Below are 144,179 nucleotides of genomic sequence, written 5' to 3'. Positions count from 1 at the left end.
CAACAAATTCCTCCGTGAATTCCACCAGGAAGTGCATTGGAAACTGATCCAGTAATTGCTCCGAAAGTTCCTCCAGGAAATGCTCCGGAAGTTTCTCCAGGAATTCCTCCGGTAGTTCCTCCAACGATTCCTCCGGAAGTTCCTCCAGGAATTCTTCCGAAAGTTCTTCCATGAATTCCTCTGGAAGTTCCTATAAAAATCTCTCTGGAAGTTCCTCCAAAAATCTCTCCGGCAGTTCATTCAGGAATTCATCTAGAACAGCGGTTCTCAACCTGGGGTACATGTACCCCTGGGGGTACCTTTGCTGGCCTTAGGGGGTACCTCGGACGTAAATGCGTAATGGCGGATGAATAAAATTCTCAAATATTTTATTCTAAGACTTTGTATTGTACATAATATGCATGGCGATCAGTAAATCTGAAACTTTTGAATCCTGAATCTTTTTATCCCAAGGACAGTGTATGAAGGGCTGTGGGTCAAAAAGACACAATTTCGTTTAAAAATCTTTACTGCAATCTACCATCGAGACAAAATGTTGAATAATATGTAAGGAATATATTTCTGAATTAAAATCAAAAATCTGAAGGCGAAAGCCTCTATTTGAGAGACATAAAGACCTTTTTCTGGGAAGCTCAACAGCTTCGTTGCAAGAGTTTTGGAAGCCCCCTTTTAAGAGGCTTGGAGGCCGCCTTCCATGAAGCTTGGAAGTCTCTTTTCAAGAGGTTCTGAAGACTGCTTTCAAGAAGCTCGGAAGCCTCCTCTCATAAGGCTCGGAAGCCTTCTTTAAAAATGCTCGAAAGACTCCCTTTGAGAGCCTAGAAAGACTCCCTTCAAAAAGCTCAGAATTCTTCTTACAAGAGCCCATGTTGAACTTAATCTATAGATTAAAAAACACTTTAATAAAGATTTACAAAAAAAAACTTTCAAGAGGCGTGGAAATTTCCTTTCAAGAGGCTCGGGAGCCTCCTTTCAAGAGGCTCGGAAGCTCCCTTTCAAGAGGCTCGGAAGCCCCCTTTCAAAAAGGTCGAAAACCTCTTTTCAAGAGGCTCGGAAGAGTCCTTTCAAGAGGCTCGGAAGAGTCCTTTCAAGAGGCTCGGAAGCCTCCTTTCAAGAGGCTGGGGAGCCTCCTTTCAAGAGGCTCGGAAGCCTCCTTTCAAGAGGCTTGGACGCCTCCTTTCAAGAGGCTCAGAAGCCTCCTTTCGAGAGGTTCGGAAGCCTCCTTTCAAGAGGCTCAGAGCCTCCTTTCAAGAGGCTCAGAAGCCTCCTTTCAAGAGGCTCAGAGCCTCCTTTCAAGAGGCTCAGAAGCCTCCTTTCAAGAGGCTCAGAAGCCTCCTTTCAAGAGGCTCAGAAGCCTCCTTTCAAGAGGCTCAGAAGCCTCCTTTCAAGAGGCTCAGAAGCCTCCTTTCAAGAGGCTCAGAAGCCTCCTTTCAAGAGGCTCAGGAAGCCTCCTTTCAAGAGGCTCAGAGCCTCCTTTCAAGAGGCTCAGAAGCCTCCTTTCAAGAGGCTCAGAAGCCTCCTTTCAAGAGGCCTCAGAAGCCTCCTTTCAAGAGGCTCAGAGCCTCCTTTCAAGAGGCTCAGAGCCTCCTTTCAAGAGGCTCGGAAGCCTCCTTTCAAGAGGCCTGGAAGCCTCCTTTCAAGAGGCTCGGAAGCCTCCTTTCAAGAGGCTCAGAGCCTCCTTTCAAGAGGCCTCAGAAGCCTCCTTTCAAGAGGCTCAGAAGCCTCCTTTCAAGAGGCTCAGAAGCCTCCTTTCAAGAGGCTCAGAAGCCTCCTTTCAAGAGGCTCAGAAGCCTCCTTTCAAGAGGCTCAGAAGCCTCCTTTCAAGAGGCTCAGAAGCCTCCTTTCAAGAGGCTCAGAAGCCTCCTTTCAAGAGGCTCAGAAGCCTCCTTTCAAGAGGTTCAGAAGCCTCCTTCCAAGAGGCTCAGAAGCCTCCTTCCAAGAGGCTCAGAAGCCTCCTTTCAAGAGGCTCAGAAGCCTCCTTTCAAGAGGCTCAGAAGCCTCCTTTCAAGAGGCTCAGAAGCCTCCTTTCAAGAGGCTCAGAAGCCTCCTTTCAAGAGGCTCAGAAGCCTCCTTTCAAGAGGCTCAGAAGCCTCCTTTCAAGAGGCTCAGAGCCTCCTTTCAAGAGGCTCAGAAGCCTCCTTTCAAGAGGCTCAGAAGCCTCCTTTCAAGAGGCTCAGAGCCTCCTTTCAAGAGGCTCAGAAGCCTCCTTTCAAGAGGCTCAGAAGCCTCCTTTCAAGAGGCTCAGAGCCTCCTTTCAAGAGGCTCAGAAGCCTCCTTTCAAGAGGCTCAGAAGCCTCCTTTCAAGAGGCTCAGAGCCTCCTTTCAAGAGGCTCAGAAGCCTCCTTTCAAGAGGCTCAGGAAGCCTCCTTTCAAGAGGCTCAGAAGCCTCCTTTCAAGAGGCTCAGGAAGCCTCCTTTCAAGAGGCTCAGAAGCCTCCTTTCAAGAGGCTCAGAAGCCTCCTTTCAAGAGGCTCAGAGCCTCCTTTCAAGAGGCTCAGAAGCCTCCTTTCAAGAGGCTCAGAAGCCTCCTTTCAAGAGGCTCAGAAGCCTCCTTTCAAGAGGCTCAGAAGCCTCCTTTCAAGAGGCTCAGAAGCCTCCTTTCAAGAGGCTCAGAAGCCTCCTTTCAAGAGGCTCAGAAGCCTCCTTTCAAGAGGCTCAGGAAGCCTCCTTTCAAGAGGCTCAGGAAGCCTCCTTTCAAGAGGCTCAGAGCCTCCTTTCAAGAGGCCCGGAAGCCTCCTTTCAAGAGGCTCAGAAGCCTCCTTTCAAGAGGCTCAGAGCCTCCTTTCAAGAGGCTCAGGAAGCCTCCTTTCAAGAGGCTCAGAAGCCTCCTTTCAAGAGGCTCAGAAGCCTCCTTTCAAGAGGCTCTGGAAGCCTCCTTTCAAGAGGCTCAGAAGCCTCCTTTCAAGAGGCTCGGAAGCCTCCTTTCAAGAGGCTCAGAAGCCTCCTTTCAAGAGGCTCAGAGCCTCCTTTCAAGAGGCTCAGAAGCCTCCTTTTAAGAGGCTCGGAAGCCTCCTTTCAAGAGGCTCGGAAGCCTCCTTTCAAGAGGCTCGGAATCCTCCTTTCAAGAGGCTGGAAAGTCTCCTTTCAAGAGGCTCAGAAGCCTCCTTTCAAGAGGATCGGAAGCCTCCTTTCAAGAGGCTCGGAAGCCTCCTTTCAAGAGGCTCGGAAGCCTCCTTTCAAGAGGCTCGGAAGCCTCCTTTCAAGAGGCTCGGAAGCCTCCTTTCAAGAGGCTCGGAAGCCTCCTTTCAAGAGGCTCGGAAGCCTCCTTTCAAGAAGCTCCGAAGCCTTCTTTCAAGAGGCTCAGAAGGAAACCTCCCTTAAAATTTTTTAGTATTCTTCTTTAGAGAGGCTTAGAAGTCGCCTTTCCAGATGCTCGGAAGCCTCCTTTCAAGAGGCTCGTAATCATACTTTCAAGAGATTTGCAAGCCTCCTTTCAAGAACTTGGAAGCCTCCCTTCAAGAGTATCGGAAGCCTCCTTTCAAAAGACTCGGAAGGTTCCCTTCAAGAGGCACGGGATTTTTTTTTCAACATGCTTAGAAGCCTCCTTTTAAGAGTTTGGAGACCACCTTTCAAGAGGCTTGTAAACATACTTTCAAGAGGTTCAGAAGCCTAGTTTCAAGGAAGTCGAAGGCCTCCTCTAAGTGGTCCGAAAGCCTCTTTTCAGGAAGCTCGAAAGCCTTCTTTCAAAAAGCTCAAAAGCCTTCTTTCAAGAGTTATGGAAAATCTCCTTTCAAGGGGACGAGAAGCATCTTTTCAACATGCTCAGGAACCTCCTTTTAAGAGGCTCGGAAGGCTCCAAGAGTCCCCAAAGTCTTGTAGGAAGCTTGATGTATAAACTTAATTTGAATTGGAAAGTTTCACGGAAAAACGAACATTTCAGACAACTTTTCGGAGAGCCATCCGAAGTAATAATTTGGTTTTACAATGTTCTTGCAGATATCGATTTACTCTTCAAGTGTGCTGTGCAACCATTATAAGTACAACGATGTTACTAGATACATCCTGCTAGTTTTCAGGTCCGTTTTGCATATATCTTGAGAGTTACGTTTATTTTTATTTACAGCGAAAAAAATAGGGGGTACCTCAATAAATGTAAACGTTCGAAGGGGTACCTCTAATGAAAAAGGTTGAGAACCGCTGATCTAGAAATTTCTCCGGAAGTTCCTCCAGGTATTCCTCTGGAAGTTTCTCCAAAAATTCCTCCAGGAATTCCTCCGGAAGTTCCTCCAGGAATTCCTCCGGAAGTTCCTCCAGGAATTCCTCCGGAAGTTCCTCCAGGAATTCCTCCGGAAGTTCCTCCAGGAATTCTTCCGGAAGTTCCTCCAGGAATTCCTCCGGAAGTTCCTCCGGAAGTTCCTCCAGGAATTCCTTCGGAAGTTCCTCCAGGAATTCTTCCGAAAGTTCCTCCAGGAATTCTTCCGGAAGTTTCTCCAGGAATTCCTCCGGAAGTTCCTCCAGGAATTCCTCCGGAAGTTCCTCCAGGAATTCCTCCGGAAGTTCCTCCAGGAATTCCTCCGGAAGTTCCTCCAGGAATTCCTCCGGAAGTTCCTCCAGGAATTCCTCCGGAAGTTCCTCCAGGAATTCTTCCGAAAGTTCCTCCAGGAATTCTTCCGGAAGTTTCTCCAGGAATTCCTCCGGAAGTTCCTCCAGGAATTCCTCCGGAAGTTCCTCCAGGAATTCCTCCGGAAGTTCCTCCAGGAATTCCTACGGAAGTTCCTCCAGGAATTCCTACGGAAGTTCCTCCAGGAATTCCTCCGGAAGTTCCTCCAGGAATTCCTCCGGAAGTTCCTCCCGAAGTTCCTCCAGAAATTCCTCCGGAAGTTCCTCCCGGTATTCCTCCGAAAGTTCCTCCAGGAATTCCTCCGAAGTTCCTCCAGGAATTCCTCCGGAAGTTCCTCCAGGACTTCCCCCGCAAGTTCCTCCCGGAGTTCCTCCGGGAGTTCCTCCAGGAATTCCTCCGGAAGTTCCTCCAGGAATTCCTCCGGAAGTTCCTCCAGGAATTCCTCCGGAAGTTCCTCCAGGAATTCCTCCGGAAGTTCCTCCAGGAATTCCTCCGGAAGTTCCTCCAGGAATTCCTCCGGAAGTTCCTCCAGGAATTCCTCCGGAAGTTCCTCCAGGAATTCCTCCGGAAGTTCCTCCAGGAATTCCTCCGGAAGTTCCTCCAGGAATTCCTCCGGAAGTTCCTCCAGGAATTCCTCCGGAAGTTCCTCCAGGAATTCCTCCGGAAGTTCCTCCAGGAATTCCTCCGGAAGTTCCTCCAGGAATTCCTCCGGAAGTTCCTCCAGGAATTCCTCCGGAAGTTCCTCCAGGAATTCCTCCGGAAGTTCCTCCATGAATTCCTCCGGAAGTTCCTCCAGGAATTCCTCCGGAAGTTCCTCCAGGAATTCTTCCGGCAGTTCCTCCAAGAATTCGTCCACAAGTTGCTCCGGGGATTCATCTGGAAGTTCCTCGAAGAATTCCTACGAAATCTTCTGAAGAAATTCCTCCAGATATTTCTCCGGAAGTGCTTTCAGGATTCCTTCTGGTAATCTTCTTCGGAAGTTCCTATATAAATGCTGCGGGATGTTCGCTCAGGAAATCCCCTAGAAGTCCTGTAACTTCTTAAATAATTACTCATAGCATTTCTCCTGAAATTCTCTTTGGAGTTTCTTCGCAAACTCTACTGAAAATACTACGAGGACTCTTCAGATATTTATTCTGAATTCCATCTGAAATTGACATGAAATTCCACAAAACCCACCTCTCGGGAATTCTTCCGGAAATTTGTCCAGGAATTCGCGAAGAACTTCTTATAGAAATTAAATTGCGATCTAGATACAGAAGAGTCAACTCACTTCTCACTACTTCTTTCCTACTTCTCATTGTGAAAAGTGAGTAGAGCGAAGTGAGAAGTGAGACGTTTCACTTCTAACTTTTTACAGTGAGAAGTGAGAAATGAAAGACGAGTAGTGAGACGTCTAACTACTCACTTCTCACTTTTAGCAGTGAAAAGTGAGAAATGAAAAGTGAGTAGTGCCACGTCTCACTTCTCACTCCTCATTTCTCTTTTCTCACTGTGAAAAGTGAGAAGAAAGTAGTGGGACGTCTCACTACTCACTTCGAACTACTCGCTTTTCACAGTGAGAAGTATGAGATGAGGAGAGAGAAGTGAAACGTTTCACTTCTCACTTCTCACATCAAATGACACATTCGGTAGAATGACTTATTTGGTCAAATAACCTATGCGGCCAAATGACCTATTCGGCTGTATGAACCTTTCAGCCAAATTACTTTCGGCCTAATGATCTGTTCGGTCAAATGGCACTTGGTCGAACGGTATCCGGCCAAACGGCCGTTCTCCATTTTAGACATCTAAATTAAGCTGCTTTCTGCCAGGTAACAAATTTGGCTTGAGCCCAGACTGGAAAAAACTGGAAGAATACCGGCAGCCAGAGATACATTCTGAACACGAGAACGCATGTTCGTGTTCAAAACGTTCTGACCTAACATAGCAACTTGTATCTTAGGAAAACAAATTCAAGCGACGGCATGCTACACATCTAGCGGATAGAAATAAAGCATGCTCGTATGTTTTTACATATTTTCAAATCCACACAGAAAAAAAATCCGTGGTGAAAACTACTATTTTGTAGACTACGCTCTGTTTTTAAAACTACCATGAAATTTCAGTAAATTTTACCACTGTTTCAGTTCAATTGACAACATTCCGTATGGGCCACAGTCGATTTTCACTGCGCGCATGGTAAAAACAAACGGGTTTGTTATCTGCTGAAAATCGTCAGTACATATTCTTAAAATAACCCTCAGAATGGTAATTCCGACTACAATTTTTTTTTGCGCGTATGGAACCTCCCTTACCATGGTCGTTTTTGCTTGCGTATTAACCCAGTGCACACTGAACTGTGTTCAGAGGTCAAAGCTAAGAACACCGAGGCACGCTCTTGGCTCATGTTCTGCTCAGGATGCATCTCTGCCGGCAGCATGAAATCTCCATCCTACAGAAAAGATATCTCGGCAACATTATCAACAACCAAGACATATACACTTAGAACAACATCACCAGAAACACCTTTACCAATAAACCGTCGACTGAAAATACGACTCACAGTAAACAACATCATAAACAAAAAGTACCATCAACAACCTCCATTAGAAGCAGGAACAACGACACAACTATACATAACAGTAAAAACAACAACAATAACAACAAACCCACAGACAAGCAGCTACTTGTAATGGCAAAGCATCAATTTTCCGTACATTTTCATGGGAAAAGAAGTACCCGATCCAGTCGGCCTAATGACCCTTTCGGCCAAATGACCTTTTGACCAAACGACCCTTTCGGCCAAATGACTTTAGGCCTAATGGTCTGTTTGGCCAAATGGTTCGCCCAAACAACTTTCGGCCTAGTGGCAATCGGCCAAATGGTTTTCGGCCATACGACCCTTCTCCCTTAAGGCCACTCCTGACAGAATCCAAGTTTCAAAGTGCTCGCGTTTTCGGGGGAACACCACTCGATACGGAAGCAACGCACAACTGTCATTCTTATTTTTTCACGCATGCTGTGACGCAGCAAAGCTGAATAAACAAAAATGACAGTTGTCCGACGCCTCCGTATCGAGTGGTGTGCCTCCGAAAACGCGAGCACTTTGAAACTTGGATTCTGTCAGGAGTGACCTTAATTGCAAAATATGTCTTCGAAGTAAACAGTTTTGTTAAAATGACAAAATAAATTTTAAACATGTGCATTTTGATTGTACATATTGAAACTTGTCGAGCGAAATATTTCAAGAAACTCCCATACAGAATCGAGTGTCCGAAATTTGAGTGTGCTCGGACACACGTTATCACGCAAAACGCAAACTATCCCGCCCTCATTAGGTAATTTACTTACGGATCGACCAAAGCAGAATAAAGTAACCCGGGTATCGCAAATTTTCCGCATTTTGTGCGAAAAACGATCAATAGCGCATCATAAATTTGTGTAGGGGAAACTGGGGTAATATGCACCCCCGGGGCAAAACGACCATTTGGAGTTTTTGAGGATGTTTTCGGCAGTTTTCACATAGTTTTTATTTAATGAAGCGCATTTAGTTCGAATCGTAAATTACCAATCCAGTAGTAAACATTGCTTGAAATTTGTTTGATACACCGCAAAAATGTCAAAAGGTCGTTTTGCCCCGGGGTTGCATATTACCCCAGTTTACCCTACTGGTAGCAAAAAAATCTTATATTATAAGCAGTTTCAAAAAGCATTCTTCTCTCAATTTACCGTTTGCTAGTATAGCTGTTGGAATCAGTTAAATGGATAAACTTTCATTTATCTCCACCAGTGTTGTAAAATGTCATTTGCATTCGTTTGTATAATTTTCCCAGAACTTGTTTCAGAAGGTAGCTATCAATTCATGTTGTATGACGAACTTATAGCGGTTAAATGGGCCTACAACTTTGTCTAACAAGACTTTGCTGTAAATATGTAATCTGGGGCGTGGGAGGCAAAATGTCATTCAAATGACATTATGTCAAATGACACGTGACATTTTGGAGAGTTTTCACTCTCCAGCCTTTGATGTTATACTTAGAGCAATGTACCCTTGGACAAAAATATAACCCTACTCAAGCGTTATGAGTACATTCAAAATTATGGAAGAAATTTTGCTTCTAAAGAAAGTTATGAGCAAATTAGTCAAATGACATGCAGATGACATTTTACAAGCCTGATCTCCACTACATATCGGCACACGAGTAGAGTAATAATAGGCATACACAAACACATGCAATAATGGTAATCAATCTCCATTTATTCGGGACCAATGACACACAGAGTCGAAAATTCACTTAATCTCAACCTGAAATTGCTACCCTCGTCAAATATCACGCACCGCTGAACATGGAGCTGCCTTCGGTTCAATATCCCATCATCCAACGAACCTGTCTGATATCGAGCCACCACCACCCCGTAACCAAACCACTGTCACCAACGCGCCCGCGAACGGTAATCTATCAATTTGATAGAAATCTGTCCATCATCATTTATTCAATTATCCCCGTCAATCCGGTCATTATACGCATTAAGAGCACCGCAAAGCCATCTTCAGAAATTTAAACAAATCGTCGAATTGAAGCTCATATCGTGAAATACTGACAAAACTAATGTTTTGTTTGTTTCAAGCTTTATGGTGACAAACCTCCGTGCACTGCATGAATACTCATTTGAAAAAGAGCCGTATGAAAATTCTCTACACCTAAAATGCTTAACTTTACTTAAATATTTACAATTTTCGAGATAAAACCATTAATTTATTATTTATTGTTAGCTGTTTGCCAAATCCAACCAAACTTATCCATTTGCATCGACTAATGCTCAAAGATTAATGGAATTTGGAATAACCACAACAATTCTGCAGTTTTATTTGAAACTGAAATTCATAAATGAAATTTCTTGAAATTTACAGCATGTTGTGCCCAAATTGCTTGGAGTTTCGTTTAGCTGTACACTACTTTCAGACAATTATAATATTGGACTCATGTTATCCTATTTTTAATTTAGCATTTACTTAAGTACAACATTGTGAAGTGACTTGCAGCAAAACTATTCTACTAGTAGGAATCGAACCCAGCTATCTGCAGTATGGTATTTCTATGAAGCCACTTATTTAACAATTCAGTTATCGGAGGCCTAATTCTAATAAATATTGTAACCAGTATCGAATAAGAAAGATCATCAAATTCAAAAGGCTAAATGTTGTAAATGTAATTTCCAATTTAGTTCAAATTATGAGCCGTAGCATCACAAAAGTTCCTATGGGCTAATATGTTGGTGTAATTTAGAATTCTGGTCCTGAACCTCACAACCAGCTTGACCGTAATATCCAATCCCAAATAAAACTTCTTACCTTTCGATAACAGATCACCAACATCGCACCCCACTCCAATATGGCGGAAAACTTACTCGACGTGCCTCAACTACTGCCCAAAACAATCTTCTGGTCCCGTTCGGAAAGTGCGCCGTCCGGGTAACATCACCAGTGTCATCGTGGTGAAAAAAACAACATTCAACTTTAGCCCAACATGTCAACAGAGGCGATAAAACTTTCCTTAACACTTTTGTCCTCTCTAATCCCAGTGCATGCATTGTCTCGTTTCAGCAGCCACCCTGCTTTCTGTTTCCAAAGTTATTCCGGACAAAGATTTCCCAGCGCTTCCTGCCAACGACCGTCAGGCAACATCACACCGCGTCCTGCCGGCTCGGCGGGAAAACTGTGGACGGAGCGAACAGGATGCAGGAAGCACACACTTCGGTCACGAGCACGGCCATAAACTTTGTCAACGTGCAGCTGCTGATGGTGTCTTGAGCTCGTGGTACAATACGGTGAAACGGCAGGGGCAGACGAATACGACACAGACACGTCCATTGGATGAAACTTGGCAAAAGTATGACATCACTTTCGATAGTTTAGACGGCCACTAGCCCGTTAGGGTCCGTCTTCCGAAGCACCACCCGATGAGTTTTGCGCGGGACGTGGAAGCCGGGGGATTGTTAGAGATGTTGTCCGAATGTTTGTGATTTCTCTAGTTTTGGAAGGCTGAAATTTCTTGAACATTCCTTCGAAGTCAGCTTCGATCACGGATCACACTGACTTCGTCCACCCAACGAGAAGCGTTCATTTAAGTGGGGATAGAAAATTTATTTTAATTCGTGTTTTAATCCTTTCGGTGTGGTTTCAGCACCATATTTGTGGAGGGCTTCTCGCAAGATTTAAACGTCGGTTGGTAGTTTTCGGTCTCAGGTGGTGGCAAGTTAGTTCATATGAGACCAACGTAATCATTTGGCAGAAGGAAGTGGGGTAACTTCTGAACAGTTTGCTTTTATGAACAACAACGAATTAACTAACAAACGAATAAAACCTTCCTATGGCATATGAAGTTGAAGGGAATAAAAGTAACAAACAATGTCGTTTTAGAATTAAAGCAAAATACACTGCGGTCGCTTTTCACGTGTTTTTTTTACAGAGTTTTTCCTTGACCATTTTGAGATCTACGCGAATTTTCTAATGTAGGCTTTCTCGCAAGTAAAAACTTTTTTCGAAACAATATTTGGCACACTTACCAAATACTTGTTCGATTAACGTGTTTAATAAACTGGTCATTCTGGAAGTCAGACTCAGATTGTAAAGATACAGACTGTGTTTCCGTAAAACATAAATAGTTATCTCTATGGTGTCTCGACTGTTAAATATAAGTGATGGGATTCGGCTTTACAGTCTCAAAATTGTTCAAACAATAATGTTTTAACTGCTCGACGTTTCGGCTGTGTTTGGCAGCCTTTTTCTGGGGGAAACTGAAAGCTCACCATTTTGAACAGACAGTTAAACAGGGTCCGTGATTGATAGTGCGAACAAATTAAACAATATTTTTTGATAAAATCCACGATAATCGTAAGAACAAAATAAGTTTATTAAAACACAAATTGTAAAACATACCACCTCTCCCACAGAAAATATAAAACATGAATGACAACACGACACAAGATTACAGTGTAACAAAACAACGAAAACAGTAAAACTAAGTAGGTGTTAAAACGATAGAATGTTCAGAGTAATGTAAATAGCTAATAATAAAAAAAACCCTTTCAGTTTCCCCCAGAAGAAGGCTGCCAAACACAGCCGAAACATCGGGCAGTTAAAACATTATGGTTTGAACAATTTTGAGACTGTAAAGCCGAATCCCATCACATAAATAGTTATCTAAAATCATGTACAATATCATTTTGATCCAGCACTTGATCAATATTTGCTAAAATAAATTGTTGAACCATATTTTTAGCTGAGATGTCTGTTGAAGTGGCGTTTTATTGCTGAAATTCAGCCAATAATACTTGTTCAGGGAACAAAGGGGGCTTTCCGATTCTTTTAACAGCTAACTGACTCCAACGCAAATGATGGGTGTGAATTACAACTTTAAGCAGAAATTTTAAATTTTGTTTATATGTCGTTTCTAAGTACAATTTTCGGTGAGTCCATTTAGTGCGAATTTTCTGACTGCCGGACTACTCGACGCTGCAAGCTGTGATAATAATTTTAAGGTTTAATTAAGTATTTGATTAGATTTAGGGTAACATACTTCTGTGATACACTATTGTTATCTACTTTTCTAGTTTTAAGCAAATATCACTTAGCTTCAAGTTCAACTGAATATTGAAATAAAAAATAGGAAAAATGTACTGATATTTGATAATTTCTTCACTACGAACTTGCACTCGTTTACTTGCACGATTTACAATCGAAGTGACTTGAATTACGTGACTTCTAGCTCATCTGTCATTCTGACAATTAATCAGATCAGGAGCAGTCACATCGCGGGGCAGTGTTGGCAGTAACATTATCCCCCCCCTCCCCCGTAATACTGGTCACCGATCCAGTTTTACCATCTAACTCTACCTCCAACATGGCCAATTTTGAAACTGGCCTCCTCAATAACCCCCTCTCAGTCTGTACTAGTGCTTGTCGAACTCTCCAATCCTCTACTGTCTTGACTTCTTTGATCTTTCCTCGCAGCTATCCATTTCGCCGAGATTAGTCCACCACTAGTACCAGATCTCCAACTGTTACGGCCTTCACTTCGCCGAACAACTTCATCCGCCTTATGAGCATCGGTAGGTATTCTCGAATCCAGTGCTTCCAGAAAACGTCTAACTGATGTTGTATTAGGCTCCAGGAGTTCCAGGAGCCGGCGAATACCCGAGGAGCTTCCTAGCAGGAGGTGGTTTGGCGTAAGGGCTTCTCCTTTTTCCGAGTCTGAGGGTAGATAGGTCAGTGGACGGCTGTTGATGATTCCATCGGCTTCTACGACCAACGTCTCCAGTCCTTCATCGTCTAGCTTATCTTATCGTTATTTGGCTGACATTACCGAACGCATCATCCTTCCCACGCTCCTCTCATATGGGGTGGTCCTGGTGGGATAAAGATCCATTGGATGTCGGTATTTGTGAATGTCGCTGACAGCTCGCCGTGAATCTTTTCCAACTGTTCACGTAACTGATACTGTGCACCTTGGAAGTTGGTGCCGTTGTCTGTGTAAATCTCTGCCGGCGCTCCTCGACGACAGACAAAATGTCTGATACATTTCACACACGAAGACGTAGACAAGCTATAAGCAACCTCTACATGAACTGCGTGGGTGGTGAGACAGGTGAACAAGCAGGTCGAGCGTTTAAAAAAAGACAGAATCACCGTCTTCGACCAGAGGTCGCACAGACTGAACACTTAACATCTAGCATGATACAACGTACAGGACATTTACACAACACCCAATGGACCAGTGGAGAACTTTTCGCTTAACGAAAAGTTTTCTTCTTACCGGGACGGGAATCGAACCCACACTCCATAGCACATGCGTCCAGACGATTGACGTCGCTAACCGTACGACCTCGAAGCCCACAGCAGCATTCCTTCCCATGTTTATCAGAAGCAGCCCAAAATATTCAATTCCGGTATATGTAAAGGGTCCCTTGAATGATGACAACCGAGCTGCAGGTAAAGGAGCCATGCGGGGAATCTGCGGAATCGCTTTATTTACTTTACACCACTGGCACATCACTACCGTTCTCAATCGGAAGATGTGTTAGAACTGTCGAACCTCGTTCATAACTGTTTCGGAATTTCCGTGACGGAATGCCCGATGGAAGTCGTTCAACACCAGATTTGTCACCAGGTGTTTTCCGGGAAGGATCACCGGATACTAGGCATCTTATGGTACATGAGGTGCAGCACCAATTCTACCGTCGACGCGTAGCACTCCATACTCATCGATCTTTGGTGTCAACTTGAACAAACTGCTCGCTTTTGGTAGATCGTTTTGATCTTTTGTGAGCTGAACCATTGCATCCGGGTACTTTTCCCACTGTATACTCAGCATTACTGAATTCTTCGCTTTCTTGATTTTTTAAATTCTTTATTAAAGTGTTTTTTTTTAATGATTATGGGTCGACTGTACGTTTTAATTTCATTTATTGAACGGCTACTCAGTTTTGCAATTATTACAACGAGTTTTTTATTTACCCCGTGTCGAAACGTCGTGATTAAAAGGGATTTTTAAGGTGTGTACAAAGTCGCTGCTTTCTTGAATTCCTTTTGGTTCAAATTCAGCAGCTCAAGCTTTTCCCCTTGACGTCTACGCTTGCAGTTGTCAACGAAACGATGAACATAAGCCTTTGTTCCTAGAAGACGCCGCCACTTGGAAAACCGAGAGAAACCTATTACGCTTTCTGGAATCTGCAGGCTTTGAATCATGAAACATGCACGTAGCTCTTCATCAGGTGCACTAAGGCAATTAGATGGCCGTGGCCAATTCGCCTCAGGGTAACGGAGGAGCTGTAAGCCTTTGAATCACTCATCGGTAATTATAGACGTTCTTCCCCCAATTGGTTGCAGTTTGCTGGGAGCCCATCGCCATTCTGTTACGTCCGTCGTTGTGATCAGTTCTTCTATTCGAACGTTCACGCTGTGGCTGTCCTGTACCATTGTCATCAAGCCGCTGCCAAGAACTGCCTCTTGTGGTTCCATGCGAGGAATGGACAATGGACTCAACGACGCGACTTTTGCCTTCGACAATTAAACATTCTGCTTTCCCATCGGCGTTCACCACTCTGAAGTAAGCTACAGGAGAGAAGACAAAGATGTGCAGTTGCATTCGATCGTACGTCTGAGCTGTTGCTTCCTGGAAATAGCATCTCGGTATCCTTAGGTCTCCAATTTTAGGAAACAGATCAGTCCACTTGACCCATTGTCTGAATGTTTCTTCTGTCACCTTTTAGTCCCACTGCACTTCAGCACTCCAAACGTCCTGGAGGAGAATTTTGTTGTGAACCAGGAATACGCTCAGAAGCCCTTGTATCGAATATACCCATCAGGCACTTAAGCATCTGACGTTTCGTTGGCTTAACTGTTTCAAGGTTAGAATGGAGACTCTACTGTGGCTGCAGATCCTAGGTCATGGACTTCCGGAAGCCTTTGGATAGCCCAGCATATGTCGGATAACTATTTAAATTTTAAAATGAATTCAGCGTTACAAAATTACTGTTAGGTTAAATTTCAAGCGCAATCGTAGGTTTAGTCTGGCATTTGTATGGGGCAGTGTATATATACCAATCGACTCAGCTCGACGAATTGAGATGATGTTTGTCTGTGCACCCAACCGGCGGTTGTTAGATTTTCTAACAATTCTGTATAAGAATCTACCAAAACATGTATAATAGATCTGTTCACCATTTTCAAAAGTATTCCAGATTCAAAGTGCCACCCCTCTATTTCAATGAGTATCTTAAATGGAGTCTCCTGACCAATCTTCAACCAAATCCATGGAGATTTAGAGGTGCATCAAACGGGATTTGTGATTTTTCAGACTTTTTCGTAAAATTAGCGTCTGAGTGCATCAATTTAAATCCACATAATAAAAGGATTAATCGTTGATAGCTTCTTTAGACTATTATCTACCACTTTGTCATTGATACTAGGATGTTTAGAGGGCTTATTCTATGACTTTTTATTAGATTTAGCTGAAAAAAATGCCTGAAAACCAGAAAAATAATTTTAGGTGCTTCGGGGGGTAGTATAAATTTTCAATATGTGCCCAATTTAATTTTTCCTTTCATTTCCTTCGAGTGTTGCGGAAGTTTCGTCCATACATCACTTTATTCTAAAAAATAAGCTTCGGCATGTAAAAATGCAGTTTTTATGAAATACTCAACATTTGAATAGGGTAGTCAAGCAAGACCATTCCCCCCATACTAAAACAAAGCTGACCATGATTTATGAGCAATGTCATCCAGTATGCTCAACCCACTGATATGGATCTAGAGTGGGCTATGTGGTAGTGTCAGGGCCTGCAGATCAAGAGGTCCACGGTTCGAGGCGCCGAGTCGATAAAGAATTTTATTCAAGTCTTTTGCAAATGCCATGTTTTCAATGACCTTTTGGGATCGTTAACTACATTTGAATGTGATTCCATACCCTCCTCCTAGTTATTGCATCACTCATGCCACTGACTAATTTCAAACAACCTTCAATGATGAAGATAATAATAAGTTCATGCCCATCATTGCAGCCACCAATTGTGAAGTACTGGTTTGTTAATAGGAGGGATCGATCCGGTTTTGTTTGTGCCATGAGTGTCGTAAAATAACTAAGGAGAGGATAACCAATAAATCAAGTAGTTTTTTAAACTTCATAAGATTTTTTTTATCACGTTCAATTTAAAGGAAGTTTACGACCGCGACAAATTATCGACAACATGGAATTAGCCACCTGACTAGATAAATAAAATATATTTAACTGCTAAGCGCCTCGAACCGTGGACCTCTTGATCTGCAGGCCCTGACACCACCACTTAGCCCACTCTAGACCCATACCAGTGGGTCGAGCATACTGGATGACATTGCTCATAAATCATGGTCAACTTTGTTTTAGTATGGGGGGAATGGTCTTGCTTGACTACCCTATTTAAATGTTGAGTATTTCATAAAAACTGCATTTCTACATGTCGAAGCTTATTTTTCAGAATAAAGTGATGTATGGACGAAACTTCCGCAACACTCGAAGGAAATGAAAGGAAAAATTAAATTGGGCACATATTGAAAATTTATACTACCCTCCGAAGCACCTAAAATTATTTTTCTGGTTTTCAGGCATTTTTTCAGCTAAATCTAATAAAAAGTCATAGAATAAGCCCTCTAAACATTCTAGTATCAATGACAAAGTGGTAGATAATAGTCTAAAGAAGCTATCAACGATTAATCCTTTTATTATGTGGATTTAAATTGATGCACTCAGACACTATTTTTACGAAAATGTCTGAAAAATCACAAATCCCGTTTGATGCACCTCTAAATCTCCATGGATTTGGCTGAAAATTGGTCAGGAGACTCCATTTAAGATACTTATTGAAATAGAGGGGTGGCATTTTGAATCTGGAATATTTTTGAAAATGTAAAAATGTAAGAAAAGCTTACAAAATTGTTAGATTCTTATACAATATTTGTATAAGAATCTAGCAATTTCGCATATGCCCAGTTCTTATACAGGTTTTGGTAGATTCTCATACATAATTGTTGGAAAATCTAACAACCGCCGGTTGGGTGTGTGTATGTATGTGCGCAAAATAAAACTCACTCATATTTTAGGCACTTATCTTGATCCGATTTGCTCGCAACAAATTGCATTCGACGCAGAATCCTGTCCCATTGTTTCTTGTTGTAAATTGGCCAGATCGGACTATGGGATTGAAAGTTATGGCCAAATAACGATTGCTTTACAAAAAACACGCTAAAAAATCTCACTCAATTCTTTTTAATATATATATACAGGAGTTAGACAAAAAGGTTGCGATAGGAAAAATTTGGTCGAAGTTTAAATCAGCATAACTTTGCGTAAAATTATCCGATTTTGATTAAACCGAGACTATCGGACGCGTAAACTCTCATTTGAAACCTCATTTGAAACCTCAGATTAGCCCTTGGCCACCGGAGATGTTCCGGGTTTTCTGAGGGTATGTTAAAAATGCATTTTTTTCTTCTGCTTGTCATTTTATATGACGTTTACTGCCACCATGTTTTATGCTTTCCCCAGAAACTAGAACTAATATGCTGGCGAATGCTGGCTGAAAATCGAAAATCCGTTAGGTATATGCAGAGATATGGCCATTTTCGTGAAAATGGTACGGGATTGGCCATACACCCTGAACAAATGTCACTTTCGCTGAACACCCGGAACCTGTTACAAATTGGCCAGAGAGTCTTACAGTCCTTAAAATGTATCTTTAATAAAGATCCTATACTCATCGTCTTGGGAAAACATGAATTTTGACACCCATATATCCATGGTTCCAGATGGTGTCAAAACCGGCCCCTCCTGTAAGGCCCTTGGAACCTGCTATAAGGGTGGCAGTGGACACTATAATTCTGGAAATGTTTCTGTAATCATCGTCTCGCAAAGCCATGAAGATAGAAACTCATATTTGCATTATTCCGATCAGTTATCATTTTATCATGTTTCCGGAACCGTTTTTACGGAAATGGCCATATCTCTGCGTAGTTTTGATGGATTCTTGATCTATGGCCACCATTGGTCGGCATATTAGTTCTAGTCTTTGGAGAAAGCATAAAACATGATGAAAGTAAACGTCACATAAAATGACAAGCAGTGGAAAAAAGGCATCTTGAACATACCCTCGGAAAACCCGGAACATCTCCGGTGGCCAAGGACCAATCTCAGGCTATGCAGAATGACAGTATACAAGAAGAGTGTCCGCTTCTGATGGTCCTGGTTTTATCAAAATCGGATTATTCTGCGCAAAGTTATGCTGATTTGAATTTCGACATAATTTTACCTATCTCAACCTTTTTGTCTAACCTCTGTATAATGCACGAGAAAGGCACAAACACCGCTAGGTGGATGAATCAGGGCTTTTTACTAAAATATCAAATTCTTTTCATAGCATGTAGAAATATGATTCAAGGTCATTTGACCGAATGCCATTTGGCAGAGAAGGTGATTTTGTACCGAAAGGGTCATTTGGGAGACACCATTTGGACGAATGCCTTTTGGCCAAATAGTTCAAATAATTTCCTTATTAAGTGAAAGGAGCAGTGAGATGTTCGAAATGAACAGTGAATAGAACTGCGAAGTGAGATGTTCGTAGTAGTGAGTAGTGAGAAGTGAGAACTGATAACTGAGAAATGGAAGTTAGCACTTAGTAGTGAGATGTGTGCAGTAACAAATGAGAAGTGAGTATTAGAATGTGAGAAATGAGAAAAGAGTTGTGAGAAGTTGAATGCGATGAATGCTAAATAAGATGTAGGAAGTGAGTAGCGAAGAAAACAGAAGCAACAGGTGAGAGGTGAAGAATGATAAGTGAGCCCTGAAGCCCTACATCGTTTATGGTTGCAAGCGATAGTGCATCGGTCAAGAATACATGAACCAATGTTATATAAATTCTTATACAGTCCGAAAAAATGTATTTTTGTGTGTTGGCAACTTTTTAGACATGTTTTGGGCTGAGCAACCTCAATTGCTGAAAAGGAAATATATCAAAACGAATGAACCATCAGCCCTAATCGTCAGGCCGATATATTAACTGTCAAAGGTTGACTCAAGTGCCCTGCGGTGTTTTCTAGAGCGTTTGAATCATATTATTCGGTCCGTCAAACAACACCGAAAATTTCGAGAAAGCAATTTCCATCTATTTTGAAATTTCAAATTAAACAATGTTCCTTTCAACTTTTGAGTCGGAAGAAAAACTGGCCCGTTCAGGAGTCTCGTTTCGACCGTCTTCCAGTGCGGTTGGTTTTTGTGCTCTACTTTTGTGTGGTGATTCGTCCAAAAGTAGAACAATAGAACCAGTGCAGTGACCGCGGTCGAAACAAATGTGTAGTGTATGAAAAAGTACTGCAGATTCTGAAAACCTGCGCATGTTTGTGCTTGCAAGGGCTGATCGATTGTTATCAAGGGCAATGGAATTCAGAAACCGTCATTTTCCAGGATGCTTTCAAGTATTGGCTACGCATGTATGAGATTAGATTAGATTAGGAAGAAAAACTGGCCCGTTCAGAACGATTAACTTCATCGTTCCCTGAAAGAAAACCGAATATCGATTCTTCATTTTAGGACCCAAACTTCTCATCAGTCACATTCCACTTTTCATTTCTCACTCCTCGGATCTCAGTTTTCACTTCTTACTCCTCATTTCTCACTTTTTAGTTCTCACTTCTCACCTCTCACCCCACACTCCTCACTTTTCATCCATCACTTGTTACTGCTCACTTGTCACTTAGCATTTCTCACTTCTCGTTTCTAAATTCTCACTTCTTACCCTTCATTTCATACTTCTCACATCTTACATTTTATTTCTTACTTCTTGCTTTCTTCTCCTCACTTTACATTTCCCACTTCAAATTCTTTTTCACTTCTCCTTTCTGAATTCTCACTTCTCGCTTAGCACTTCTTAATTCTTAATTCTCAATTTCTACTTTTCATTTCTTAATTTTCCGTTCTTACTTTTCACTTAAGAAGGAAATAGGTGAAGGAAGAATAAAGAAAAAGAAAGAATGGAACAAAAATAAGAAAGAAGGAATTTGGAAAGAATGAGGATTAATTTCATAATTGTCAATTCTCACATCTCACTTCTTACCAGTCACATCCCACTTCTCACTTCTCATTCCTTGGTCCTCAGCTCTCAGCTCTCATTCATCGCTTCTCATTTCGCACCCCCAATTCTCACTCCTCACTTCACACATCTCACTTTTCTATTCTCATTTTTTTACTTCTCACTTCTCAATGCTCACTTCTCACTCCCTTCTCACTTTTTACTTTACACCTTCCACTTCTTACATCTCACATTTCATTTTTCAATTCTAGCTTCTTGCTTTTCACTTCTAATTTCTCACTTTTCGCTTTCCTTTTCTTACTGCTCATTTCTCGCCTCTCACTTGGCACTTTTCACTTCTCACTTTTTACTTCATACGTTTCACTTTCCATTTCTCAATTTCTTTTCGCACTTATTTCTTCGAGTTTCTCACTCCAGCTTCTCACTTTTTATTACTCACTTTTTATTACTCACAATCTATGTTAACTTTCAACTATTCGGCTAAATGGCATTCGATCAAACGGAATTCGACCTAATGGCCCGACACCGTGTATATCGTACATGTGAACCATTTCTGGCAACATCGAGTTAGCGAGGTGAAAATGCATAGGAAAATTACTTCGACTACCGAATAAGGGAGGTATCGACTTACGGAGAGAACGCAGTATGCTTAATTCAAGGGACTTTGAATTTCATCGAGTAAGGTAAAATATCGAGTTACAGAACATCGAGTTAGGGAGAGTTCAATGTAGTTAGAGGCTTAAAAAAATATGGGTTCTTGGGGAAAGTTGACCTTAAATAAGCCAAATAATCGATTGAGTGAATAAAAATTGTTCAACATTTTGATGTTTCGCCTTATTCAGAAAGTTTTAATAAACAATATTAAAATCAATCGAATGTACTATGATTATGTGGAGATGGTCAATATTAGCCATATATAAAATAATAATCATCCCGACTAGAAGAGCATAACAAGAATTGAACACAATTTTAACATATTGTGATATTTATAACTTATTTTGATACAATTTTGTTCTCAGTAGCCATTATCTTTCAAATGTTGTAACAGGATTATATCATAATATGATTTGAAAAATGCTTAACACCGAATTGCCCAACAGTAGGCAATTAAAATAGATGTAGCAAAGTCTCCCAGCCATAGATATATGATATATCACAACGTTGATATAATAATTTGAGAAGGTTGCCTTATTTGTAATGTTGTTAATTTCATGTTCTCGAAAAATATTCTTGTCCAGCCAAAAAAAAAATGTGATTGTTGATGACAATCTAGAGACCTCTCACGACCTGTAAAAATTCCAACTGCACAGAAACAATATATTTTGTATCTGATTCTGTTATAAATTTTTAACAAAATATGTTATTTTTATGATAAAATTGTAACAAAATTTGATAGTTTTTTGCTTCCAGTAGTGCAGTTTTTGATAGAAATTTAGATATTTTAACAACATCCTGCACCATGTTTCTAACAAATTTTGTTATAAAAATTTAGTATAACATAATAACATAGGATGATATAATTTTGATATGACCTTCTAGTCGGGATGATTTGCTAGATATACAATGGAAATTCAGTGGCGCCGGGAGTGGGTGGGACAAGTAGGACATGTCCTACGCATGAAAATACCTGGGTAGGACAGTCGAAGCATTGTCCTACCCATGATTATGGTCAGAACATACCATATGGATAACTGAAAGATTTAATATTATCAATACTATTTTAATTTCTAGATCTATAAAATTTTTTAAACGTTTCAAAGTTAATCAGAGGTTTGAAAGTTTCTCAGAGGTTGAACTGACAATCGTGGAGGTTTCCAGGGATTGCAAAGGAGAAATCTATCCCGAAAGGCTTCTCAGAGTCTATGGGAATCTTTTCATTCCAAAAAGTACTCAATGATGCATCGAGATTTTCCAAGAAGTCTTGAAGTTGATACTAAGTTGATACTTGATACTATATCTGCTCCTCCCTAAAATTGTTGAAAACTTTCTGGAAGTGCGTAATAATTTCTGGTAGTTCAGGGAGGCTCATATAATCTCTGAAATTTTATAAGAATCGACAGGTTGACTGTGAATTAATCAAAAGTTGAATATCTAAACAAGGATATAGTTTAGCTTCAAGGATGTTACCGATCATTTAGTAATTTGCGTTCGATCATTTAGTAGTTTGTAAATAACTAATTTCACAAACTGAATTTTATAATGTCTTGTATGGTGGACTTCTAGTGCGAAGGTTTTTCTACAACTCTGCCTCATGGTTCGTTGTTGAAGTTCAACTAATAACGGAGCTATAGCGCTAGTTGCAGTAACTTAAGCTAAATGATTGGAATTTTGTTATCATTTAGTCTAAGTTACTGCAACTATAACTGTAACTCTGTTACTAGTGGAATTCAAACAATGAACCATTGGGAAAAGTTATAGAAAAACATTGGCTTTAGAAGTCCGCCATACAACACTTTTTGAAATTCAGCTTCTGGAATGAGTTATGGACAAACTACTAAAAGATCGAATGCATATTACTAAATGATCGATACCATCCTTGTTTAGCTTAACTTAGCTAAGACTGACTATACTTGTCAATGGTTGCTTCTCCGTAACTGATTAGAACTGGTGTAAATTTTGTTACGATCCAAATGAATAAAGGTTGGTATTTACTACCTACACGTAAAAAAAGCGTTCATAAATTCGAGAACTAACAAGTTCACGGTGTATTTTTTCGTGAACAACAGCCACGGACTCGGGAACACAGTCATGTTTTCTGGAAAACGTGACTGGTGTTCCCGAAGCCATGAATTAAATCACGGTGTATTTTTGCTGGTTCACGAATTCGGGAACGCTTTATTTTTTGTGTGTACGGATTCAGTCAGTTGGGGAAGGAGAGGAATGTTAGTGTGTTGTTATTGTTGCTACTAGAGACCGAGAAAACCTCTGCATCCCCACAATACCACGGAAAGGAGATTTCGTTAACTCGGTAAGGTAAATGAACAGAAATATAGATCAAGGGTTCACTTAGAAAAGGGATGTAGTCTATGCCAGACCTCCTGTCTATAAGACAGAAGCGGTAGTCAGTAGACTGCTGAGCTCAACTCCAAAATTTGAGAAACTAGACAAGCATGTGAGAAAACAATTGCTGAAATATAAATGAGCAGTTTATTATGTTTGTAGCACATCTCGATGTCTAGTAACAGGACTATGAGAAGAAGAATTCTAAAACCTTCTAAGAGTTTATTAGAATCTGTAGGAATCACAAATATACCTACGTTTGTAAGAAATCTTAGAAGCTAGAAAGAAAAAAGTCCGAATTTCGGAGTAACTTTGTTCTTGTGATTTATGAAAATCCGTAAATAGTACTGATAAGCTAGATAGACGATGATAAGCTTTACTGGTATATCGTAGTGAAACTGCTGAAGATTTCTTGAGGTTCGAATTCCTGGAAGTTAATGATAATTGCTTGAACTCATCCAATATTTTATTAAAAATTACAGGGATCAAAAGTTTTATAGCTTATCTGAGCATGTCCGAAAAAATCTCTTGGTATCCGAGAGGATCTCCGGAAAGTCGTTGAAATTCCATAAAAGTATTCTATAGATTTGATGATCCAGTTTTTGTCCTACCCACGTCTCGAAACGTGGCCGCGCCTCTGAATGGAAATGTGGTGTAAAATCTATTTCTGTATCCGGTAGCTGCAGCTGCCCCGGCTTCAAAGATGACGTTGAAAAAGGTGGGAATTTGGAGTAGGATGGAAGAAATTTATCAGGAGAGTCACATAAGCTCGACTAGCACAATTAACTTACCACAAACTTAAATCACTGAACTGAGAAATTTTTCACCAAAATACATCATAAAAAAGCATCGTCGAAAAACGTGTTGACGTGATCAAGTATAGTTTGTGTTGTTTTGTTGAAAGTCCACTGAAATTATTAAGGGAAGTTGATAAGAGGAGCTTCAGATTGAATTCAGGATTTCTGAAAGATTTCTCACATGTACTTTAAAAGATAACTTGAAATAATGCATTTTGAAGTTATCCATTCATTGCATCGGGTTGTTAGACAATCAATCATCATGTAGGCAATATCTCACATTCATTGGACATTCCATTAAACAAGATTCCTCGCATTCTATCATATGATTTACAATTTTTATTATTTTATGGGAAACATCCTGAAATTTGGTGCCTTATTGCATATCAGTTAAAGAAAATGCAAACATTTTTTTTGCATCTCACCACAATGAACTAAAACCATTCAACCTCGTCTTCACTATCAACTATCAAGCTGGAAAATATTGCTTTACCTTTGCGTACAAACAATGCGAAACGTAAGCTCAATCCGACATTATCCAGTGTCCTATACTGAAACGGATCATAATCCTTCCCATTGCATTGCTACGCCATAAAATGTCATGACATTCGTAAGTCAACTCAAGCCTTGACTCAAGCCCATTCGAATGTTCACAACCGGGTTATTTAGTATGCAAATTGAGTCGGCTTCCCGGGGATTTAAGAGTCAAATCCTAGTGATACCGAAATCTTTCTTCGTCTGTGTTTTCAAAGATTGTTTCCAACTCGAATGCCCTGAGTTTCATCATTAGAGAGGTTCCGTCAACGAACCTAATAGCAATAGATTTACGCAGCATCACCTCTGTCATGGAAAAGGCAAAAGGCAATCTGGCGGGCATCACAACTAGGAAAGTCTATCTTCATAAATTTCAATTACTTGGGAATCTATCGCATCCCATTTCACGGAAGAAGCCTTTTCCATCTGTAAGAGAAAGCCCATGCGCTCCGCCGAATTGCTTAAAAGTCGACCAAAATAATTCATAATCATTATCGACCCCAAAAGCGATTTGTTATTATACTGCTTGTCGCCTTCTGGGGGCCGCCTTTCTTCCGATAGACCCTGATCAAAACGCGATACGATTCGTACAAAGGGTGGATTACATGGTTCCGTTCTCTGGAGATACAACCCAGCCAACAAACCAACAATCTTCCTACTGCCGCGCCGTAAATTTGAAGACAGCATACATTACAATCAGCGCCCATCCTCGTTCTTCAGTTTCGGCGAATGAGCGAGCGACCAAAGAGGGAGGGCAGGCAACCCACAGTCGAAATTATAGAGCACGGAACAGAAAATGGGCTGGCAAGAACAGAAACAAACACCACAAAAATTAAGACATTTTCGAAACGAACGAGAACCAGAGCAGGTGCTGTTTTCCGAAAACATGGTCGCTCAATAGCTAAAGGTAATTTTTTTTCGGAGGGTGTGTAACCGAATCCGTAATCGCAAATGTCGATTATTTGACATTGAAACATTCTGAAATGGTTCAGAAACGTGGTGATGACCATTTGGCATTTGAAACACGGATGATTTGATTTAGAACTTATATTTCATACGTAGGACCAATTTTGATGATTATCATTCCATGAAAACTGCTTCGATGTCGGTATCCGTGGTTCCGTAGTGTTGAGTTCTTTTAGTACGCCCCTCTCCTCAAGCAAGGATTTTTATTTGCCAGCACAAACGAAAAAAGAAACGCATATGAGCTACCAACGAACAACAGTTGCTCTTTGATATATTATTTGGCTTGTTTCGAGGATACCCGCAATCAGTCAACGTTGCCGGCGGGGCCTATGATTATCGTCGTCACATCAGCTGCAGATAGCCGGGCTGACTTCGGAACATGGAACACGTTAGCGTAGGAAGGGACATGCACGCGATTCAAGGAAGGATGACGACAATGGTATAAGTGTTTGATTACAGGTTCCAGATCGCGTTGAACAAACGCCCGAAAATTGGTGAAAGGCAAGAGCCGATGAAGAGATTAGGACCAGGACGATTTCGGCGATAGCTGACGGGTGCGATGGGATATAATTGTTTTCGGTTGAACCAGACTGAAAAAACGGAAGACCGGCAAGGTGGAAAAGTGTCGGCCAATCCATGGATAGGTACTAGAACCTCATAATCATAATAAAGACCAATGTCGTTATTGCATTTATCGGTATGGTGTTGGAAAAAACACAAATTCTCAAATCCCATGTACGATTCAACTCAAGCATGAGTCTAATCCAGATCCTGACCCAGATAACCGTTTAGGATTCGAATCGCGATTTGCGTCATTTTTACGAGTTCCTCTTTGTTGAATGTATAGAATTAACCTTTTTTAAATTTTCTTTTTAGAATGTAAACAAAAAAGTGCGCCTCGATTTTGATTTTAAGCCTATTGGAGTGAAATCAAATCATTTTCGGCGAATGAGCGAAACGATGCGATTCTGTCCTAAAACCTGAAGCGCGATGCTCTTCCTGCAGAATTGCAAGCGAGTTGGCTCATGCATGAGGGCTCGGTGATTGAGACTTGAGTATGATTCTACTAACACCGGGTAGGTGTGCATTTGCTTCTTGTAGCTGGAAATGACACAAACACAAAAGAACGTTTTTATTTTGATCTTGTATAGGTACCGACATAGCGTCAGATCTATAGGACCAAAACTCACCAAAATAGTGCTATTCCAAAAATTATATTCCTATTTAAAAAATTATAGCAATACCAGTTAAAAAGCACTCTCTTGGTAGTCGAAGGATACACGTAGGGCAGCGATTCTCAACCTTTTCTCTGAGAGGTACCCCTTCGAACTTTAGCATTCTCTGAGGTACCCCCTCATAATAAGTTTAACTTACAAGATATATGAAAAAACGACCTGAAACTTTCTAATTAAAATTAAATTTCTACATCAAGCTTCCTCCAACACGTTGAGAAATTTTGGAGGCTTCCAAACCTCTTGAAAGGAGACTTACTAGTCTCCTGGAAGGAGGCTACCAAGTATCTTGAAAGAAGGCTTCCAAGCCTCTTGAAAAGAGGCTTCCGAGCCGCTTGAAAGGAGGCTTCCGAGCCTCTTGAAAGGAGGCTTCCGAGCCTCTTGAAAGGAGGCTACCGAGCCTCTTGAAAGGAGGCTTCCGAGCCTCTTGAAAGGAGGCTTCCAGGCCACTTGAAAGGAGGCTTCCAGGACTCTTGAAAGGAGGCTTGAGCCTCTTGAAAGGAGGCTTCAGGCCTCTTGAAAGGAGGCTTTCAGGCCTCTTGAAAGGAGGCTTCAGGCCTCTTGAAAGGAGGCTTCCGAGCCTCTTGAAAGGAGGCTTCGAGGCCTCTTGAAAGGAGGCTTCCAGGCCTCTTGAAAGGAGGCTTGAGCCTCTTGAAAGGAGGCTTCCGGGCCTCTTGAAAGGAGGCTTCTGAGCCTCTTGAAAGGAGGCTTCCAGGCCTCTTGAAAGGAGGCTTCTGAGCCTCTTGAAAGGAGGCTTCCGGGCCTCTTGAAGGAGGCTGGAGCCTCTTGAAGGAGGCTTCCAGGCCTCTTGAAGGAGGCTTCCGGGCCTCTTGAAAGGAGGCTTCCAGGCCTCTTGAAGGAGGCTGGGCCTCTTGAAAGGAGGCTGGAGCCCTCTTGAAGGAGGCTTCCGGGCCTCTTGAAAGGAGGCTTCCGGGCCTCTTGAAAGGAGGCTGAGGCCTCTTGAAAGGAGGCTTCCAGGCCTCTTGAAAGGAGGCTTCTGAGGCCTCTTGAAAGGAGGCTGGGCCTCTTGAAGGAGGCTTCCGGGCCTCTTGAAAGGAGGCTTCCAGGCCCAGTGAAGGAGGCTTCCGGGGACTCTTGAAAGGAGGCTCCAGAGCCTCTTGAAAGGAGGCCTGAGCCTCTTGAAGGAGGCTTCAGGCCTCTTGAAAGGAGGCTTCCAGGCCTCTTGAAGGAGGCTTCCGGGCCTCTTGAAGGAGGCTTCCAGGCCTCTTGAAGGAGGGCTTCCAGGCCCAGTGAAAGGAGGCTTCCGGGACTCTTGAAGGAGGCTTCAGGCCTCTTGAAAGGAGGCTTGGAGCCTCTTGAAAGGAGGCTTCCAGGCCTCTTGAAAGGAGGCTTCCAGGCCTCTTGAAGGAGGCTTCCAGGCCTCTTAAAGGAGGCTTCCAGACCTCTTGAAGGAGGCTTCCGGGCCTCTTGAAAGAAGGCTTCCGAGCCTCTTGAAGGAGGCTTCCAGAGTCTCTTGAAAGGAGGCTTCAGGTCTCTTGAAGGAGGCTTCCAGGCCTCTTGAAAGGAGGGCTTCGAGGCCTCTTGAAGGAGGCTTCCAGGCCTCTTGAAAGGAGGCTTCCAGACCTCTTGAAGGAGGCTTCCAAGCCTCTTGAAAGAAGGCTTGAGCCTCTTGAAGGGAGGCTTCGAGTCTCTTGAAAGGAGGCTTCCTAGTCTCTTGAAGGAGGCTTCCAGGCCCATTGAAAGGAGGCTTCGAGGCCTCTTGAAAGGAGGCTTCAGAGCCTCTTGAAAGGAGGCTTCCAGGCCTCTTGAAAGGAGGCTTCCAGGCCTCTTGAAAGGAGGCCTCCAGGCCTCTTGAAGGAGGCTTCCGAGCCTCTTGAAGGAGGCTTCCGAGCCTCTTGAAGGAGGCTTCCAGGCCTCTTGAAAGGAGGCTTCCAGGCCTCTTGAAAGGAGGCTTCTGAGGCCTCTTGAAGGAGGCTTCCAGGCTTTATGAAGGAGACTTCCAGGCCTCATGAAGGGGACTTCCAGGCCCATTGAAGGAGGCTTGGGCCTCTTGAAAGGAGGCTTCCGAGCCTCTTGAATGAGGCTTCCGAGCCTCTGGAAAGGAGGCTTCCAGGCCTCTGGAAGGGGGCCTCCCGGGCCTCTGAAAGGGGGCCTCCCGACCCTCTTGAAGGAGGCTTCCGGGCCCCTTGAAGGAGGCTTCCGAGCCTCTTGAAAGGAGGCTTCCGAGCCTCTTGAAAGGAGGCTTCCAGGCCTCTTGAAGGAGGCTGAGGCCTCTTGAAAGGAGGCTTCCAGGCCTCTTGAAGGGAGGCTTCCAGGCCTCTTGAAAGAAGGCTTCCAGGCCCATTGAAGGAGGCTTCCAGGCCTCTTGAAGGAGGCTGAGGCCTCTTGAAAGGAGGCTTCCAGGCCTCTTGAAGGAGGCTTCCGAGCCTCTTGAAGGAGGCTTCCAGACCTCTTGAAAGGAGGCTTCCGGGCCTCTTGAAAGGAGGCTTCCGGGCCTCTTGAAAGAGGCTTCCGGGCCTCTTGAAAGGAGGCTTCCGAGCCTCTTGAAAGGAGGCTTCCGAGCCTCTTGAAAGGAGGCTTCCGAGCCTCTTGAAAGGAGGCTTCCGAGCCTCTTGAAAGGAGGCTTCCGAGCCTCTTGAAAGGAGGCTTCCGAGCCTCTTGAAAGGAGGCAAATGTCATTTAGCCGAAGTGGACATACGACCGAAAATGTCATTCGGCCGAACTGGTTATTTGGTCAAAAAAGTGGTTTGGTAGAAAATGTCATATGGCAGAAAGGCGTGGTCTTTGGCCCCTTTTGTCAAACGACCATTTCGGCCAAATGACCTATTCGGCCATATGACCTATTCGGCCAAACGACAATTTCGGCCAAACGATCAGTTAGGGAAAACGGCTTTTTCGACCAAATTATCGTTACGAAAAATTTGAATTTCATTAGAAATTTTAGGCCAAACCGAAGGAGAAAACCAAATTTTCTGGAAGTAAAAAGAAATACTTAAAGTTAGTTTTGACATCATTCATTTAATTTATTTCGCCTCTATATCCGAATGTGCGAGCCCAGCCATAAGGTTTTGCACGGTTTCAGAATCGACAGCTATTTTTTGCATATTTACCTATGCTTTCTTTTTTCTTCTAACGGGTGACCACGAAAAACGGGAATTTCAATATTTCAATACTTTTCTAAGGGAACAATCCTCAGAATATTTAGAAAATTGTCGCCCACACACTTTCACTCCAACGTGTTAAGTTGTTTAAACGAAGTACTACGGCGCGCATTGTACATTTTTTTCAAACGAACAAAGATCGTGGGAAAAATACACGCTGGACAATTTTAAACGTAAAAATATTTCGAAAACTGTTAATAGAATTTTGGTCTACTGAGCTCCATTGTATACGAAGGTGATTAGAAGGCCACAGACTCGAAGCAACTCATCAATATGATCCGAAGCATCATCCGGAAATGGCAGTCGTCCAGCGGTTATGTGATACCTGCAAGACTAAACTACGCCGCATGGCGGACCACAGCGCATATGCTATTGTTCATTAAGGCTCTATAAACCGTAATCAATCCGATAATGACGATGATTTTATTCGAATCCACACTAATACTAATAAAGTTTTGAACTAAATTCAACATTTTGGGGCTATTTACGGACTTACCCTCCATCATAATATATTCATGGCATTTCCATATTATTTTTTCACTTATCAAAACTGGAAAAACTCTGAAAACTACGTTTTTCCTTGGCCGATATTCTTATGTTTATCGAACGCATACTAACGTTCGAACGTTCGGATCAAACACATACACACTCACTTAATTTTTCACTTGATCTTTTTCCACTGTTTCCTTGATTTTATCACTCCTAAAACATATTCACTAACTGAGTTTCACATTTTTCTTCTATCTTGACTACCAATTAATTCACTTCACGTCCAAAAACTGTCGAAAACTGCTTTCCAAAAATCGAAGTGGGAGACAAATTTGACGATCGTATTGTGAATGCAATAAAATGCGGAAGACTCAAATTCACTAGCGCAATAAGTGAAATGGTGAGTACAAAATCTACGCGATGCACCTTCGTTCAATCCGCACAATACAACGTATACGCTAGCCAACACGCAAACAAAGATGTGCATACACAAGAAAATAATCATCTCTTCACCGTTGCCAGATTTATTTATTGGAAAAAAAACATTGCTGTTTGTCAAATTTAACAAAATAACCAAAAATTTATATTTAAACATGTTATGCAGTCTTTAAATAATCCCACTCCAAGAGCTGCTGAGATCAAACCCAATAGATTAAGGATCGATTCAAATCCCGCAAACGATCTGGATCCAGGCATGCATTATATTTTTCCATTTTCTATGGGAGGATTGAATCCTGGGATCCAATCCTAAATAAATTTAAAAAACGGTATTCAATCTAGTTATCTATGCTTGAATAACACTTTTAGTCTAAATGTACTTCTGTCAATAAAAGTTTTTCCACCTCAGGATAGTATTTTCTTTACGAAGTGTGTTGTTTTGCAGCTACAAGTAATTGGTTTAGTATTGCATTTTAATGAATACTTACGTATTGGTACTCAGATGAAATATGCAATGCCACAGATCTATATCATAAGGGATTACAATCATTGTTTATTGCAGGTATAAGCAGCGAGAAGCACACACATTTTAAAAATTCTTCACATGGGATCCTGAAGCGCGTTAATTCAAATACATCGTCGATGGCTGGTGATAACGAGTTTAAACTTAAATTGAACGTCGAGTGTAAAGTCAGTTAAATACACTAGCGACAGGTGAAAATGATTAAAGTAAACAGGAAATAAATTTACAAAAAATGTGAAATTATGTTTTGATTGCACTTATTTTATTACATAAACACGGTGTTATTACAGCCAATCCTTTTAAGCGTAATTTAAAAATAACTAGTCCTTCCATAGCTCAGCGACAAAACTTCTATTGTTCAATACATGGATATTTTATGAGAGAAAAAAAATTCAAAATTTGGTTTGACCGAATCCAAAGCTAGCAAAAATCTTGTTTCATTACACAGGAATACAAAAGAATATTTTTGTTCAAAATATGACATCAATAAGAAATACAACAATGGTTGTTAGTTTCTTGTGGATTTTGTTCAATCCATATGCGCGATTATTCCAGTAATACTGAATCAGATTTTTTTTACATATTGCTTTGCCGTTTTTTCATACTTCTAGTAGTTTATTTTTCGCGATTAGAATCATTAGAGCACTATGGTTCTATCCTTATGAATGTAGGTTATTGCGGCATTTTCCCGAATAGTTTATACTTAAGTGTAATATAGAAAGCAATAATCACAACTGTAACTTATGATCCAATAGAGTTGTTAAAGAACCATAAAATTGATGAAGAAAAATCGGTCAATGCTGTTTCATCCTTACCCACAATTTCTACTTGCAAACGGATTAATATTGCTCAAGATCGTAAAAATCTTAACGATGTCTAAGAATTCAGTCCTTCTATCCTTATAGAGCTTATTTCACTTTGTCCACTGTTTTTGAGATTATTTCAGGATCAATCAGAAATGTTGAAATTTGTACATAATATGTGAATTTTGCCCCCGCATGTCCTAATTGTCACTTCGTTTCGTGCATTTACCATCTAAAAATTTGTCTTATGTTCTTCCTAAACCTTCTTGAAAAAGTGCGATGTGAAATATTTAAAAAAATATATTGTTCAAGCGATTACATGAAGTTTTAATATTCATTAGAAGAAGAATAGTTCAGCTCTATACAAAGGTACCTGTTCGGAATAATTTTGAGAAATTGTGTTCGGAATCACTTTCCAAACAGTATCCATTGACGAACGACTTTCAAAATCATGATCTTTCTCTCCTACAACTGGGATTTGGTAAAAGCTTCTTTATGCTTTTAATTCTTGCTACATAAATTAATCATCTTTCAATGTTTTATTCATTCTTAATGGGTACATATTAGTGAACAATTGATTATGAGTGCTGATTACGAATTTCAATCAAGGATTGAATCCTGGCATCAATCGTGCATGCTGAGATTGGAAAATTTCAAGATTTGAAACGGTCTGGAAAATGGAGATGGTTTCAGAGCATACTTTTTTAAATCTGAGAATTTAAGGATGCTCTTGAAACACTGATGTTATGTAATTTTCTATTACATTCTCAATGGTGTATATTAAAATTTAAACCGATAAATACCCATATATTTGATACTTTGAACATGTGTTTTGAAATAAAATAAACAATTTGTCAAGTCTGGCAACATTATGCATCAGCTGGCATATTTTTAACACCCCATTTCCACCCACCCCAGTTGTAAACAAAATTTATTTATCGCTGCCGCACTTTTCCGTACCAATTGCATCACTATTACAAACAAGTGATACAGTCATTAATTTTCAAAACATTGTGATGGAGTCTTGAGCCTTAATCTAAGTTTAAAGACTAAGGCCAACTCTTTATATGACGTATATCAAATTGAACTGTTCTGCTTTGTAGATTTCTTCCCGAGCCATTCCATTCACGCTATTTAGTGGTCACCCGTTACATTCTTCACCAGGTGCTCTTTTGTAATGGCCCAGTATTTTTGTATTGGGCGCAGTGCCGGTGCGTTTAGGGGTTCAGATTTTTGGCTCCAAATCGACATTATTCGCCGTATACCACTCCACAGATAACAGATATTTAGGCTTAGAACAAATTTTACTGAAAATCATTTGTAAACTTTCGAAGTGATATACGTTGACTCACTATTGCCATCTACTCAACTGATTGCGGAAGTCCATACGGACGCAACTGATAAGTAACCGTCGAACACTGCCAATACGTTTGACAGTTGTATTTGGGCTGCGTTTTACACAGTAACGATCATCGCGCAATCTCCAAACGATTTCCAATAGCGTTCCAAATGTTCCATACACACGGGAAATGGTCGTTTGTCCGTAACCCATTCGGCCGAAAGCCATTTGGCCGAAAGGGTCTTTTGGTCGAAAGGGTCGTTTGGTCGAAAAGGTCGTTTGCCGAAATGGTCATTTAGCCGAAAGGGTCGTTTGGCCGAAAGAGTCATTAGGCCGAAAGGGTCATTTGGCCGAAACGGACGTTTAACCGGAAGGATCGTTGGGCCGAATAGGTCGTTTGACTGAAAAGGTCATTTGACCGGAAGGGTCGATGGCCTAAAGGGTCATTTGGCCGAAAGGGTCATTCGGACGAAAGGGTAATTTGCCCGAAAGAGTCATTTGGCCGAAAGGATCGTTCGGCCGAATAGGACATTTGGCAGAACGGGTCATTTGAAAAGTTTAGGAATGAGAAGAGAGACGTTTCACTTCTCACTCTTCATTTTTCTCACTCGTTACAGTGAGAAGCGCGAAATGAGTAGTGAGTCGTCTCACTACCCATTTCGCGCTTCTCATTTTTTACAGTGAGGAGAGAAAAATGGAAAGCGAGAAGTGGAACGTCTCTTTTCTCATTCCTTATTTCTCACTTCTCGCTGTAAAAAGTCAGTAGTGCGAAGTGAGTAGTGAGACGTCTCACTACCCACTTCGCACTACTACTCACTGTCAAGAGAGAATAGAAACGTCTCTCTTCTTGCTCATAATTTCTCACTCTTCAAATGTCCTATTCGACCAAATGACCTTTTCGGCCAAATAACCGGGGAAGGGTCATTTGGCCGAAAGGGTCATTTTGCCGAAATGGTTATTTGGCCGGAAGGGTCATTAAGCCGAAAGAGTTATTTGGCCGAATAGGACATTTGGCCGAATAGGTCATTTGAAAAGTGAGAAATTAGGAGTAAGAAGAGATACGTCTCACTTCTCACTCCTCATTTATCAATTCTCGCTGTAAGAAAATGAAGAGCGCGAAGAGAGTTGTGAGACGTCGCACTACTCTCTTTGCGTTCAGTGAGAATCGGCTAATCCTTTCGGCCAAACGACCTTTTCGGCCAAATGACCCTTTCGGCCTAATGACCCTTTCGGCCAAACGACTAGGTTATCTGTGCACTCTTACATGTCCTTCGATCGTCAGATCGTCGTGAGCCTTTATAAGAGGAAGAAGCCGCATTCAAGGGGCTTGCGGAATCGAAAGGTGTACTCCGCTTGCTATAAATCGCTTGCCAAATTAAGAACATGATGAACTTGATGAGCTTCGACATATTCTATATCTGGACGTTCTTGAGAACATCACACTAATCCTTGGCCATCACATACAATTTTCCTGGAACCTGGTTTAAGTCCGCCTCCAAATATGTCTCGTCATCTATTGTGTAGTAGTGTGTTTTCATAAACTTCCGTCGTACAATTTTCGGGCATAGCTTTTTGCGATTGTATTCTGTTTCTCCTCTCGGTATGGAACCTTTTGAATCTTAAACGTACCAGCTCGAGTTTCGATATTTGGCAAGAAAATCTTTCTTACATGCAACTTTTAAGCCACATCTCGAGGCGTTCGGTTTTCGTTTATAGGCCCCAAGTACGATTTTGTGATCGTTCTCGTTGACCTGACAGCTTTATTCCGGATCTTCACTTCCGATCACCAGTTATACGTTCTTCGAACCGTGTTATGATACCAGACACCGTGGCATCCGCGATTCCCAATTTTATTTTCCCATTTTGCACGATGTGACAGATCCTTGGCCTTGCTCTCAAAGTATTCGTGCAAAACTTTTAAGCGTACATACTGCTCTTTCGTCGCAGTTTTGTGAACTTTTGCGCACCTGATGAAATCAACTGACAGCAAATTAATATTACCCAATGGATCGCAATTTAGAGCGATTCAAGTGTGTGTGGATTTCAAACGATACCACCTTTAACTAGGGAAATGTTATTTTAGCAATTTGAAGTGAGATTGTTATTGATAATAATATATTGAATAATATTGTGTAATCAATGACAATGTTTGTAATTCAATTATGTGTCTTTTTGGCTCTTCATGCTCAAAATAAAACAAAATTTCTCATGATGAAATTTATTAGGTAGAAATCACTTGTTAGATGTTACATATTATCAGGATAACTGCTCATGTCATTTGGCCGAATAGGTCATACGGCCGAAAGGTCATATGGCCGAATAGGTCATTTGGCCGAACAGATCATTTGGCCGAATAGGTCATTTGGCCAAACAGGAAATTTAGCCGAATAGGTCATTTGGCCTTATATGTAGGTCATTATTATGTTATTTGGCCAAATAGGTAATTGGACGTTTCACTTCTCACTATTCAATCATCATTTTTCACTTCTCACTGCAAAAGTGAGAAATAGGGAGTTAGAAATGATGAGTGAAAAGAGAGGCGCCTCTCTTCTTACTTCGTTCTCCCTACTTTTCACCGAGAGAAGTTCGAAATGAGACGAAGTGAGACGTTTTTTTACACTTTGCACTACTCTTTTGTACAGATATGATTAGTGAAAAGCGAAAAGTGAGACGTCTTACTTCTCACAAATAATTTTGCACTTCTCGCATTGAAAAGCGGGAAGGGCAAAGCAAGAAGAGAGAACCCTCTCTTTTCACTCATCATTTATAACCCCCTATTTCTCACTTTTACAGTGAGAAGTGAGAAATGATTATTGAATACTAAGAAGTGAGACGTTAAATTACCTATTTTGCACAACAACATATTTGGTCAAATGATCTACATATAAGGCCAACTGACCTGTTCGGCAAAATGACCTAATCGGCCAAATGACCCAATCGACCACATTGAAAAGAGACAAGTGAGAAATGATTAGTGAGAAGTGAGACAACATATTTGGTCAAATGATCTACATATAAGGCCAACTGACCTGTTCGGCAAAATGACCTAATCGGCCAAATGACCCAATCGACCACATTGAAAAGAGACAAGTGAGAAATGATTAGTGAGAAGTGAGACGTCTCTTTTCACACTTCGCACTACTCACTTGTAACAGTGAGAGATTATTAGAGAGAAGTGAGAAGTGAGACGTCTCACAGTTTTCGGCCAAACGATCCTTCCCCAAATATAAAAAATAAATCAAATTTGTGCTAGAAAACGGGTAATTTTTCTTTGTCGCTTTGAGTGATTTGGCAGAAGTTCCACCAGCTATGAAATAAATATTTTACCAATATTGACGATTGTTGAAACAAAACAAATATTGCAATGGGAAAATGCTGTCAATTCAACAATCACACCTTTTTAATTCAACATTAGACGGATTATTGAAACTAATGTTCAGTGTGAATATAATATATTATCTTATATAATATTATAATATTGCATCAGCATTTTAGCATTTTTGTATACTAGTGTACAAGAAAGAAAAAATCATTAATATTAAAAGGTCCATTAGCCTGTTGTTTCATGTAGTTTAAATAAATAATTTCGGAATAAATTTCAGGTTTGAACAATTCAAGACTCGACCTCAACTCAATAATAGAATAATGGACTATCGTCCGGTGTCGATCTAAATTAGTTCAATTCCATTTCGTTCAGGAGTAAATCTGGAAATAGTTTCCCAGTAAGAGCAGAGATCCACTACCCAGCAGAGAAGAAAAACTTCGAGTATAAAAATCAATTTCCATAGTAACATGAAATTTGCATTAGAAAGCGCAAAACTTGCCCCGACAACCGAGCAGGTTCAAATGGTTCACACATGCTTGCGACACATGCACCGATCGCTTTCTGGCTATGTTAACCAACCGCCACATCCTATCTATGGGAAAGGCGAAACTTTGGGGTACGACACCGAGCAGCAACACAGAACTTTCAAGCATCATCCTCGTCGTCGTCGTCGACCATCACTCGCTATCACTTATTTATCTAAATGGACAATCGGAGACAACGATGAACTTTCTCTCACTAGTGGTACTTTTTCTTCAACTTGACTCCATACCAGTTACGGTGGAAGGGTAGGAGCTCCCAATGTTAGAACATGTTAGATTGTACGCACGCCTTGGTAATCCAGAAATAAATTGTATGATCAGATTGACAAAAACAAGGAAACGTTTTTAATTAATGCATTTTATCGGTTTCGAATAACTATGACCAATATTGATACTCCTACCCACGTTTTACAGAGAGCAAACCAGAACGAAACTGATTCACAATCGGTTGAGAACTTTTCGGAACTTGTCTGCAATTCAAATGGAAGCCGACATCATTGAAAGTTTGGTTCACCTGTATGTTCAGTTCATAGAGGTTCATTTCGGTTTCTGAAAAAGAGAGAGTATTTTCCAAACGGGGATTTGATTGACAAGCTTTTCCATATCGTAGCCAAGTAGAAAGTGTGGCAGTTTGTGAAGGCACACATCGTGTAGAGTTCGTGTGAATCAAACACCGCACCGCACCGTACTGGCTGTCAAGATTAACCCCCAAGGGTTTCCATTGACCTATGAAAGACGAAACATCCATTACCGTTGATCAAAACGCAATTTCTCTCCAATCGATACAAAAGACCAATCTGCGAGCGTCACCCTCTTTTCTGTGCGGATTACAACGCGTCCAAGCGAAAGGGGACTCCATGGGCCAATTTTCACTCCCCTTCGTGCGCCCGACATGGTGCGGCCAGCCAACCAATCACTTCCCCCATATTTTGCCATCGGCGGAGGATAATAAATGAAGAAGCCCATTAAACCGATTTGTAACAAGAAACTCCCCCGCAATATCTTAATCTCTGGGAGTGTGTGCACATTCGGACCAGGGTTTGGGTTTGCGCTCGAGGACGTCACCCCATGCCTATAGTCATCTCCTGTCTATGATGGTTTTCTTCATTTCGTTGATTGAAACTCTGGGAGCCGAATGTGCTCTTATAGGGGAAGCAAAGGTTGTCCGATAGTGTCTTCGTCTACTTGACAAAATTGGCTCTTTTTCGTCGTAAGTAGTTTCTTTTGTTCCAAATCGACCGGGTAATCGAATTATTATATACTGTGGAAACCCAACATAATTTGTTTCTTTGCTATTTCTCTAGAACGGTTTTAGTCGTGTGGGCTGGGGAGGAACGTTTACTCCTACAATTTTATTCATTTTGTCGAAGGTTCTCGGCATGAGGCAAGTATAATTGGTGACTGAAAATACTTGAACACTTTTGTCGCCTATTTTTATTAATCAATTTAGGTAACATAGAGAGATAACTCCACCCTCTTATTTTTTTTTCTTCTTATTGGCATTACATCCCCCACTGGGACATTGCCGCCTCTCAGCTCAGCGAGGTTTCTAAGCTAAGGTACCATTTTTGCATTCGTATATCATGAGGCTAACACGATGATACTTTTTATGCCCACGGAAATCGAGACAATTTCCAATCCGAAAATTACCTAGACCGTCACCGGGAGTCGAACCCTCAGTATGGTTTTGCTTTGTAGCCGCGCGTCTTACCGCTAGGCTAAGGCGGGCCCCTCATTCCATTGTCATTTGGTGTCAGGCCATTTGGCCGAATGCCGTTTGGCCGAACGCCATTTGGCCCAATGCCGTTTGGCCGAATAGTTGAAAAAATTTGACCTCAGTTCACGAGTGGTCTTTCTTCCTGACACGACGGCCCTCCGACGAGACAGAAAGTTTGCGTAGGCCCAATAAGCCGCCTTTGAAAACAACCATTACGAACGACATAGAAGATAATACGACTTGATACAATCGGCAACGATCTAGGTGACGAATAAAGGATCACGATTGGAAGCTTCGGAAATGGAACTGAAAGTCGCTAGGCTTCGCAGGTTGCGACAGGATAATCTACGATGAATTACATCCCCGCAACTTCGACGTCGTAGCGCTGCAGGAAATCTGCTGGACAGAACAGAAAGTGTGGAAAAACTGGTATCGAGCGGCTACCTTCTACCAAAGCTGTGGCACCACCAACAAGCTGGGAACCGGCTTCGTGATTGGATGGCAGCCAATCAACGAAAGGATGTGCAAGCTGAGGATAAAAGGCCGATTCTTCAACTATAGTATCATCAACGTGCACAGCCCACACAAAAGGAGACCCGACGACGAGAAAGAAGCGTTCTACGCACAGCTGGAGCAGACATACGATGGATGCCCACTGCGGGACGTCAAAATCGTCATCGGCGACATGAACGCACAGGTAGGAAGGGAGGAAATGTATAAACCGGTCATCGGACCGGATAGTCTGCATACCGTATCGAACGACAACGGCCAACGATGCATAAACTTTGCAGCCTCTGGCGGAATGGTAGTCCGAAGCACTTTCTTCCCGCAAGAATATCCACAAGGCCACAAGGAAATCACCTAATTAAGTAACGGAAAACCAAATCAACCACGTTCTAATCGACGGTAAATTCTTCTCCGACATCACGAACGTCCGCACTTACCGCAGTGCGAATATTGAATCCGACCACTACCTCGCTGCAGTATGTCTGCGCTCAAAACCCTCGACAGTGTACAACACGCGTCGAAATCGTCCGCCGCGGCTTAACATTGGGCGGCTACAAGACGGTAGACTAGCCCAAGACTATGCGCAGCAGCTGGAAGTAGCACTCCCAACGGAAGAGCAGCTAGGCGCAGCATCTCTTGAAGATGGCTGGAGAGATATTCGATCCGCTATTGGAAGCATCACAACCGCTGCACTAGGCACGGTGGCTCTGGATCAGAGAAACGACTGGTATGACGGCGAATGTGAGCAGTCAGTTGTGGAGAAGAATGCAGCATGGGCGAGAATGTTGCAACACCGCACGAGGGGGAACGAGGCACGAAAAAGGAAAAAGCTCCAGCAGGAAGATTGAGACCGTGAAGAGACGGAGGAACTGTACCGCGCTAATAACGCACGAAAGTTCTATGAGAAGTTAAACCGTTCACGTAAGAGCCACGTGCCACAGCCCGATATGTGTAAGGACATAAACGGGAACCTTCTTTACAAACGAACGTGAGGTGATTCAAAGGTGGCGGCAGCACTACGAAGAGCACCTGAATGGCGATATGGCAGGAAACGGTGGCGGTATGGTTATGAACTTAAGAGCACGCGCGCAGGACATGCGACTTCCGGCTCCGAATCTCCAAGAAATCCAGGAGAAGATCGGCCGGATGAAAAACAACAAAGCCCCTGGAGTTGACCAACTACCAGGAGAGCTGTTTAAACACGGTGGTGAGGCACTAGCTAGAGCGCTGCACTGGGTGATTACCAAGGCTTGGGAGGATGAGGTTCTGTCGCAGGAGTGGATGGAAGGTGTCGTGTGTCCCATCTACAAAAAGGGCGATAAGCTAGATTGTAGCAACTACCGCGCAATCACATTGCTGAACGCCGCCTACAAGCTACTCTCCCAAATTTTATGCCGCCGACTAACACCAATTGCAAGAGAGTTCGTGGGGCAGTACCAGGTGGGATTTATGGGTGAACGCTCTACCACAGACCAGGTGTTTGCCGTATCTCAGGTATTGCAGAAATGTCGCGAATACAACGTGCCCACGCATCATCTATTTATCGACTTCAAAGCCGCATATGATACAATCGATCGGGACCAGCTATGGCAGCTAATGTACGAACACGGATTTCCGGATAAACTGATACGGTTGATCAAGGATCGGATGATGTGCGTAGTTCAAGTTTCAGGGGCATTATCGAGTCCCTTCGAAATGCACAGAGGGTTACGGCAAGGTGACGGTCTTTCGTGTCTGCCATTCAGCATCGCTGTGGAGGGAGTAATACGAAGGGCAGGGATTGACACGGGTGGTACAATTTTCACGAAGTTCGTCCAGTTATTTGGTTTCGCCGACGACATGGCACGTAACTTTGATGGAGGAAGCCTACATCAGACTGAAAAGCGAAGTTAAACGGAATGGACTAGTCCTCAAGACGTCGAAGACGAAGTACATGATAGGAAGAGGCTCAATAGAGGTCAATGTAAGCCACCCACCACGAGTTTCTATCGGTGGTGACGATGTGGTGGACTCGACCATCGGTCTACCACTACTGCAACCAACACTTCGTGTACTCACACTTTATAATGAACAGCATTACACTATACCTATCCACATTATCACAGCACCTATGCACACCCGAAAAATTGTAAATATATGACCATCAACCAGAGCGTATCTCTATACCGTGTCCGAAAGTGACGAGTTATTTCCCTTTGGGTTGGAAATTGATATCTCCTCCCAAATTTGGTGACCCAGACCGAACAGTTTCGAATAATTCTATCCGCGAAACGCGAAACAGAACTTATCGTACAAAAAGTCGCCGCGAGTGATTTCGAAAAATGGCAGGCGATGAGGATGTTAAGCCTCCCTAGCAGCACACATATTCCACTTAGGTTACTGCAACTCGTCTGTGACCAGATTTAGTCACAAATGAGTTGCTGCAACTTATTGTGTCTGACTTGTGCTGCTCGGGTTGGCACAAGCCAACAAGTGATTGCAAAAATCGACTATCCGCCATTCGACGCCGAGGACATCGAAACGTGGTTTCTTTGTGGCGAAGCTGCATTCACAGTGAATCAAGTGAGGCACGATAGAACAAAGTACCATGCCGTCATCGTTGCACACGGTTCGCGCGCGAAATTCTTCCACTCCACTCTAATTAAGTGTAACGAATCCACCGAGAATGACCGTTACGAAGAGCTCAAAGCAGCCGTGCTAGAACATTTCCAGCCGTCGGAAATGCAACGCCTAACCAGCTTGTTATCCGGCATGGTACTTGGCGATCAGAAACCCAGTGTGCTTCTTAGTGATATGCGTCGTCTGGGGGGTCAAGGCTGTACCGACAGTGTCCTTTCGAATTTGTGGCTTCGTGCTCTACCGAATACAGTGCGTTCGATAATTGCCGCCATGCCAAAGGCAAGTCTCGATGAACAAGCTACAGTTGCTGACAAAATAATGGAAGCCCCGTGCAGCGAAGTGTCCGTAGTGAAGTGTCCTGAACCGCCGGTCCCGGCCACTCTCGAACAAAGAATCGACGCTCTAACCCGTCGTCTGGATGAAGCGTTGGCGGGAAATTTCAGAAGTCGTGATTATAAACGAAATCGTTCGCGCAATCGTCCTTTTCATTCACGACAAAGAACGCCATCGCAATCGAGAGCTAACAATCGGTGGATATGTTGGTTCCACTACCGGCATGGCATTAGAGCTCAAAAGTGTGAGAAGCAAAAAGGTGACAATGAAAACGTTCCGTGCATTTTTTCCGACGGAAAACTACCCGTATACTTCCGTCCACGGAACAATTAGCTAAGTGTTCTCCCATCATCGCGCTTTCGCCAAACCCAACATCCAGTGTAAGTGTGTATCAGTCTTCGAAAATTCAACGAATTCACGTCCGCGATGAGAAAACCTCCAAGCAGTTCCTGATAGACACCGGCGCTGACATTTCAGTGTTACCTCCCTCGTCCCGAGAACAGCTTCGGCCCACCAGCGCAAATCAACTGTTCGCCGTCAACGGTAGTCCAATCAAAACCTACGGTACGAAGCGTTTAACAATTGATATTGGCCTCCGCCGATCATTCGTTTGGGTGTTCACAATCGCCGAAGTAAGATCTTTGATAATCGGTGCCGACTTTCTTAAGCATTACGATTTACTTGTGGACCTTCGACGGAACAAACTCATCGACAACACCACACGCTTGGAAGTCAACAATGTCTACGCTGCAACCGAGCCCCTAATTTCAACGTACGACGTGAACATGCCTTTCGCCGACCTGATGAAAGAGTTCAACGATATCACCGTGTTCAGCATGAATCATCTGCCAAGCCAAACTAAAACAGTGCATCAAATTATCACCACTGGACCCCCAGTATTCTGTAAGCCCCGTCGGCTTCCGATCGACAAGCTCAACGAAGCAAAAGCCGAGTTCAGATTCCTCGTAGAACAGGGGATCTGCCAGCCCTCGGAAAGCTGTTGTGCAAGTCCGCTTCATATGGTGCGAAAAGCAAACGGCAAGTGGAGACCATGCGGCGACTATCACAATTTGAATGCTATTACCGTCCCCGATCGCTACCCGGTCCCACACATACAAGATTTTTCTAATATCTTGCATGGCAAACACATTTTTTCTTGTATAGACCTTCAGCGTGCGTACCACCAAATCCCCGTCGCACCAGAAGATATTCCCAAAACTGCGATAACCACACCATTCGGCTTGTTCGAATTCAAATACATGACATTCGGACTTCGTAACGCCGGTCAGACCCTACAATGACATCTACACGAGATTCTTGGTGATTTGGATTTCGTCTTCCCCTACGTAAACGATCTTTGCATCGCTTCGGAAACCATGGCTGAGCACGAACAACACTTGAGAATCGTGTTCGAGCGACTACGCAAAAATGGTCTCATTATCAATCCAGGAAAATGTCAAATCGGGCTTCCCGAAGTCGATTTTCTGGGACATCAGGTCACCGCCGATGGAATTAAACCAAAACCGGCAAAAGTGGCAGCAATCATGAAATTTCCAAAGCCCACTACTGCACGACAGCTGAAAAGGCGTACTCGAGAAAGTCACCACCGATTTGGGTAGACAATTCAAGTCGGATCTGTTTCGCACACTTGCGAAAACATTCGGCATCAAACATCTACGAACGACGCCCTACCACCCACAGGCCAACGGGCAGATAGAGCGTACTCATCGTCAGCTCAAAGCGGCAATCAAATGTTATGACACCATCAAGTGGACGGAAACTATTCTTCTCGTCCTGCTTGGTATGCGTACGGCAGTTAAAGAAGACCTCCAATCGTCTGTAGCTGAATTGGTTTACGGAACAACTCTCCGGCTGCCGGGAGAATTCTTCGTCGAGTCCAAAAGCTCGAAACCATCACACGAATTCATCAGTGATCTGCGGAAAGTAATGGCTCAAATTCGTCCCACACCAACAAGCAACCACGCTAGGCCTTCTACATTCGTGCAAAAAGACCTAGCTTCGTGTACCCACGTCTTCGTGCGAATCGACGCAGTTAAACCACCACTTCCACACCCGTTCGATGGACCATACCGTGTATTGCGCCGTCGAAAAAAGGTTTCAACGGCAAGCTTCAACTTCAACGGCAAGCCATCACCTATATCCATCGATCGTTTCAAAGCCGCATTCGTACACTGCAACGAAGATGATAACACCACACATTCAACCGATATCAGCAGAACTACTCCGACTGTTCCCGATTCCCCAGTGTATGCAACTAGATCGGGCCGTCGTGTTCATATTCCCCGCCAATATTGGAAAGTCTAAGTGGGAAGTACTGTGGTGGACTCGACCATCGGTCTACCACTACTGCAACCAACACATCGTGTACTCACACTTTATAATGAACAGAATTACACTATACCTATCCACATTATCACAGCACCTATGCACACTCGAAATATTGTAAATATATTTAGTAATTAACTGACCATCAACCAGAGCGTATCTCTACCGTGTCCGAAAGTTACGAGTTATTTCCCTTTGAGTTGGAAATTGATATCTCCTCCCAAAACGAAATCGAGGTGGTTGAAGAATTCGTGTACATGGGCTCACTGGTGACCGCCGATAACGATACCAGCAGAGAAATTCGGAGACGCATCATGACAGGAAATCGTACGTACTTTGGACTCTGCAAAACGCTCCGATCGAATAGAGTTCGCCGCCGTAAAAAACTCTACAAAACGCTGATTAGACCGGTAGTTCTCTACGGACACGAGACCTGGACGATGCTCGTGGAGGACCAACGCGCACTGGGAGTTTTCGAAAGGAAAGTGCTGCGTACCATATATGGTGGGGTGCAGTTGGCGAACGGTACGTGGAGGAGGCGAATGAACCACGAGTTGCATCAGCTGTTAGGTGAACCATCCATCGTTCACACCGCGAAAATCGGAAGACTGCGGTGTGCCGGGCACCTAGCCAGAATGTCGGACAGTTATCTGGTGAAAATGGTTCTCGACAACGATCCGACGGGAACAAATAAATAATACAGCACATTTCGGAATGCCGTCTCTGGAATGAGTTATTGGCTGAATGCTTAATGATAATTAAATAATAAGTTCAAAATGCCAGGCATTTTTCGAAATCCGTTGCTTCACTCCCTCAACTCTAGCGAAAAATTGAATAGCCCTAGATAAAATATTTTTGTTATGTCCAGAAGCTTAAAGAAATTAATAAGATATTGGTGAAAAACCTGAGCAAATCGATTGAAAAACCACTGAAATATAGTCATTTGAAAATTTAGTTACAATGATTTTCTGAACGAATGAATCCTAGTGTTAAAATACTTTCCTTGTTATTTAATGAGGGAAATCTACAGTTCAAAGGAATATGTTTTTATTATTTTATAAGTTTTATAAGCATCAGTGAATATTTGTGCATACGCATATATGGTAATGATTTTGTTATACAAAATCACCCAAACGCCTACCGATACGAAGCAATATCCGGTGCGTAGGAGGTGTAGAAGATTTCTCAGTTTCTAACAGCAACATGTGGCAAACCTATTGATTTTCCTATTTATTGACTATAACGAAGTAGCTGGCCCTCTAATTGGCTCTTTAAATAGTATTGTTTGTAGAATTTAATCTTCTTATAAGTGTCATATACATTGTATTAACGATTGACAAAACTCATAACTTAGCAATTTCACCCCAAGCGTTCGGATCAAATTACTTATTTCAATGCTTGTGCAGAGCAAGCACATCGACTCTCCCATGCTCAATAAATTATATTTGTCACACGGATCAATACCCTCACGTTTAACCAGTGTAAGCAAAATTAAACCACTTTGTATATGCGCAATGACGCGAAAATGTAGCAACACATAGCTTGTAATATAAAACACATTTGGACTCTGTAATAAACGTTCTGTTCGTAGTTAGCGTTCTTCGGAACCACATCGTTTTGTGATTAGTGATCCTATCTGCCCAGATTTTGGGTTAGGACACTGTTTTAAAAGAAACTCCCTTTAGGGTCAAGCGCAACGGATTGCGCAGTGTAAAAATCGTGCCACGAACCTGCCAAATTAAGAAGAGGCATGATATGGCGACCGGCCAGAGTTAGTGCAGTGCAACAGTTTACCGAGAATGAAAAAAAAACAGCCATTAAGAAATTGAAGAGATGGTTTGCGTGGAATTGAGTCGCAATCGTTGCAGCCAGTATTTAAGTGCTAGCACAGAGGTTTAAAACCATCGGCACGGTGCACAACAAAAGAGAGGAAGACAATCCGTACAATGCTAGTGAAATGTGCAAAACAATACAAAATAATTGTATAGTGCTAGTAAAATGCGTGAACGATCATTACGATGCACGAGAAAAATAGTGAAGTGAAAATCAAACTGTTCGATACACGAGAAAGGATATGAAGAGAATGCAGATGCGAAGATCTGCAAGACAATCTGTACAGCAGGCGAGAGGGGTGATGAAGAGAATGCAGATACCAAGATTCGGAAGATAATCTGTACAGCAGACGAGCAAGGCGATGAAGAGAATGCAGATGCCAAAAAACACCAGCCCGAGACCAGTGGAGTGAAAATACAGCAGCTGGAGTTCTGGAAAATTCAGTAAGGTGAAGTACTCAAACTATTACATCGTGTTATTATTGTTATTATTATAATTATTGTGTATTAAATATTGTACATTTATATTACGATGGGGAAACCAAATTCAAAAGTAGATCAAAAAGGCGAAAATAATATTAACATAGTTGAACACCTAGAACAAAATGAAAATTACCATGATAGTCACGAAATTAAACTTTGGCTAATCCTTGCAATTGTACTTATTCAACTCATTTTAGTCTTGAGAAAACGTTGAAGAAACGCTGGCAGCGTAAAGGGTATGCCATGGGAAAAGCAGCATCTATCGCAAATATAGCTGATGTATAATATTTAATCTAGCTGAAATATTTATCAATGTCGACTTTACAAGACGACATTGGCTTACTGAACACACTTCTAAATAATTTAAAAAATCCATTAATAAAAATTTCACAGTTACCACTCTTCAGGCTAAATTAAACTACGCAAACGAGTTATATAACCAAATTGAAAGGGGTTACTAGAAGAAGAAGATACTATACCGGATACGGAATTAACTTTTTAATTAAAGCATCTCGAAATTCAATATCTGAAATTCGAAATATTCTTAAACTCAAATTTGAACAATTAAACACTAAACCACAAGTCACAATGCCGTTTGATTATAAAGTAGCTACATCTATCGTACAGCCATACGATGGAACGGCTGACAGTATCGATGCTTTTGGATTCCGCAAATCTTTTGAAGGATCTAACGGAGGCGAACCAACAAGCAACAGCAGCAAGATTTTTGAAGACACGTCTTACGGGGAAAGCCAGATTGGGTCTACCCGAAAGATTGGCAACGATTGACGATATTATTGCTGACGTTAAAACAAGATGTGAGGATAAAACCACACCGGAGAATATTTTGGCCAAGCTGAAGGCAGTGAAGCAAAAAGACACTGCAGAAAAAATTCTGCGACGAGGTGGAAAGACTTACCATAAAATTGAAGGCTGTCTACCTTAATAGTGGAATTCCTGATACAGTATCAACAGCAATGTCAACAAAAGCTGGAGTAGATACCTTAATTAATGGTATTGGTTCGGCTGAGACAAAGCTCATTCTTAAAGCAGGTACATTTAAGGACATGAAGGAAGCCACGCAAAAGGTTTTGGAAAATACTGCAAACACTTCATGTCAATCTGCTCAATTGTTAACATTCAAAAGCAGACAAACGCAACATAACTACAAAGGCCGCTTCAATAGCAACCGAAACGACACAACTCGTTTCTTTAAAAGAGGTCAGTATAACGCTCAACCAAACTACCATGGAAATAATTTGCAATTCAGGAATAGTTTTCCTCATAATACGAATAACTATTATCAAAATAGAGGACGTGGCGGAAGGTACCATACAAATTCTCGAAGGCAAATCTTTACAACTGATGCAATACGTGTTCATAACACCTCAATTCCAAATTCCATATCCCAAGATGCAGGACCACAATCTCATACACCTCCTGTACCAACCAATTTTCATCAACTGGATCTTTCACGTAATATACAAAGTATTAATAACGATAATTTTTAGATCAACATATGATGCAGGTAAACCCGCATCGTCTAACGTAATTTACTTAACAAATGTAAACGCTGTAAATTTTATTACTTTAGATGTACATATGACCAATTCAAAATGTACATTAATAATTGATAGTGGAGCCGACGTTTCACTTTTTAAAAGTGGGAAAATATCTGTTAACCAACCTATTGATAGAAATATTAAATATAAACTCTCAGGTATAACCAATGGAATATCTGAAACCATTGCCGAAACTACTACTAACTTACGATTCAATGACTGTCTTCAAATAAGTCATAATTTTCAGATAGTTGGTAATGATTTCCCAATACCAACAGACGGTATTTTGGGACAGGATTTTCTTATCAAACACAGATGTACTATAGACTATGAATATTGGCTATTAAATTTCAATTACCAAAATCATGTTGTTTCAATACCAATCGAGGATAGTTTCCAAAACACCATTATTCTCCCACCGAGGTGTGAAGTAGTACGCAGAATACCAAACTTCAAAGTTACTTCTGATTCTATAGTATTTTCACAGGAAATTTTACCTGGAATATTTTGTGGAAATACAATAGTATCTCCAACGAATGCTATGATAAAATTTATCAACACAACTGACAAACAAGCACAAATACAGAACTTTCAACCCGTTGTCGACGAACTTTGTAATTATGAACAAATCGCGACGAAACCCAATTTAAATAATGAACGAAACCAAAATTGCTTTCTAAAATAGATTTTCAAACGTTCCCCACTTTGTACAGAAACCTTTGAAAAAATTAATCGAACAAAATTCAGACATCTTCTGTATGTCAGATGAGAAATTGAGCACAAACAATTTTTATACTCAAAATATTCACTTAACGGACCCCGTTCCAGTTTATATCCCGAATTATAAGAATATTTATTCACAAAATGATGAAATAAAGATGCTGAAGGACGATATTATAGAACCATCAGTATCGCCGTATAATAGTCCAATTTTACTTGTTCCAAAAAATCGGACAACAATAGCAAAAATGGAGACTGGTCGTTGATTTTCGCCAGTTGAATAAAAAAATCTTGGCAGATAAATTTCCATTGCCAAGAATTGATACAATTCTTGATCAATTAGGAAATGCTGAATATTTTTCAACACTGGATCTAATGTCTGGATTTCACCAGATTCCATTGGATCCGGAAGCAAAAAAATACACAGCTTTTTCCACTTCATCTGGACACTTCAATTTTAAGCGATTACCTTTCGGGTTAAACATTAGCCCTAATAGCTTCCAGCGAATGATGAACATCGCTATGGCAGGATTATATCCTGATTGTGCCTTTATATATATTGACGATATAATTATTATAGGTTGTTCAGTAAATCATCATCTGAACAATTTACAAAAGGTTTTCGAGCGCTTGAGGTACTATAATCTCAAGCTCAACCCTGAAAAATGCAACTTTTTTCGAAGAGAAGTTCTTTATCTAGGACATCGTATTACAGATAAAGGGATTTTACCAGACAATAGCAAATTCAAGTCATCAAAAGATTTCCAGTACCTACAAATGCGGATGAAATACGACGATTCGTCGCTTTCTGTAATTATTACAGAAAGTTTGTGCCAAATTTTGCGAATATAGCAAAGCCCTTGAACAATTTATTGAAAAAGGGTGTAAAATTTGCTTGGACACATTTACATCAAAACAGTTTTGAGAAATTAAAACGATTACTGATATCTCCAACAATTTTGCGTTACCCAGACTTTACGAAAGAATTTATCCTTACTACGGATGCTTCTAACGTAGCGTGTGGAGCCATTCTTTCACAAAAACATGACAACCATGATTTACCAATCGCCTACGCAAGCAAAGCTTCACAAAAGGTGAAAGTAACAAACCAACAATTGAAAAGAGCTAACGGCCATACATTGGGCCATCAATCATTTTAAAAGTTATTTACACGGGAAAAAGTTTATAGTTCGTACGGATCATAAGCCACTAGTATATCTATTCGGCATGAAGAATCCTACTAGCAAATTAACACGAATGCGCTTAGATTTAGCAGAGTTCGATTTTGAAATTGAATATGTTTCAGGCAAAAGTAATGTAGGAGCAGACGCACTTTCGCGCATTCCTTCAAATTCAGATGAACTGAAAAATTATCAGTTTTAACAGTCAACACTAGGGCAATGGCAAGAAAACAACACAGTTCACAATCAAATAGTAAACTAAGATCAGAAGAACCAAGTAATAAGATTGATCACCTTAATGCTTGGCAAACTGAAAATCCCTCTGAGACCAGAAAAATCCTTAAGCTTGGTTGCGAAGTGCACCGAAACCAAGTAAGATTTAATGTATACAGCCATAATTATACAAAAATATTGGGAAGTATTGAAATTACTCTGAATAACGGAAGTCATGCGCTAGAGTATGCTCTTCTGAAAATTGAAGAGATTTTAATAAAATATAGAAGAGATAAATTGGCCATTTCACTCGAAGATAAACTTTTCAAAGAAATCAGCGCTAGTACATTCAAGGAAATCGCTAACAGAGCCATTTCCAAATGCGAAATAATATTATTCAATCCTCCAAAACTACTGACAACACAGAAAAAATCAAAGAAGTTCTTCAGAATTTCCATATGACCCCGACGTCAGGTCATATTGGACAGCACAGAATGTATTTGAAAATAAGAGAAGTATACAAATGGAGAAACATGAAAGCAGATGTTGCAAATTTTGTCAAGTCTTGCAATATGTGCAAAATCAATAAAGTTCACCGACATACTAAAGAAAATCAAGTTATTACTACCACACCATCAAAACCTTTCGAAGTTCTTTCAGCGGATACAGTTGGACCGTTCATAAGAACGAGAAACGGTAACCGGTATATTCTAACACTACAATGCAATCTAACCAAATACGTAGTTTGTATTCCAATACCTACAAAAGAAGCAGCAATAATAGCAAAGGCGCTTGTCGAACATTTTATTCTGATTTACGGAAATATTTTGGAATTTAGAACAGATCAAGGCACAGAGTATAACAACGAAGTCCTTGATCAAATTTATAACTTTATCTATAAAACAAAAATTTTCAACAGCGTATCACCCACAGACAATTGGAGCATTGGAAAGAAATCATAGATGCTTGAACGAGTATCTGCGATGTTTTACCAATGATCACAAAGATGACTGGGATGATTGGATTCAATTTTATACATTCAGCTACAACACAACACCCCATATCGAGCACAGTTTTACACCGTTTGAATTAGTATTTGGACATAAAAGCAAATTTACCAATTGATTTTCGAAAAACGTCAAACCATGAGCCGATTTATAACCTTGAGGAATATTACAACGAATTAAAATTTAAACTGAATATAACAAACAAATTAGCTAGAGACAATTTGCTAGAGCGAAAAGAAAGTAGACAAAAAGTAGTAAACGAGAAAATTAATCCAATAGATCTGAGAATCGGTGACCACATTTATATTACAAACGAAAATCGTAAAAAATTAGACCCATTCTATCTAGGCCCATATATTGTAAAAGAAATCAACAGCCCAAATTGTACTATTGTTAATGAAAACACAAACAAACAAACAGTAATTCATAAAAATAGAATTGTAAAGCATAAAGAATAAACTCGCAAAAACAAAAAAAAGAGAAGAAAAAAAATCGAAGATGTGCCATAAGTTTGTCAAAAATAAAATAATTTCATTTCACTTCAATTATTTTTTTTGTAAAAAGGAGGTGTCATATACATTGTATTAACGATTGACAAAACTCATAACTTAGCAATTTCACCCCAAGCGTTCGGATCAAATTACTTATTTCAATGCTTGTGCAGAGCAAGCACATCGACTCTCCCATGCTCAATAAATTATATTTGTCACACGGATCAATACCCTCACGTTTAACCAGTGTAAGCAAAATTAAACCACTTTGTATATGCGCAATGACGCGAAAATGTAGCAACACATAGCTTGTAATATAAAACACATTTGGACTCTGTAATAAACGTTCTGTTCGTAGTTAGCGTTCTTCGGAACCACATCGTTTTGTGATTAGTGATCCTATCTGCCCAGATTTTGGGTTAGGACACTGTTTTAAAAGAAACTCCCTTTAGGGTCAAGCGCAACGGATTGCGCAGTGTAAAAATCGTGCCACGAACCTGCCAAATTAAGAAGAGGCATGATATAAGTGAAGCGAATTGCGACAGTTTGTCGATGATTTTCTGAATTGGTGTGAAAAAGAATAACTGCATCTTGCATAAGTAAAAAACCAATAACGGTTGTAGCTACTGATCCAGTTAAAAGTTCGAAAGATAAAAACCGATGAAAAGAAATCGATGAACTTACGCCTTTAATATACTTAGCGCTAGGTTTGTATATTCAAAATTACGCATTACATCACAAAATGTGGAGGAATTCTTCTTCAAGCTGAAGTTTTAGAATTCGTTTTTCAAAATTTGCGAAATTTGGGTTGTACCAATATTGCATAAAACCGTCGATATATGTATTCTGGTACCGATTTCCTATTCATCGATTTCTTTCCAATCTCATCATCAAGTACCTAACACGCTTTGATTGCGGTTTGCACAAAATCGCTCAAGGCTCTCCGTTATTATTGGTTTCATCAAGCATGGCATTCATTACACCTCTCACTTAGAGCAAACAGCATTCGCTGCCATGATTTTCACATGAATGTAAAGAAGCTCGTTGCTCTTGAATATATTTCCCCTATTTTTCCTTCCACTTGGGGCCTCAGGCATATTAATCGATACCCTCTTCGCATCGGAACGAACCCAATACCGACGTCGCATGTCACCAGACTTCTCTGATTGCCGGTGGCATTGAGTAATGTTCCTGACTTGCATCTCGTAGCCCCATAGATGGCATTTCCTGCGGCAAACGGTAGTTCCCATTGTTTTCCCTTCGGACGGGTTTTGATTGACGATTGCTGCAAACATCATCCATGCGATGCGGCCAAACAGAGAGTCGTGTGTAGACATTCGGGATAGGCAGTCAGCAAGATTGATTCCCCATTTGCCCCATTGTCGTCGTCGGGTGAATGTGTTTAATATTCATTTCGAGACGAAGATGCAGCAGAAGACAACCCTCGGCACCGAGGATGGCAGAGCGTAGGCCTCAGAAATACTACTCGAGGGACATTATTCATAAAACAAATTCAATGAGCGCCAAAGTAGCTCCCGGTAGCCTGAGACAAAAGATGCTTCCCGCACTGATTATTCCCCGAGATCTCCGGTTCGGATCCGTCACTCCGGTTCCGTCCCACTCTGCACGAGATCTGGAGGATGCATTTCCAAAGACGGAGACAAGTATTTATGATGAAAGCACTGATAAATGCAAATTTTGCCTCGCTTTGACTGTATTCAAGATGCGGCGCATTTAATCCGGTGTTCCTGCAGCTTATGGTGGGAACGTTCCGGAGAGATAGTTTGCGTAATTGGGAATCACAGGTATCAAAGGTTTATGCTAATGGCTGAACATTTTCGCGATTGTCGCGGAGTGTTGACCTGGATCTGGTACAATGCCAAACATATTTATAATTTGCCACATATACTCAAGGTTCAAGGGACGATCATGATTCATGACAGAGAAGATCTTACTCCAAAATCACACACCCAACCGGCGGTTGTTAGATTTTATAACAATTCTGTATAAGAATCTTACAAAAGCTGTATAAGAACTGGGCATATGCAAAATTGTTAGATTCTTATGCGAAAAATGTAAGCTATCAAACAAATATTGTTGGAAAAGCTTACAAAATTGTTAGATTCTTATACAATACTTGTATAAGAATCTAACATTTTCGCATATGCCGAGTTCTTATACAGGTTTTGTTAGATTATTATACAGAATTGTTAGAAAATCTAACATCCGCCGGTTGGGTGCAGGTGCTTGTAAAATGAACGAGTTCTCAGTTCGTGTGTTTAATTAGTTAAAAGTTATATTTTCTTTCTACTTCCGCTAAAAATATAAATACAGTCGAGTGAGGCTTTTTATATACATCAGAGGCATAAGACCGAAATCTATCAATTTAATTTGTTTGTATTTGAAATATTAATATAATCCATTTTCAAATGATGAAAACAAGCCCATCCCGTCGAGCTACAAAGCTTTTGCCTTGATGTACCTACATTTTGTCTCATTAGTCGCAACAAAGGGAGTTGAAACAAATCGCATTAGCTCCGCCCGAACGCACTTTCGTACCAACAAATGTTGGTCGGATCGCTGTGTTCTTAGCCTGACTCGTTGCTTTCATGTTTACCGTCAGTGTCGGTACGAGCGGGGTAAAAATGTAAAACAATTGTCAAGTCAGACATTTGGAGCACGATGGAACCGACACTTTGCGAGCCGAACCAACCTTTTTCCGCACCACGACTTTTGTCATTGCGCAGCTCCTCGTCGGAAACGACCCGGAGGGAACGGTGACAACCGCGAAATATTCATTTGAATCGCTCGTTGTCGTAGTTACTGTCAGGAATGTAACGTTGGATTGAGTTGTGAGTTCTGTACAAACTTCCTCCCGCTCGATTCACGCTTGCCCCAGAATGGAGTTCTCGCATACACCCATTTTTTTTTTACACGGTTGGTATTCTTTAATTTCTCGGTTAACGGTTTTACTCAGCTTTTCCAATACCACTTGAATTTTCTTCGATTTTTTGTGAATTTTTTCATGGCATTAACTCACAGTTTCATCAACTAAAACCCACCCGTGTAAAAAAAGAACCGGGTGTACCTCGCTGACAAACGAAATTGCCGGCCACGGAGGACTATTTCTTCGCTCAAAATTGGTCAAAACTGTGCGACAGTTTTTGAACATCTAGACTTTTTCGCTCCCTTGTGCTTAAACGATGATATTTGCTATTTTAATAATCCTCCCAAAATTTTAGCTAAATTGGTAGCAGTTTGCAGTGTAGAATCATTCATAAATTTCAATCATCGAACACTCCCGCGCGAGCAAACTCACAGTTTTTCATGCTAAAACGCATCATTTCACTCATTTTCCAAAAACAAAATTATCGTCATTCGTTTTAGAGAAAACACTGCTGCCATCTATTATCAGAATCGCGAGAAACACATCTGACTATAATTGATTCCCATTCGACCTTTGATCCTAACGCATACTTCTACATGAATCATCATCATCATCGTCATCAAAGCAGAAAACATTCAGCAGCATATACACTAATCAAAGGTCTAAGTGATTGAACGTTAGCGCCTCTCTTGGCACAATCGCGTAGCACAAATGTATTTTAAATCATCCGTTGAACACGTGAACGAAGTTGATATTAGAAGTGTTACGTCTGTTTGTCTGTGGTTCCACAGCGTTGGAACTAGTATGGAGCCAAGCGGAACAGTCGCCGTAGCCCTAATCTGCCCCGAATTATTTTTGCACAGACAAACAGACGTAACACTTCTCATTTCAACATCGGTCACGTGTTCAACGGTTGATTTGTAATACATCTGTGCTACGCGATTGTGCCAAGAGAGGCGCTAGTGTTCAATTGCTTTGACATTTGATTAGTGTATATGCTGCTGAATGTTTTCTGTGTTGATGACGATGATGATGATGATTGATATAGATGTATGCGTTAGGAGCAAACGTCAAATGAGAAATAATCATGGCCGACTGTGTTTCTCGGGATTGTGATAACAGATGGCAGTAGTGTTTTCTAGAAAGCGAATGACGATAATTTTTCGAACAGTTTGTATAAAGAGTTACGTCTGTTTGTCTGTGATTTCTGTAAACCAGAATCTGGTTCTGGAAGGACCTCTTAGGATTCTACACAAGTAGTCAGAGACTCGCATACCTTGCAAGGCTGCGGCGATGGCCTCCTGGCACTAGTAAAAGCATTTTTGACATCAATCGTTATTACAGCGCAGAATCGATTGCCACACCTTTTCTTCTTGGCCGCTCTCTCTGAAACTTCAATTGTATCCACCGTCGATCTGCCTTTTTGGAATCCGAACTGCTTGTCCGATAAGCCGATCTCGTTCCAGAATCTTCCCCAGAGTATCTGGCATATGGGCACGGCCCATACGATGCTGGATTTCCCGGCGGTTTTCCTGTTTTAGTAACGAGTAACAGTAACCCTCATTTTCAGATCTTCCTCTTATCTGGAAGTAGCCATCTGCTAGGCATTCCTGCAGCACCGTCCTGAACTAATCTGGAAACGCCAGTATCGCAGTTTTTAGAGCCACGTTTGGAATTCCATCCGGACACGGAACATTCTTCATCTTCAAACCTTCCGTCACTGATGTTGCCTCGTCATTGAAGACTTGCTTACCTGTAGCGGTTACACGGTCTTCGTACGGTGTAGGCGGACATGTCGTAGAGTTATGCTGCGACAAAAGACCGCCCACGATGATCTTCAGCTTGTCCGTTTACATCTCCACTGGCGTCGCTTGACCCCTGACTCCTGTTTCGTCGGCATCGACACATCGTAAGACCACGATAGCGTTTCCGTCAGTTATCTGCTTCAAGTTTTGTTGCACCGTTGTCAGCTACAAGTGCTTCTATAAAAAGCTTCTTGTCGAAGTCCTTTGTCTTCCATTTTCGCCGCTATTCCTTATCTCTCGTCATGTTCATACACTATGCCGGATCGCTTGGTGATCACTATGAGTGTAGTCCACATGTCTCGCCAGCGACGGGCTGCAAAACGTGACGTTCATGATGGACTCCCTGTCGTCTGTGCGAAATGTTCTGACGGTATCTTCGTTCCCCAGTCTGACTTCCAGCTTTGCAAGCGCATCCAGCAAACTGTGTGGGTCCAGCATCCAGTTATACTGTGTCCAGTCCTGTAGTAGTGGCGGGTCGCGATTAGTCGACGACTAACAAGATATTCCGAGATGACTTTCTTGTTCAATACACTACATTCTTACAAAAATACTTTTCTAGTTATTTCCCTTGAAGAGAAGAAAAGCAAAGAAAAGAAAAGAAGCTTAGAACATGCTGCGTCTGCTCTCATGGGATCAGACGAGAGTTCAATCTGCTATGAACGCTTCAGATTAGCCATATGGTACTCAATTTGATCCTCCGTCCGCCCTCATGGCATCATACGAGAGATCAATCTGCTATGAACGCTTCAGATTAACCATATTGTACTCAATTTGATCCTGCGTCCGCCCTCGTGGCATCATACGAGAGATCAATCTGCTATGAACGCCTCAGATTAGCCATATGGTTCTTAATTTGACCCTGCGTCCGCCCTCGTGGCATCAGACGAGAGGTCAATCTGCTACGAACGCCTCAGATTAGCCATATGGTACTTAATTTGATCCTGCGTCCGCTATCATGGGATCAGACGAGAGGTCAATCTGCTATGAACGCCTCAGATTAGCCATATGGTTCTTAATTTGATCCTGCGTCTGCCCTCATTTTCACACCTCAGATCAACATAGGGACTGTGGAGGTAGTATCGAATGTTCTATTTTTTAAACCATTTAAAACCAAAAAAAAAAATTTTCTTGGAGTCTTGAGTGTGTGTCTCAACGGACACTTCGACTTCTACCTTGTCCACTCTCACTATTTTGTTGGCAGCAACTGCTGGTAATCGCGTCGCTGGCACTTATGTACCACCGTACGATTTCCTCAGTCGGATCGTCATCTGCTCCTTACCCAACATATATTGCAAGACCAGAGCATCCCTCACTGCGTCTTCTGATTTCCAGGTCTAGGGCCTCTGCACTCGATTACTGCCGCCTGTGTTATGCTTCACTGCCCAAGGAATTGGCAACGAGCTCCCGGCAGACCGAGCTCTTGATCGTGGGGTCCTTCTTCAGCTCGAACAACAACCCCTGGGTACGCCTAGTCCTCACAACTTTCTCACCCAAGTCCTTGAGCTCTGGGTCGCTGCATACGTCATCCTATTGTTCGCTTCCGGGGCTTCCCTCGACTCTCCCGAGAAGACTGACGTTTTTCTTTCTTCTTCGGTTCCGGTTGTCCACAGTCCTCTTCTGCTTCTTCCTCTTCTATCGCTACCGTCCCTCAGTGTACCAAACACCGTTCTTCATGCTTTCCTTCAACATACTGGCCCAATCCTGTACGTTCCGCTGCTTATTCAAAATTTCCTGCTTTCCGGGCGAGTCCCTGACCCGTTTCCCCGTGCGAGTATTTCTGGAGCTCTTTGGTGTCTGCTGTGTCTCTACTGCTGTAGAGACTATTTTACGCTTATTTTACGCTTTTTCAACTACTTAAGCTCTCCTTTTAAGCGCGTTCTGTTCGCGTTCAGCAGATTTGATGCTCCTCACTAGTAGTGTGAAAATAGTAGGGCAGGAGGTTTGGTTGTGGGCACCCTTTTCTTTGGTCTATAACTTTTTCTCTAGTTGATCTTATGCCGACATTTGTATACCTATGGAAAGCTAGACATATAACCCTACTATTAGCGAAGAGATTATATTGATTTCGACGATTTGGGAAAATTGACATTTTTGGACATTTAAATTTTGTGGTTCGGTTGTGGGCACCCTTGAAAACTCGTCAGAAAGTAAAGAAGAAAGATTTCCATCTAGGAATAATTTGTTTATTCTAAAAGCCAGGAGGCACTAAAAAATTTAGATCAATCGACCTAGCAGTTATCATGCCTTTCTCGTGCATTAGGGAGGATATTGATAACAACCACGTAAAAAAAGATTAAAATTGCACTTTAGGTAAATGAGTTTAATTTTTACACTTATTTACGTATATTGCATTAAAAAACCCTGATTAATCACCCTAGCGGTAATGCTGCCTTTCTCGTTCATTATTAAAAAAATATTTTGACCGAAAATTTTGATCCCATAGTCCGATTCGACCAATATTCAACAGAAAGCAATATGACAGGATTCCCCGTCGAATGCAACTTGTTGCAAGTAAATCGGTCAACGTTTAGTTCCAAAAAGTATGTGTACAATAACTAGACATCCCCAGTAAATAAAAATATTAATTAAACTCATTATTTCTATCAATTATGTTTAAACAATTATAAAAACTGCTTGAAAACGCCATTAAAATAAGTTAGGGGACAACTACAGCAGCATTGATTGAGTTGTCATTGAAATGAGGGTGCCCACAGTCGAATTTCGCAGCCTTTGCTGCTTTTTGGAATGTGAAGAAAAACATTTCGCTCTCAAATTTTAATGCCAATCGCTATTGATCCTCAAAATGGATTAAAATTTACTGTATTAATACGTATTGGAACTCATTTTTTTCAATTAAATCAATCTAATTTATGACACGTTGAAAATGGTAAAAAAAAACTTTCGTATTATTATTATTTTTTTATTCCTCTATTTATTTATTCAAGCACTCTGTGTTACTGGGGGCCCTCCTTAGCCGTGTGGTAAGACGCGCGACTACAAAGCAAGACCATGCTGAGGGTGGCTGGGTTCGATTCCCGGTACCGGTCTAGGCAATTTTCGGATTGGAAATTGTCTCGACTTCCCTGGGCATGAAAGTATCATCGTGTTAGCCTCATGATATACGAATGCAAAAATGGTAACCTGGCTTAGAAACCTCGCAGTTAATAACTGTGGAAGTGCTTAATGAACACTAAGCTGCGAGGCGGCTCTGTCCCAGTGTGGGGATGAAATGCCAATAAGAAGAAGCAGAAGACTCTGTGTGACTTAACCGCTACTGTGCCGAGATCTACTGTGGCATTCTGCTGTGCAGAATCCACACAGAATCTATTTTTAGATTTCCATTACCATTATTGTTGTCGTTGCCAGTTCATCTCATCATCAGTCCATTGTGTCCGTTTGTCCATGTCGTGCTTCCAATGATCGTTGCATTGTTCGGTTGCCATTTGTTATCCGGGTACGTTGGAGGAATGCCTCCGAGAAGAACAAGTTGTCAGTCGTCATCAGGCAGCCATGACGATAAGACGCGTCTCCCAATACGCTACCGCATGGGCTGCGCATCTGGTGACTGACGAGGGTTTGATGGAGGGGCTGGGAATCGAACCCATGACCATTCGCTTATGAGGCGAACGTGTAGCCAACTACGCTACGGGACCCCCCTCGTATTATTTTTCTTGAAAAAAAAAATGAATTTGTTCGTAGTTCAAAGTTGAGATGTCTATTTGGTTTGGTATTGAGCACAAAACATCTTGTAACTATGGCAAACGCATGACGGTTGTCAGAATGACAGCATTTGTTATCTGTTTAAAGATACGTAGGGGTGCCCACAACCGAACCTCTTCCCCTACTTGTCCTCCACAAACGAACCCCCTTTCATCAGGTTGGACTTCCCAAGTTGTAGCGAATCCTGGGAAGCATTGCTTCCCGATTTTGTTGTGGACACCTTGTTCTCGGATCTTAATTCCTGTTGACTTTCCTGCTTTGAGCGGCATACGGTCGCTTTGAAAGGGGCTGCTTGCGGACACATGCAGCCCAACAAAGCCCACTGTCAAACCCCACCACACACTAGACAGGCTCTCTAATTCGCAATGGAATTAAATGGAATTGAACTTGTCATATGACAAGTGAATACATTCTACTAAAAGCTTAAGATAATGTTCTTATCGATGGTGTTTACTATTGTACAATATTGCGAGTACCGATGCGACGGATTTTTCACAAATGTAAAAATATAACAATTTTGACCAGCAGGTTCAAACAAGTGCTTGTCTGCGCGACCGTCGAAAGGGACAAAACTGCTAGCAGCGGGCTATCATGTTATGCCACACTCCATGCCGGGGAAGGAACGCGTGCGGGCAGGTATTTACAGGTGGACCCGGTGCTGCCGAGATAGAGTTTACCAAGTTTTCGAACCGGGGAGACAGTCACTCGGGGAACAAATGACGAAAGTCGGCAAAAATTTCCAGTCAAGTCAGCAACTCAATTTGGAGAACACAAGAATACAAGCAATCTAACAGAAGGGCATAAATATTGTTTCACTTGAAAGAGCCGGGAACCGGTTGAGCGGATTTCCCTCGGATTGTTGTCTCAACGTTGTTGGGAGGCGCCCCAGCTGGTTTGCATTTGAGCGGGTTTACGTTCACGGTTTCGTTTGCATTCACGTTAAAATTGACCAACTGAGACTATGCAATTTTGATTCCAAGAACTTTGAGGTGGCTCTCGCGCTGGAAGCGGTCGACTGCTCTATTCGGGTACACAAGGACAATAATAAAAGCTGAAATGGATTCCGAATAGGTAATTGCTATTTGTTTATTTTGACTTTTTCAGTCGAGTTAAAAGTGTTTCATCGAATAAGCAACGGATTTTGCCATTTAAGCCTTGCTCATACTAGGCATACTATTGACGAAGATCGAAATATTTTTTCAACTGATCTACAGTTTCAGAATGTTTTATTAGCGAAATAAAGCCAAAGTAGCATGGTCGTTTTTTCATTTATTTAGTTAACATCTAAACAGATAACACTGAATCAACAATTTGACGCCACAATGCACGGTTCGAGGCCGGTTCACAGCATGGTCGGTTCACAGCAAAAAGGCAAAGGGTAAGCAATAATTCGTGAAATTTCGTTTCAGATGATTGGAAACGAAACGCCGCAAAGTTATAAAATGGAAAGATATGGTTTTGCCATTTCGTTTCGTTTAAATATTCATCTTGCTTCATTATTGTTTTTTTCTTTATTCTTTCATGCTTTTTGGTCGCTTCTCATTTTCTGTTTCTTTCTTTTTCCAGCTTTCTTCTTTTTTCCCTCTTATTCCTGCTTCCCTCTCCCTTCTTCCTTCCTCTTTCTTCTTCCTTCCTTCTTTTTATGCTTCTCCTTTCTCCTTGCTTTTTTTCTCTTCTTTCTTTTTCTATTTTCTTCTTCCTTCTCACTTCCCCTTTTCTCGCTTATAACATCTCGTTTCTCACTTCATACTTTTTCACTTATCACTTCTCAATTCTCACCTTAGATCTCTCACTATTCGGGCTAATGACCATTCGGCCTAATGACCCAGCACTGTTCAGCAGATTCTTAGCTGGTCTAGAGTCTAGTTTTGACAAATATTCAACTTTGATCTTTTTATTTCTGATGAAAGCTACGGCAAGTTTTTTAAGCTGTTCATACAACTTGGTGCTGCTTAGTGAAGCCATCTAACTATGGTAGTCTGAGGTTTAATCGCCGTGGAAACTTATTTGTTGTTTTAATTGGCTTTTTTCGATGACAATTAAATCAAAACAGCAATTTAGCGTTACGCGTTTCGACGCTTCAGCCATCATCAGACGCCTAAAATCACATTTATTACAATTTTCGCAATCAAACAATAATTCACACAAAATACACTTACTACTAGCTGGCAACCTCCTAGCTGTTCAGTCAGACAAACATAACTATTTTTCTTTCTTTCCTTTCTCGCTAATCTTCACCACCCAAATCACAATCCATCGATTACGTAATTTTTCTCACTCTCAGTCATTCGTCGGTACTCTCCTCTCAGGTACTCTTCTCAATTCCGCCAATAGACCATTGTAGGTTGTATCAAATATACCACACTCCCGCTGTAGGTTGACCGTATGCGCCTTGCCTTGTTTTCTTTATTTGAAATACTTCCGCAATTGTTCTGCTCCCCTGGTCTTGTATTCGATTCAAAATTTTAGTTTTATTGAAGTCGAATACATGTCCCGAGCAGCACAAGTCAGACAAAAATGGTTGCAGCAACTTGATTGTGACTAAATCTGGTCACATATAGGTTGCAGTAACCTATGTGGTACATGTGTGCTGCGCCCTCTTCCATGAAGTGGACTGCCAACCCCGATCGTGGATTTCTGTTTTTGCAGTCATTCCTGTGTTCTGCGATCCTCACTTCAAGCATTCTTTTCGTTTGGCCGATGTAAACCTTGTTGTCGTCCGTTCCACAAGGTAAGGAATACACCATGTTTTTCTGTTTTCCTGGTGGGGACGGATCCTTCATTTTGCTAAACAGTTTGTGTTTTATTTTGTTCTGTGGTCTTGAAGCAAGGATGACGTCATCTTTCCTTAGGGTTTTTTTCGGCTGATGACATACTGGGAGCGAAGAGAAGCGAAGCGAAGAAGTTGGTGATAAGCAAAGCGAAGTGAAGCGGCGATCAAAGCGAGCTATGACATACTAAAAGTGTTTCTCGGAGTGTTGATCTCGCAACAAATACAAGTGTAAAAACATGGATTTCCTCAGATGTAGAATATTTTGCTTCTCCAAGCATATTTAGCACAAAGAGGAGAGTGTTGGGGAGATGTATAGAATGTCGCAATTGAAAACCGATTTTAAGATGTGAGCGATAGATTATCACCACTACAATCAGACGTAGGGGTAAAACTTTTTGGGCCATGTTTTATTCCTATTTTACGTTTGCTCCTATGGAAGATCCATTAATTACGTAACGGGAAATTTTCAACACGACCCCCCCCCTCCTTTTGTATGTAGACCTGTGCGCCGCCGCCGCCGGTGGTTTTACTCACGCCGCCGCCGCCGGCGATTTTGGGTCGGCGTGCCGCCGATCATAATTTTGCCACGCCGATGACTAATCGCAATAAAAAAAATAATTAACTTGAGTCGAGTCGAGTAAAATAAGAGACACTGAAGGTGGCCTTACAGAGACGAAATACGTATTTGTAAGACAATACAACGTGGTGGAATTGATAAGAATAGTACTAAACTCGTGTTATAATTGTTGTTTTTAGTTAGTTGTTAAAATGTTGTTGAGGTGGAACTCGTCAGGATTCAATTTAAAATCTACCTCAAGCGATGGTGCCTCTGAGACAGTGTGGTGACAAAAATTGGATAATGAATTGGTTGGTTGATTAGTTGTGAATTTGAATTAGGCTGTATCTAGTAGATTTAATCTACTAAGTAGAATAATACAAAAAATGTTGAAATGGTCTTTGGAATTCGTCTAATCCAAAGCCTTATTCAGTCGGGCACCTAAATCTGTAGGCAGTGTTGTCCTACACTCTGTGCAAAAAATTCTTCTCTATGACTTTACTCCATCCAAACGTTTTTACAATCTTAACTAAGTAAGTGCAAATTATAGAAGGCTATTTGAATTTTCTAAATGTCCATCGTTTAGATGGAGTAAAATCAAAAAGCAAAATTTCTTGCACAGAGCGTAAGACAACACTGCCTGTAGGTGACTCGCAAATTATGTTTGTTGTGGCACATAAGCTTTTGTGAAGGCTTGAATACATCCCCAAAGCCCCAAAACTACTTGGTATATTTCCTAGTAAATTCCTCCAGATATTCCTCCGAAAAGTTTCAATAAAAAACCTTGGAAAATTACTTCATGTATTCTTCCGGAAATGTCTAACAAAATTTCTCCGAAAATTCTTTCAGAAATTCCATTACGAATTTCTTCAAAAAATCCTTCACGAATTTCTTCAGGAAATTCCTTATGGAATGCATACAAAAAAATTGTTTCAGTAATTTCTACGAAAATGTCGTTAAGGAAATTCTTCGGAAGTTTCTTTAGCGATTCCTCCGGCTATTTCTTAAGATATTTCTCAAGAAAATCTATTTGGAGTTCTTTAAAAACTGTTTAGCTACTCTTCATTTTTTTAAAGGAATACTTCCTCATGAATTTCTTCGGCAATTATTCTATGAATTCTTCAAATAAATTCTTCCAGAGATTGCATAAGGGATTTCCTCCAAATTTTCCTAAGGAATTTCTTCAGAGCTTCTTCCAGCAATTCCTTTAAAACATTCTCTGCGAGTTCTTCCAGAACTTCCTGTAGAAATTCCATCGAAAATACCTCCATGGGTTCTTTACATTTTTTTTCAGTAATACCTTCGGATTTTTTCAGTGTTAGTTTTTTTAATTTATTTGTATTATTTTTAAAAATTCAATTAGCAACTCCACCGAAAACTATTTCATTATCTAATTAATTTTCAATGGATTTTCTAGAAGAAATCTAAGAAGGAATCCGGGAGGCTTTTCGAAGAAATTAAAAAAAAAAACCTGGTGAAATATCCAAAAGAATTCTTGGTGGAGTTTTTTTAGATTATTCAAGGAAAATTTTTTGAGGAGCTTTTAAATTTTTGAAGAAGTTTTTGAAGAAATTCCTGGAGGGTTTTGTGCAGAAATTTCTAAATATATTTCCGAAGGCATTTTTAAAAGAGATTCTGAATGGATTTTCGAAAATAATTCCCGTTTGAACTACTTTAAGAGATTTTTAAAGTATTTCTAAACAACTTCCCACAAATCACGTAGGCCAAATTTTCACATTTTCAAACCCACCCCCCTTTTCCCCTAGTAGACCCCTTCCCCACCCCCTCGAAGTCTACGTAGACTTTTTCAAATTTAACAAAATGTCATATATTTTCAAATACATTGTGAACACTACAGTAAAATTCAAATTTCTAACCTAACAAAATCAAACTGAATAAAATCCAACTCAATATCAATTAAAAATTCAAAACGAAATCAAATTCAATCCTCTGTCCATAGCGCCTGAAACCAAATCTCGAAGCCAATTAATTTAATTTCTGTTGGATTTGATTCCTCCTAGAGGTGTGCTGCCATGCATCTGAATTTAAAAAGTTGAAATTCCGAGAACGTTAAGTCATTCAAAAAAGTTTGTCGTAGAAATTCCGTAGAATTTCCTGATTGATAACCTTCAAAGTTTTCAGGTAATACTCCAAAGAACTCTCCGTGATAATTCCGATATTTTTCTTGAAAATTCCATTCCGTTGAAATCTCAAGATTTTTTTTTCTAAATTCCAAAAGTTTTCCCGTTAAAATGTCGAGTAATTTTCCGTGAAAATTTTGAATTATTTCCCGTTGAAACCATGCTAAAGGTTTCCTACGATATTTTGACATTTCTCTTGCAAAGTAGAAGCGATTTCCTGAAGAAATTTTTAAAAAAATCCTATGGACATTCCAAAGAGTTTTCCAGATAATTTTCGGTGGAAATTATGGAGGATTTCAGTTGAATTTGTGGTGAATTTATCGTAAAAAATAGAATAAATTTTCATGAAAATTACTAATGCTTTCTTACAAGAATTGCAATAATTTTTTTGTGAAAACTCAAAGAACTCAACAACTCAAAAATTTCTTTTTCCATCGATAATTCCAAAAAATTTTCATTAGAATTGCCGAAGAAATTGCCGTAAAATTTCGAAGAATTTCGTTTATATGTATGTCCAAACAATTCCTCGCGAATATTCCAAGAATTTCAGAAATTAAGAAAAATTTCCCGAGGACTTCCCCCATTCTGAAGAATTTCTCACGGAAATTTCGGAGAATTTCCCTTAAAAGTTCCAAAGAATGTCTTTTGGAAATTCCAAAGACTTCTTCTTGGATATTCCAAAATGCTTCCTTTGTAAATTCTAAATACTTTTTCGTCGAAGTGCGATATAATTCCCCGTGGAAATTCTAAAGAATCACTTGTAGTTTCTAAAGAAGTTCCTGCCGAAAATCAAAAGATGTTTTAGTAGAATCTACATTGTAATCAATGTAATCCAAGTGGAAATTTTTTGAATTTTTTTCGAGAATTTTTTGAAGAATTTTTTTGCTCAACACAGAAGAATTTGCTATTATTGTTAAAATCATGATATTTTTAAGCCGTAGTTCAGACTATTACATCAGTGAAATCCATAATAGATTCGAGAGATTATTTCGGTAAAGTCTTGCAAAAAAAAAAACGGAAGGATCGAAAAAAAATCAAACAAGTGAACTTCGCACAAAGCTGCTGTATTAAATGTTTTCCGAAAAAAAAATAAAAAAAGTCTACGTAGACTTTTCGTATACCCCCACCCCCCTTCATAGACTGACGTAGACTTTTTCGAACTCCCTCTTCCTCAAGAGTCTACGTGGTTTATGGACAACCCCTAAAGGAATTTCTGAAGGAATATTTGAAGGAACTTCCGGAGGAATTCTCAATGAAGAAATTTCTAATAGAATTTCAGAGGAAATGCCTACTGGTATTTCTGAAGTCATTGCTAAAATTATCCAGATTTTTTTTTTGTATTTCTCCAAAAAATCCTATGGAGATTCGTCCAGGAATTCCCTATATATTACGGATAGATATTAAGTTCTACAAAAACTCCTCCGGAAACGAATTCCAGGAAGTCTTTCGAAAATTATTTCAGCTATATTCGAAAAATTTTCCCAGGAATTAGTTCGGAAAAAGTTCCTTCAGAATTTGTTTAAGAACACCTTGGAAAATCGTCAAGATGTTTTCCCGAAAATTCCTCAAGAAATTCTTCTAAGAACTCTTTTGGAATTCCTTGAAAAGTTCTAGGACGAAATTTCCTTAAGAATTCCTGAACAAGTTCCTGAAGGAATATCCGTAGAAGTCCCTGCAGATTTTTTTTTTCAAACTGACTCCTGAAGAAACTTCTGACAGTCTTAGATATCTCCGAAAATTCCTTTGGACATTCTGTCAAGACTTCGTTCAGAAATTCGGATATACCTTCTGAAAATCCTTCTTTTTGAAATATCTACAGAGAATGTTTTAGGAGTTCCTCAGGAAATTGTTTCAAAATTCCAAATCTCTAAAAACTTCTTCAGAAATTTATTAACGGATTACTTCGGAAATTTCTGTCAGCTTCGGAATTTTGCTTTGGAATTTCTTTGAAAATCAATTTGATATTCCTTCGGAAATTTGTTTTTAGTAATTCCTCTAGAGTCTAGGAGTTCCTTAGCAAGTTCCTTGACAATAATTGTTCCTGAAATTCCCATAGGAATTCTTCCAAAACTACTTTAAGCAATTTAATATAGAATTTCTCAGGGTAATCCTTTGAAAATTCCTCCAGAAAATTCTTTTGTAACGCTACCTACAGACACTGACAAAACTAGCTCTGTACACATCGTTGATTCGTCCAGTCGTCCTGTACGGCCATGAATCATGGACGTTAAAAGATGCAGATTATCAAATTCTCAAAGTGTTTGAGTTGAAAATACTGTGCTCAATACTTGGCAGCGTGGTGGAAAATGGTAAATGGACCAGACGAATGAATGAACCACGAGTTAAACCAAGTATACAAAAATGCAGACATAGGCAGGTTGATAAATAAGGCAGATTACAGTGGGTTGGACATGTAGTGCGTATGCAGGAAGAGATACCAGCAAAAGAACTTGCAGAGAACTTGGAACAGGACGTTGGCTCTGGGGTGTGCAATCGAGGAAGATGCGGAAGCAGCCGCTGATGCGTTTTGGAAACACTGTTAGGAATTCCTTCGAAATGTCTATGGGATTTGCTCAAAATTTTCTTAAAAGGTTCCTACTACACTTTCCAACACTACTTCAGGAATTTTCTCGGAAAGTCCTTTAGAAAATTCTGTTAGGAATTCCATCAGAAAATAGTTCATTCTTTAATAAATTTCCGAATGAATACTTGCAGGAATATTTTATGTTTTACTAAAGGAATTTCCCAAAGAGAACCTGAATGGACTATTCTTTCTGAAATAGAAAAAATCTGCAGACATTGTCATAAGATTTTCCTAATGAAATTTACTGAGAAATGCCTGTAGGAATTAAAAAAAATCATAGATCCCTCCAGAAATTCTTTCAGAAACGTCACCAAGAGCGTTGTTGGCATATATAGACAAATTTCACGAAAAATTTTAGATTTTTTCTGAAACTTAGTTATTTTGAGATCAAAACGACTGAAATGTATCTAAATCCTAAATTGGAAATAACTTTTGAAAAAAGTTATATTACCAATTTGTTCTATGACACCGAAATCTAATTCTTAACACTTTAGGCACAGACAAACAGACGTAACAGCTTGAACATTTTTTTGAAAAATTCATCGCCCAACTTCTCTACCACCATCTTGCGAGCATGTTACACGAAACAATGTTTCGTATGACATTGTCATTAGAAGGCGCTAGAGTGATATGTCATACTCGAAGGATTACAACGCTGAAGCCTCTAGTTGTGAAACGCGCAATCAATCAAATTCAAATTGATCGTTGAAGTCATGGTCGATGGTAATTTCTCTAGTGTTACGTCTGTTTGTCTGTGCTTTGGGGTCACGAAAAAATGAAGCAGGATTTATTGTTAAAATTTGATTAATCAAAATCAAAGAGTAACAAAATAGTGGTAATTCAAATAACATTTTGAAATCAGGTATTGATTAGTATCGCCGGCAATTGGCTATTTTGAATGTGCTCTTTGATGATCGGCAAACGCAGAATATTGCAATTTTAATCCACTGAAGTCGGTTTTTATACGGGCGATTCCTACCGTGTGAATCAAACCGCGTTAATCCAAAAATCCACGGTAAAATTGGTTTTTTCATCCACGCCGGTGCACGCCGCCGCCGCCGCCGCCGATAAAAGTCAACGGCGCGCCGCCGTGACGCCGCCGTGACGCCGCCGCCGCCGGGGCAAAAGTGACCACCACGCCGCCGCCGCCGATGATATGACCGGCGCACAGGTCTATTTGTATGAACCATCTGAAAAATTTGCATGGATCGCACACTTCGCCGACAACCCCCCCCCCCCCCCTTCTAAGCGTTACGTAATTTATAGATGTTCTTCTTACAATACTTCTCTACACTGGAGTTGATTTCTCGGGAGATACGCACATCATGAAAACAACTTCCACAAAAATCGTTTTGTCTCGGCAACCTTTTTGAAAAACGGCGTAAGCAAACGCAAATCCCAAAAATCCGCAGAAAAAAGGGAAACCATTTTCCACCAATGGCCGGCTAAAAATTGGGACAACAATTTCCTTATCTATCGGATTGTTCCCGAAGTTTACATATCCGGACATAAGCAAAAATTACGCAAACCCGATTTTCGTTGAAGTTGAAGGGCTTTTCAAGATACACGGTACGTATCTCCCGCGTAAAAAATCAAATATCAAAGCGATTGAACACAACAATTTCATTCGGTTCAAACGCGCATTACAGATGCGTGAAAAATCTATCATTTGAAACTAATCCTAAATACGAGAACGATATTAAAATAACAAGTTCAACATCCATTTGTCTGTGGTAACAGCAAAATACGTGTTTTTTGTTTCAAAGTGTTTCTAAATGTATGGACTGCACCAGAATATTCCCAATTTTAATGAGTACCGCTACTATGAAATACATCATATTATACATGTAGCTAAAACCATACATATTTTAATGTTTTAATTAACCAAATTAACAAAATAAACAATGTTGCTTTCCTCTCCCGCAATACTTTTCACCCACAGTCATTTTACACAACTGCGAACGAGGGTAAACTCAAATCAACAAACATACAGAAGTGATCCTTAGCGATCTCGCGCGGCAAAGCACTCTACGAACTGCTGCGCCTCTTTGGCTACCGCTTCTCGCCTCTTCTCATCGCTTCCACTATGACAGGTATAAGCGATTTCCATATATCGCTCATTGAGGTAGCTTTCACGCGGACGCTTCGCTCCCCTCTCAACTCTTCTAATCGCTTCTCTTCTCTCCCAGTATGGCATCAGCCTTACGCAACTTCTCTTTTCGCTGAGACAGGGTATGCAGGGCGCTGAAACATATTTCAGAACCGGATGTTCACAGTCGGACAAAGGCAACAAGATTGTGATCATGGAAACACAGGAGTATCAGTGTAAAAGATGGAAGAACTTCTGAGCAACGAGGACATCTACAAAAAGTTGACAACCAATCCGACGAATAGAATTCTGAGAAGTATCAACAATATACTCACCGAGTGGCATAACAAAGGATACATCAACGTTAGCACTCAGAGAAAACTGAAGGAATCCAGCTGCCATCCACCAAGGATCTACGGTCTTCCGAAAATTCACAAGGACAATAGACCCCTTCGACTGGTTGTATCGACTGGTTGGCTCAGCGACATACAACATTGCAAAGTACCTATCGGACATACTCGGAAACATAACTGGAAAACCGAGTCCCATGTTCGCAACAGTTTCGATTTTGCTGAGGAAATAACGGGGTTTCAGACAAACGAGGAGGAGGTACTTTTCTCGTAGGATGTGGTCTCACTGTACACAAAAGTACCAGTAGACTTTGCATTGGAATGTCTTGAGGAGCGATAAGAGGAAGTGGAGCAACATACCAACATAGACAAAACGAGTTTCATTGACGTCAAGCTGGTTCTGGAGTCGACTTTTTTGTATACCAAGGAAAGGTATATGGACAAACGTTTGGCGAACCCATGGGATCTCCACTTTCCCCAGTAATTGCTAACGTGGTTATGGAATAGCTGGAACAGGAGTGCAGGAACAAACTGGAGCAAATAAGTTTGAGGCTGTATCGAAGGTATGTAGATGACTACATGTGTGTTGCTAAGAATGAACACATCCAAAAGATTGTGGACGCATTCAACAGCTTCCATGATCGACTTCAATTCACTGTTGAAGTAGAAATGGAAGGGAAAATAAAATTTCTTGACATGATGTTGGAAACAGCATTTCAACTACCTGGCTACCAACGCAATCAAATGAAAGATACCTTGACTATACATCCCATATTTCCTTCCAACACAGAAAAACACGGCGATCGCTCTCATTGACCGTGCAATTGAACTGACAGGTGTTGAAAAACGTGAAGATGCGCTGAAACAAGCAACACATATCTTGAGGATAAATAATCCACGATCGGGGTTGGCAGTCCACTTCATGGAAGAGGGACATGTATTCGACTTCAATAAAACTAAAATTTTGAATCGAATACAAGACCAGGGGAGCAGAACAATTGCGGAAGTATTTCAAATAAAGAAAACAAGGCAAGGCGGTACGGTCAACCTACAGCGGGAGTGTGGTATATTTGATACAACCTACAATGGTCTATTGGCGAAATTGAGAAGAGTACCTGAGAGGAGAGTACCGACGAATGACTGAGAGTGAGAAAAATTACGTAATCGATGGGTTGTGATTTGGGTGGTAGAGATTAGAGAGAAACGAAAGAAAGAAAAATAGTTATGTTTGTCTGACTGAACAGCTAGGAGGTTGCCAGCTAGTAGTAAGTGTATTTTGTGTGAATTATTGTTTGATTGTGAAAATTGTAATAAATGTGATTTTAGGCGTCTGATGATGGCTGAAGCGTAGTAAGCCGAAACGCGTAACGCTAAATTGCTGTTTTGATTTAATTGTCACCGAAAAAAAGCCAATTAAAACAACAACAAAATAGTTTTTATTCCGTTCGTATCACGAGAACTGAAGCACATTTTTGATTGCGAATACCTTTATAACACACCAATGGAAATATATTAACAAATAAATTGTTTCAATTGCTTAGCGAACAAGAGGAATTCCTGGAGGAACTTCCGAAGGAATTCCTGGAGGAACTTTCGGAGGAATTCCTGGAGGAACTCCCGGAGGAATTCCTGGAGGAACTTCCGGAGGAATTCCTGGAGGAACTTCCGGAGGAATTCCTGGATGAATTCCTGGAGGAACTTCTGGAAGAATTCCTGGAGGAACTTTTGCAAGAATTCCTAGAGGAACTTCCGGAGGAATTCCTGGAGGATCTTTCTGAGGAATTCCTGGATGAACATCTGGAGGAATTCCTGAAGGAACTTCTGGAGGAACTTTCGTAGGAACCTCTGGAGGAATTTCTGGAGGTGACCTTTAAGTGGTCTTGTTGTGTAGGGGTTATCAGGCCTATCTAGAGAGTAGGAGGTTGAGGGTTCGGTCCCTTCAAGACTTGTGGATTCTTTTTCGCAAATTTCATATCAATTTGTCCATTACGAAACATGTGCTGTGCATATGTACAGCCAAGATATTTAACAAAAAAATCTGGAGAAATTCTTGGAGGAACTTCTGGAGGAACTTCTGGAGGAACTTCTGGAGGAACTTCTGAAGGAACTTCTGGAGGAATTCCTGGAGGAACTTCTGGAGGAATTCCTGGATGAACTTCTGGAGGAATTCCTGAAGGAACTTCTGGAGGAATTCCTGGAGGAACTTCCGAAGGAATTTCTGGAGCAGTTTTTGGAGGAATTCCTGGAGGAACTTCTGGAGTAATTTCTTTTATTGTTTATTGTTCATTGTGTGATTTCATCAACATACTACAATTGGCCCTAATGATGTATGTAAATATTAATTTATAATAATTACATAAACGCACATAGTCAAGAAAATATAACATAGTAGTATTGTCAAGATAAAAAATTAAAACAAATAAAATGCAGCCTTATCACATACAATCAACCAAAAAATTCAGAAAATCTACGAAGAAAGAACATTCCGCGTCAAGCTGAAGTCGAACATGGAAGAAACTCTATTAAACTTTCTCTGGAGGCCGTAGATTGCAGTTTCTGCACCGTAATTAGTGCGACGAAGGGGGAGCCTCAGCATTGAATTGTTCCGTAGCGGTCTTGGTTGAACGTTCATGTTGACTTGTTGTAAAATTCTTTCGCAATCTATTCTTCCTTGAAGTACATCAGCTACACATAGGGCTCTTCCCACATCCGGGCGGATACGCAGTGGCTCTAAGGCAATCAAACGACAGCGATCCTCATAACTAGGAAGATGCCGCGGGTCTCTTCAGTTTAGTCTTCGAAGCGCGAACCGCAGGAAACGCCGTTGAATAGATTCAATACGTTCTACGCCGTTGTTGTAATTCGGGCTCCATACTGACGAACTATACTCTAATGTAGAGCGCGCCAAAGAACAGTACAGCGATTTCGTGAAATTTTTCGCTGTTTCCATGACAAAGCCCAGGGTGCTAGACGCTTTGTCGACAACGCACGAAAGGTGGTGTGAAAATGTCAGTTTTGAGTCTAAAACCACACCCAAATCCTTCACGTGATTCACCCGTTCGACTGTAGTTCCCAGCAAATGGTAATTGAAGATAATCGGCTCTTTTTTGCGTGAAAATGTGATAACGAAACATTTTGTCGGATTAACAACCATTCGGTTCGTAGCGCACCAATCAGCGAAAGCATTGATTTGACCTTGGAGAGTATGGCAATCAGTAATGGAGCAGATAGGTAGGAATATCTTGAGATCATCAGCAAATGATAATTGTGGACCCTTAACAGCATGATGGACATCATTGAAGTACATGCTAAAAATCAGCGGTCCTAAATGGCTGCCTTGTGGTATACCCGAAGTTGCACGAAAGTACGTTGATCGGTTGTCGCCTAATGCGACCGTTAGTTGGCGGTCAGTGAGAAACGAGCGAAACCATTTCAAAAGATCTCCACCGATACCTAATCGGTCCAGTTTTGCGATCGCGATGTCATGATTCAGCTTATCGAACGCAGCAGAAAGGTCTGTGTAGATCACATCCGTTTGTGCCCGAGTGTTCATACTTTCCGTGATGTACGAGGTTAGACACAGTAGATTCGTAGTTGTGGAGCGCTCAGTTACAAAGCCATGCTGGTCTGTGTTGATGTGTTGCTTGCAGTGTGCACTGACGTAATCAATGATAACAAGTTCAAATGGCTTCGATACGCCGCATAACGATGTAATTTCCCTGTAGTTATTAATATCGCGCTTGTTACCCTTTTTATACACAGGAAACATTTCGGCTATTTTCCAACATGAAGGGAATACTTCGCTGGAGAATGAAAGCTGGAAAATCTTTTGAACTGAAGCCAGTATCCATTCAATACTGCGCTAGTCAGCCCTTCGAAAATCGTAGATCACTGCGGCCACAGTGCTGGACAATTCACGGCCAGCGGTTTCCTCGACGGTAATTACGAGAGCTGGGTGATGAGCGACAAATTTAACCAAAGGGACCGGTGCCTTGGAGATAATCGGAGCAGTTTCACGAGCGCTAGTAAAACAGAGATCAAGCGAACGACCGTTCTCGTTTACAACTGCATTGATTTGAGATAAGGTAGCCATACTATAATTATCCAAAAGCTTCGTGGCACCAACGTGAAAAGATGATCGTTCAAGGTCGGAGCCGTAAAAACCGTTGTGAATTAGTGTCCACGCGATTCCCGCGAAATCCCCAAGTATCATCAATTCGTCGCACGGAGCGGCTTTGTTCGACACAAATGAAAGAGACTGACAGTGTGTGTCGATAAACTCCAAATCAAGCGTCCGGTCTGGAGGAATGTAAAGTGCGCAGATAAACAATCGACGATAGACAAGTTGGATAGCGACCCAGACTTGCTCCACGGCCTTCCAGGTATTGTCCTCAATAGCAGTCACTTTTAGTCTGGAGCTTACAGCGATAAGAACACCTCTTCCTGTGGATTTCCTACTGTTGTTCAAATTGCGGTCGCAGCGACCATAACTTGAGATGGTTCTAGAATCCAGCCAGGTCTCAGTCAGAACGATTATATCGTAACATAGATCGATAATGGCTGAGTGATAGTCGTCCAGAAGCCCGTTCATTCCGCCAATGTTCTGATAGTAGATTGTGATGGCGGATGATGCTGGCAGGACGAAAGATGCACTGGAAAGCGAATTTCTGCAGGAACTTCCGGAGGAATCCCTGGAGGAACTTCCGGAGGAATTCCTGATGGAACTTGCGGAGGAATTCCTGGAGGAGCTCCCGAAAGAATTTACGGAGGAACTTCCGGAGGAATTGTTGGCGGTATTAGTAATACCTGGAGGAAGTTTCGGAGGAATTCGTTAAGGAACATACGGGGAGCTCCTGGGAACTTCCGAAGAAATTCTTAGAATGTTTCATTCATTAAACTAACCCACGCCGATCCAAGCTGCCGCGACGCCGATCACCAACGGCGTTATGCCGCCACGCCGCCGCCGATAAAATTTCAATCAGCGCACAGGTCTAAATGAAAGTCGTAGTTGATTCGGTAGACCATTTGATTCATTCTCCAGGCCAATTTAGAGACCTTACAACATCTCAAATGCCAGGATATGAGATGCAAACGAAAGACAAATATTCGGAGGATATGACGGGGTTGATACCGCGGAATACATCATGGAAGTTGTGATTGATTCGGTAGACTATTTAAATCAAATTTCAGGACAATTCGGTGATTGTAGAACATCTTAGTTTATTATCATACATAACCCTAAAAACTAGAAGAGATGGCTAAGAGATTGGTGGAAAATCTGAATAAATCGGATAAAAAACGACTGAGATATAACCATTTGAAAACATAGTTATTTAGCTAATTAGTTTAGTACAACCTGTGTAGGAAACAAATTTCTACACTAGTTGCAAAAACTACTATTAACAAATCCGATACATTTTTAATGTTATTGAGCATAATTTTTATGTTTTTATGAATTCAATAACCACAAGTATGGTAAACACCGCATTTGGTTTTGATGATTCAAGTAAAGCGATAGTTTTATCTTTCCTCATTCATTGACCTCTACCCTGTGCCAGACATATGGTTGCATTATATCAGCCCACATTGCATATGTTCAGCGATAACTATTCCCTATAACACAACTTTTCAATCTTTTGCACTTCTACAAAGTTATCTATCGTAGTCAGGAACGTAATATGAAGCATACGGAATATGAGTGCTAGAAAAAATAGAAGGAAAAGTTTTATTACGAGGCAGTCATAAAATGATTTTATTCGAGTTATGTATTCCTAATTACCTGGCAACAGATGCGCATATTAGGGTAATTGCTTGAGAGCAAATTCTTGCCGTACATATGCTACTCACGTTGCATGTCTGTTTGTTTTACGCTTTACGATTTCTATTCCACTAATTAGAATTCACAGCATTCGTGTAGAGTGATACGGCTGAATTGCTGAATTTCCAGTTGCAAAGCTATTAGCTTATCGGTTTGATTCCCAGATTAGCATGTGGTGTACGATTTAAACAAATTTTGGCATATGCGTGACTTGGAAAGCCCACAAGGAAATCCGATGCCGACCGAAAAAGCGTGATAAATGGAAAATAATTAATTATTTTTTATCGTCCCTCGCCCTCAACCGCCACGGTCACGATTGCCAATAGGCTCAATCTGAGGCTTTGGTGTCAGCCACCGGAACGCAAAAAAAAATCCTTATCTAAATAGTGACAGACGTCAACTCAATTTCGTTGCCAATCAGCAGTGGTGCAAACTAACAACACTACATTTACTTTCTGGTTTGTTGATATTTTTACTCGTTTTCAATATGATGTCTGAACCCTCCGGAATAGAAATGGCGAAGGGCAAATAAAAAAAAACACGTCAAATTCGATTTTTCATCCTTTGATTTGCGACCCTTTTTTTCGCTCGATACTTGCGAATCTGTCGCGAGCAAACTGAAATTAAAGTGTCAAACATAATTCCCCATCATCAAACAGGCCGACTGGCACACCATCAGAGCCGCTGCAATTGCAGTAGTGCGTGCTTTTCCCGGTGGTGGAAGAGATAATAACATGAACGCCGTTTGGGAAAGCACAATACGTGAAAGAGCTGGATGAATCCACTTATGTTCCCTTAGAATCGGACGATTTAAGATGATTTTTGAAAAACAAACATCTTTTATAACAAGTGAAACGCTTCGTTATTTAATTATAGTTTTCATATCTTAGAAGAAAGTAAATTCCACTCCTGAACTTGCAGGCTGCGTTTTATGTTACAATATTCCTTACGACCCATTTGTACAAATTTATGATACGTATGTAAAATCAAAATTGCTACGTGCCATGATTCTTGGTTATAAAAACAATAGCTTACTCGCGGTTTCGAAATTACACCGTACCTACAATACCGACCATTCCACGCAACAGAGGGAAAATCTTTTCCTGTTTTCTTTTGGGTGATCGCACCAGATAACAAAAAACACGATTCGTTCCTTCCCTCTCAGCGCTGGCACAGTGGAGGGTGCGTCTAATCAAGGAATCAAAAAATGAGTTTCTTTCACCCCTTCTCGCAACCCGAAAGCCGAAAGCCAAATCAAGCACCAGATGAAGAGGGTTGAAAAACCCAAGTTATTATTTCAGTCCATTATTGGAATCACCACACACACCATGCGCCCTAATGCTGTACTGTGGAGTAGAACGCACCGTGAGGCTTTTGCTTTCTGGTGAAATATGTATGAGGATGTCCTCCTGGCGTCGTCGGCCCCCGGGCCTGGGTACTGCCGCGCCTTCACGGAAGGATGCATGCCAGACGGCGATGATGATGAAAATAACAATATTACTAACAAGGCGCTTTCGCGAAGAATGGAATTGAGAAATTTACTGCCGGATTGGAAATAATAGGGGTGTTTTTTCGGCACATTTGTTTAGTGTTATTGTGTTTGCTGCTGGGTGGTTACTGCTGTAAAGTAACATTGTTTTTTGAATAAGAAAAGGTTCCATCAGCATTGTAACGGAAGCGACTAGAACATTGCTGCAGATGTACTATGGATAATGTCTGTTATTCATGTAAAACATGATTGCCAATTTGTATATAATTGATGATAGAATAGAATCTAACGATTTTTTACCATAATTTCTTTAATGCGCGTGCAAAACCAATTGTTTTGTTTTCTATTAAATATAGTAGAGCTGCTTTTTTCAAATTCGGAAGCTTATTATATTTGGGGTTACTTTTTAATATCTTCTGAGTTGTAGTTTAAATTATACCTATGCTTTTTATTTGGAACTAGAACTGACCACGGCCTCTCAATCAATTACCTTTGCTCAAAGAAATTAGAAGGCCATTCGTACACCACGTTACAACTTGGGCAAACCGCCCATAAAATCAATTTTAAAAAGAATGTTGCATTAATGGAAACGATAGCTAAAAATCTATAATTAAATCATTTGGAGAAATACGCTTTGATTTGAATTTCAAAAACAACTGTGATGTTTGGTAAAGGGTAATATGGACTTCTCAAGTACTGTGCATTTTAATAGGACAAGGAATGGTCAAGGAATGATGGTCAAGGAAAGTTTGGAGCTGGCAAGGAAAATGAATAATTAGGTAATAGCAGGCGAATTTCAGCGAAGCAAACAGTAACTGACGTCTTCACTTGCGGAATAATGCACTGAAGCATTATTCCGCAAGTAAAGTGACGTTTTGTGAAGTTTTCTACACATCGCTTTCATTAGTTTTTTTTTTATTTAATTTTATTTGCTAATTATCTAATACATGCATTCATCTCATAGACTAGGTGTTCGGTGGTTTCTTAACACTATCATCCTTATTTGCTATGTTATATTTTTAGTTATTATTAATACATTTCAATTGCCTCTGGCAGTTAGAATTTTTCCTCTGGTTGAATTGAACCATTTAGGAATTTCAATGTTTTCAACTTAAACTAATCTTAACCTATTTTATACTAAGGATACAAGGAGTTAATCGTTGCAATAGAAGATTGCAAAGATTTTTGTCTAAAATTGGAAATTATTTTGTTGGACATTTGTTGCAATGTCTCAATATTAGAAATTCTATGAAGTTCATTGGTACTATACCACGGAGGCAACTTCAGAATCATTTTCAAAACTCTATTTTGAATCCTCTGAAGTGCCTTCTTTCTGGTATTGCAGCAACTAGTCCATATTGGCACAGCATACAACATGGCAGGTCTAAAAATTTGTTTGTAAATCAAAAGTTTGTTCTTAAGACAAAGTTTTGATTTTTTGTTTATAAGTGGATATAGACACTTAATATATTTGTTACATTTGGCTTGAAGGCCTTCAATGTGATTTTTTAAAGTTAATTTTTGATCTAGCTGAAGTCCTAAATATTTAGCTTCGCTAGACCAATTAATTGGAACCCCATGCATAGTGATAATATGTCTGCTAGAAGGTTTCAAATAAGAAGCTCTCGGCTTATGTGGGGAAATCATAAGCTGAGTTTTGGAAGCATTCGGTGAAATTTTCCATTTTTGCAAGTAAGTGGAGAAAATATCCAAACTTTTTTGCAATCTACTACAAATGACACGAAGGCTACGCCCTTTGGCTGAGAGACCTGTGTCATCTGCAAACAAAGATTTTTGACACCCTGGTGGTAAATCATCAGGTAAGTCAGAAGTAAAAATGTTATACAAAATGGGCCCCAGTATGCTGCCTTGGGGGACACCAGCCCTTACAGGTAATCTATCAGATTTAGAATTCTGATAGTATACCTGCAGTGAGCGATCTGATAAATAATTTTGGATCAGTTTAAAAATGTACAGAGGAAAATTAAAATTCATCAATTTTACAATCAAACCTTCATGCCAAACACTGTCAAATGCTTTCTCTCTATCAAGAAGAGCAACTCCAGTCGAATATCCTTCAGATTTGTTGAGCCGAATTATGTTCGTAACTCTTAATAACTGATGAGTGATTGAATGCCCATGGCGAAAACCAAATTGCTCATCAGCAAAAATAGAATTGTCATTAATATGAACCATCATTCTATTTAAAATAATCTTTTCAAACAGTTTGCTTATTGAAGAAAGCAAACTGATTGGGCGATAACTAGAAGCCTCAGCTGGATTTTTGTCCGGCTTCAAAATTGGAACAACTTTGGCGTTTTTCCATTTATCTGGGAAGTATGCCAATTGAAAACATTTGTTAAATAAATTAACCAAAAAGGATAAAGAGCTCTCAGGAAGTTTTTTGATAAGTATGTAGAAAATACCATCATCACCCGGGGCTTTCATATTTTTAAATTTTCTAGTAATAGATCTCACTTCATCCAAATTAGTTCTCAACGAAGGGTCAAAAACATTATCTTGGTTGAGAATGTCTTCGAAGCTTCGTGTAACCTGATCCTCAATTGGACTAGTGAGACCTAGACTAAAATTATGGGCACTCTCGAACTGCTGAGCAAGTTTTTGAGCCTTTTCGCCATTTGTTAATAAAATTTTATTTCCCTCTTTAAGCGCTGGAATTGGCTTTTGAGGTTTTTTAAGAATTTTCGTTAATTTCCAAAAGGGTTTCGAACTGGGATCCAACTTCGAGACATTATTCTCAAAGTTGGTATTTCTCAGAATAGCGAAACGTCTTTTAATTTCATTTTGCAAATCTCGCCAAATAACTTTCAACGCGGGATCGCGAGTTCTTTGGTATTGTCTTCGCCACACATTTTTAAGACGGATCAGTAGCTGAAGATCGTCGTCAATAATAATGGAGTTGAATTTAATTTCACATTTAGGAATTGCAATGCCTCTGGCTTCGACAATTAAATTTGTCAAAGATACGAGAGCATTATTAATATCCCTTTTGGTATCGAGAGGAATATCAACATCAAAATTCCTATCGATATACGTTTTATATAAATCCCAATCAGCCCTGTGATAATTGAAAGTAGAGCTGATTGGATTATAAATGGCTTCTTGTGAGATTTCAAATGTCACAGGAAGGTGATCAGAGTCAAAGTCAGCATGAGTTACCAATTGGCCACACAGCTGACTTGAATCCGTTAAAACCAAATCAATTGTCGAAGGATTTCGAGTGGATGAAAAACAAGTTGGGCCATTGGGATATTGAATAGTATAATATCCCGCAGAACAATCTTCAAATAAAATTTTGCCGTTGGAATTGCTTTGAGCATTATTCCATGAGCGGTGTTTGGCATTGAAGTCACCAATTACGAAGAATTTTGATTTGTTGCGAGTCAGAATTTGAAGATCAGCTTTCAACAAATTCTTTTGCTGCCCATTGCATTGAAAAGGCAAATAGGCTGCAATGAACAAAAATTGACCAAAATTTGTTTCAACAGAAACTCCCAAGGTTTCAAAAACGTTGGTTTCAAACGAAGAAAATAATTTATGTTTGATACGTCTATTAATGACAATGGCGACCCCACCACAGGCGCTGTCAAGACGATCATTTCTGTAGATAAAATAATTTGGATCTCTTTTAATGGAGAGTCCAGGCTTTAAATAAGTTTCAGTTATAATGGCAATATGCACATTATGAACTGTTAGGAAGTTGAATAATTCATCTTCCTTACCCTGTAAAGAGCGGGCATTCCAATTTAGAACTTTCACACAATTATTTAGATCCATTAAAACGGAGTCCGATAACAATTTTGTGTGTGTACTTTATACCAACCTGAACAGCTTCTGGTATGGTATTTGCTTTGAACATTGCATCAGTCATGTGGTGCAATTTTTCAGTTAAAAAATCAAAATCGGAAGCAGTCATGCTACCTGAATCGGCAACATGACCGTTATTTTCCGTTGGGACATGGGTATAAACCTCATTTTGAGAAGAGAAATTTTGTCTACTAGCAGCGATGTTTGCATACGTAGGTACATTCGAAAAATTGGAATTTACTGAAGTGCTTGCTACCCGTTGACGAGCGGCAAAATTTGTTTGTGAATTGTGGTGGGTATGAATTGCTCGACCGGTAACTGGTTTCGAAATTTTAGCGTTTGAAAAATTTCTACCCGTCGAATCTGGGATCCGATTGGAATTTCCCGTCATCAATTTTGCACGGGAATTCAAAACTTTTTGCGTGAAGGACATTCCCAGAAATTGGATTTATGATTGCCCCACAATTTGCGCACTTAAATTTATTGGAATCTTCTCTCACGGGACATGCGTCCTTGGCGTGAGAGGTTCCACCACAAATCATGCATTTGGCATCCATGTTCCAATGTTTGGTTCCATGACCCCTCTTTTGGCACTTACGGCACTGGGTGGGGTTTTGAATTTCTCCCAGGCCTGTGGAAGTATTCCCATGTAACACGGACATGGGGCATGATACAGGCCTTTTCCAAACTTTTCATATTATATAGTTCATTTTTGTTAAAATGAACTAAATAAAATTCTTGAGAAATGCCCCTCTGGGAAGTACCAGAGTGGGATTTCTTTTTCATCTTAATTACTTGGACTGGTGAAAATCCAAGTAATTGAGAAATTTCAATTTTAATCTCATCCAGTGATTTATCATCACTGGGGAGACCTTTCAAGACGACTTTGAACAATCGCTCAGTTTTGTCGTCGTATGTGAAGAATTTATGGCGCTCTCAGTTAAATACTGAAGAAGACGTTTGCGATCGCCAAAGAATCCCGGCAAAACGCGGCAATCACCCTTCCTAGCAATCTGAAATGAAACCTTGATCCCTTGAAGGTTACTCAAGATTACCACAATTGGCGGAATCCTTTGCTTTTTCGCATGAATCGAATCACCTGGGCTAGAGGTATATCCGATTTGCTCAATTTCATCATTAATCAAATCGAACTGATTGCTCAGTTCGATTGGAGAAGAATTATTTCCGATATTAGAGTTAGAAGGACTATCTGAATTCTCCAGCTTCCTTCTATTTTTTCCGCGCTTTGGCAGGACGGTCTTGAAACCTTGTTTCTTTGAAGGAAGTGGATAATTCAGAGACTCCCCCTTCCTCTTGTTTTTATTAATGCTCATTGCTGAGCGTAGAGACGTGACCTTCTAAGAGGTTTTTTTCCCAGAACGGTGTCCTTGCAGGATTACCACCGCTTGTCGGAATTTTACTTCCGCAAACGGGTCCAACGTAAAACGAAGGCATGGGTCCTTGCAAAGATCGCAACGGGATCATTGGGTACAAATAGCGCTAAGAAGCACCGTTAAAATTAAAATAGCTTCGGGTAGTATTAAAAACTTCCTTCCGCAAAGAGAGAAAGAACCGCACAGCACGAAAGCACGATGTGGTCTGCTTTCATTAGTTCTATTTCTATTCTATATTCATTACAGGTGCGCTGTTTTGTTCGACTGTGATGATCCTCAAATGTATCGATACGGCCATGTTGGGATCTGGAATAGGTGCTGCGAATGGCCATGTGGTGATCTACCACTACATTGTCCTTTACCAACTACCCGTCGAGGTAGTTTAGGATGATAAAAACAGGCAGCTCATCGACGGGTAAATAATTATGAATATTTACCTCTCGATAGTTACCTGACAATGTATATATAGCACGTAATTAGAATTAATAAATTAGAGTTAAGGTAGAGCTTGTTCTTCTCTCCACCGACAATATCACATTCCCTAGGAGCTGGAGATGGCTGAGGCCACTCCAGAGAGGACTCGGCTCGCTTCAGCCATATCTTTGGAATCGGCGAAATCAATTCTCCTGACCAACCTGATCTCTCCTATAAATCCTATTAAGATTTTGATGGCGAAGTTTAAGCAGCTCTCGTATTCCGGCTTGAGCTGCGTGTATTTCGAAAACATTATACGAAGTGTTCCTGTATATCTGCATATCGTCCACCACAAATAAAATCTCTTCCAACACATCCCCTGCAGCCCTACGAAGTGGAAGTCGAACCCGCGGTCCTTCGGGAACTATTAAGTGTGCTCTCGACGAAGAGATTTGCAGTTTCCCGGACCAAGCGTTCAATCATGAGTCCCTTATCGTCGCTGTGGTCTGCTCCGAATGTTCCAGTCCGTATTCTATCGTTGATTATTCGTTGCTTGTTTTTACCTGACAAACAAGGCCTGACACCAACGCACTGGATTTCCGACGAAGGGAAACAAGACGCTCGATGGCATTTTTTTGTGAACAGACGTCCGATTAGAGTTGCTTTCCAACCTGCATGTGCATAGTCCGAGAGCTCTAGACTTTTCAATGGTCAATTACGGCGCCGACCACGTCCTTACGGTCATCGGGGATGGGAAGGAAATGATGATGCAGTTACTCGCCACTGCAAGCCGAGAGCACCTCTGCACACGAGTTTATGCGGAATTTTTATTGGAATTTGGGGGTTAGGTTCTATGGCAGGTTGCCAACATCATGACAGGCTAAATTAATGATTTCGTGTGTGTTACTTCTACGTGAAGTTAAACGATTTACAATGATATGGAAATGCTAATATCATCTTCCAAGCTTGGACGTACATGTTCATGATAGAATTAGAGGCGAAAGTATAGAATTGATAGTTCCGTTAGGATACGGCAGGCATGAAGAATGTTTTTATAGAAGTCGATTTAAAAGCGAGCGGAGGGCAATATTTGTGATGGCACATATCACACGACCTTCCTTCTGCCAAGCTCCCGTATGAAGGGGGAGGGAAGAATATCAGTGTGGAAGCTGATATATCTCCACTGGCAAAAGGAAGGTTGGTTTGACGCGATGGCATATGAGAAATTCTCAGAAATTCTTCCCGAAGTTCATCCAAGAATTCCCCCGTAGGAATTCCTCCGTTATTACTTTTAGGAATTGCTCAGGAAGTTCCTCCAGGAATTCCTTCGAAAGCACCTTCAGGAATTCCTTCGAAAGTTCCACCAGGAGTTTCTCCGGGAGTTTTTTGCATGAATTCCTCTGGAATTTCCTCCAAAAATTCCGCTGCAAGTTTCTCCGGGAATACCTTCACAATTTATTTCAGGAAATCCCTTCAAGAAAGTGCCTTCGAAAGTTTCTCCAGGAATTACTTCTAAAATTCAATCCAGAATGCCGCCACAAGTTTCTCCAAGAGCTCCTCCGTAATTTCTTTCTGGAATTCCTCCCTAACTTATTTCAGGAAATCCTCTGGAAGTTACTCTAGGAATACTTCAGGAAGCTCCCCTAGGTTTTTCTACCGGATTTCTTTTAGAAGTCCCCCGAGGAATTCTTTGGAAGTTCCTCCAAAAACTCTTCCGTAAGTTCTTCCAAGAAATCTTCCTAAAGTTTCTTCCGGAATTCTCCCGAAAGTTTCTGCAGAAATTCTCCCGAAAGTTCATCCAGGAATTCCTCAGGAAGCTCCTCCAAGAATTCCTCCGAAAGTTCCTCCAGGAATTCGTCTAGAAGTTCCTCCAGAAGTTCCACCAGGAAGTTATATTAGGAATTCATCTGAAAGTTCTTTCAGGGACTCCACCGGAATTCTCGCTTAACTTTTCAAAAGGACCTAAGTAACATTTTTTTCATGAATTAATTTGAGTGCTGCAATCAAAAGCTTTCATGTTATTCTGTTGATTGCGCTATTCAAATTAATTCATGAAAAAAATGTTACTTAGGTCCTTTTGAAAAGTTAGGCGAGAATTGCTCCGTAATTTCCCCTAGTGAAAGTTGCCTCAGGAATTCTTCCGTAAGTTCCTTGAGGAAGTCCTCCAAAAGTCCCTTCGAAAATTCTTCCGGAAGTTCCTTTAAAGATTTCCCCAAAAATTCATTCAGAGATCTATCGGAAGTTCCTCCATGAATTCCACCGGAAGCTCCTTCAGGAATTCCACTGGAAGTTCCTTCAGGAATTCTACCGCAAGGCTCTTCAGGAATTCCACCAGAAATTCCTTCAGGAATTCCACCGGGAGTTTCTTCAGAAATTACTCTGGAATTTCCTTCAGGAATACCTCTAGAGGTTCCTTCTAAAATCCCTACGTAAGTTTCAATCAAGAATATCTCGTATAGATTTTTCAAAAATTCCTTCAGAAGATCTTCCGGAAGTTCCTTCAGGACCTTTTTGAGAAATGGCTTCGGAAGTTCCTTCAGGAATTCCTTCGGAAGTTCTACCAGGAATATGTCCGCAATATGTTCTATCAAGAACTCCACCGGAAGATTCTTCAGGAATTCCACCGGAAATTCTTTCAGGAATTCCTCCGGAGGTTCCTTCTGCAATTCAACAGAAACTTCCTTCTGGGATACCTCGTGATGTTCCTTCAGAAGTTCCTCCGGAAGTTTCTTCAGAAATTCCTTCGGAAGCTCCTCCACGAATTCGTTTACCAGGAAAATGTCGAGATGTTCTTCACATCTTCAAAATTCCTGAAGAAATTTCCGGAAGAATTCCTGAAAGAAATTTCGTGGAAATTTGTGAAGAAAATTCTAGAGTAGTTCCTTAAGGAATTTTTGGAGGAATTTTTAAGAGACTTCTGAAGATATTCTATAAGGAATTTCCGGAGGAATTCTTGGAAGAACTTTCCAAAGCATTCGTGAAAGAATGTGAGGAAGAACATCAGGACATTTTCCTGGTTGAACTTCCGAAGGAAGTCTTGAGGAACTTCTGAAGAAATTCCCGAAGGAACTTCCAGTGGATTCCTCCCGGATCTTCCGGTGGAATTCTGAGGGAATATATTCCGGAAATATTCCTAGAGGAAATTCCGAAGAATTTTCTGGCGGAACTGCCGAAGGTATTATTGAAGGAACTTCTGGAAGAACTCTTGAAAGATCTTCGGGAGGAGCTCCTGAAAGAACTTCCGGAGAAACTCCTGAAGGAACTTCACGACCTATTCCAGAAGGAACTTCCGGAGAAATTAAAAAATGATCCTCCGGTGGAATTCCTGAAGGAGCTTCTGGTAGAATTCCTGATGGAACTTCCGGTGGAATTCCAGGAAGAATTCCGGATCGAAGTTTCGGTAGAATTTATGAATGAACTGCCGGAGAAATTTCTGAATGAATTTCCGGGGAAATTTCTGAAGGCACTTCCGAAAGAATACCTGAAGCATCTCCCGGAGGAGTTCTTGAAGGAACTTCCGGGAATTCCTGATGGAACTTCCCAAGGAATTCACGAAGTAGCTTCCGAAGGAAATTTTGAAGGAACTTCCAGATGATTTGTTTAAGGAACTTCCACATGTAACTTTCGAAAGACATGAAGAAATTTCCGAAGGAAATACTTGAGGAACTTACGGAGGAATTCTTGAAGAAACTTTCAGAGGAACATCTAGAAGATCTTCCAGAGGAACTCCTGTAGCAACTTCCAGAGGAATTCCTAATGGGACACCCGGAGGAACTCCTTAAGGCAGTTTCGGAGGAATTCGGATGAATTATTGTAAGAACCGCCGGAGGAATTCCTGAAGGAAATTCGAGTGGAGTTCCTCAAGGAACTTTCGGAAGAATATTTGAAGAAACTTCCGGAGAAGTCCCTGAAGGAACTTCTGAATGAACTTTTAGAGGAATTCCTGGAAGAACTTTCGGAAGCATTATTGAAAGAATGTATTGCACAAATTTCTGAAGGAACTTTTGAAGGAATTTCTGAAGGAGGTCCTGAAGGAACTTCCGGAGGACTTCTTGAAAAAACTTTCAGAGGAGTTCCTGAAGAAAATTCAAGGAAATCTTTGCGGAACTTTCGAATTATTTTTTGAAGCAACTTCTAGAGATATTCTTGAAGGAACTTCTGGAGTAATTTCTGAAATAACTTCCTGAGGAATTCCTGGAAGAACTTAAGATAGCATTCCTGAAGAAATGTGAGGAAGAACATCTCATCATATTGCTGGTAGAACTTCCGGAGGAATTCCTGTATTTTGGAAGAAACTTCTCGAGGAACTTCCGCAGGAACTCCTGAAGAAACTTTACAAGATATTCCGGAAGGATCTTCAGGAGGAATTCCAGAAGAATCCTCTGGAGGAATTCCTGAAAAAAAAAATCCGGTTGAATTCCTGAAGCAATTTTTGGTGAAATTCTTGAATTCCGAAATAGCTTCCGGTGGAATTCCTGAAGGAATTTCCAATGAAATTTCTTAAGGAACTTCCGGTGAAAATCCTAAAGAAACTTCCGGAAGAATGCCTGAATGAATTTCCATGAGAATCTTTGAAGGAACTTCCGGTGGAAGTAGTGAAGAAACTACCGGTAGAATTCCTGAAAGAACTTTCGGAGAAACTTGCGGAGGAATTCGTGGAGGAACTTCCGAATGCATTTCTGAAGGAATACCAGGAAGAATTTCCGGATGAATAATTATTCCTTATTCCTTGTTATTCCTTGTATAAATTCCAGAAAAATCCTGGAGGAACCCGGAACAATTTTTGGAAAAACTGCTGAAGTAACTTCGATAAATCCTAATAGCACTCTTCGAAATATTCCTGGAGTATCTTCTGGTGAAACTTGCGGAGGGATTCCACATAGAACTACTATCAGAGGAATTTTGTGAAGAACTTTAGGAGGAATTCCTTGAGAAACTTATTTTTCGAAGATTTTTCGTAGAGATTCGTGAAGAAACATCCGAAGGTATTACAAGAGGATTTTTCGAAAAAAAAACTACCGGTTAAATTCTTTAAACAATTTCCGGAGCGACTTCAGAAGGAATTCCTGATAGAATTTTGTTCTATTATTGGCAGGGTTTTTTTTTATGACTGATTATGCTCAAATTTGGCCCAAACATTCTTTGCATATCAAAGAATATTGTGGCCAAATTTCATCAAATTCGGTCGACAAAAACCCCCTGCCAATAATAGAACAAAACCTGCCAAAGCCGTCTGTTCCCCTATTTACTTACCTGCTTGATGACAGTTTAAAAAATTGACTGACGAAGCACAAAACATGTTTCCGCCTACTATTACAATTACATTCACTGATTGTCAAATATACTTGGGTAATTATATCAAGTTTTCCTTGAGCCTTTTCCTTGAGAGCTCCATACTAAGCTTAAATGAGTACAGTGAGAAGTGAAGAATGCCAGCAACTAGATTTTATTTTTAATAATGAATGAGTATTAGATCTCTTAAAATTTAAAAATGTTCAAATATCGACCGCTCAACTACAATTCTTATGCTAAGATCGAACACTGGTGAATATTTCAGCTCATGCAGATTAGGTGTGTTTCATATTACTACAGTCGCTTCTCCACATCTTGATATTGAAGGGACTATCGAGATAAGGAGAGATCAAGGAATGGAAGTAAAACAATTGTAATGGGTACTAGATTGAAAAAAGCTCGTTGCTATGAAAAACGACAACAAATGTCGTCTCTTGTTGTTGATGTACTTGTTATTGTCAAAAAATGGTCTAGTAGCCTAGAAACATCGATAAATCGACACAGGTCGAGAGAATCCTGATCAAAATAGACAAGAACACATCGAGATAGAGTGATATCGAGATAGGGAGCTTATAGAGATGTAGAATGCCCAAATGTATTGAAGGAACCGAGAAAACCATTTACATAGGGAGAGATATCGATATATAGAACATCAAGATGTAGAGAGTTGGTTGTAATAAGACTTGCACCAAATATATTATATTAACAATATGGTTCACTTCGAGTTTTCCCATACAACGAAATGGAGAACAATTTGCCGGTGATAACAACATCATCTAGCGAGCAAAGAGGAATCTAAACATGTTTTTTTCTAGCTTGTGCTGGAAAACCCTCCTGCCATCTTCCGGTGAGTAGTCATACAGTTGTTCGATGACATTTCACAGTGTGGGATGTCCATATATTTTTCAATAAATCGATTACCGGAATATCGACTTTGTTCAATGCAAACACTACTGTAAATATTTCGATGAAGTAGTGCAAAGCAGACAAACTACACCTTTGCTTCAATCGTTCAAACTGTGAAAGCCGTTCCGCAAACATTAAAATGATTGTTGCACTGTAAACATTTCTATCATTTTCTTCAGCAAGAAATTTGATTCATTCCTTCTGAATATTATCGATATTATTCCAATGCATCATTCTTCTTCCTCTTCGGTGTCCTAAATTCCTACTGGAACTTAACACCTGCGTTTCAACTTATTATGAATTGAAAACTTTTTGCTGCCCACCATTGAATGAATATGTATCTTGAGTGGAAAGCCATGAAGATGACACTCATCCGATTGCGTTTTGTTATGTTGCGCTTATCATAATGGGTATGATTATTTTGTTACATTTAGACATGGAAAGTGAATGAATCGACTGCTTTGAGCGTGCTTACAGCGGCACACAAGGAGTTAACTTTCTGAAATCAGTATGGCGAAAGGCATCTAAGGTTCGATTTCTCAAAATTAAGCACTTTCATCAAAAAAATATTTGGTAGGCATGGTAGCGGATACCTTCCTGCATAATCGGTACCAAATAGTTTTTCATGAAAAGTTTCTTATTTTGAGTAAACCCGCGTTAGATGTCTTTCGCCATACAAATTTCGGGCGGTTAACTCATGCTGGCTATTTGCGCATATACGATAGCGCCTGGGTGTGGAAGCGGCGAGTAGAAAATCAGCCACTGCCAATAATTCATTGAACAAGTCGCTTGGATTAAACGCGTCCAAACACCTTCGCTCAACTCACTTGAACGGACAGTAAGTTGAACATGTTCAACTCTTGGCAAGTAAATTGCATTCAACTAAGTTGTTCAATTCACTTGCCCTTTCAAAACGTAGCATTACGGTGAGATATTTCGGCTAACTTAATTACGCCCATTTTTTTGTGCTTTCTCGATTTCGTATCCAATATCAGATATTTTTTGGGATTTAATAGATTATTTATCGATACTTTCGCAAGAAAAACTAGTTAAACGTACCCGACCTTGCTCGGGATTATACTACAGTTGCTCTCCACATCTCGATATTGAAGGGACCATCGAGATAGGGAGAGATCGAGGAATGGAAGGAAAATTTTAATGGGTACTAGATCCAAAACAGCTTGTTTCTATGAAAAACGACAACAAAACAAATATCATTGCTTATTGTTGATCTGTATTGTTATCGTCCAAATATGGTCTAGTAGCCTAAAAATTTGAACATATCGATATAAGGAGTGTGAATCCAGAACAAAATACGATTACAACACATCGGGATAAAAAGATTTCAAGATAGGGAAGTTATCGAGATGTAGAAAGCAAAAATGTATGTAGATTGAAGGGACCGAAGAAACCATCGACATAGGGAGAGATATCGAGATATAGAACATCGAGATTCACAGAGTCGACTATATTTTGCATTCTTACTGTCAATTGTTGAGTTCATTCAGCGCCGCACTCTAGATCATTTTAAGCGCGATCGTATCGTATTACAACTCGCATCAAAATTGTATTTTCACAATTTCTCAACTTTCTCCTCAAAATTTAGTGATATTTTATAACACAGCAGTCCTCAAGACGAATCGATTAATGAGAAACCCGTACAAATCGGTCAACCGTTATATTGCCTCAAAGGAAATGCAAACTCATTTTTATATAGAGAGATTGTACCACAAACGTAATTATGTTTGAATTGTATTTATATCAGACTCTCATATCGGGCAGTTTGTTCACAAAAGTTCGTTTCTCTCTGTCAAATCATATTCACAAATTGATAACAATTTGGGAATTCTCATGCGATGGATTATGCATGCGAGTTAATTTGAAAAGAAATCATCATTGATTTCATAAAATCAAGATAATTCAACGCGGTGTGTGTCAAAAAAAATGAGCATCGCTAATACTTTCACTACGTGATAATATAGCTCTTAAGCTTTTATTTCGTGACTATTTGAAAAAAATCTACCGAGGGGTCCCAAACAACTTTTTTTTTCTCCCTTAAACGGAACCTTTTAGTTGTAAAACAGTCAATTATTTACCACGTCAGTACTAAATGAGTTTCCTCCATTTTTTTCTTCCAATCATCATATAAAAAATTAAGGAGGAATCGATTATTACCAAGTTATAGTCTAAAAAACTTGTTTATTGAAGCTCAAGCGTCAAAGAGCATAACGAAGCCAAACTCGATAAATGTATGTAATCCTCTGAAAATAGCTGAGAAACGCTTGGATGGAGATTATGCACTGGTTCGATATCTTTTTACATATATACCCAATTCTTTCTCAACACCTGCCAAAATTGAAACTTGTTATGCGAATGAATAAGTTTAACTGGTGTCATAAAATTATTCAAAACGATTGATCATGCTAAACAATAATCTACCATAGTAATATAAAAGCCTTCCTTAGCCATGCGGTGATATCCCAAGCAACATTACAAGTTTTATTCCGTTCTAGGGATGGTTTTCAAGATCAATTTATAAGATCTAATAATAAAACCCAATATTACACGACAACATCCCGATGACCACTATAAGTGTAAAATATGGCCAAGTGGCCCTCTCTAGATAACCACCATAAACCTATTATAAGAGTATTTAGGGGAAAAAAAGGGAATTTGGCTGCCGTTAAAAAAAAAGCTTTGAAAAAATATTTAACACCACGCACTCTCAAAATAATGTAGTTTTGAGCATTCAATTTAAAATAATTGTAACAGCAATATCCCTGATCTCCCTTGAATATATTGATATTTCTCTCTAATATATTTATAATGCAAATCAACTACCAAAAAAGTGTTTTACTTGGTGAAAACATTGTCTAATCATGAATTATTGGAACGATTAATTGAGATGCGGTTTACACTGAGTGAAAGCTGTTGAGTATTCCTTTTAGCTATGTAGGTTTTCTTTTAACCTGCGCTTGATGACGAAGCGTCATTACCAGTAGAACGAAAAAATAATTTTCCCCATACAAATTTGCATGCAAACTTGAAACGGCTTGTGCTAAATCAGTTTTAATACAAATGAGCTCAAATTTTCACAGGACCCTCAAAACATGGTAAAGAATCAGATGAGCACTATGGAGCAAAATCAATTTTTTGAACCACCCTAATGCTCATCTCACAAGTAGGTAAAATATGTTGATCATATCATCCTTGAAAATGTGATAAAAATCGTCACGTTTTCAAAAATCCATTTCAAAGTCTTGAATGTCGGAATTCCATTGTTTTTCGAGCTCAAACAATCATTTTGCAAACTCTTATGCATCTAGGGGGAAAGACGGCTTTGGCAGGTTTTGTTCTATTATTGGCAGGGGGGTTTTTGTCGACCAAATTTTATGAAATTTGGCCACAATATTCTTTGATATGCAAAGAATGTTTAGGCCAAATTTGAGCCTAGTCCGTCATAAAAAAACCCCTGCCAATAATAGAACAAAACCTGCCAAAGCCGTCATTTCCCCTATATATCTATAAATCATAAATCTATAAATCTCTACGAATTCAGTTAATTTACATTTAAATTCAAAAAGTGTAACAAAACATAAGTAAATTGATCAGGGTCACTTCCTTGCTGTTAAAAAATACCAGTGAGTTTAACCATTGCCTAGCGGTAATGTTTGCTAGCCAAATGTTGAATTCAATAAATTCGGCTCCGTAAGTGTGTGTGTGTATAACGCACGATCGTCATATATGTTGGGTAGTTTAATCACCGACGAACCGACGTGTCACTGGCGCTCTCTGATTGTCTCACACTTTTTAACGGTAATTCGCTTTTGCGGGCGATCGCTCCTGTCAAATGAGCTAAGACACAACTCCGCTGCAATGTTGATACACGTAGGTTGGTGGCTGAGCTATGAACACTTCGCGAGCCATTATGGGGGTGGCGGTAGTGTTCGATGATTTTCAGTCATGGCGTTATGGGCAGCAAATTTGAATTATTTTCTATGGAGTCACACGTCGGTTCGTCGGTGGTTCAATTATAACGTGTATCGAACTTTTGGACGCGAGTTGGCGCCACATGTGGGGTGCCAGAATTTCGTGAGAGTGAATCATATTGTTAAGATAAATAGTATATTTGATAAAAGTGTTGCAGTCAAATGAGCAAACAGCAACCTCGTATAGCTCTTCAACTGCTTCAGCGTGCGTCAATTTCGATATGGTGCACCGGCATGGTCCCGCCAGATACAGTTCAACGAGCTATAACAAATTTATTATACATTTCCACAAATATATGCCTACCACACTTCTATTACAACATTTGATTTTTCGTTTGCATTCGATTAAACATAATCGATTAAGTTTGCAAAAATAAAAACCCAGATTAATCCACCTACAGTGAGATTTTGACCCTTCCTTAGTTATAAGGATTTTTTTTTCCAGACTCCAGCATTTAAAACGAGATAAAACTACTCAGCTTCCCACGGCGATTTACCATGAAAGTAACAAAATAATTGCCTACCCAAAGGCGGATGTCATGGGTTGAGTGACAACTCAACGAATGATAACGTACTGTACTTCATGCTGCCTATCTATAAGGCGCTCGTCGGATCGAATAACTATTGTGACATGGTTAGTAATTATCGTAACGCTGGTTGCATATAATGTACTCGTAATTTCCAGAGACCTTGATATTAATTAATCCAGAACTAACTAAATCAGTCATTGATCTGAACGAAACTCAATAGCGTTCAATAATAACATATATTTCGCCTTATGAATGTCTAATTTGATAAAACTAAACTTGTTCAATACCTTAAAAATGAGCTAGATTTTTATGGTAGTAAATTTCAGAATTTGCACACATACGCACACATACATGCATACAAGTGATCTATTAGTGTCTCAAAACATGCTTACATTTGCTATCTAGCTTCCACTGAAGACATTTTTGAAATCCCTTTCAATTTTTACGTTTTTGCTTTTCTGAGAAGATTTTTTTGTACATGCTTCTATATGTTCCTCAATTAAAATCATTTGTTTCTTTGAAACAAATCAGAAAAATAGGCATATTTCCATATCATATCATTCGTTATAATTATATTTTCAATATCAAAGTGAATTTGTTTCAAATACCATACATTTTATTTAATAATTCACGAGATTTCTTGATAGATTAATACGTAACACACCTGCGTAACGCATACAAAGTGAAATTATAGACACTTCCGAAGGAAGGGTCAAAAACATCAAGCATCCCTATTTTTTTTCATGATGACATTTTGAAGTGTGTGTAAAACGATCGTCATATTTTGGGTAGTTCGATTTACGTGTGTATCGATCCTTTTGGACGCGAGTTGGCGCCACATGTGGTGTCGCCAAAATTTCGTGAGAGTGAATCATATTGTTAATATAGTATATTTGCTTGCACGCAGGCAAGCATTTCAATTGTTACCATTGGTTTTTAATGATCGTCATCCAATATTTTTGTTTGGAACCAGAGATGTTGAGACAAAGTAATCATTGTTGCCTTGTTATTCAATCGTAGCATCATGTAGTAACGGATAGGGTATCTGGTGCAGTTGGTAGGGCGTTCGGCTAATTATCAAAAGGTCCTAATATCGAATCGTTCAGAAATTCAACCAAAAATTTGTTTGCATTTTTTGATGTAGGACTTACGTTTTTCTTTACTTTACTGGATGTCATTTAGATTTTTGGAAATCAAGAGGAAGGGAAGATTTCGAACGTTACTAGCGCCTTTATCTTTCGATGAATTTTTAAGATTTATATATCAATCGACTCGGACACTCTCCAGAATTTTGCCTATTTCATTGAAACTTGAAATTATTGATGATAAGCTAGGGGGAATGACGGCTTTGGCAGGTTTTGTTCTATTATTGGCAGGGGTTTTTTTATGACTGACTAGGTTCAAATTTGGCCTAAACATTCTTTGCATATCAAAGAACATTGTGGCAAAATTTCATAAACTTTGGTCGACAAAAACCCCCCTGTCAATAATAGAACAAAACCTACCAAAGCCGTCTTTCCCCTATTAGTTATTAAAAATTAAAAATTAAATTAAAAATTATTAACGATAAGCTCACCCCACAAAAAAATACTGTCCAGTTATAAAATTTGTAGTTAGTTTAGCCAGTTAAGCGACAATAAAAAAAAGTTCACAAAATATGTTTTCCCCTTTAAAATTGAAGAACACCTAAATTCAATGAAGAATAATAAAAATTTGAGAAAATCGGAATCTCTATAGAAAAAAGCAATGAAATTGAGTAAATTTTCCATGAATAAGAAACGCTTTCAAAAAAGGGTCAACTGCTGGGTTTGATTTATTTATGAAAATTTAATATTTCTTCGTCTTTCGTCTTGGAAAATTTTTCTTTAAAAAAGCATAATTTTACACACGTATTTGTCTTTGGAGGAAGAACCTCGAAGAAAATGCAATCACGAAGATAATTAATTCAACAACTTTTGTCATGTGCTGCAATCAATTATGTAAAAAATAAACACCACATGCGACAAAAATTTACATACCACGCTCTAATTGAGTTTTTAATAAAACCAACAATAGAAGGAAACTCCTACATAATTTATGGTTTTGATTAAATGACCGACACATTCCGACCGTCTGGGCGGGCTCATCCAACCGAGTTGAAAAATGCTTCCACGCGGAACCCCTTCTACATGGCAACGACGACGGCACCCGACTGAACGTTATCCTGCGGTACCGTAGACAGAAAAAAGAAGGACTATACAGCAAATATTCGTGATAATAAATTCTTCATTTGTCTCGCACGTCACACCTAACTTTCCTTACTAGCGTTGGCGTTCCACCCTTCTGTTCTAGCACTTGATCCTGACGAAAACGAAACGTGAATCAAGTCCATTACCTTCGATGTTAACTTCCTAATTCAACGTTGTCAATGTCGAAGCGAGCAAATGGAAACAAATCGAGTTCCATAGAGAACCTGAGATATGAAATAAAGCTACACTCGACCCACTTTTGGGGTGTAAAACATGGCTCGAACGATGATGGATAAAGGACATGCCAGGTTTTCCAGTTCGTTACTCCTGCTTATCTGTCGTTTGCTATCACTTTTCGGGGCACCCTCGCATTGCTGCCGAATATTACACCATTTTTAGATTATATTTCAATGTCAAAATTCCTTTCGGTGACTATGACAAATGTTACCTTTATTGCATGCCAAAAAGACATCCCCATTTGGACAGAGTTAGTTCACTCACGGACATTTCGAGTGTGATCGTCATTTTTGGTATCATAAATTGAAACAATAAGGTTCAAATGAAATATGACATCCGGAGGGGTGAAAGGTGGAGAAGTGGAATGAGCTGTGCGTGTGTTTCCGCATCCGATAGTACGGGTGGATCTCAACGAAACATTTAGACATTATTACTAAACACCGGCTGGTTGGTCCAATATCAAACACGTGTTCACCTTTTTTTCCTGTCGGACGAGCACTTCCTCGAATCTAATTTTATGTGGAAACCAAGCAAAACCAAACACTACCGAAACTATATGATGCGACGCGCTGACGTTTGTGTACCATGGTGGTCCTCTTGTCTACGATCTATCGTGGTGGCAACTCTCTCCCCGCAGCAGCTGAATATGAGGGCCGAAAGGTCGAGCTGTGGAGGAAACGCGACAGGATGGATAGGAGATAGCAATGAGTTAGTGGTAGCAACAGCAGCGGCTCGGCGACTGTAAACAGCAGTTGTTTGTATCGAATTAGGGCGAAAACAAAACAAAAAGGGAAGGTGGCCCAGCAGCTGTCGATAATAATCATAGTTTGGATAGGATGAGTGTGTGCCGCTGAGAGGAAGTTCGAATGTAAGGGGATTTCAGGTGCAACAATGAATTATTTCGTGTGATGATACTTGTTTGGTAAATTATTGATATTTGATTTATCGACTGGCCCTGTATAGTTAATTTAAGCACACAGCTGTAAAAATTCTTCGTAAAATGAAGTGTCAGCGATAGAGAGTCCATCTCGGATTTGCAAAATCTCGGGATATCCCGAATGCCGGGAAGTACTTGTTGATCCCGTAAATCTCGAGATTCCCGTAACAAAACATAAAACAATCAAGTTAGGAATTATTTTTTTTATTCTACAGCTCTTCATATTCTGCGAAAAATGTCTCTTTTAAACAGATGGGCTTAGTGCGCCATACAAATAAATATATGCCGAAATCTGGGAACGAATTAGAACGCGCTAAAAAATTATATCGACTTTTACCAACGGCCCTATCTCTTTGAATTCAGCCATTGAATTGAATATTCATTTCTGATCTAAGAAGCGAATGTTTCTTACAGATCGAAGCATCAATAATATGTATTGTCATACTTACACGAAACATACTCCGATCAAAATTGAATCCGCTTTTAATCCATGAGACCTCATGCTAAAGCTGCACCAGATAAACGTGAACTATTAGGAAAACATAGAACATTTTAATGCATTCAGCTTTAATATGCATCCAATTATATTACACCTCCTTACACCAAAATTTGATATTACATATCCTGGAAGTATAACACACATCGCCAGATAGTTTAGAGTTCTGGGTCATATAAACTATACTTTTATTCGGGACTATAAATCTACAGTTGCTAAGAATTTTTTTGTCAAAGTTTTGACTCAAATCCCAAACGGACTCACATTCCGAACACCCATTACATGAAGATTTATCTCAAGCATTCCGTCATTATTACATAAATAAACGAATTTTCATACTGATCAAGGAAATAATAATTGTCCACCGTCGGTATAACGTTGAAATTTTGCATTTCAGTGCTGGAATGGAAATGGCATGGAAGTCCATTTCTAGTTCTAGCGATTGCTAGAACATGAGGAATAAAGAGAAAGATACAAAGTAGGAGAATGGAACGGACCTGGGATTGAACCCACGACCTCCTGCGTATGAGGCAGAATCAGTAGCGATATGACTACCAAGTCCGCTTATATAGCCAATCTGTGCATTATATACGATTAAGTTGGTTCTTATATAATAACCTATATCAAGAGATATAAGTACCAAAATGTTGACTGGGTAAGGTGGCCAAAACCGGTACACTTCCCCTATGTTATTATAACAGTTGAATATATTGGAGATTTGCGTACCTAATGGAAAACCCAAATAAACCAATTATAGAGCCAGTATAAAGCATGTTTTCACTATGACAACGTTATATTCGCACGTGCGGCTTTTTTAAATGCTCATGGTTTCCTAGGACATGTCAAATACCGCGGTTCTTAGCCTCTTACCCAGCAACTCCTATCCCTACCTCCTCTACCTATGGGAAGATTGGGTAACCAACCCCGGTGGGAACTATGGTCGTATATTGAAAGGTGAGGGGGGATTTGCTCCTCGCCGGAGGTGCAAATCTGATCCAGCGTCTGTTCCCCGTTCCCCATGCAAAGGGTGGCTGATCACACGATTTCTCGCATATTATGGATGCAAGGTCCTTCAGAGGCCTGAACAATGACTCGGATCACTCTCTTGTAGTTGCAAAAATTCGGACGCGACTTTCCAGCGTCACGATTTCACGAAACAACGGAACGATGCGTTTCAATATCCAATGCTTGTCAGTTGAAGGAGTTGCTGAACAGTACCACCAGAAGCTGGACGAGCGGCGATCTGGCGACGTCAACAGATTGTGGAAAAATATCCCCGAAGCTGTGACTACAACAGCGCAGGAAGTGTTGGGCACTGCACAGCGACGCCAACGAAATGGTTGGTTTGATGAGGAGTGCCAGCGAGTGACGGACGAGAAAAATGCTCTTAGGAGTTGAATGCTAGATGCTCGTACACGTTCCAACAGAGAGCGGTACTGTGTAGCAAGGTCAGAAGATAAACGAATCCACCGCTGAAAAAAAGGCAACACGAAGAGATATCTGAAGCGCAGGAGAGCATGGATAAAAACGATATGCGGAGGTTTTACGCAACTGTTAATGGCGCGCGGCATAAGACTGCGCCAGTGCCCGCCATGTGCAATGATCGAGAGGGGAATTTGCTGACAGACAAGACTATGGTGGCAGCCAGGTGGAAGAAGCACTTCGATGATTTGTTGAACGGTGAAAATGAAGGTGTTTAAGGGAGCAGGATTGACATAGTCGGCGACGGTCTTGCTGTGGAACCACCAACGATGACCTCGAAGGGTCTAAACGAGCTGAAAAACAGTAAAGCTGCTGGGAAGGACGAGATCCCGGTCGAGCTTCTCAAACACGGTAGTGAGCAGCTGAAATAATCGATCCACCACATTATCTAGAAAATATGGGAGGATGAATAACTGCCTTTCGGCTGGTTGGATGGCTTCATATGCTCAATCTATAAGAAAGAGCACATACTAGAGTGTGTCAATTATAGAGGGATCACCCTTCTGTACTCGGCGTATACAATTAAGTCGCATATCCTGTTTAACAGACTAAAACCGCTTGAGGAGTCCTTCTTCGGCGAATATCAGGTAGGTTTTCGTGAGGGCCAATCAACGACGGATCAGATGTTTAGCCTGCGGATGATCCTTGATAAGTTCCCGAAGTACAACTTGCAGACTCACCATCTGTTCATTCATTTCAAAGCAGCGTACGATTCAGTGAAAAGAAATGAGCTGTGGCAGATAATGTCCGAACATGGTTTTACGGCGAAATTTCCAAATCTTGGTAATTACCCAGTGCAACGCACTAGCCCGTGCCTCACCACCGTGCGTAAATAGTTCTCCTGGTAGTCGATCAATCCCAGGGGCTTTGTAGTTTTTCCAATCTTCTTTTGGATTTGATGATGATTCGGAGCAGAAACACGTATGTCTTACGCACGTACTTCCAGGCTCAGCACCTTATCGCCATCGTTGTCTGCCACATCGCCGTTCAGGTGCGGTATGAAGGTTCCCGTCCATGTCCCTACGCGTAGCTGCTCTTCCGTTGAGAGTGCCTTTTTAGCGTAGGCTTGAGCTAGTCTTCCATCTTGTAGCCGCCCAATGCTAAGCCGCGGCCTACGAATTCGACGCATGTTGTACATCGTCTTTGTTGCAAATCGATATGTTTGCCAATACCATATTTAGCAGTAAAATTAAAGTATTTACTATTCACAGTAGAGTTTCCATTTCCCGGCCATTTTCGTTGTCCCGGGATTTGGGATGAACTTGTTCGAATATCCCGGGAAATCCCGGGATCCCGAGATTTTTCGAAGTTTCCTTAGAAAACTTATTTTTTTATTTAAAAACGATTTTATCCAATATTTAGGGGTGAAGTTTATATTTTATAAAACTCTAAAACAATATTTGATGCAGCGACCTGCATTACTGCATTCTAGCACCGAGTAAAAATACTCTCAATGAATTGGTGAACTAACCTCGTCCCCTATTCAGTATGATTCGGTTAGGCTGAGGAATTTTGTCCTCACTGTTGGTCATACAATAATCGTTTAACTGGGTGTTTTGCATCTTCAAAATAGAAGTTTTGTTAATAAAACCAAACTAAACAGTTAAGACATTTAAAATATTCTCAGATTATTTACTATTGAAAACTAAGACTTTGTAAGAAATTTAATGATTGGTAAATTCGGTGACCTTCTCGAATTCCAATTAAATCCACGATTTAAACGCGATTCTGAATATTTGAAGGTGATGCCATGCTTGAAATAGGTTTTGTAAAACCAACTTGAGAATATTTGTGCTTTTAACTGTAGTACACGTTACAGTTAACTCGATAATTATCGATAAATAAACGACTACTCGATAACGATAACGTTAAATCAACGCCCACTTTATCATTAACGAAACATCATCGTACAAGCATTATCGTTATCGAAGTTGGCGTTAAATTAACGACGATAATTCATCGATTAACAACCCTGGTTGTTATGGTCCAGGAAGATTTCGGATCTTAAACATAGTGTGGATGGATTATCTACAGAAACGTAATCGCAGTCCGGGATCCATGGATCGGGCGCATAAGTTTCGTGGTATCGTGGGATCATGCATTGGCTGCGAAAGTCACGGGTAGCGCCGTACAGAATTTAGTGGGAGGTTGGGGAGTTGGTCAGTAGGAGTCCAAGCGAAGCTTTGGTCAGGAGCTGGTCAGCAGCAAAAAAAAATTAGGCAGAGCATCGGAGTCGGACCACTTATACTTGCGCATGTGCTGGAAAGTTTGTTGTACGAACGTCGATTGGAAGGACATGAATTGGATCAAGAATTCTACGAGGTGAACCGGCCCAGGGCCGAAAACCTCATTAATGAAGATAATAATAATAATAATAATAATAATAATAATAATAATAATAATAATTGAAGCTGTTTGCGGAATCTGTGGAGAAGCTGCACCAATTTCTGCGGCTTGTAACGGTATTCAGCAACGACATCCGGATGGAGTTTGGTATCGATAAATGTCGATCCATACATCTACACCGGGGTCACCTGGTGGATGCCGACAGTTTCCGCGTCAACGAACAGGAGGAGATTCGAAACATGGTTGAAGGCGAAACGTACAAGTTCCTAGGTTTCCTGCAACTGAAAGGAATTCGCCATACAACGATCAAGAAAGAGCTGCAGGAAAAGTTCTTGCATCGTGTCAACGGTATTTTGAAGAGCCTCTTGTCGGCCGGCAACAAGGTGAAGGCGATAAACACGTTTGCTGTGCCCTTGTTGACATACAGTTTCGGGGTGGTGAAGTGGACCAAGACTGACTTGGAGGCGTTAGAACGAGCAGTACGAGTGGCGTTCACTAAGCATCGCATGCGCCATCCAAAATCGTCCATTGAGAGAGTCACCCTGCCACGTACAGTAGGAGGAAGAGGCGTCACCGATATACAAACACTATGTGTTTCCCAGATCCAGCAGTTGCGAAGATACTTCGTGGAAAGCCAGAACCGCCACGAAATCTATCGCGCTGTGTGTGAAGCTGACCACGGATTCAGTGCCCTGCATCTGGCGCAGGAGGACTATCAGCTGAATTGCGACATCAAATCTGTCGACGAGATGATCGCATCGTGGAAGCAGAAGGAGTTACATGGGACGCACCCCATCAACTGGAGCTGGAATATATCGACAAAGCGGCGTCGAATACGTGGCTGGTGCGGGGTGAACTCTTCTCGGAAACAGAAGGATTCATGGTAGCCATCCAGGACCGGGTAATTGCGACGAAGAACTATCGGCACTATATATTGCACGAAAACGTGGAGGACCGCTGCAGGAAGTGCAATTCAGTAGGAGAGACGATCGAACATATCGTGTCCGGGTGTTCAGCCTTAGCTGATTCAGCCTATCTCGGTCGTCATAACGAAGTAGCCAAGATTGTGCACCAACAGCTTGCTTTAAAGCACAACTTGGTTAATCAGTTTGTCGCCTACTACAAATATGTGCCTGTCCCGGTTCTGGAAAATAGTTTCGTGAAGCTGTACTGGGATCGCGAGATCATAACGGATGTCCTCATTCGTGCCAATCGGCCCGATATTGTGGTCTACGACAAGAGGATGAAGCGGGTAACCCTCATCGATATTGCTGTACCGCTAGACCATAATGTCCAAACAACATTCTCCAACAAGATAACGAAGTACCACGACTTGGCGGAGGAGTTGAAGCAGATGTGGCACCTGGAGGACGTGCGTATAATTCCGGTTGTTATCTCAGCAACCGGAATCGTCCTGAAATCTCTTCTGAGATCCTTAGGAGAGCTGGAACTATCTCATAACCTCCATAGCATCCAAAAGACAGTGGTTCTTGGAACTTGCAGCATCGTAAGAAGATTCCTGAACCACCATAACTAATACATCCGGTGCAAACGTTTATTATAGGATTTTAAGTCAACCGGCGAATGAGATCCACAGAGCCTAATCCCCTTTGGCATTCAGATTGCCCGGGGTAGGTGAAAATTCCCAGCACGCTTGCTGAGGAAGTGCCAAAACTCTATAATAATAATAATGGAGTTACGCTCAAGAAGAATACCACCCATGCGATTGCCCGAGGAGGGAGCCCCTACTGGAGCTGGTCCTGGAACGGGGAACAGAGCGAGCGGCCAGCGGCTAGAGGAAGGAGAGGTGCAACAGCGACCCTCTAGTCATCGGGCTCAGCCCGTGCCGACAAGGCAAAACAGAAACGGCAGCAGAAGAAATCACCAAGGCAATGCTGCACCTGCTGATGTTGCTGTGGTTGATCGACGTCAATCACTCACGTTAGCGGGCCGCCGACGGCAACGGATCATGTGGACAAGGGAGATGAATCAGTACGTGATCCGTTGCTACTACGTTTGCACCAGGATGGAGACGGATATGTCCGGCAGACCGGCGATGCTGGAGATGTTCAATGAGAGGTTCCTCGGTTTGCACCCCAGCTTGACCAGAACAAATTGTACACACGCCAGAGAGCTATTATGTCACATAATATGCTGACTCCAGAAGACGTAGAGTACATCAAGCGGGAAGTGCAGAGGGAATTAGGAGAGGAGGAGGAGGCAAGATCGAGCGATACGTCGAGAAGGAGTTCTGTTGGGTTGGATGCATCAATCGCAAGTAACCGTCGCGATTCGATTGCACCCGCCGCTCCAGGACCAACAGTGGAATTGCAACGACAGCAATTGAAGGATGAACTAGCTAATCATATGGGCACAGCAGTTACACAGTTCCGTGGGACAGACCCCATGTCCCGACACCGGATACCCAAGTTGCAGTACTCCTATCGGTTGACGAGTACAGTAAGCATCCTTAACCAGGATATTTTGCCACAGTACTTGGAAACCGTGGAGAACCTTGAGGAGCTGCAATTTATCGTGTATTCGGCTGCAGTGGCTGTTGTAAGAACGTTGGGATTGCGAACGCGTCCACAAGGTGAGAGTGATGGACGCGCACGCCGTTCACGCACAAAAACCCGCGTGGATGCGACGTCTGGAGACCCGCATCGCCACACTGCGGTCAAAGGTTGGTCGATTAACACAGTACAAGCAGGGGAAACGATCAACCAGGCTAGTTCGGAATGTTGCTGAAATTGTGAAACCCACAGAACTCCGTGATCTCACCGAGGCGAACATAACTGAGATCCTCGACACCCATGTACAGCGGTTGAGTGCTCTTGCTAAACGACTGCGACGTTATGGAGAATGTTCGAAGAGGAAGGAGCAAAATCGAATGTTCAACATCAACGAAAGGGAGTTCTACAACCACATCCGAAACGACAAAGCCGACTTTGGCGAGGGCCTTCCGGAGATTGGAGAAGTCACGCAGTTTTGGTCCAATCTATGGGAGAACCCCGTCATACACAACGGCGATGGGGTGTGGATGGCAGAAGAAGAGCAATATTGTGGTGGAATTGGAGACATGACCGCTATCAACGTGACCGCCCAAGACATACGTGAGGCTACTCGGTATACCAGGAATTGGGCTGCACCAGGACCCGATTTTGTGCATAATTTCTGGTATAAAAAACTCACAACGGTCCACGGGCGGATGGCGGAATGCTTCAACACGGTACTAAATAACCCCGGGCAGCTACCGGAATTCATCACTAGGGGTGTCACTTATCTTCTGCCGAAGGATGAACCCAGCCAAGTACAGACCAATAACGTGCCTTTCGAGTCTGTACAAAGTGCTGTCATCGGTAATAGCGAGGAGGGTGCAGAACCATTGCGACGTCAACAACCTGATGACCGAGGAACAAAAGGTTGTCGACGTAACACACGAGGCTGCAAGGATCAGGTCATCATTGATGCAGTCGTTGTTGGGCAGGCCACCCACAAGCAAAGAAACCTGAGCATGGCGTATATCGACTATAAAAAGGCATACGACTCAGTACCTCACTCGTACCTTCTTAAGGTACTGCAGTTGTATAAGATAGACGGTAACGTCATCAGGCTAATGCAGCACGCTATGGGGATGTGGAGCACATCCCTACACATTACCGACGGAGAAAAGGTGTTACGGTCCAGGACTCTCAGCATCAGGAGGGGCATATTCCAAGGCGATACCTTTAGTCCTCTATGGTTTTGCCTTGCCATGAACCCTCTTAGCAGAGCACTCAACCAACACAACTATGGCTATCATTTGAAGAGTGGGGAAAGGAGTACAAACATTACCCACACTTTCTTTATGGACGACTTGAAGCTGTTTGCGGAATCTGTGGAGAAGCTGCACAAATTTCTGCGGCTTGTAACGGTATTCAGCAACGACATCCGGATGGAGTTTGGTATCGATAAATGTCGATCCATACATCTACACCGGGGTCACCTGGTGGATGCCGACAGTTTCCGCGTCAACGAACAGGAGGAGATTCGAAACATGGTTGAAGGCGAAACGTACAAGTTCCTAGGTTTCCTGCAACTGAAAGGAATTCGCCATACGACGATCAAGAAAGAGCTGCAGGAAAAGTTCTTGCATCGTGTCAACGGTATTTTGAAGAGCCTCTTGTCGGCCGGCAACAAGGTGAAGGCGATAAACACGTTTGCTGTGCCCTTGTTGACATACAGTTTCGGGGTGGTGAAGTGGACCAAGACTGACTTGGAGGCGTTAGAACGAGCAGTACGAGTGGCGTTCACTAAGCATCGCATCCGCCATCCAAAATCGTCCATTGAGAGAGTCACCCTGCCACGTACAGTAGGAGGAAGAGGCGTCACCGATATACAAACACTATGTGTTTCCCAGATCCAGCAGTTGCGAAGATACTTCGTGGAAAGCCAGAACCGCCACGAAATCTATCGCGCTGTGTGTGAAGCTGACCACGGATTCAGTGCCCTGCATCTGGCGCAGGAGGACTATCAGCTGAATTGCGACATCAAATCTGTCGACGAGATGATCACATCGTGGAAGCAGAAGGAGTTACATGGGACGCACCCCCATCAACTGGAGCTGGAATATATCGACAAAGTGGCGTCGAATACGTGGCTGGTGCGGGGTGAACTCTTCTCGGAAACAGAAGGATTCATGGTAGCCATCCAGGACCGGGTAATTGCGACGAAGAACTATCGGCACTATATATTGCACGAAAACGTGGAGGACCGCTGCAGGAAGTGCAATTCAGTAGGAGAGACGATCGAACATATCGTGTCCGGGTGTTCAGCCTTAGCTGATTCAGCCTATCTCGGTCGTCATAACGAAGTAGCCAAGATTGTGCACCAACAGCTTGCTTTAAAGCACAACTTGGTTAACCAGTTTGTCGCCTACTACAAATATGTGCCTGTCCCGGTTCTGGAAAATAGTTTCGTGAAGCTGTACTGGGATCGCGAGATCATAACGGATGTCCTCATTCGTGCCAATCGGCCCGATATTGTGGTCTACGACAAAAGGATGAAGCGGGTAACCCTCATCGACATTGCTGTACCGCTAGACCATAATGTCCAAACAACATTCTCCAACAAGATAACGAAGTACCACGACTTGGCGGAGGAGTTGAAGCAGATGTGGCACCTGGAGGACGTGCGTATAATTCCGGTTGTTATCTCAGCAACCGGAATCGTCCTGAAATCTCTTCTGAGATCCTTAGGAGAGCTGGAACTATCTCATAACCTCCATAGCATCCAAAAGACAGTGGTTCTTGGAACTTGCAGCATCGTAAGAAGATTCCTGAACCACCATAACTAATACATCCGGTGCAAACGTTTATTATAGGATTTTAAGTCAACCGGCGAATGAGATCCACAGAGCCTAATCCCCTTTGGCATTCAGATTGCCCGGGGTAGGTGAAAATTCCCAGCACGCTTGCTGAGGAAGTGCCAAAACTCTATAATAATAATAATAATAATAATAAATAGGTGGGAGCTCAGGTGAAATACCCTGGGCGTCCATGAAAAACCACCATTTCGAGTAGGTGGGAGCTGAAGGCCCAATTCCTAAGCACCAATGAAAAACCACCCTCGGGCGAGCACTGGCGCTTGAACCTAGCTATTTAGCACTGTAAAGAATTAAATAACTTTACAGAACCCGTAGCTTCCGGGAATGAAAGCACACCCAAATATGGAGTTACGCTCAAGAACAATACCACCCATGCGATTGCCCGAGGAGGAAGCCCCTACTGGAGCTGGTCCTGGAACGGGGGACAGAGCGAGCGGCCAGCGGCTAGAGGAAGGAGAGGTGCAACAGCGACCCTCTAGTCATCGGGCTCAGCCCGTGCCGACAAGGCAAAACAGAAACGGCAGCAGAAGAAATCACCAAGGCAATGCTGCACCTGCTGATGTTGCTGTGGTTGATCGACGTCAATCACTCACGTTAGCGGGCCGCCGACGGCAACGGATCATGTGGACAAGGGAGATGAATCAGTACGTGATCCGTTGCTACTACGTTTGCACCAGGATGGAGACGGATATGTCCGGCAGACCGGCGATGCTGGAGATGTTCAATGAGAGGTTCCTCGGTTTGCACCCCAACTTGACCAGAACAAGTTGTACACACGCCAGAGAGCTATTATGTCACATAATATGCTGACTCCAGAAGACGTAGAGTACATCAAGCGGGAAGTGCAGAGGGAATTAGGAGAGGAGGTGGAGGCAAGATCGAGCGATACGTCGAGAAGGAGTTCTGTTGGGTTGGATGCATCAATCGCAAGTAACCGTCGCGATTCGATTGCACCCGCTGCTCCAGGACCAACAGTGGAATTGCAACGACAGCAATTGAAGGACGAACTAGCTAATCATATGGGCACAGCAGTTACACAGTTCCGTGGGACAGACCCCATGTCCCGACACCGGATACCCAAGTTGCAGTACTCCTATCGGTTGACGAGTACAGTAAGCATCCTTAACCAGGATATTTTGCCACAGTACTTGGAAACCGTGGAGAACCTTGAGGAGCTGCAATTTATCGTGTATTCGGCTGCAGTGGCTGTTGTAAGAACGTTGGGATTGCGAACGCGCCCACAAGGTGAGAGTGATGGACGCGCACGCCCCAAAGCACGAAAACCCGCGTGGATGCGACCCGCATCGCCACACTGCGGTCAAAGGTTGGTCGATTAACACAGTACAAGCAGGGGAATCGATCAACCAGGCTAGTTCGGAATGTTGCTGAAATTGTGAAACCCACAGAACTCCGTGATCTCACCGAGGCGAACATAACTGAGATCCTCGACACCCATGTACAGCGGTTGAGTGCTCTTGCTAAACGACTGCGACGTTATGGAGAATGTTCGAAGAGGAAGGAGCAAAATCGAATGTTCAACATCAACGAAAGGGAGTTCTACAACCACATCCGAAACGACAAAGCCGGCTTTGGCGAGGGCCTTCCGGAGATTGGAGAAGTCACGCAGTTTTGGTCCAATCTATGGGAGAACCCCGTCATACACAACGGCGATGGGGTGTGGATGGCAGAAGAAGAGCAATATTGTGGTGGAATTGGAGACATGACCGCTATCAACGTGACCGCCCAAGACATACGTGAAGCTACTCGGTATACCAGGAATTGGGCTGCACCAGGACCCGATTTTGTGCATAATTTCTGGTATAAAAACTCACAACAGTCCACGGGCGGATGGCGGAATGCTTCAACACGGTACTAGATAACCCCGGGCAGCTACCGGAATTCATCACTAGGGGTGTCACTTATCTTCTGCCGAAGGATCGGAACACTTTGAACCCAGCCAAGTACAGACCAATAACGTGCCTTTCGAGTCTGTACAAAGTGCTGTCATCGGTAATAGCGAGGAGGGTGCAGAACCATTGCGACGTCAACAACCTGATGACCGAGGAACAAAAGGTTGTCGACGTAACACACGAGGCTGCAAGGATCAGGTCATCATTGATGCAGTCGTTGTTGGGCAGGCCACCCACAAGCAAAGAAACCTGAGCATGGCGTATATCGACTATAAAAGGCATACGACTCAGTACCTCACTCGTACCTTCTTAAGGTACTGCAGTTGTATAAGATAGACGGTAACGTCATCAGGCTAATGCAGCACGCTATGGGGATGTGGAGCACATCCCTACACATTACCGACGGAGAAAAGGTGTTACGGTCCAGGACTCTCAGCATCAGGAGGGCATATTCCAAGGCGATACCTTTAGTCCTCTATGGTTTTGCCTTGCCATGAACCCTCTTAGCAGAGCACTCAACCAACACAACTATGGCTATCATTTGAAGAGTGGGGAAAGGAGTACAAACATTACCCACACCTTCTTTATGGACGACTTGAAGCTGTTTGCGGAATCTGTGGAGAAGCTGCATCAATTTCTGCGGCTTGTAACGGTATTCAGCAACGACATCCGGATGGAGTTTGGTATCGATAAATGTCGATCCATACATCTACACCAGGGTCACCTGGTGGATGCCGACAGTTTCCGCGTCAACGAACAGGAGGAGATTCGAAACATGGTTGAAGGCGAAACGTACAAGTTCCTAGGTTTCCTGCAACTGAAAGGAATTCGCCATACGACGATCAAGAAAGAGCTGCAGGAAAAGTTCTTGCATCGTGTCAACGGTATTTTGAAGAGCCTCTTGTCGGCCGGCAACAAGGTGAAGGCGATAAACACGTTTGCTGTGCCCTTGTTGACATACAGTTTCGGGGTGGTGAAGTGGACCAAGACTGACTTGGAGGCGTTAGAACGAGCAGTACGAGTGGCGTTCACTAAGCATCGCATGCGTCATCCAAAATCGTCCATTGAGAGAGTCACCCTGCCACGTACAGTAGGAGGAAGAGGCGTCACCGATATACAAACACTATGTGTTTCTCAGATCCAGCAGTTGCGAAGATACTTCGTGGAAAGCCAGAACCGCCACGAAATCTATCGCGCTGTGTGTGAAGCTGACCACGGATTCAGTGCCCTGCATCTGGCGCAGGAGGACTATCAGCTGAATTGCGACATCAAATCTGTCGACGAGATGATCGCATCGTGGAAGCAGAAGGAGTTACATGGGACGCACCCCCATCAACTGGAGCTGGAATATATCGACAAAGCGGCGTCGAATACGTGGCTGGTGCGGGGTGAACTCTTCTCGGAAACAGAAGGATTCATGGTAGCCATCCAGGACCGGGTAATTGCGACGAAGAACTATCGGCACTATATATTGCACGAAAACGTGGAGGACCGCTGCAGGAAGTGCAATTCAGTAGGAGAGACGATCGAACATATCGTGTCCGGGTGTTCAGCCTTAGCTGATTCAGCCTATCTCGGTCGTCATAACGAAGTAGCCAAGATTGTGCACCAACAGCTTGCTTTAAAGCACAACTTGGTTAACCAGTTTGTCGCCTACTACAAATATGTGCCTGTCCCGGTTCTGGAAAATAGTTTCGTGAAGCTGTACTGGGATCGCGAGATCATAACGGATGTCCTCATTCGTGCCAATCGGCCCGATATTGTGGTCTACGACAAAAGGATGAAGCGGGTAACCCTCATCGACATTGCTGTACCGCTAGACCATAATGTCCAAACAACATTCTCCAACAAGATAACGAAGTACCACGACTTGGCGGAGGAGTTGAAGCAGATGTGGCACCTGGAGGACGTGCGTATAATTCCGGTTGTTATCTCAGCTACCGGAATGAAATCTCTTCTGAGATCCTTAGGAGAGCTGGAACTATCTCATAACCTCCATAGCATCCAAAAGACAGTGGTTCTTGGAACTTGCAGCATCGTAAGAAGATTCCTGAACCACCATAACTAATACATCCGGTGCAAACGTTTATTATAGGATTTTAAGTCAACCGGCGAATGAGATCCACAGAGCCTAATCCCCTTTGGCATTCAGATTGCCCGGGGTAGGTGAAAATTCCCAGCACGCTTGCTGAGGAAGTGCCAAAACTCTATAATAATAATAATGGATCAAGAAATGTTTTGGAGTTCTGAAGCACAGGAAAACTGACTCAATGTTTAGCGACGCAAGGAGATTAGCAAGGCGAATATCAGGTAGTGTACACAACCTCGCTGTAGACGGGAGATGGGTAGGAAGCAGGCCCCAAATAGATGTAGCTGATCTTGTACTGTAGATACTTGTCGTTTAATTAATAGAGAGCTGTAGCTGATGGAAAAAGTATCAGTCAGTGTTCTATTAACTATCTCCGATATTTTCATGACTGTTCCTCTCTCACTAATTTAATAATAAGATGATATCTATTGTCACAAAGAACCTTGGCTCCGTATACATGCCTGAGCCTACCAAATAAACGAACTTGAAAAAAATCATATCTGATGGGAGGTATAAAAATATGATCTAAGCTGGGTTTCGCTTTAAAAACAAATAACTTTTGTAAGAAGAAAATTTACACTGTTTGCGAACCGGAAATGAAACAGTATTTTTTGTCCCGGGTATCCCGGGATTTTCGGGATTTCAAAAATAATATCCCGGGAATCGAGAAATCCCTAATTTTCCTAAATCCCGGGACTTGTTGTCCCGGGATGGAAACTCTAATTCACAGAGATGCCGAAGAACGGTTTTATATTGCTAAAATACGATACGTTCAATTTTGTAAGTGACCAAAAGTACCAAAATGCCATAACACAAACATAAAAACTTTGTTTAGGGCCATTTTGAGGTTTTGGCCAACCTTTTTACTGGAGCGAACCACTGTGCGTTGAGAGTTTTGAGCGCAGGCAGGTAGTAATCGGTTTGAATATTCGCACTGCGGTAAGTGCGGACGTTCGTGAAGTCGGAAAAGACTTTACCGTCAATTACAACGTGGTCGATTTGGTTTTCCGTTTCTTGGATGAGTGATCTCCTTGTGGACTTGTGGATATGTTTTCGGGTGAAAAAAGTGCTTCTGACTACCATTTCGCGGGAGAATGAAAAGTTTATCTGTCCGGTCCGATCAACAGTCTCTACATTTCCTCCTGAGCGTTTATGTTGCCGATGACGGTGAGATCTATGATATAATGCCTTTCATTCTTCGCATTTCTATAGGTAATGGAAATACACTCCCAATAATAAGAAGCTGTACATTTCAAGTCGGTGCTGGCCGGGATACTAGCAACCTAATGGAAGATCGGGTAACCAACCCCGGTGGGAACTATGGTCGTATGCTGACAGGGAAGGGGGGGTTTGCTCCTCTCCGGAGGTGCAAATCTTATTGAGCGTCTGTTTTCCATGTCAGGATCGGCTCACAACAGCGTCTGTTCTCCATGTTAGGGGCGGCTGATCATCGTCCGAGTGCTAGCGAGGGACTCTAAGTGAAACTGTGCACCATGGTCCACCGGAAATAAGGAGGAATGGTCCTCCGGAAATTTAGGGGGTTTGGTGTCAGGCCCTGCAAGCCAGCCTTTAAAAATCATAAGCAACGAACAATCAACAAGAGAGTACGAACCGGAGCCATCGGCAAATACCACTGCGACGAAAAGAGACTAGCGATTGGAAACTAGGTTCGTGGAACTGCAAATCTCTCAACTTCATCGGGAGCACGCATACTCGCCGATGTACTCAAGGGCCGAGGATTCGGCATCGTAGCGCTGCAGGAGGTTTGTTGGAAGGGATCAATGGTGCGAACGTTTAGAGGTAATCATACCATCTACCAGAGCTGCGGCAACACACACGAGCTGGGAACAGCATTCATAGTGATGGGCGATATGCAAAGGCGCGTGATCGGGTGGTGGCCGATCAATGAAAGAATGTGCAGGTTGAGGATCAACTCAGGCCGGTTCTTCATCTTCAGCATAATCAACGTCCATAGCCCACACTCCGGAAGCACTGATGATGATAAGGACGCATTCTACGCGCAGCTGGAACGTGAGTACGACAGCTGCCCAAGCCACGACGTCAAAATCATCATAGGAGATTTGAACGCTCAGGTTGGCCAAGAGGAGGAGTTTAGACCGACTATTGGAAAGTTCAGCGCTCACCGGCTGACGAACGAAAACGGCCTACGACTAATTGATTTCGCCGCCTCCAAGAATATAGCCATTCGCAGCACCTACTTCCAACACAGCCTCCCGTATCGGTACACCTGGAGATCACCACTGCAGACAGAATCATAAATCGACCACGTTCTGATTGATGGACGGCACTTCTCCGACATTATCGACGTCAAGACATATCGTGGCGCTAACATCGACTCTGACCACTATCTGGTGATGGTTAAACTGCGCCCAAAACTATCCGTCATCAACAATGTTCGGTACCGACGACCGCCGCGGTACGACCTAGAGCGACTGAAGCAACCTGATGTCGCCACTTCATACGCGCAGCATCTCGAGGCAGCGTTGCCGGAAGAGGGTGAGCTCGATGGGGCCCCTCTTGAGGACTGCTGGAATACAGTCAAAGCAGCCATTAACGACGCAGCGGAGAACAACGTCGGGTATATGGGTCGAAGTCGACGGAACGATTGGTTCGACGAAGAGTGCAGACAGATTCTGGAGGAGAAGGACGCAGCTCGGGCGGTCGCGCTGCAGCAAGGTATCCGGCAGAACGTGGAACGTTATAGACGGAAGCGGAGACAGCAGACCCGCCTTTTTCAGGAGAAGAAACGCCGCCTGGAAGAAGCGGAGTGCGAGGAGATGGAACAGCTGTGCCGTTCTCAAGAAACACGTAAGTTCTACCAGAAGCTCAACGCATCCCGCAAAGGCTTCGTGCCGCGAGCCGAAATGTGCCGGGATAAGGATGGGAGCATCTTGACGGACGAACGTGTGGTGATCGAAAGGTGGAAGCAGCACTACGAGGAACATCTGAATGGCGCTGAGAGTACAGGCAGTGAAAGTCAAGGCAGCGGAGGAGATGACTACGTCAGTTCAGCGGACGATGGAAGCCAACCAGCCCCACCTTGAGGGAAGTTAAGGATGCCATTCAACAGCTAAAGACCAACAAAGCCGCTGGTAAGGATGGTATCGGAGCTGAGCTCATCAAGATGGGCCCGGAAAAGCTGGCCACTTGCCTGCACAAACTGATAGTCAGAATCTGGGAAACCGAACAGCTACCGGAGGAGTGGAAGGAAGGGGTTATATGCCCCATCTACAAGAAAGGCGACAAACTGGAGTGTGAGAACTTTCGAGCGATCACCATCCTTAATGCCGCCTACAAAGTGATATCCCAGATCATCTTCCGTCGTCTGTCACCATTAGTGAACGAGTTTGTGGGAAGTTATCAAGCCGGCTTCGATGACGGCCGCTCGACAACGGACCAGATCTTTACTGTACGGCAAATCCTTCAAAAATGCCGTGAATACCAGGTCCCAACGCACCATCTGTTCGTTGATTTCAAGGCGGCATACGACAGTATAGACCGCGTAGAGCTATGAAAAATTATGGACGAGAACAGCTTCCCTGGGAAGCTTACCAGACTGATCAAAGCAACGGTGGATGGTGTGCAAAACTGTGTGAAGATTTCGGGCGAATACTCCAGTTCGTTCGAATCGCGCCGGGGACTAAGACAAGGTGATGGACTTTCGTGCCTGTTGTTCAACATTGCGCTAGAAGGTGTTATGCGGAGAGCCGGGTGTAACAGCCGGGGTACGATTTTCAACAGATCCAGTCAATTTATTTGCTTCGCGGATGACATGGACATTGTCGGCCGAACATTTGCAAAGGTGGCAGAACTGTACACCCGCCTGAAACGTGAAGCAACAAAAGTTGGACTGGTGGTGAATGCGTCAAAGACAAAGTACATGCTTGTGGGCGGAACCGAGCGCGACAGGGCCCGCCTGGGAAGCAGTGTTACGACAGACGGGGATACCTTCGAGGTGGTCGAGGAATTCGTCTACCTCGGATCCTTGCTAACGGCTGACAACAACGTTAGTCGTGAAATACGAAGGCGCATCATCTGTGGAAGTCGGGCCTACTACGGGCTCCAGAAGAAACTGCGGTCGAAAAAGATTCGCCACCGCACCAAATGTGTCATGTACAAGACGTTAATAAGACCGGTCGTCCTCTACGGACATGAAACATGGACAATGCTTGAGGAGGACTTGCAAGCACTCGGAGTATTCGAGAGACGGGTGCTTAGGACCATCTTTGGCGGTATGCAAGAAGACGGTGTGTGGCGGCGAAGAATGAACCATGAGCTCGCCCAACTCTACGGCGAACCCAGTATCCAGAAGGTAGCTAAAGCCGGAAGGGTACGATGGGCAGGACATGTTGCAAGAATGCCGGACAGCAACCCTGCAAAGATGGTGTTCGCTTCCGATCCGGCAGGTACGAGACGGCGTGGAGCGCAGCGAGCGAGATGGGCAGACCAGGTGCAGAACGACTTGGCGAGCGTGGGGCGTATCCGAGGATGGAGAGATGCGGCCTCGAACCGTGCATTGTGGCGTCAAATTGTTGATTCAGTGTTATCTGTTTAGATGTTAACTAAATAAATGAAAATGAACATTTCAAGTCATTCTAGGCTGAACGACAAAAAATGGAACCAATCTAAACGCTAGGAATCGAGATCTTGATTCTCAAACAGTGAAAATGTTATACTTATTTCCTCCACTATGTGTATGAAATGGTGGATTGACATCAAGGAAGGCTGCAAAATGGTGGGTTGACATCAAGGAAGGAGCGCCCAACAGAGCTCTGGTCCCCACAAGTTCCTATCTCACGCTTCCACGGGTTGTCCTTCTGACATCAGCTAGAGTGAGAAGGTACGCCTCGAGCGTCTGTTCATCAGGAGATGCGGCTCAAACAGCGTCTGCTGACTGCTGACCAGCGGCTGATTAACGAAATGCTGTATCGCGTCAGCTATACCTGAGGTGACAGCCCCATCATCACGATGTAGGTAACGCGACCCCGGTAAGGTAGCTTAATGAAGCCTCTCAAATACCACGAAAAATGGAGATAGAAGAAAAAGAGAACGTTATTTTTGGACTATGATTGGAAACTCGGTACCTGGAATGTTAGGACCCTAAATTAACCTGGACGAGTGACAGAAGGCTCGTGAACTGCAGAAGGTTGGAGTGAACGTGGCTGCTATTCAAGAAGTCCGATGGCCTAGATCCGGAGAACGTGAATTCCGAGCCGTGGACCCCACGACCAACACTGCATTCAAATATAACATCTATCACAGCGGCGGTGAAAAAGCAGAGCATGGAGTTGGTTTCGTAGTGATGGGCAAGCAGATGAAGCGAGTGATGCGGTGGAAACCCATTAGCGAACGAATCTGTGTGTTGAGGATACGGGGCAAATTCTTCAATTACAGCCTAATCAACGTTTACGCACCGACAAACGATAAATCCGACGACGTGAAGGACACGTTTTATGAATGTCTTGATAAAGTCTATGGAGAGTGCCCAAAGCATGACGTGAAAATTGTTATCGGAGACGCTAACGCTCAGGTCGGTAGAAAGGACTTTTTCCGTCCCATAATTGGTATGGAGAGCCTTCACTCCGCTACCAATGACAACGGCCTACGGCTAGTAAATTTCGCTGCTACCAGAGGGATGGCCGTCAGTAGCACCTACTTTGCACGAAAGAATATCCGAAAGCACACCTGGAGACACCCAAATGGTGAAACTTGCAACCAGATAGACCATGTTCTGGTGGATAGGCGCCATTTCTCGGATGTTATTGATGTGCGGACATTCAGAGGTCCGAACATTGACTCTGATCACTACCTCGTTGTTAGTAAAATTTGATCACGGTTGTCAACTGTATCGAACGAAAGATCACAGTGAACGATGCGTTGCAATATCCAGCGAATGTCAACGGAAGGGGATGGAGTATCGGCTGAGTACCGCCAGAAGCTCGACGAACGGATAAGTGCAATCAACTTTAGCGACAACATTAACGATCTATGGGAGTCGATCCATGGAGCGATGAGCACAACAGCACGAGAAGTGGTAGACACTGCACAGAAGCGACCCAGGACGGGTTGGTTCGATGTGGAGTGTCAGAGAGTGACAGACGAGAAGAACGTTGCCATGTTGGTGTCGGGTTCCCGATCGAATAGAAATCGGTACAAGGAAGCAAGAGCAGCCGAAAAACGAACCCACCGCAGGAAGAAGAAAGGATATGAAGAACAAGTGATTAGCGAGGCGCAGGAAAAAATGGAGCAGAATGATATGCGGAGGTTCTGCCAATGGCGTGCGGAGAAAGACAGCGCCATCTCCCGTCATGTGTGAAAAACAATAAGGTTGCGGGGAAGGACCAGCTCCCGACTGAACTTCTCAAACATGGCAGTGAGCAGCTTTATGAACTTCTGCACCATATTATGTCGAAAATATGGTAAGACGAGGAAATGCCTGTTAGCTGGTTGGACGGCCTCATTTTCCCTCTCTTTAAGAAAGGGTACAGGCTGGAGTGCGCCAATTACCGAGGAATAACCCTCCTTGATTCGGCGTACAAAATAATGTACCGTATTTTGTTCAACAGATTGAGACCGCTTGAAGATTCCTTCGTCGGCGAATACTGGGCAGGTTTTTGTGAGCGGATCAACTGTTTCCCCTGAGATAAATCCTTGATTAATTCCGGGAGTACAACTTGCAGACACATAATCTGTTTTTTGATTCCAAGGCAGAGTACGATTCAGTGAAACGGAATGAATTATGGCAAATTATGCTTGAACATGGTTTTCCAGCGAAAATGATACGGCTGATTCGTATAACGTTGGACGGATCGAAATCAAGTGTAAGGGTTGCGGATGAAATATCGACATCATTTGTTACCTTAGATGGATTAAAGCAGGGTGATTCACTCTCGAATCTACTGTTCAATATAGCGCTCGAGGGAGCGATTAGGAGAGCTGGTGTGCAAAGAAGCGGTACCATTATCACAAAATCGCATATGCTCCTGGGATTTGCGGACGATATCGATATTATCGGGATTGATCGCCGTGCCGTGAAAGAGGCTTTTGTGCCTTTTAAGAGGGAGACAGCGAGGATTGGACTCACGATCAATTCCAGCAAAACGAAGTATATGGTCGCTGGCAACCAACGTGGGTTCATTAGTGGTGATGGTAGCGAAATGGTGCTGGATGGTGAAAAGTTTGAGGTGGTAGAAGAATTTGTGTATCTTGGAACATTAGTGACGTGCGATAATAATGTTACCCGCGAGGTGAAAAGGCAGTAAAGTAACCAGCTTAAGTCCCGTATTCTGCAAACGAAAACAAAACTCGCGCTGTATACTACTCTGATTCTTCCAGTGGCTTTATACGGCCATGAAACATGGACGTTAAAGGAGGCTGATCGGAGAGCTTTCGGAGTGTTTGAGCGTAAGGTGCTACGGACAATACTCGGCGGTAAACAGGAGAACGGTATCTGGCGGCCCCGCATGAATCACGAGTTGTACCTGGTGTATAAGGGGCTGGATATTATTAAGCTTATCCAACACGGCAGACTACGGTGGGCTGGTCACGTTGTTCATATGCCGGAAGAACGTCAAGCGAAGATAATATTTAGTAGAGAACCCGGAAGAGGCCGCAGGCTTCGTGGAAGGCCGCGTACACGATGGCTTTTTACAGTTGAAGAGGACCTGAGGGCGCTCAATGTTCAGGGCGACTGGAAGCGATTGGCCCAAGATCGAGTCCAGTGAAGAAGGTTATTCCATTCGGCGTAGGTTCATCGAAGAGCTGTAGTTCATCAAGTATCAAGTAAGTATGTGTATAAAATGCGCTACCACCTTTGCTTGGTTTATAACCCAAATTTTGTCTCAAAATCATATGCGACTGAAAATAATAAATATGTGTAAACCGTCACTAGAGAAAACTTTGCTAAAAACTATTTATTATTTTGTTTTTAAATAACGTGTTTTTTGGCGTTTGCGTCCTCAATGCTTTTTGCTTCAGATATAAAACAATTCTCCTTGTTATCATCAGTCTGGAACATTGACTGCCTTAAAGGATAGGTCTGACACTAACCTTGTAAAAGGTATGGAGAGGGGGTGGGCTTAGAATGGCCCTGGCCACTCACAAAACCTTATGCACCCTACACGCTTAGATGTGATTACCTAAAATTAGGTTTTTATTTTACCTATAATTAGGTAATGGATGTTTACTTGAGGGACTATGGGGCAGCAGGGACTATGTCCAAGGGCTTGACGATCCCTCCCCAGGCCATCTGCGAGTTGTGGCGCCTGCCTAGGATGTGGTGGGGTTTGACAGTGGGCCCTGTTAAACCTCTATGAAAAGCTGCATGTATCCGCAAGTAGGCTCCGCCAAAGCGACCGTGTGCCGCTCAAAGCGCACAAGCCCAAGTCCTGGTGTTAGGTCGGCCCTCCGACGAGACAGGAGGTTTGCGCAGGCCCAATAAGCCGCCTTTAAAAACAACTATTACGAACGACATAGAAGATAATACGACTCGATACAATCGGCAACGACCTAGGCGACGAATAAAGGATCACGATTGGAAACTTGGAACATGGAACTGCAAGTCGCTAGGCTTCGCAGGTTGCGACAGGATAATCTACGATGAATTACATCCCCGCAACTTCGATTTCGTAGCGCTGCAGGAAATCTGCTGGACAGGACAGAAAGTGTGGAAAAGCGGGCATCGAGCAGCTACCTTCTACCAAAGCTGTGGCACCACCAACGAGCTGGGAACCGGCTTCATAGTGCTGGGAAAGATGCGCCAACGCGTGATTGGGTGGCAGCCAATCAACGCAAGGATGTGCAAGTTGAGGATAAAAGGCCGTTTCTTCAACTATAGCATCATCAACGTGCACTGCCCACACGAAGGGAGATCCGACGACGAGGAAGAAGCGTTCTATGCGCAGCTGGAGCAGACATACGATGGATGCCCACTGCGGGACGTCAAAATCGTCATCGGTGACATGAACGCTCAGGTAGGAAGGGAGGAAATGTATAGACCGGTCATTGGATCGGATAGTCTGCATACCGTATCGAACGACAACGGCCAACGATGCATAAACTTTGCAGCCTCCCGCGGAATGGTAGTCCGAAGCACTTTCTTCCTCCGCAAGAATATCCACAAGGCCACATGGAAATCACCTAATCAAGTAACGGAAAATCAAATCGACCACGTTCTAATCGACGGTAAATTCTTCTCCGACATCACGAACGTACACACTTACCGCAGTGCGAATATTGAATCCGACCACTACCTCGTTGCAGTATGCCTGCGCTCAAAACTCTCGACGGTGATCAACACGCGTCGGAGTCGTCCGCCGCGACTAAACATTGGGCGGCTACAAGACGGTAGACTAGCCCAAGACTACGCGCAGCAGTTGGAAGTGGCACTCCCAACGGAAGAGCAGCTAGGCGCAGCATCTCTTGAAGATGGCGGGAGATATATTCGATCCGCCATTGGAAGCACCGCAACCGCTGCACTAGGCACGGTGGCTCCGGATCAGAGGAACGACTGGAATGACGGCGAATGTGAGCAGTTAGTTGAGGAGAAGAATGCAGCATGGGCGAGATTGCTGCAACACCGCACGAGGGCGAACGAGGCGCGATACAAACGGGCGCGAAACAGACAAAACTCGATTTTCCGGAGGAAAAAGTGCCAGCAGGAAGATCGAGACCGTGAAGAGACGGAGGATCTGTACCGCGCTAATAACGCACGAAAGTTCTATGAGAAGTTGAACCGTTTACGTAAGGGCCACGTGCCACAGCCCGATATGTCTAAGGACATAAACGGGAACCTTCTTACAAACGAGCGTGAGGTGATCCAAAGGTGCCCAAGTAACACCTCTAGTCGTAAACGAGTTGTTTCAACTAAATTACAACTACTCTCATTTCCCGATTTTAGTCCTGAGATGCTATATACAACTTAATTACGACTAAAAAAGCGCAAGAGGTGGAGCGATTATAAAACATCTCGAACGTACTAAAACATTGGTTAACGAAACTTGATCGCAACCTATATGTGACCTAAACTTAAAACTGAAAAACACAGACCAGTTATAACTAGGTTAAAAAGAAATAGCAAAAACACAAAAAAAGAGTTTATTTTGTGTGTGTTCTCAATCTAATGCAGCTATTCAAATAATGTATAAACAAATTTAATTTGTGATGCAAAGCATTATTGAAGGATTTTATGGACAAAGAAAATCAGAATTCTTCTGACAAAGAAAATCAGTGTATTTCACATATCGCCTCAAATTTTTGTGCGGTTTCAAATTTATGGTGAATATGATCGTTCTGCTTCGAAAAAAACAAACGCCCATTAGAAATTCTTGAAATTAATGATAAACTTTTGACAATAATAAATCGAACTTTTTTCTCCTTGTGCATAAAAAGTACTTAGAAGAAGCCTCTGGTGATTTACACAATAAATCATAATTTCATTGAATATTCTTGATGAATAATTAAATATTTTTTGGAATCCTAAGTTTTGATTTCTCCAGAAATTTTAAATTTTCAGCCATATTTAGCTTGGTAAAATCTTTACAGTAACTTCCAAAAGAGTTTCTACTTACTTGTCGTTTGTTTTTAAATTAGGCCTATATTAAAAAGAAATTATGTCTCCCCTCTGATTTTTGGCCTAAAAAATAAAAAAAATAGGAGGCAACAATAGAATTACCGGAAAATTATTAGAATTTTCGAAACATTCTAAACTAATCTAAGGAGTTTTTTGAATTTTTTCGTTTTAATATTCCTCTTTCAATATACTTTATATTATATTACTAAGCTTTATATTTATTTTATTATGCTAAATGAAAACCGTATAAAAAAGATAGATCTCTATAGAAATATATACGAAAGCTGAACGATTATATCGATTGTGTCACAACACAAAGCCAGTTTGCCGGAATGCTAGTGCTGATGATATTCCGTCATGACGCTTCGGGACAACTGGTTGGATATATTTTCACTTATGCTGACACTTCCACATCATGTTCCTAGCTAAACATATTTCGTAAGCGCGGAAACACATAAAACGCAACAAACATATAAAATATGACTGTATTCTATCTTGCTAAACCAAAGAAAGTTATTAATTGTTGACCATACAAGAGTGATAACATAAACTTGCAATATGATTGAAAGATTAAGCCTGAAATAGATTACAATACCTGAAATAAAAGCGAACAAAACATAATTTATAAATAAAGAAAGTTTAAAATAACTAAAGTTAAAAAGGATGAAAATTAACAAATCTTTAGCATACCAGCTTCTTTTATTTTTAACGTGACTGATTTTACTAAATTGATGTAAATTTGATTCGAGAGCCTATTTTTTTCAAATCATTGATAGTAAGCAACAAAGTTTTTGAATTTGCCAATATTTTTATTCGACACTGTTTGATTTGTGAATGCGACTTTGCAACATCAAAATAGTGTCAAAGATATGTTTTGAAACCACAAATAATAGTGTTTCAATCATAAACATGTTGGTAACTAATGCAACATTTTTTATTGTTTCAGTAACAGTATTACAACATCAAAGCAATTACAAATATGGTCAACACAACTGCGTAGTCCATCAGGCGATTTAATTTTTCCGGCACGATGCTAATTTGTTTTGAGCTGTAGGTTAGCGAAAATACTAGTATTCCTCGCAGGGATGGCGTAGTTAACCTTTTGTCTGTGCTCTGGGGTCAATATGACCCCAGGCCACTTTGAGTGGCTGCCATTTTTTTAGTTTTCAACCGATTCTCCTAATTTTTGGTAGTTTGGTGAAACTCGCCGAGATCTAACTCCTATGTGCAAATTCACTTCAAAAATCTTGAAAATATGCGCTACAGAGTACTTTTTTCAAAAAACTTACGTTGTCTGTGCTCTGGGGTCAAATTGACCCCAAATTGAAAATGCTATAACTTTTTTAATGCCTGGCCAATTTTGGATTTTTTGGGCTGTTTCGAAAGATAATTTAATCATCTTTCAGGTCGTTACTAAAGATTGACTATAGGTATGCAGGTACATTGCGGGGAGGGGTTTTCGTAAAAAGGGTACAAAAACAGTGATTTTTCATGCTTATTTTACTTATATCTGAAAATCCTACCCATTTTGAACTGCACATTTTCAAAAAGGTTATGCAGGAAGGCGTGTGCTTTGATATGAGGCATTGATTAGTTTAGAGCTTGGTCGCTAGGTGGCGGTATATTTGAATTCATTAATTTAGACTATTCAAGTAATTCCGATATATGGAATTTTCCTCATTGTAAATATTCTTATCGCACAAATTTGAAATTTGTAAAGATGACGTCTTTAATAAAGTTCGTCTGGTGGAAATGGACTGTCATGTGACGGAATAAATAATTAGGAAATTTACAAATAGGCGGCGCTAGCGTACTTGCAATATTCTTGCATATATGAAATATTGCTTTAGATTGAGATCCCTCATACTTACACTCAAGTTGTAATCGGCAACATTGTTCAGGATGTCTAGCACTACAAAGCGGTGCTCAATATAATGAGTACGTCTTCCAATTTTTGAATTTGTGCGATAAGAATATTTACACTGAGGAGAATTCTATATATCGCGGAATATCTTAAGTAGTCCAAAATAATTAATTCAAATATACCACCACCTGGTGGCCGAGTTCTAAACTTATCAACGCCTCATGCCAGAGCACATGCCTTCCTGCATAACCTTTTTAAAAAAGGTGCAGTTCAAAATAGGTAGGATTTTCGGATATAAGTAAAATAATCATGAAAAATCACTGGTTTTATACCTATGTTCACTAAAACCCCTCCCCGCGATGTACCCGCCCACCAATAGTCAATCTTTAATAACGACCTGAAAGATGATTAAATTATCTTTCGAAACAGCCCCATAACTCCAAAATTGGCCAAACATTAAAAAAGCTATAGCAATTTCAATTTGGGGTCAATTTGACCCCAGAGCACAGACAACGTAAGTTTTTTTTAGCACAGACAGAAGGTTAATGAAAGTTATTTTGTTGCGCCAATACGTGACCATTACCAGCTAGTTAACAAACTAGAATCCACAGTGGAATTGCTGTTTTATAGTGATTTTCTGAATGGCCTGGAATGAATATGTGTAATTCATTTCGATATATTTAATAATCTTTTTTTGCGTAGTATTGTCGAGTTGGTAGACAGAAAAAGTTTATTTTATTTGTATTCAAAAATGACGATTTCTGTTAGTTTTCTCCCTCATCGACTGGCGAACAGTTTTGTTCTGACGCCATTTCTTCAACAAACTGGCCAAGTCACATTGAATATATATAGAACATCGTAACTCAGCCTTCCGAATTAGAGCTGCCATCAGATAAATGTCAGATTTCAAGCAAAATGACTGAATTATAACTTATTTTTTGACTTATTTGGCGACTTGAGTGTGTGACTTACGATACTTTTACGCAACTTGCTTATGATTTGGAGTTTCAACAGAACCTACTTATAATTGATATACAACAAGTTTTGTTTATTTTTTATTTTAATGGATGTTGCAAGTGCTACTTGGGTGGCGGCAGCACTACGAAGAGCATCTGAATGGCGATACGGCAGACAACGGTGGCGGTATGGTAATTAACCTAGGAGCACGCGCGCAGGACATACGACTTCCGGCTCCGAATCTCCAGGAAATCCAGGAGGAGATCGGCCGGCTGAAAAACAACAAAGCCCCTGGAGTTGACCAACTACCAGGAGAGCTGTTTAAACACGGTGGTGAGGCACTGGCTAGAGCGCTGCACTGGGTGATTACCAAGGTTTGGGAGGATGAGGTTCAGCCGCAGGAGTGGATGGAAGGTGTCGTGTGTCCCATCTACAAAAAGGGCGATAAGCTGGATTGTAGCAACTACCGCGCAATCACATTGCTGAACGCCGCCTACAAGGTACTCTCCCGAATTGTATGCCGCCGACTAACACCAATTGCAAGAGAGTTCGTGGGGCAGTACCAGGCAGGATTTATTGGGTGAACGCTCTACCACAGACCAGGTGTTCGCCATACGTCAGGTATTGCAGAAATGCCGTGAATACAACGTGCCCACATATCATCTATTTGTCGACTTCAAAGCCGCATATGGTACAATCGATCGGGACCTAATAATGCACTAAAACGGATTTCCGGATAAACTGATACGGTTGATCAAGGCGACGATGGATCGGGTGATGTGCGTAGTTCAAGTTTCAGGGGCATTCTCGAGTCCCTTCGAAACGCGTAGAGGGTTACCGCAAGGTGATGGTCTTTTGTGTCTGCTATTTAACATCGCTTTGGAGGGAGTAATACGAATGGCAGGGATTGACACGAGTGGTACGATTTTCACGAAGTCCGTCCAGATATTTGGTTTCCCCGACGACATTGATATCATGGCACGTAACTTTGAGAGGATGGAGGAAGCCTACATCAAACTGAAAAGCGAAGCTAAACGGATTGGACTAGTCATCAACACGTCGAAGACGAAGTACATGATAGGAAGAGGCTCAAGAGAGGTCAATGTAAGCCACACACCACGAGTTTCTATCGGTGGTGACGAAATCGAGGTGGTTGAAGAATTCGTGTACTTGGGCTCACTGGTGACCGCCGATAACGATACCAGCAGAGAAATTCGGAGGCGTATAGTGGCTGGAAATCGTACGTACTTTGGACTCCGTAAGACGCTCCGATCGAATAGAGGTCGCCGCCGTACCAAACTGACTATCTACAAAACGCTTTTAAGACCGGCAGTTCTCTACGGACACGAGACCTGGACGATGCTCGTGGAGGACCAACACGCACTGGGAGTTTTTGAAAGGAAAGTGTTGCGTACCATCTATGGTGGGGTGCAGATGGCGGACGGTATGTGGAGGAGGCGAATGAACCACGAGTTGCATCAGCTGTTGGGAGAACCATCCATCGTTCACACCGCGAAAATCCGGCCTTAGTCTGATAATAAATAATAAATAATGTTTACTTGAATAATCGGTAAAAATTAACGATTATTTTCATTATTTTTTACGTAATTTAGAGTATTGTGTGTCTTTTCCAGTAATGACTTTATTTTTTACTTAAAAATAGTTTATTAATGCCTTTGTTAAAATCGAGTCTACTGCTGGTCTATTGAGTTGCTGTTCCAGATGAGGTTCCAGATTATTCTTGAGAATTTTCTTGGCGTCTTCTCGGTTGCCCTCTCCAGGCACCTTTTTCTCAGGCTCTCATGCTTCTGGATTTTTTGTAATTAGATATAAAAAATATTCTATAGCGACGTTTTTGGATCGCAATATAAAAGAACATTTTTACTTTCTGCAGGCCTTTCCGGCATATTGTGATAGCCGCTTATTGTCGAGTGCAATCTGATCATCTTGTTTCGTCCCTTCTAGATGCTAAGATCTTCTTTCCTGCTGCCGATTTCCAAAAATCAAGGTGAGTGGACAATTCTCAAAGTCGGTTTCGAAATGCAATATTTAGAAACTTTTTTCATTACAGAAATCCTATCAACTTTACTCAAGGTTTTCTGGTTTTTCTGATGTGCAGTTTCGACAAAACTTTTGTTTTTGGAAACCTTTTGAGCCATGAATATGCATTTACAATGCTCCGTAATTCACCATCACCTGCATCATAAAAGTAAAATATAAATTGGGTTGGGCTTCCATTTGTCATCCAACTGCCCCAATTTCATCTCTCCAGAAAACATATTTGGCATATTGATTCAAATCTGCCTGGACAGGATGAAACTGGGAACGTGAGACAAATAATGGATATTTTTTCCTTTTTTGATTACAATAAATTTTATCCGGAAAATAAATGTCATTTTTTTCAAATCAAAATAATGAATTTTAACCTAATTTTCGGTTAAATATACCGACTTCAAGCGGTAATTTTTATCGTTTTCGCAAAACCAAAACAAAAAATAAAAACCTATTTTTCGGTAAAAAATAACGACCCTGATCGGTAATTTATAACGATAATTCTTGTTCACCACCATTACCTACATTTAGGTAATCGATGATTACCTACATTTTAGGTATGTGCACTTTAGTTCGATTATCGGTAATTTTTACCGACTTTTAGATAATCCACTCTAAGCGTGTAAAGCAATCGGCCCCGGGGGCCCCTTTCGGCTATATCCGGCCCTGGGAAGATCATCACATCGCGTGACATTCTAATTGAAATTGAGAAGTTCCAGTACAGCTCGTACCAAATAATCTTCGAAGGAAGGCGTTGTATTTGTGAGTTATACTTTAGAAGCATCTCGACACGCTGTTTCAAAAAATATTTGTGGTGTGTCGCCATAACATACGAAAGCGGATAAACTATATTTGAAATACTTCTCATACTTTTTCTTTCACAAACGTGATGCTATGTGTAGACTCTACTCATTCAGTTCAATTGTTTGAGACGATAAATTGCTTTAAATTGGTTTAAAACTAGTTCGGGGCAAAATTAGGTTTAGTGACTCATAATATAAAATCTCGTAAATTAATTTCGTATGAACCTACAAGTTATTCACTCCCAAATAATGAACGAAACCACTTTCATAACCGCACTTTGCAAACTGCCAAAGTGCAGTAGTCGAATGTGTCGAGGCACCGTCACCTGGAAACTTCACTATTCACGACCAAATACTGTCGGACATTCTTCGCCAGTGTATGTAAATGGGAGCCAAGCCATACATCACCGAATTTTACAATTTTTGAACTCGCTCAACCGTAAGTGAATGAGTGGGTACGAGTTGAAAATATACAGTAAATGGAAAATATCCCAACGTGACGAATGCAGTATTTGCCTCAATAGTACGGTTGATGAAGTGAACTGAATTTTGTTATGATCATAGTGGTACCCCGAAAATAATGTAAATTTCAAATATTTCATATATTTAATCTGGCAAGTATTTACAATTAAAATTTTTATTTGAGATAACTTCATAGTAAATTGATGTAACCGTGTCAATAGAATCCAAAGCTTACGCTACGCTATTTGATTAACGAATCATTACTGGATCAAATCTAGAAATAAAATAAATACAATTTTGTCTATTCATCATCTACATACGACTAACAGAATTCATTGAAATTGTACAATTGAATGAACAACTGTAAGAACAAGCAAACACCACAAGTCAACTTGGGTCTGGATGAGTGCAAGAAGACAGGCGTATGCGATAACTCAGCTCAGCTCGACTCAACACAGAGCAGCCAAGGCTCATGGTTCCTACCGGGGGGACATATTGTCGTAATGTCGGTCGATGTAGCCCATCCGAGTGGCGGCGGGTCCTCTGTGCGATGGATTTGGTTTGTGTGTAGTAGCTATGCGTTTACGAGAGATAACAGCGGGCAGGATCGAGTAAATTACGGGGAACATATGTCAAACCAGGGTGTGGAATTTATCAGCAAGCGAGCACAACGCATGTAGAAACTTTGCTGCACGCTGGATGATTCGATGAGTTCACTCTTGGGATAACATGGGAAGGTTGGAAATTGTCGGAACGGTGGAGTGAGTGTACGCAATTTCAAGACGCATTGTAAACTTTCATCGCAGTACAGGGTTTACTCGGAACAAGGCGACAGGTTTATAAGGATAACAGAATTCGGCGAGAGGGTAGATTCAATTTCACGATTCGATACATTTCATGGCAAGAGTCACATGAATGACGAATCTTAGAAAAATACGCTGGAGTTTACGTTTCTACAAAGTTGCATGGCCAATAAAACTAAAAGTGTTTTAATCCCAGCATAATAAAAGTTGATATGGAAGAAATTACATGTACAGAATACCACATATCAAATGAATGCTTCGGGTATGGAAATTTCTAAACTGTACCACAACAAAAAAAAAGGATTTCTCAAAATTAATTTAAATTGGTAGATCATTTTTCTTATCGGAAAATATGGAACTGTTACTTGTGTGCCGAATTTTTATAGGAAATTTTATCACTGAAACGTTTGGTTGAACGTCGCTATTTTCCTGAACTTAATTTTAAGATTAAAAAAACACCAATAAAGTCAAACAAAATATCTAATTTTAACTTTGAGTCTCCAAAGCGCCGTAAACATTTGATACGTTCGTTGTATCAACTCAAACTATTTTTTTAAATTTTAATATGTTTCCTTGAAACAAATTTAGAAGGTATGAATTAGAATAAATGAAATTTGATGGCTAAATAAACTATATTTTTTATTAAGCATTATTTAAGCATTAATTTCGCCATTAGTTAAGATGCATTACCATTATATATAATATGGCTGATAAAAGTATCATGCTTTAGTATCTATACTATTAATTTAGGAGATTCGAGATGAGAACCGAGACATTGATCATATGCGTTATACACACCCCGCTAGAAACATTGAGATATTTCAATTCACCTCAGTTCCTTGCAGTCACTTAACAAGCAGCCAAAAAAATCCGTCTGTCATCACCACTGGATACCCATTATGTGTAGAAAATGAAACAAAATAAATGGAAAATGGAAAAGTCAAAGATCATGACAAGATTTCCTAGCGCCACATTGAGCAACAATACATCCGAAGCGAAACCATCACCATGGAAGTTCAATGTTGCCATTAGAAGTGCGCCATACCCTGTGCCCTCCTGCTACCATACACAGCCAGCCACTGTGACTGATGTACCATCGCGAGCTGCCACCTTCCTGTTGTAGTCAGCCTAGGAATGGGTAGCTCGCTGCGCTTACCCATGATGTCTGATGGATTCTAAAAGCATGACGGTCAAAAACAAACAAATTTGTTTTCCATCAACAGCGCCACCGTTTTTGGTTATTTGGTGGAAAGCTATAGAACGAAACGCGAACGAAGAACGATAACATCTTCGCATTAGCGATTCACGTTTCGTGAGTTTAATTGATGCATCATGAGCCACCCATGACGCGCATTTTGTGGATACATCTTTCTTTTTCAACTACAGGAATATTTGTAAAGAAAATGTTTGACTAATAAAACGAAGCATCTTATTTGATTGATCAGCTCTTGTATCAAATTACATTTCCCTAGGCCCGTAGTGAACTCCTTGTCATAACAAATATTTGTCAAGTTGATTCATACATCTATCAATACTGATTTGATATAGACATGGATATCAGGCAAACTTAAAGAACGCTTGTCATGAGCATGATGACCGTGCATTTCGTAGTTGCTACTCCGTGATTGACCGAGCAATCGCAATTGTACAGAGAACCAATGGATGGAAGCATGGGATTTACTCTCCAACACAGTCCGAGAGCTCTAGTATTTTTGAATGGTTGATAACGGCGCTGGCCACGTCCTCACGGTCTATCGGGGATGAGAAGGAATTGATGATACAACCACTCGCCCACTGCAAGCCGAGAGCACCTCTGCACTCGTCACGAGTTCATGCGGAATTTTTTAATCGGAATCTGGGGGTTTAAGTTTTATGGCAGCGGTTCATCTTGGTAAACGGGTTGCCAATGTGATAGTAATGAAAGGATGGTATATTCTAATTGGATGCCGAAACGAGCTTTTTCGCTCATTTCGTATTCTAATAGTTGCCTGATAGAACTAATAAAGTTGTAGATATAGGGATAGAAGATGGAAACGGTATAAAAGCCCATTTTCAGTTCTAGCGATTGCTAGAACATGAGAAATATATGAAAGATACAAAGGAATGGAACGGGGCCTAGGATTGAACCCACGACCTCCTGCGTTTAAGACAGAAGCGGTAGCCATATGACCACCAAGCCCGTCACAAACTTAAAGAACGCTTTTCATATGGCAAAAGTGCTCTGATTTAAGTTATTGAATAACTATAATCAATGCATGTATTCGTTTGGGATAAGGACAGTTGACAATCAGCCTATATGGACAGCTGGAAACAAATATGGAGGACGTATTCTTCGACTTGGGCATGAAGCGGTGGGAGTTTCTTCTAAAAACTATGCTAATGCCATCACTCTGATACGGCTACTCCTTACCCTCGAGAAATATCCTCCACTCAGAAAAAATCCTTCGACTGCTGGTTAGCCCAACGACAATTCGCGAGTTGGGCTCAAAACGCTGGAAAATGCAAAATATTTCCCGAGAAACTTTATGACAACTCTGAAGAAGAAACTTCGAATTCACGCGAATGATTTTTTTTTTCAGTTCTACCTTGAGAACTTCCTGTGCAAATTAAGACAAATTTCCCGTGCATATACTTCAGTAGAATTGCTAAAAAACAGTGGTTCTTCAAGAAAACGAGAAAAATTGGAAGGATAAAAGAAAAAATGAAGAAAAAAATAAATACTTCCGAAGGATAAAAACTACAATTCTTGGTCAAATAAATTAACCCAAATGAGAATGTTTGCATCGCAAAGAGCACGGTGTTTCATAAGAGCAACATTTTTCTGATTGAAATTTGGGATGGCCATATTAAAAATGAAGAAGTCAATTTTAAGTCAGTGAAATTTGTTGCTAAAATTCATGATTAGACGATGTTTTAACCACGTAAAACACTTTGTTGGTGATTGATTTGCAATTAAAATATATTGGAGTGAATATAAAATATATTGAGATTTACGAGAATTCTGTTGTAATTATTTTAAATTTATTGCATGAAATAATATGATTTTGAGAGTGCGTGGTGTTCAATCTTTTTTTTTTACAAACTTTCATCATGAAAATGAACTCATTTGGATAAAAAAAATGAAAAACAATCCTGAAAAAATATAATTTTATAGTCATCCTTATCCTTGATTGTCAACTGTCCTTATCCCAAACGAATACATGCATTGATTATAGTTATTCAATAACTTAAATCAGAGCACTTTTGCCATATGAAAAGCGTTCTTTAAGTTTGTGACAGGCTTGGTGGTCATATGGCTACCGCTTCTGTCTTAAACGCAGGAGGTCGTCATCATGATTGTCATCGACAATTTATTTTGTTATTAGAGCACTTAAAGAGGCCAAATGATCGTTCAAGGATACGATGAAACAATCTATAGGTACAAATTTTTACAACACAAATACATTTGGCTGGTGGATCCAAGGTCATGGAACCCTAGAAGAGAAGCCATTTGAAAAACCAAATCACTTTTATTGGAGTGCTTGGACGAAATAGTTCGGTATTGAAGATTATAAATGTTAATATTATTCGCAGTGCTGATGATGAAATTCAGTTCTAGAAATCAGTTGTAAGTGCCTAGTAGCTATAAATTCTGAATATAATAATTTTCATACTTCTTCCTTTTTCTCGCTTATTTTTTAATTTTTCCTCCATACTTCTTTTTCCTGCTTTCTTTATCCTTATTTCCTTTTTCTTCTTTTTTCCTACTGTTTTCTTCTTCCTTTTTGTTCTTCATTCTCGTTTCTTATTTTGTAGTTTTGACTACTTGGCATCTCACTTATTACTTCTTATTACCTATCACATTTTCACTTCTTACGATAATTTAACCCTACTCATTTCTCATCTCTTCTCATATCGAACATCTCACTTCTCACTTCACACACTTAATAAGGAAACATATTTCAAATACTTGGCCAAACAGCATTCGGTCAAATGACCTCTGGACCAAATGGCTCTAAACCAGCGGTTCTCAACCTGGGGTACATGTACCCCTGGAGGTACCTTCGCTGGCCCTAGGGGGTACCTCGGTAAGGATGCGTAATGGCGGACGTATAACAATTTCAATACAAACTTGTCGATAAAGTTTCAATAATTTTTTATTCTAAAACATTGCATTGTACATAACATGAATGGCAATCAGTAAATCAAAGACTTTTGAATCCTGCTTACCCCAACCAGCACACTGAATGAAGGGCTGTAAGACAAAATAAACAAAGGGACAAAACGTAGAATAGACAATCTTCAATGTAATCCACCTGATCGAGACAAAATGTTGAATAACATGTTAAAAATATGTTTGAGATCTGTAATATAGAATCTTGAGGTTCGAAAGACTTCATTCGAGGCACATGAAGGCATTTTTCTGAAAAGCTCAATAGCTAAGTTGCAAGAAACTTGGAAGCTTCCTCCCAAGCAACTCGTGAGCCTCCTTCCGAAAGGCCTCGAAAGCCTTTTTCAAGAGGCTCGAAAGCCTCCTTTCAAGAGGCTCGGAAGCCTCCTTTTAAGAGGCTTGGAAGCCTTCTATCAAGGGGCTCGGAAGCCTCCTTTCAAGAGGCTCGGAAGCCTCCTTTCAAGAGGCTCGGAAGCCTCCTTTCAAGAGGCTCGGAAGCCTCCTTTCAAGAGGCTCGGAAGCCTCCTTTCAAGAGGCTCGGAAGCCTCCTTTCAAGAGCCCTCCGGAAGTCTCCTTTCAAGAGGCTCGGAAGTATCCTTTCAAGAGGCCTCCGGAAGCCTCCTTTCAAGAGGCTCGGAAGCCTCCTTTCAAGAGGCTCGGAAGCCTCCTTTCAAGAGGCTCGGAAGCCTCCTTTCAAGAGGCTCGGAAGCCTCCTTTCAAGAGGCTCGGAAGCCTCCTTTCAAGAGGCCTGGAAGCCTCCTTTCAAGAGGCCCGGAAGCCTCCTTTCAAGAGGCCTGGAAGCCTCCTTTCAAGAGGCCTGGAAGCCTCCTTTCAAGAGGCCTGGAAGCCTCCTTTCAAGAGGCTCGGAAGCCTCCTTTCAAGAGGCCTGGAAGACTCTTTCAAAAGGCCTACAAGCCTTCTTTCAAGAGGCATGGAAGCCTCCTTTCAAGAGGCCCGGAAGCCTCCTTTCAAGAGGTTCGAAAGCTTTCTTTCAAGAGGCTCGGAAGCCTCCTTCTAAGAGGCTCGCAAGCCTCCTTTCAAGAGGATCGGAAGCCTCCTTCCAAGAGGCTCGGAAGCCTCCTTTCGAGAGACTTGGAAGCCTCCTTTCAAGAAGCTCGAAAGCCTCCTTCCAAGAGGCTCGGAAGCCTCCTTTCAAGAGGCCCGGAAGCCTCCTTTCAAGAGGCTCGGAAGCCTGCTTTCAAGAGGCCCGGAAGCCTGCTTTCAAGAGGCCCGGACGCCTCCTTCCAAGAGGGTCGGAAGCCTCCTTCCAAGAGGCTCAGAGCCTCCTTTCAAGAGGCTCTGGAAGCCTCCTTTCAAGAGGCTGGAAGCCTCCTTTCAAGAGGCTCAGGAAGCCTCCTTTCAAGAGGCTCAGAAGCCTCCTTTCAAGAGGCTCGGAAGCCTCCTTTCAAGAGGCTCAGAGCCTCCTTTCAAGAGGCTCAGAAGCCTCCTTTCAAGAGGCTCAGAAGCCTCCTTTCAAGAGGCCCGGAAGCCTCCTTTCAAGAGGCTCAGCCTCCTTTCAAGAGGCTCGGAAGCCTCCTTTCAAGAGGCTGGAAGCCTCCTTTCAAGAGGCTCAGAAGCCTCCTTTCAAGAGGCTCAGGAAGCCTCCTTTCAAGAGGCTCAGAAGCCTCCTTTCAAGAGGCCCGGAAGCCTCCTTTCAAGAGGCTCAGGAAGCCTCCTTTCAAGAGGCTCAGAAGCCTCCTTTCAAGAGGCCCGGAAGCCTCCTTTCAAGAGGCTCAGGAAGCCTCCTTTCAAGAGGCCTGGAAGCCTCCTTTCAAGAGGCCTGGAAGCCTCCTTTCAAGAGGCCTGGAAGCCTCCTTTCAAGAGGCTCAGAGCCTCCTTTCAAGAGGCTCAGAAGCCTCCTTTCAAGAGGCTCAGAAGCCTCCTTTCAAGAGGCTCGGAAGCCTCCTTTCAAGAGGCTCAAGCCTCTTCAAGAGGCCTGGAAGCCTCCTTTCAAGAGGCTCAGGCCTCCTTTCAAGAGGCCTGGAAGCCTCCTTTCAAGAGGCTCAGAGCCTCCTTTCAAGAGGCTCAGAGCCTCCTTTCAAGAGGCTCAGAAGCCTCCTTTCAAGAGGCCTGGAAGCCTCCTTCAAGAGGCTCAGAAGCCTCCTTTCAAGAGGCTCGGAAGCCTCCTTTCAAGAGGCTCAAGCCTCCTTTCAAGAGGCTCAGGAAGCCTCCTTTCAAGAGGCTCGGAAGCCTCCTTTCAAGAGGCCTGAAGCCTCCTTTCAAGAGGCTGGAAGCCTCCTTTCAAGAGGCTCAGAAGCCTCCTTCAAGAGGCTCGGAAGCCTCCTTCAAGAGGCCCGGAAGCCTCCTTTCAAGAGGCCTCAGCCTCCTTCAAGAGGCTCAGCCTCCTTTCAATAGGCCTGGAAACTCCTTCAAGAGGCTCGGAAGCCTCCTTTCAAGAGGCCTGGAAGCCTCCTTTCAAGAGGCCTGGAAGCCTCCTTTCAAGATACCTGGAATCCTCCTTTCGAGAGGTCTAGAAGCCACCTTTCAAGAGGCCTGGAAGCCTCCTTTCAAGAGGCCTGGAAGCCTCCTTTCAAGAGGCCTGGAAGCCTCCTTTCAAGAGGTCTGGAAGCCTCCTTTCAAGAGGCTCGGAAGCCTCCTTTCAAGAGGCTCGGAAGCCTCCTTTCAAGAGGCTCGGAAGCCTCCTTTCAAAAGGGCTGTGAACCTGCCTTGCAAGAGGCTCGGAATCCTCCTTTCCAGAGGCCCGGGAGCCCCCTTGCAAGAGCTCGGAAGCCTCCTTTCAAGAGGCTCGGAAGCCTCCTTTCAAGAGGCTCGGAAGCCTCCTTTCAAGAGGCTCGGAAGCCTCCTTTCAAGAGGCTCGGAAGCCTCCTTCCATGAGGCTCGGAAGCCTCCTTTCAAGAGGCTCGGAAGCCTCCTTTCAAGAGGCTCGGAAGCCTCCTTTCAAGAGGCTCGGAAGCCTCCTTTCAAGAGGCTCCTTTCAAGAGGCTCGGAAGCCTCCTTTCAAGAGGCTCGGAAGCCTCCTTTCAAGAGGCTCGGAAGCCTCCTTTCAAGAGGCTCAGAAGCCTCCTTTCATGGATTTTGAAAGTCCTCCTTTCAAGAGGTTTGGAAGCTTCCTTTCAAAAGGTTTGGAAACATTCTTTCAAGAGGTTGGAAATTATTCTTTCAAGAGGCTTGAAGGCCTCTTTTCAAGATGTTCTTGAGCCCCCTTTTTAGAGGCTCGGAAGCCTTTATTCAAGAGGCTCGGAAGACTCCAAATGCCATCAAAGTTGTAATGATGTCTAAACGTAAATTTAATTGGAAACTTTCCCGGAATTACGAACATTTCAGACAACTTTTTGGAGAGCAGTTAGTTCTCAGGTCTGTTTTGCATATATCTTGAGAAAAACGCTTATTTTTTACAGCGAACAAAATAGGGGGTACCTCAATATATGCAAAAGTTCGAAGGGGTACCTCGCAAGAAAAAGGTTGAAAACCGCTGCTCTAAACCGTTCATCCATTTGACATTTTCAGACATTCAGTCAAACGATCTTTTCGGCCAAATAACGAGCATTTTTCGGCCATGTCACATACTCGCCCAAATGACATTTTTGGGCATATTATCGTTTCGGCCAAATGGCCATGTTGGTCTAACGACCATTTCGACCAAATGACCTTTCAGCCTAGTGGCTTACTAGGCCAAATGTCCTATTCAGCCAAATTTCCCATTCGACCAAACGACATTTTCGGCCGTATGACCCTGACTCTTCCAGAAAAGAAAAGGAACGCCAGGAAGAAGTGGCCTGCGTGGAGATGGAACAGCTGTTCTCAAGATACACGCATGTTCTATGAGAAACTCAACGCATCTGGCAAATCCCGGTCCGGTCTAGGAAATTTCCGGGCTGGAAATTTTCGCAATTAGCAACTGTAGAAGTATTTAATGAACTGATAATAATAATTGTCGTGAAATACGAAAACGCTTAACCTGTGGAAATCGGGCCTACTATGAGCTCCAGGGGCCCTCCTTAGCCGTGCGGTAAGGCGCTCGGCTACAAAGCAAGACCATGCTGAGGGTGGCTGGGTTCGATTCCCGGTGCCGGTCTAGGCAACTTTCGGATTGGAAATTATCTCGACTTCCCTGGGCATAATAGTATCATCGTGTTAGCCTCCATGATATACGAATGTGATAATGGTAACTTGGCTTAGAAACCTCGCAGGTAATAACGGTGGAAGTGCTTAATGAACACTAAGCTGCGAGGCGGCTCTGTCCCAGTGTTGGAATGTAATGCCAATAAGAAGATGAAGATGAGCTTCAGAAGAAACTGCAGTTTAAAAAATTTCTCACCCACACTAAATGTATTTTGTACGAAACCTTCATAAGTCCGGTGGTCCTGTACGGACATGAGACTTGTACCGTGCGCGTGCTCGTGGAGGACTTGTAAGCATTCGTGGTATTCGAGAGACATCTTTGGCGGTGTGCAACAGAACGATATATGGCGACTAAGGATCAACCACGAGCTCACCCAACTTGATGCAGGAGGTAGATGAAGTTGGAAGAACACGATGGGCATTGCCACGGTGTCTCTATGGGAAATATTATTTTTCAAAAAACAGTATCTCTGAAACACCCACCACGCGCAAGTATATTCTCTTCTCTTCCATATAGGCTAGATGTACCAGTCGTGGCTATATCACCAGTTGTCGCACTAGTGCTTTATATGCCAAATAGCCAAACAAATAACCGCAAACCAAGTTCATATCGATAAAGCCTATCCATATGATACGATAACACCTTTGATCTCCTCCAAAACAAGCAAAGCATAATTGTAAAAATTGATTTTGCTTAATAGTTGACGTCCTTTGTTCGAAAACAACAGAATTTGCGAAATAAGAAACCAAAATTAAGAATAGTGCGTTCCTATTATGGATTAATCAATTTTGAGGATTATAACAAATTTTATTGCAGTTTTTACAAGGGGCAGGAAGTAAAACCTTTCGCTTGATATATAAAGTCCACTCACATGCCTCTGACTTATTAAAAAAAAAACGAACAGTGGGTAATGTCTGTGACATTACCGCTAAGTGGACGTAGGACTTGACTTGACCATGCCTTCAAGATACATAATATGTCCAAATTTCTCACATCAACTATTTTGGATAAATAATCGGCGTTGCATACCATTCCTTGGCAAAATCTTCTCATCAAACCGACACAGAAATCAAATCTACCTCGAACAAGAATCATCAAAAAAATTCAGGAAGTATCTGTCCGGTCACGAAATATTAGCCTCGACAGTGGCAATCTTCCCACTGAAGGACTGCCTGAAATAAACCACAAGTTGGCTCAGCAGGGGATGTAGACTGTATCTCAGCCTTTCCACTGAAGGGCCTTCTAATCCGTGCGATAGCGACTGAAGGAGAACATTATTTTTAACCCTTAGAGCCTTGAAAAGGCTGTTTGCTTCGGCTAAGTGCAAAAAGTAAGAAAACGATCTTTTCAAATAACCGCGAATTACTAGTGATGGTATAAAAAAGACTGAATGCTCTGCGAGCGAATGCACTTTTCTTTTATACCTTATTTTGAATCTTCTCTGCTTCCCAATTGGTGGGCCAATCAGCTAGTGTCTTGTATCCCGCTTCTTTGTCAGCCAAAGCGTCATCATCATCAACGCGTTCGAGAAGGGTTTCTTCTTTTTTACGCTTGTTGCTCGCTGCTGGCGTCTATTTCCTAACGGGACTTTTCGCTAGATACAGGCCAATAAGCCGGGCAAGCGAGTTTAGAATTGCAGTTCAGGTGGGATGTACGTGTTCTTTTCTGAGACAACATTGTTAGTAGTAGAAAGTAGAAGGAGGAAACACCCGGACATGGGATTTCGGGTGATAAGATTTAGAATTGGTAACATGGGACGATCATTCAGTCACGTTCGCTTTGTGTGCGGTCAGTAGCAAACAATGTTTATCTACATATTTTTTTTATCAATGCCAAAAAATCCAACATTTGATGAAAAATCGGTTGATAGTTTATTAATGTTTTAGCTGTAATCGGTGTTTTCTTTATCCAAATAAGATTAAGTGAGAGATTTGGACATCTTATGAATCTTTGAAGGCATGGTCAAGCGAAGTCCTTCGTCCACTTCGCGGTTAAATCAGAAAAAAATATCTTCTGTTAGTTTTGACGCTATTTATGAAAATCACGCATGAAATTTTATCTATAGAATATTGGATTTGGCACCCAAATACAATTTCTATCTCGAAGGGTAGTGAAAGCATTGATATTGATCTCTATTATTGGCTCTCTTAAGAACCGTTTGTTTTTTGAACATACATGCTGCATCATGTGGCTTTTCTTCAGTCTGTCTGGGTCTGTAGGGTGGACTGCTGATGTGCTGGCTAGGTTTCGGATGATGATGGTCGCTTCGATGGTGACGAGCCGAAAAAGCGGTCGGTGCAGACTTCATTCCCTACTAAAAGTGCTGTTCCATCGATGATGCAGTTGCTTCGCTTGTCCCGGTCAGAATGAAAGGAAAAAATCGCGTTGCGCTATTTTATGGCTTCTCGGCAGACCCAGCGGCTGCTCATTCGCTGGCGTCTGCACCAATCAGAACGTGGTAATGGGATGATGCAAGAATTATGCGGTACCCATATTTATAGGTTCCCTTGAGCTCAATGTTTTTCGTTGAAAACAGTTTCATGCCTATTGAAACAAGTTTTTCGGGTCTTATCAAGCATGGACATGGAAGGCATACTTGAAATCTGTCGATTGAGGGGCTTACCGCAGAAATTCGTCCACTGAGACGAACGCTATTAACGTTCAAAATCTTTCAACACAGCGTAACGCGGTCGATTTGAATATTTTGAAATTACACCCGGTATAGTAAAAAGAGACGTAAGTCCTACGTCAAAAACAGTTGTTCTTATGATGGCGACGATTGGTACACCCAAATGACTTAAATAAAGAATAAAAAAATAGACTGGTACACCCACCGTATTAGATAAACTAAAATGTTTTATCGGGGATGTAGAACAGTTTTTTTTCACTATTTTTGGTGCAAATTGCACAGAAATCTCAAATGATTTGACCCCCCCCCCTGCACTTAGAATCAAAAGGGTGTAAGTGTATTGATCGATTTATTTTCGTCGATATTTTCTTTCGTTGATAACTCAAGTGAATTAAAAGTTACAATGATTGCTATTTTTATTGCAAGCTGCAGCCGTCCTTTATCACCTCAAATCGTGAAATATAAAACAAACTGCTAAAAAAAATAGTTGTAGTTGCAGCTACGCACTTATGATCCTAAGCGAGTGAAATCTTCACATGGAATTATTTCATGAACATTTAGCTTGATCTCTCCGCCGTTTTTTAAGCTTTTCATGCAAATTCTATTGCACGATTCTTCTTATTATCTATACGAGACTAATTACAATATTCTCACTTGTAATGAGTCCGTTTATGTTATTGTTCTAAGTACCCATTCCAACTGCTGATGACCTGCATCTTTGCTCGGGCAAGGGCAAGGGAAGGCAGCCTTGTCCATTTGTTTCCAATTTTCGGCAGTTAATCATCCATCATCATCGCAGCAAGCGGCGGCGTGAATAGACTCGAATAGGATGGGAACGTGTGCGCGCGGGCCGTTTGCTCCTGCTGAAATGCCGAGAAGCGATATGATCGCTTTTGAATTACTTCCGGCGCCGCCCAGCGTCGCCGCCCGTTACGTTGCCACACCGCGTCGGAAGCAAAACACCAAAATAAGACATTAGACTTTTAAAAACATGATGAACAAGCTGAATGGAAGATAATAATAGGTTTCTGATCCGAAATATAGCGGTATGGTGGTTCTCGCGGTTCTCGGGATTCAGCCATCATGAGAAGGTTGTTTTTGGCGAAGAAAGCAACCATCAAGACCCATTGAGCGTGGCTTAATTTCCATTTGTGTGGCGAACCAGCATAGCATATTCTTTGAACCGTGAAGGGGACTGCCCATTGTCTGAATGTGCGATGATCACTCTTTCGAATTTGTTTTTACAATGCATTGAGGAAAAAAGATGCAATTACGATAAGAAGAGAAGCGTTTGCTCCTAGATGCTGTGTGCACGTTTAGAAATTTGGTGAAATTTTCAATCACAAGCATTTGAACTTAATTAAGGAAAGCATTTCTGTAAAAATTTATAAATTTTATGACTCTGCTTAGACAGCAGCTATTTCCCAAATTTTAATCTCCATTTCGACAATCTACTTCTATAACGACATAATAGTCCAGCTAATTCAAATAATTTCAAAAGTGCCGCATATCTTTTGTTTAATCTTCGATTGAGTTCCCATTCACACTGTCTGCTACCAGTCGATTTTAAGTGCCAAAAAACACACTTCAACAAGATAATCAGTCTGACAAAACAAACGGGCACAATTAAGATTCATCCAATCATTCTGACCCTTCAGTGGTGGCGATGTTGAACAAAATTTGACCACCTCATCAGCCGCCACTGGTGCTTAAAACATCGTAAAAGCCAAGCAATTCTACATTCTGATTTGCGTGCTACAAGAGTCTCGAACCAATTCCTGGTAACTCCTGCGGTTGACTGCCGGTGTATTTGCGAAATGTTAATTAAGACATTTTTGTGTCCATCGCAATAGGTTAGCAGAAGCGCTCAATCTCTGGCGTTTCTTCAAGTGGTAGACGATTGCGCCGAGCTTGCAAATTAACGACTTCCCATCATTCAGCTACCGTCCGCGCGCAAGTTGCGGGGTCAAATGTTAGCCACGGAGACATGCGGCACCGTCTGGAGTCGAGTGATTACGCTCGTTGCTCTCCTTGTGTACAGCCATACCTACTTGCATGGTTGGTGACGACAACGTCACGATTCCTGCTTCAATCCCTCGGTAAGGACTGTCCAAATTGCAACAACGATGACGATGTCGTCTTGGTAGCGCACGGCCCCGGTTGATGAATTGGCGGCTCTTCAAAGATTCATTATGCCAAAGAATTGCAGTTACTTGCAGTTTGTCGGATTTGTGGCAAACGTCTCACCTCATTCTTTAATCAATTTATGAGCACTGAAAAGAGGATCTGAGGAGAAGAGGAAAGGCCATTAATCAGTCCGGCAGTCATGTGGGTGAAATACGGTGTCGTGCTGGCGTAGAACAGTCATCTGTGAAAGCAGCTTTTGATTTGTTTGATCACAAATTTTCTTTATAACAGTGATTTGCTTCTTTGCATCGCAGGTCCCAGCAAACTCAAAACTTTATTCGATGCCTCATATGGTCGGGGTTCTGCCAAACCGCACCAAGCGGCTTTTTGACTAACTTTTGATATTTTGTTCGTAGAATGCAAACGAAAATCATTTTAAATCAATTCTTATGTACATTTTTTCTAAGATTTCCCTAGTTTTGGTATTGAGGGATATTCAATAAGATTTGTGATCAATTATATCTGCTTTTTAGGCAGTAAATTTGGATTTTTTTTGTTGACGTTTGGTGCGATTTGGCAGAACCCCGGCCAATATGATATCAATTTGGAGGGGCTATGTTCATCAACTGTATGGAGGAGCGTTCATGAATATCGTTTTATGTGATATAGGAATTGAAAACCCTATACACTTTGTTTCAATAACCATACTTAAATGAACAAATCAGAAAACAAAAAGATTTTATTTAAATTACAAGAACTAATCAAAATTTGAATTAAAACTATGTACAAAAGGAATGGCTTTCTGTATAAGGAACTTTAATTTTTTGTACAAGAATATAGCAATTATGCATATTCCAAGGTTTCGAATAGATTCTGGTAAGTTCTTATTCAGAATTGTAAAAAATCTTACAACCGCTGCTCTCGTCACAGACAAACTGAATTTTGCATGACTGGCGTGCAAGAGCTCGAAGCAATATTATAGCAAGTAGGTTTCTAGTCTGAACTCATTTCAAGGTACAAAATGCTTCTCTGCACATTTCGTTCAACACAGCTCAACACAATTGTTCAAGAACAAATATCAAAAAGTAAAAGAATCTAATGGAAACTTACTCGCCAGTTCATATTTTCTTCTCAATAGAGAGGATGCATTCCTTCGAAAGGGAAACATTGGGAATGGAAACTCGTTTTCCGTCCGCTCTGTCTTTGTGCGACCGTGCATCGCGAACACAATCAACAACAAACGGCGAAAGCAGCCAGCCACCCGGGAAGTTTGACTGCTGTACCCAACAACCATCTTTCTTATGAGTTATTATTCAGCAATTTGTAGGAAATAATTTGCGAAACTTTGTGCAGCGCGTTATCTTCTTGCTGCTAACGGTTGCCGTCTTATTCCACCGTCCACAATTTCCACCTCAAAGTTTGCTATGGGTGGCCATCATGGATGCCATCCTTGTCGTAGTTTTGAAGTACAACATTGTTACGCAAGACGTTGGGAAGCACTTCAGGAAATGAAAAACTTCGAGTGGAAACCACAGTGAAATGTTTCCGAGAAAAATATACTTCCTAGTGGTACTATTCAAATGTTATACATGATATGATTAAAGCTATGTCCATTTAGAATCCGGAATTATAAAATCATCTGTATCTCGGTAACGGATTGACGTACAAATAAGGTTAATACATCAAAACAAAGGTAATTTACTGTAATTTAAGGAAAAAAATATT

This window comes from Armigeres subalbatus, chromosome 3 (assembly GCF_024139115.2).
Source record: "Armigeres subalbatus isolate Guangzhou_Male chromosome 3, GZ_Asu_2, whole genome shotgun sequence".
Taxonomy (NCBI): Eukaryota; Metazoa; Arthropoda; class Insecta; order Diptera; family Culicidae; genus Armigeres; species Armigeres subalbatus.
Note: the sequence above shows the minus strand (reverse complement) of the source record.